We start from the raw sequence: 114,350 nt of genomic DNA, 5'->3' as shown, positions 1-114,350 counted from the left end.
TACAGTACTGGACAAGTTGTTGTAGGATACCAAATCAAATCTCAGAAGAATGTAGCTATATCCACATGTGAGCATACATATATTTTCATAAGTCAGGCTGGTAGCTGCTCAAAGAAAAGGGCTGATCTGGCTAGGGCAGACTCAGAAAACTAGAGTCTTCTGAGCACATGACAGTATAGATCTTGTTTGATATTATAGTTCATTATTAAAGCCATTCTGTTCTTCTACTTTGAGCTGGTGTCACAGACCCCAGCCTCATCCAGACACTGCTCTGTCCTTTAATGAATTCTGGTGCCACATTTTTAGGAATAATGGTGTTTCCCCAGGCCTCCACATTTTGTTCAATGTGATCCAGGTTGTCTTTAGAGATATTTTAGGAATCATGACAATAAACTATCCAGGCCAATGATTTATAAGTTTAGTACCAGCAAGTGCATTGTCTTCTATCCTAAGGACCTGAAAAGTTCTTCTTTGTCTTCATTGGTGTGCTCATACCATGCAGCTCCTTTCCAGATTTTATTAAATTACTCTGCTATTTTTTTAAGTGCTATGAGTCATGTGAGGTTCATAGTGGGTCTGTCCCATAAACAGAGCACTACTGGGACTCTTGTTGCCTTGCTTATGAACAGGCAGACTGGCATCAGTGGCCCCTCAGAAACCACTGACTTCCAGTCCAGTGAGACAAAAAGTACCTTGCTACTCTATGTTGGGCACAGTGCTATTAAATGTTATCAGTTTGCTACTTCTAAAAATTCCAACAGTTGTTTACTACTGACAGCTGCAGAATACAGCCCTTTTCCCATGTTAAAATCTTTCTGCTTTTATTTCCACAAAGATGCACTCTGGGTACTGTGTGAGCATCCCTCTTTTTTCACTTTTTATTTTGAGTCATTCAGATCTACTTTCCACATCACCTGTGAGTACACTGAGTGCAGCTGGAGTTTCCAGATGTAGAGCACCCTTGGTGAGAAACTCTTTTGCAACCTGGTGAGAAACTCCTTACAACCATGAATGCACATCCTCATGGTATAATTCATTCTCAGTGGCAGCAGGCTGTGACGACACACTTGGGCATCCCCAGCTAACAGAGCAATTCCTCTAACTCAGTTCAGATAACTTCTCTGAGTAGAAGAGAACAGACCTAAGGGACCCAACAACACAACCCCACAGCAGATGGAAGTGCCTCAGCACCATTTTGCTCAAGATACACTTCCAGTCTCCTAGCAGCCTGCTAGCTTTTTTGTTGGGAAAGGAAGGTGAAGAAGAGAGGAGGGTTAGGGGAATAAGGAAACTTCAAGCAAGTGATGAATGGAAGTTTTCACTGCTTGGCTCCCCACCAGGCTAGCTGACATGGTGGATTGAAGGCCAAAAAATGCATCCCCCCTGGCCAGAGTCTGAGCAAGCTGACAGGTAAACAAGCAAGTTCCTGCAGAGACATTTGACTCTGGCAGTTTCCCAGTGTAATGTTTTTTGCTCTGAAGACATGACAGCCAATTGTGTACTCTGGCTCTGTGTCAGAGGTAATTGCAAAAGTGAATAGCCATTTTACTCTCTTCTAAGCCCCTCAGCTCCCCCCAGTTCTTTTAAAAGCTCATTAGTCAACTAAAAAATAAATCCCTAAATATGGTGCTTGTAACCCTAATGAAAGAATGACTGAAGTCATCATGAAATAATTACAAACTGTATTGTGCAATGTAGAGAATAAAAAGGGAGATCTTAGCTACCCACGGGGAGATCATTTAACAAAGGGGAATAAGACAGGGACAATGCAATACAAGCTGTAGGATAAAGCAGGAAACTCCATTTCCTCATATTTAAGATATCAATCACTCCTGCCATTGCACAACCAGAATAAAATCAGATTACCCTTTGCAATGACCTGAGAGCTTTCTTTGCTAGGTTTTGGGGTTTTTTGGCAGTGAAAGCCTAGGCCATATTTTCCTGTAGGTGAAATATAAATTCACCTTTCACACATTTGCCCCATCGTGCTGCAAAAGGCACTAAGGGCAACCCAGCAAATACAAAATTATTACAGCAAAGCAGGAAATGGTTACTAGTGTAAGACTGAACAACTCAAGGTGAGGGGTGTTTTGAAGCATGGCATAAGCTTTTTGCTAGAATTAAGGAAATTGTTCACAGAGCATTGTGACCACACTCAATATTAATAACAGGCCAACCACAAGGCTTCCTGCCCATACAAAATATAAAAGGAAGGAAGGAGGGATTTGTCTGGTTTCCATCACATCATCAGACAAGAAATCCACTGCTGCCAGCTTGCTTGTCTGAGACAAGCAGTTTGCTTGCAGAGAGAAGCAGAACAGATGTCTCCTGTCATGCTTGCACAGCAATAACATGTCCCTGTGTCCTCACTGCTTTGAGGGCCCCATGTAGCAGGCACAAGTTTACAAGGCTGGGCAGTGATATATCATGAAGAAATGAAAGTAACATTTTCCCCTAACAAGTTTCCTCTGTCATTATGCACTGACAAATCCTAGAGAGTTAACATCAAAAGGGTTTCAGCATGTCCCTGCTTTAAACCTTTTTTTTGCTTTTTCATATCTTCCTCACTCTTCCTACATAATCTGCACATACACGTGCCTTTTTTACATCCTGCCTTCCACATTCTTTGCTCATGCACATGATCTGGTTGCAGCTTTACATGCAGGCTGCAGGGTGGGAGGCTGAAGCACAGCAATAGGGAGCAAGGGCAAGTGCAGTAGTGTGCTGGTGCCACTGTACATCTCCTCTAACGTGTGTGTTGAGGTCAAGTTGCATTTTGATAGGCATAGTGAGAGTGGCATAGGATGGAAAGACACAATGAATGTATGTTCTGTTCTACATGGCTTCCTCCAAGGTCAAAGTCCTGTTAGTGAGACTTCCATGCCCGTTTCATTGAAGTGAAAAGGAGAGGAAAGACGCCAGTCATGAAAGGCATTGTGGCATATATGCCCTATGGGCCATTGTCAGGAAAATCCTGGAAAAGACAGAAAAATTCTTGTGCTGGCTCTGTGCCTGCAGAGCCACAGGCTCCCAGTTAGGTGGTACTGGTGCTAAACTCTTCATGCCTGCAAAAATTACTACTTTTTCTCTGTGACCTAATATGATGCCCTACCCAGGCCTATAATGTCACAGACCTGCTGATCCACCTCACCAGGAGTTGGCGTGATGGCCAAAGACATGAGCGTTGGAGAGGGGGGTTTCTTCTGAGCATCCTGTCAGGACCTATGAGCTAGTGTTGCTCTACGTTCCCTTCAGAGTTAACAGAGAGAAACAAGCATTTTGGGGTGATTTAATCTCATCTGAAGTAAAGACCTAAAAGAGGGAAGATGAATCATGTCAGGAAGGTGCCCACCGAGCTGATCACCAAGGCTGTGTCTGCTTCCAAGGACCGCAAGGGGCTTTCCCTCGCTGCTGTCAAGAAGGCGCTGGCCGCCGGAGGCTACGATGTGGAGAAAAAGGGAAACATGGAATTTCAGGACCTCCAGGATTGCAAGGATTAGCTGGATCTCAAGGCAGAAAAGGTCTTCCTGGACTGCCCGTACTGGATGGCTTGGATGGCCTAAAAGGCCAAAAAGGTTCTGCAGGAGCTCCAGGTCAAAGTGAAACAGGGCCTCCAGGATACCCAGGAGAACTTGGACCAAAAGGAGACAGAGGTGAACCCGGATGGCCTGGTATTTCTATTCCAGGTCCCCCTGGAGAAAGGGGATTCCCAGGATTCCCAGGTAGAAGAGGACCTGTTGGATCCACTGGACCTATGGGAAGATCTCCTGATAGTGCTTCTCCTACATATCAGCTCCCAGTTCCCACCCCTGGACAAGGGTTAGGTGGACTTCTTCTGGAAAGACAGAAAGGACAGCTGAGAGATGATACAGCCCATGCGTTTGGCCCTTGGGTTATAACATATTACTTGCCCTAGAGGCTGAGTGCCACAGCAGTGACCAACCTGAGGCAAGCAGGTAGCCTGCTGTTGCCATGTGCATTCTTATTTCCTTTTTACAGGGGTGAGTTCAGTGAGTACCAGTCATGGATTTAGGCAGAAAATGAAAGAAAAGAATCTTTTCCTTAAGCATTAATTAGGATTTAAAAACTAATGGCCCAATATTCACACTCTTATTTGTGATAGTCACAGGCAAGCAAGCTCACTGATTGCTGGCACTCTGCAGCTATCCATTTCTTCAGGCAGAAGAGTGATTAGACATGTGAAATGACCTTAGTGATAGTTAAGGAAAAAGTGGTAGTTTAGGAAAATGACAGTTGGAATGCGAAATTTTTTAATTATCTGAGTGCTAGTATTTAATTACATTTTTGATACATAGGGTGTTTTCTTACACAGATAATTTAGCCATACTTCTAAAAATATATCTTTTTTACTATTAATTTACCTAAGTTGCTGATTCAGTGAGTCCAATGTAAAAATCAACATGCGGAACCTCTGAAAAGATGAAGAGTCGTTACACTGCATAAGCCTTCTGAATGTGAGAAATCAAATTAAGGTTTTTAGTTAACCTTTTATTCAGAAGAATAGGGTGTTTATTGTTGCAATGAGGTGATTAAAAGTTTAGGAGCTGTTTTCAATACTGGACTACCATGACAGAAATTCTATGGCGAAGTCCAACAAACACATCAATCCCCTTCTCAAGGTGCAGGTCACTGCTCCTTGCTCCCTGACCACTTGCTTCACCTGTGTCTGGCATGATGCCTTTCTCACCTCACCTTGCACAAACCCAGAACACGCAGAAGAAAGCAGAAGAGGAGTATGTGGAGGAAAAAAATCAAAACCTCTTTCTTTGAGTGCATTCATGGAGTTCAGAACTATGCCTTACACTGCTACTGAGGCACTCAGTGAGACATGCAGGATAACACTGAGATTCCCACATGCACCTTTATCCTTCTCCTTTCCCACGTGCACCTTTGTCCTTTTCCTTTTTTGACTGTAATTCGTCCTTGAGCTTACCTGAATCAGTAGCTAAAGAGCTACATGGCTCTTCATGCCTGTGACAGCATAGCCAGAGTCTGCCCCAGGACACAGCTAAGGTGACCCAGAGGCAGCAGAAGTTCCCATTGCCTGTCCTGCACCTCTTTGCTCCATTGTCGCCTCTTCAGAACGATGAAATTTATTCATTTCCCAACTCTTATGCCACCTCATGCACTGAAAAAGAAGGAACTTGAAGGGCTTTAAGGCAGAACTCAAGTGCACTTAAGCATTACAAAGGCCATTGACAGGGAAGTGAGTTTCCAGGTTGCAGACCGGGACAAAAATTCAGTAATTCTTGAACGCTTTAGTGAAGAGATGATACTAGTACAGGGAGCACCATCTTGTGGCTACTGCTGCACAGTGCAGCATTTTCTGCATTTGTTACCTTCAGAAATGGTCAAATTTCCATCCGTATCTAATCAAGGTATTAAGATTTTTGATACCTCAGATACAGTGTTATCCAGTATGATATTAATACTTATACTAATACTAATACCAATACTAATACTAATAACAACAACAACCAAACCACAAAAAAACCCCACTAGAAACATACAAACAAACCCCAAAACCCAAAAAAAGCCAACAAACGAAACAAAACAAAACAAACAGACACAAAAAGGGATAGGAAGAATACCACTAGAGTATCTTAGAGTAGCTTTGATGTCCAGTCACACACACATGCCCTTTTCTAATTACACTTGTAGGTATTTTTTCTTGACTGTGCACATCTACTGTGGGGTCACACAACTGCACTAACTCACTGCAACTACTTGAACCAACCTGGAAGAGCACAGAAATGCAGAAAAGTAAGCTGAACGTGTCTTCAGTGACTGGAGTGGTCATGTATGCAATGCCTTGGGCCCATGGCAGGAACAAGTCTTCCTAAAAGCATCTTGACTTGTCTATAATCATGCCTAACCTGCATTAATGAAGCTGCCAGGACAGGATCACAGTCAGCTCAGAAGAGGACATTTACAACATCAGTAACAAAAGCTTCAGTTTCTCTGAATTAGAGCATTTATTTCTGTGGCATTGTGTAGCACAACTTCATAACTATCCATCCACACAAAGACAGGGTGTTCCCCAGACATCAAGAGTAACTGAAGAAAGTTGTGACCCAGGCACTCAGCACACAAGAGCTTCAGTTGCTCAGGGTAAGCTTTTAACTGGGGCTTTGAGAAAGCCAAATTGATGTGAGCTGACCACATCTTAGTTTGTCACTGCAAGCTTTGAGCACATCCCTAAATGTCTCAAATGTTTGAAAAATGGGTCCTCGAAAGAACCAGTTAACACTGGAAGCAAGTGGCAGATGGGCATCTTTAAACAGCAAAAATGTTTAAACCAAACTCCCTTTTGGCAGTAGTGGTACCTACGTCTGCTCATGAAGTGGGAACTGGGTTTCCTGTAGGCAAATGCAGCAACTTGATCTGGTCAATGGTGGCTAAATGGGTATGGTATTGATTTGGATCCCCAGAAGGTAATGTCCTGGGACAGATCAGCTCTCATGAAGAGGAGTGAAAATGATGCAGGTTTGCTAGGATTTCCAGTGGTAGTATTTATGTTGCTAGATAATTCCACACTATTACATTTTAAGGCAGACATCAGCAGGTTCTTTATTACAATGTCAATCATAAGGAGTAGCCTTATGAGTCCTTCATGAAGCCAGGCAATATTGTGTGCAGGCAGGACTGAGGTACTGGCTCTCTGCAGTTCTTGCAGCTTGTACATGCTCCCTGGCACCAGCTGCCAAAGTGCTACCCAGATCCAAATCCTGCAATTCATTTTTTTCAGGCTATGATGTGTGCACGCACTCCTTGATTTGTATATCACTATGTTTAAGATATCCTAAAGTCCTATGCTTTTATCACGCTATTTGGGAAGAGGTTAGCAAGCAGGTAAGTTTGGGTAAGGCATACCACTATGCTATTAGCTTAGATCCTCTGCAGACTTACTCCTCTAGTTACTATTTTGTCTAACTTGAGAGTCTTGGGATACTTTAGTGTCTCACTTCAATGTTTGTTTCAGCACATGGCAGAGCCACCTCTCTGCAGAAGGAACTGCTGGCCCAGTGACAATCCTGCATTCATCAGCCAGTTCCATCTGTTCCTCTGGCTCCTGGATCATAGGCTGGAGGAAAGCAGGAAAGACATATTCCTTATGAGGAAAGGCTGAGGGAGCTGGGTCTGTTCCGCTTGGAGAGAGGAGAATGAGGGGTGACCTTGTTAATATTTATAAATATGTGAAGGGCAGGTGCCAGGAGGACAGAGCCAGGGTCTTCTCAGCTATGTCCAACAACAGGACAAGGGGCACTGGGTACAAGCTTGAGCATAGGAGGTATCACATAAATATAAGGAAAGACTTTTTCACTGTGAGGATGACAGAGCACTGGAACAGGCTGCCCTGGGAGGTTGTGAAGTCTCCTCATTCATGGAGACATTCAAAACCTCCCTGAACACTTTCCTATGTGACCTACTTTAGATGACCCTGCTCTGGCAGGGGGTTTGGACTGGGTGATCTTATGAGTTCTCTTCCAACTCCTAACTTTCTGTGTTTTCTATGAAACTTGAATGTAGTGGAACAAAGCAATCAGACGCCTCTGATTACCGAGAAGTGGGTGTGAGCCGGTATCAAATCCACCTGTGCCCAATTAGGGCAGGCCCCTGTTGAGCATGTGCAAGACCAGGGGGCCAACAAAAGGTGAAGCTCACAGCCACAGACTAGCTCACTCTCAAGCACTGTATTACCTTTATTGCGCCCCTAGCACTCATCACCTCCAAGGTGAGGCTCTCTGTAGAGTCTCGAACCCGGGGCTTTACGGTATTGCAGTACTGGGCCTTAACCAGCTGCACCACAAGAGCCTCACCTTGGAGTGAGTCTGTGGCTGTGAGTTTCACCTTTTATTGGCCCCCTGGTCTTGCACATGCTCAATAGGGGCCTGCCCTAATTGGGCACAGGTGGATTTGATACCAGCTCACACCCACTTCTCGGTAATCAGAGGCGTCTGATTGCTTTGTTCCACTACACTTGAAACCATACAGATGCCTCAAAAGAGAGTCTCAGAGGTCTCAGTTATACTGAGGCCATTGAAGTATGGTGTAAATAAGAAGCTTTTATTACTGTTTGCACTCAGGGAAAGCTCAAACACTACCCAGGCTGTGCCACCTCTTATGCACCAAAGAGATATGGAGGATGAGAATCATAGAATGTCAGGTTGGAAGGGACCTCAAGGATCACCTGCTCCAACCCTTCTAATATTACTGTTTATATGATATGTCCCAGCACCCTGTTGAGCTGAGACTTAAAACTTTCCAAACTGGGGGAATCCACCACTTCCCCTGGAAGACCATTCCAATGACTGTCCTCAGAGTGAAAGATTTTCTTGTGTTCAAACAGAATCTCCCCAGGAACATCTTGTGCCCATTACTCCTTGTCTTGCCCATGTGACTCCTAAATAAGGAGTCTCCATCTTCTTTGTAGCTGCCCTTTAAGTACTGGAGCATTGTAATAAGGTCTCCCCTAAGCCTTCTCTTGTCAAGGCTGAATAGACTCAGTTTTCTCAGCCTCAAAACTGGATCTGTTTAGCCTTGAGAAGGCTTAGGAGAGACCTTATGACAATGAAAAGGAGAAGGCAAGACTGGAGGTACTGTGGGAGAAAAGCTGGCACCATGGAAAGACCATGGACTGGGAGCAGGGGAAGTCATAGAGATGGGAAGGTGTGTTCAGTGACAGGATGTAAATCATGCAGGATGCCAGCCCCTTGGAAACCATGCTTGGGTTGTTCAGGTGTTCAGATGCCAGCTCATTCCCATCTCTTGAAACCAGAGCAGCTCAAGTTTATGGGTGATAATGTCAGTCAGGTCCAAGGAAAAAAATGTGCACCTGAAACAGGAAAAGTGCATACAGACCACTCATACAGACCCTGACCTACAAAGAGGTGGGGGCTGCTTAAATCCCATGGATATCAGCAGGAGCCAGATACCTTTGAGTATCTTACCATCTATTTCCCTGTCACACTTGCTGGGCCCTCATCTCTCTGAGCAGGGAATATGCACAAGACTGTCACAAGACTGAATGCTGCTTGGAAGAGAGGAAGCAATTCCCCTTAGAAAGAGGAGCTCTGGCTACTTCTGCTGTGTTTTTCAGAGAGTTCTGAAAAACAGACACTGCAGGATAGTGGTGGTGAAATTTTTACTGCAGCAGGGCAAAAACTATGGTTAGATCCATGAGATCTAAGCTCTCTTTAATCTCACTCAAAGAAATCTTGCCTCTTGTTGGTAGTAGTGACCACTCTCCCCTCCTGCAGCTAGAAGAGGCTACAAATTACATGACAAAATAAGAGCAGCACGTGCCTCCAGAATTATAAAATACAGAGATATATAAGTTTTTAAAAGAAAAAAATTTATTTGTAAAGCATTTTTGAGGAAACCGTACAAATTACCACATTTCTTCAGAGTTTAAATATATTTTGCATGAAAACTGATCCCAGGATTACATAGTACAAGCCTGCTGTACATGGTCCTTGTTTCAACATCATTTGCAAAGACATCAGAAAGGCTTACTAACAATGAGAGTTTGCTATTCAAAGTAGACCCTCCAAATAAAGAAAGAAAACAGTATTAACATAAGCTAGAACACTCATTTATATTTGAACACAGAGCTCACTGGAGAACTTGTATTTCCCATTGAATGTAGCAGCAGAGGTAGCTATGTTTAAAATGTGCATAAAAACAGTTTAACAAATATTAATCATTTTGATTTTCCATCAGTAAGGTGGACTGCAACTCCGTGCTGCAGACCTAAGAAGGAGAGACAAGATGATACTACAAGGAAGGAAAGGAAGAGCAAATCATGCACGATTGTTCTTTTATAGGTGTCCTTGCAAAAAAAAAAAAAAAATCCAAATAGGAACAAAAACCACCAACAGAACTTGGTGTTCAATCAATGATACCCTAGGTTCACATGGCCTTTCTCAACCAGCACAGCCCATGGTTCTTGCACAATGACACTGCTGCTAAGCAAAGGATAGAGGAGCAAGGCTGGATGTGACTTCTCTCATCAGGGTGATGATACAGCCTGAACTAAATCAGCCTTTCTGCAGTAAGGCCAGCATATAAGATGGCTTCACCTTTCTGCTTAACCAGGGCCCCTGGCAAGGTTCTCCCAGTAGCCACACTGGTGCAGGAAAGGAGGTACTAAAAAACGAACACTGGCTGCATCCAGAGGACAGCAGAGCTGCTTGTACACTAGCAAAATGCTGAAATCCTTTATCTTCTGATGTCCCACAACATGCTCCAGTTCCAGACACCTCCTTACTCTAACCCATGCCAACTAACCATGGCATAATCTGCAAAAACAAAGGGTATGAACCATTTATAGGGGAATGAACCAGGGCCTCAATATCACAATATAGTCAATGCCTCAATAAGAATGCTGAGTACAGACATACAGACAAAATACACAGACACAGGGAAAACTTGTTTGAGATGAAACTCATAAAACCTACTGAAAATATGTACACCAATATATTGTGTTTTATCATTTGTTCAACATATTCTAAGCAGAAAAAGGAGAAACACAAGAGGAACAGACTGCACTTTACCAAGACTGCAGCTAGGAGTGGTGAAAATTGACAAAGGTCACTTATTTTCATTGCTCTAAAGAACGGGGTCTGGTCAAATGCTACAGGATCCTTCAGGTTGCTGTTAGCAGATTCTACTTTGGGATTATAAAGAGCAGAGCAAAATGGCACTATATGACACACCATTGCCTAACAAGTAATTTTTAACAGGCAAAAAAAGATGACTAAAACGCTTTGGCCCATATTAACCTTTCATCTCTCTTCCACCGTCTAGTAACATGTTGAGGCTATGCAATCACTGATTTCCTCTTAAACCACACCTGCATTCACCATGCTATGCATTTGTCACATAAAGGCAATTATTCATAGCCCAATTATTAAAGAAAAAAACTTTGAATCCAGAAGCCTCCAGATCAAATTCCTGCTCCACCAGAGACTTCTACAGACAGTCTGTGTAGCCCAGATCTATGCCACTTCCCTTCAGTCTCCCAGCTGACCTATGCACTCTAGAACACTGAATGCCCTGTGCTCGTTCTGTCATCACGGGAATTAAAATCTCAGCTGAGGGGAATCAGACTTGGACAAGTGCAAAACTTGACAGGATGACTCTGTTCTCAGCTGCTTATTCAGCTGACCTGCCTCAGGTAGTAAGAAGAGTCACTTTGTTTGCTGTGCCACCTAAATAGAAGAGAGCATTGAGTAGTTCAGATCCTGCCTCTGTAGTCAGTGGTTAGGAATCATTGTAGCACTCGTAAAGGACAGTCAGAACAGTTGTTTTTCTTGCCTCACTACCACATTTACAATTGGAAAAATTGCCCAGTCCATACCTGAGAGCAGTGTTAAAAGGCTGATTAACTGGAGGTTGGTGGAGCTCAGGAACTAAGGGATGAACATTGGGAAGGAGAGGGTAGAATTACCTTCATTTAATGTGAACAGTTAACATGGAATTTTAAGACAAATATATTAACTTTTCCCCTTGTCCAAAATATGTAAATGAAACCAATGGCTTATACTATAAGTGCTTATAGAAAAAATTTCCCACCAGTCCTTCAGGCTTAACCAAATAATTACCCAATCTTTTCTTCTTATAGATATAAAACAATGTTTGCAGAAGAATCAACACTGATGCAACACCAAGTAAAACTCCAAGGACAATCACTGCCACTTTCCAGCCGGAAATTTCTCCATTTGATGACTGCACAGAGCGGGCTGGAAATACAAAATATTTCATAAATGATAGATACAAACAGTAAAAAGTAGGTTTGAGAAAGATTGGAGCCCTAAATGACAGCTGGTTTTTACTCTTTGGCAGCTTTAAAACTTTTGAATAATATTAAAAATGTTCTCACACATAGCAAAGAATTGTTAACTAGAAAATTTTATGGACCTCTCTCTCTCTGAAGGTCCTTGTGATCTATTGGTGACATCCATAATCAGCTGCTCTGAAGATTTGCTTGGTGGAAAGTATGTGGAGGATTCTGGGAAGAGAAAACTCTACTCTGTACCCCTAAAGAATCACTCTAAGGTTTGAAAAGGGGGCATGAAATGCAGCTGAACTTAATTTAACCCTTACAATCCTCCTTACATTTGAACAATGAGCTTTGAAACTAACTGGGACCTGGTCTGCCATATGTACTCACATCTAACCTTGTTTTCCTCCAGGAGACAGTTCACTGAAAACAGTCTCTAAACTAATAACCAAAACCAGAAAGCTTCTTGGTTGCCAGGTAAAGGTAATGAAAGGCCTGTAGCACATGTAGGCATCCCTCATCTCTGGTAAAAATGTGTGTAGTAATGCTGGAAAGGCACACAAACTAAATTATAATGCCAGCCAGCATTTTCCAAAGACAGGATATTAATAGGGGCAGAAGAAGCATCAGTGTTGCATGAAAAGCCCCAGATTCATATCTGCTTAAGGCAAAAAGTACATTACCACCACCACAAGCATGACAGTTACTGTATTTTGGATTAATATCCTTCTCCACAATTTCTACTTTTCCTCTCAGCCGCTCTGCATCTCTGCAGTACTTTGCTAAATCCACATCACTATTACAGATGACACTACAGAAAAAGTCTTCTCAACTCCTTCTCCAGCTGAAAGCCACTCTTTTAAGATCAATGTGGAGGTGAAAAAGGTGATAGTGGAACACAAATCTCACCTACGTGAGTGAAGAAAACCCACCCTTTGAATGTGGAAGTGGGTATGTACAGCAGATTTTTAAAATCATAGAATAGAACGGTTAGGGCTGGAATGGACCCTAAAGATCATCAAGAACAATAATCTACATTTTTTTTCTGGATTATACTTTCTATGAAAGTTTAAATAGGTTAGCTGAAATACTTGAATCTCTTAAAAGAAAAAAGTTAATTTATCAGGTCTTGTGAAGAACAGGAGATCTGACCCTTTAATTCCCATAGCACCACAGAGAAACTTTTTCAACATCACTTACATTGTACGGTTACCTCAATTTGGTTACCAAACTTGCTCTTTAATACTTGACTTAAGTATGTCTGCATAACATTCACATCAACGGGCTCTTCTTTTTGCAGTAGAGAAATGAAATCAGCAATCACACTCCCAGGCCTGAATCCAAGTATAGTGATATCAAAGTGGTCATCTCCTAGTTTCATGCGCATCCCTCTAACAAGCTGTGTGAATTGAAATTGATATTTGTTTCATGTGTCAGTTAACTGAGGCAGAGAAGGAATAACAACACATCAAGCACACATCAAGGTATTAATTTTCTACAATTAATATTCTTTCAGAGTAATCTGTTTGGAATAACAACTGAATAATGGCGGTGGGTTTTGTCTTAACCACTAAAAATCTTAAGGAAGATTCTAGAACAATACATAGCCTGTGACTGAAAATAGAAAACTAAAGTTTGATTTCTAAAGTAAGTAAAGTGTTTAGATAGCTATGAATGGGTAATGCATTGAAAGTAGTTCTCCTCCACAGGGTACAAACCCATATGGGACCCCAGCTGTAGAAAATACAGAATCTGCAAAGTGTACCTAACATTTCTGAAGTTATCCTCGGTGTCCCCTGGCTTTTTTAACACATACAACTAAACTTCAAGCATTGTCGTGTGCAAACTACCAGCACAGAAATTTATATTAGAAGCTTAATAAAGATTATAAAAATTATTTTGTTACAGAATAGCAATGCAAAGAGAGACTAGGGTCCAATTTGTCTCTCAATTATTCTGGCATAAACTAAGTGTAATATGATTACACCATTTGCAATGATTTCAGGTTAGACCTATGTCTCCAAAAGTAAAGGCTTGCCTGGTGCTTTCATGTGGATATAGGACAAGAACAAGCAGTCCTCTCTTCTAAGTAAGAGGGGTTGAAACATATCTGCCAGGACTGGTCTTTACAAAAAATTGGGGGTTTTTATTCAACTCACTAAGAAAAAGGTATCTTCTTACTGTGAAAAAAAAGATCATATTTTACCTGAAAAATCTGTAAGGCTACTATTTTTCACAGATGGTAACAAATTGTTCTGAATCACTGCCCAGTTCCCTACTTACATCTTTCTCTGTGCTACAAATCCCCACCTCAAGCTACATGTCACATTAAGTTCTCTGTACAGAGATTCCAAAAATGCTTTTCTTTTCCTCACCATAATGAGTGGTCTAGATAGGAAAGCTGACCTAGGCAGGTGGAAATGTAATATTTGAAAATTACAGCTGTGGAATTTAAAATAAACTGTTCAATATTCAAATTTAAAAAAATATGAACACAGAATTCGACTATTTTTCAGTCATGTTACTTTATCCCCTCCTTGGTTTTGCTTTTTTAAAAGAAAAGTGTGGTAAAAGTCATGCTGGCATGCTACATAGAGGCTGTGTGAAAGCTTATTAAAAGTCAGTAAATGGACTCCTGTTGCATTCAGTCATGTTGGAGGAAACCTTTTAAACTCACTGAAGAAACTTTTCTGTCCATGAAATGGAGATGCTAGCAGTCAGAAGACAAAGCTACAAGGAGATAGCATTGTGAGAACAAATTAATTACTGCTTATGAAAACCATAGAAACTCTTAGCTAAAAAGTGTGATAAGCAAACTAAAAATATTTTCCTGTGCTAGCTGATTTACCCACAGTCTTACGGCAGTTTTGCCTTTTGAACAGGCACATGTATAATAGGATTCCTGCGAGGTGTGTAAATTATTTGTCCTTTTCTTTAACACCCAACTAAAAACAGCTGAGCAGAAGTCTGTTGCTTCTGCATGTCAGCTAAACAAGGTTCACCCACTTTTTCTAATCTTTAATAGGTATAAAGTCCTCTTTATACCTTATACATACCCCTCCTCATTGGACAACATTTTCTTCCCTTCAGTCAAGTCTTGTGCCTCCCATATAGTTTTTTGTCACAATTTTGATTTAAGTATTAAACTAGAAGACTGATGTTGCTTATTGAGACTTAGTTGATTCATAATGATAAAGGAGAGCATAGCAACTTACATCTGTTCTGATATTTTCAGACATCATTTTGTAGCTTTCACCCTCAGAGTTGTAAAGTGTACGAGTAAATGTTAGGTTTTTTAACAAAACACTGCAGGCAAATGCTTGACGATCTGAAGAAAAAAAAAAAAAAGAAAAAAAGTGAAGCAATTAGGTGAGTCTCACGATATCAATCCACTTGCTTTTCAAGCTTGATTTTCTCATGCGTTTATAGAACTAATTGATAAAACCAGAAACTAACTAAATAATAGGATAAGATAGTGTATTATGTCCATGTACCTAATGTACTGGCTTCTGAACCCTCAAGGGTTGAATCTCTTCCTTTTCAAATTTGTCTGCTATCATTCTCAGAGTTTGTTAGCCATTCCCATACAATTCAAGGTGCACCCTGCTCCCTAATTCAAAGCTGCTTTCCTACTGATTTCAGCAGAAGCAGAGCAAGGTCAGCCTATTGGATTCTGCAAGACAGTGAGATATATTTCAGTCCTCCTAAGTGGGTGGATGGACCCTAAGCCAAAAGAAATGTGCTTTACATAGAAAAATCCAGACTAAAAATAGAGCTGGAAGCTGACACTGAAGTTTGCTGAAGGCAGCTTCTTTACCAAAGAAGTGTGAATTTCAGATACTATAAGAACTCCCATAATAAAGCAAATGGCAAAATACTCATGAAAGATACTATATTGTGAAATGATAACCCATAGCTATGAATAAACAAATGTTAAAATTCTATAAAACTTACATGAGCATACAATATCTTTTAGCTGAGAACAGCCAGTATCTTCTTGCATGCAGAATTCACTCCTGTTGAAACAGGAAACAGGATCTGTAAAATAAATTTAAAAATCAAGATAATTACCTCTGAGCATGCTTGATAGTTGCTAGTATGAAAATTTTGAGGTGAAAAAAACCTTTTTGCATGTCACCTAGTGCATCATACTTCCCAACTGAAGTGAGTGAAAGCATTTAATCATAGCCAAGGAATCACCTAATCCGCAATTCTTTTTGCCCAGTGTCAATCTAGAACTACAGATTATAAAAATGGAATATCTCAGAAGAAAGGCAGTTGGTGGGCAGGTAGGTGATATTTGAGATATTTACTGAGATAATGTTGAGAACTCTAATTTCTTCTGAGAGTTATAAGTTGTGCTGTCATGTGCTTATACAACACAGGCTTATTTTCAGAAGAAAAAATAAGCTATTTAATTTAAACATAATATGGATGATGAACTCTCAAAACAGCACAGAGTCATAGAATCATAGAAGGAGTAGGTTTAGATTGGACATTAGGAAAAAAATGCTCACAGAAAGAGTGGTCGGACACTGGAATAGGCTGCCCAGGGAGGTGGTTGAGTCACCTTCCGTGGATGTGTTTAAGGACTGTTTAGATGTGTTTGGGGATATGGCTTAGGGGAGAGCTTTGTAGAGTAGGGATGATGGTTTTACTCAGTGATCCCAACCTAAAAGATTATGTAATTCTACGATAATCTGGATGATGGATTCTCAAAGCAACACGCTGGTCTTGACTGTCTCCTCAGTTTTTATGTGACTAGCTCGTTGGATATAGCTTGCTTTCTTCACAGAACTGAACATAATCTTCAGCTCCACATAAAGTCCAGATGACTTGGTCTGTATCACTCTTTTTAATTCTTACAAACACTTTTCTGGTATGGCAGATGTCTTCACATTTCAAAAGAAAATGAAATCTCTTTTCATTTTTTCTTTTTTTTTTTTTTTAAAGGGAAACTAATAACTAACTAAAGCCAATGGACTGAAGTACTGAAATATTTGAATGGAAATTATGATGAGAATTCTTTGTCTCTGTGGTCCTAAAGCCTAAGATAGAGGGCAAGTCCATAAGAAGGAAACTTGCATTTAGCAGCTAGAATAATTTAGCTGCTGTAGAAAGGTTTTGAAAGTAATAAGACAATCCACTGGAAAATCCACTAGAGAACTGAAAAAAAGATTGCAGCAAAGAGAGTTAAGCTTTGGCAATAAGATTTAGATTGGATGTCAGGGGGAAGTTCTGTACCATGAGGGTAGTGGGAAAATGGAACAGGTTGCTCAGGGAGGTAGTTGACGATATTCAAGGTGAGGCTTGAAAAGGCTCTTAGCACCCTGATCTAGTTGAGGATGTCCCTGCTTACTGCAGGGGGGTTGGACTAGATGACCTTTAGTGGTCCCTTCCAACTCAAATCCTTCTATGATTCTGTGAGGAGAGGAAGAAAGAGGAACTATTTAAGTTAGAGCACAATGTTCTAATTAATACAGTAATAGAGTCTATATCCTTGGATGAAATTTAAAAATAACAGAGACAATTAAGGATGGTCTGCATTCAAAACAGCATGTACAACCTAAACTTCACAGTAGCAGAATATTTACTGTTAAAGTTACAGCCAAAGCTCTTGACTTCTGTGCAGAATTATCTGGTTCAACAATACAGCATGGTCAGAAATTTTACAGAATACACACGGATTACTCTTGCAAATTCCTGTTTAATCCGAGTAGGCCCATTTAAGTAAGGGGATGAGTCAGATAAATAAAGATGCATTACAGAAGTAATTGTCTATGAAATCAAATCCCAATCATATTATAGAAAGATATCCAGAGACTACCCTCATATAAAAAACTGATAGGCTGATCAAGGAAATACCTGTTCGGACACTGACTGAAGACCAGTTATTCTCAGCACACGATGATATTGCCACTGATATACTGTATTCATGACCAGGAAGTAAATGTTTGAACACAGTTTTTGTGTCTTCTGTGGTGGTTCTACTTATCTCCTTCTTTCCATCCATGAGGGAGACAATGTAGACGCCACCGCTACTGCCACCAGACCAGCTGAAATGTATTGCTTCTGTAGTCACATTCTGAACTTCAATGGACACTGGCACTGCAAAGTTAGAAAGTTTCAAGCAGCTGAGAAGAGTTCATTTCACTTCTGCAATTCTACTATTTCAATACTGAAGAAAAAAAGGCCAAATTAAATAAATATAAATATTTGTGAATTTTCTTAGGGCCTAGTTAAGCCTTTCACCCCATTCTCCCTCAAGAGCAGAAATAAACTGCTCAATAGATGTAAATCGTACATTCATATATTTTATTTGATAATTCCAAAACACAAATGGATCACACTTGACTTTCTTCTAGTACTTCTCAGAGCAGGCAAGGCAGATACTCTCAATGTTATGAGGTGAACTGCTATTTGACTCTTACTAACACCATCAGGAGGATGGATTACTAAAAAGGCAACAGAAACCACTAAATTTAGAGAAGTAGATAAGCATATAAGAAAAGTGCTTCATAAAGACATTTTTACAAATCACGTACAAGAGTGGTTTATCACTGACAGGTAGTCACCCAGTAAAAATTTTACTGAATCCAGAGGAGCTTCATTTATTATGCAGACACACCCTTGACTGGTACATGTATAATTGCATATCTTCAGTGGTTCTATCAAAATTCCCTTTTGAAAGATATACACGAGATTTAAATTCACAGCTGTTATGATTGAGAAAAAAAATTATCGTAATAGATTTTAACAACTCAATATGGATACTTCTTAAAAAAAAAAAAATAAAAATATTATGTTTAGAAAAATACTCACAACAAGGTGAAGTAGAAAAACGATTAATAGATGTTGGTTTCAAAGAAAAAATAGTAGTGCCGGAGGTGGATGCAGATGGCTCGGGGCTGGGCATGCTGGAAACTGGGTTGTGGCTGCCGGGCTGTGTCGTCACGGTGCCCTGCCCAGGGCTGGTGATGCCAGGAGTGGAAGAAGGAGCAGAGGACAGCGATTCTGTGGCGGGGTGGGAAGAGGTTTTCAAGCCCGCCTCAGTGGCTGTGCTGGCACTGCTTGTGTGTGAGCTCTGAGTATCTTCTGAGGATGCCTCTGGGGAGGAGGAGGGGGAGTGGGTCGTCACTGCCGAGCTGGGCCTGAGAGACACAGAGGCAGCACTGACAGTCGCTGTGCCCACGGTTGTGGCAGTGGGGTTAGAGCTCATGGTGTGGAAGGAGGAATTCGTTGCCTCGCTCGAGGAAGACATCCCTTCTGGAGTGTGTGTCGTGGGTGCAGTCTCTGTGCTTCCTTCTATGCCCCCATTCCCTGTTGTGGAGGGGGTGGCTGACGATGTTGCCAGCGTGGAGACTGACGTCTTGGCATTGGGCTCTGTCGTCATTTCGCTGCCCTGGTTGGCAGTGGGACTTTGGCCAGGAGGAGTCGTGGCAAGGCTGTCCCCAGGGGCCGTGGACATGGTGGATATTGGGCTCCAGGTGGAAGATGAAGTGGCCCTGGTGTTGCCTGTGGCCTGACCCTGTGTGAGGGGTTTGGAGGTGTGAGTCTCTGTCTGTGTCTCCGCAGTGCTAGGCAGCGTGGACAAAAGGGCAGTGCCAGCCTCGGTGGTGCCGGAGGTGGATGCAGATGGCTCGGGGCTGGGCATGCTGGAAACTGGGTTGTGGCTGCCGGGCTGTGTCGTCACGGTGCCCTGCCCAGGGCTGGTGATGCCAGGAGTGGAAGAAGGAGCAGAGGACAGCGATTCTGTGGCGGGGTGGGAAGAGGTTTTCAAGCCCGCCTCAGTGGCTGTGCTGGCACTGCTTGTGTGTGAGCTCTGAGTATCTTCTGAGGACGCCTCTGGGGAGGAGGAGGGGGAGTGGGTCGTCACTGCCGAGCTGGGCCTGAGAGACACAGAGGCAGCACTGACAGTCGCTGTGCCCACGGTTGTGGCAGTGGGGTTAGAGCTCATGGTGTGGAAGGAGGAACTCGTTGCCTCGCTCGAGGAAGACATCCCTTCTGGAGTGTGTGTCATGGGTGCAGTCTCTGTGCTTCCTTCTATGCCCCATTCCCTGTTGTGGAGGGGGTGGCTGACGATGTTGCCAGCGTGGAGACTGACGTCTTGGCATTGGGCTCTGTCGTCATTTCGCTGCCCTGGTTGGCAGTGGGACTTTGGCCAGGAGGAGTCGTGGCAAGGCTGTCCCCAGGGGCCGTGGACATGGTGGATATTGGGCTCCAGGTGGAAGATGAAGTGGCCCTGGTGTTGCCTGTGGCCTGACCCTGTGTGAGGGGTTTGGAGGTGTGAGTCTCTGTCTGTGTCTCCGCAGTGCTAGGCAGCGTGGACAAAAGGGCAGTGCCAGCCTCGGTGGTGCCGGAGGTGGATGCAGATGGCTCGGGGCTGGGCATGCTGGAAACTGGGTTGTGGCTGCCGGGCTGTGTCGTCACGGTGCCCTGCCCAGGGCTGGTGATGCCAGGAGTGGAAGAAGGAGCAGAGGACAGCGATTCTGTGGCGGGGTGGGAAGAGGTTTTCAAGCCCGCCTCAGTGGCTGTGCTGGCACTGCTTGTGTGTGAGCTCTGAGTATCTTCTGAGGACGCCTCTGGGGAGGAGGAGGGGGAGTGGGTCGTCACTGCCGAGCTGGGCCTGAGAGACACAGAGGCAGCACTGACAGTCGCTGTGCCCACTGTTGTGGCAGTGGGGTTAGAGCTCATGGTGTGGAAGGAGGAACTCGTTGCCTCGCTCGAGGAAGACATCCCTTCTGGAGTGTGTGTCGTGGGTGCAGTCTCTGTGCTTCCTTCTATGCCCCCATTCCCTGTTGTGGAGGGGGTGGCTGACGATGTTGCCAGCGTGGAGACTGACGTCTTGGCATTGGGCTCTGTCGTCATTTCGCTGCCCTGGTTGGCAGTGGGACTTTGGCCAGGAGGAGTCGTGGCAAGGCTGTCCCCAGGGGCCGTGGACATGGTGGATATTGGGCTCCAGGTGGAAGATGAAGTGGCCCTGGTGTTGCCTGTGGCCTGACCCTGTGTGAGGGGTTTGGAGGTGTGAGTCTCTGTCTGTGTCTCCGCAGTGCTAGGCAGCGTGGACAAAAGGGCAGTGCCAGCCTCAGTGGTGCCGGAGGTGGATGCAGATGGCTCGGGGCTGGGCATGCTGGAAACTGGGTTGTGGCTGCCGGGCTGTGTCGTCACGGTGCCCTGCCCAGGGCTGGTGATGCCAGGAGTGGAAGAAGGAGCAGAGGACAGCGATTCTGTGGCGGGGTGGGAAGAGGTTTTCAAGCCCGCCTCAGTGGCTGTGCTGGCACTGCTTGTGTGTGAGCTCTGAGTATCTTCTGAGGACGCCTCTGGGGAGGAGGAGGGGGAGTGGGTCGTCACTGCCGAGCTGGGCCTGAGAGACACAGAGGCAGCACTGACAGTCGCTGTGCCCACGGTTGTGGCAGTGGGGTTAGAGCTCATGGTGTGGAAGGAGGAACTCGTTGCCTCGCTCGAGGAAGACATCCCTTCTGGAGTGTGTGTCGTGGGTGCAGTCTCTGTGCTTCCTTCTATGCCCCCATTCCCTGTTGTGGAGGGGGTGGCTGACGATGTTGCCAGCGTGGAGACTGACGTCTTGGCATTGGGCTCTGTCGTCATTTCGCTGCCCTGGTTGGCAGTGGGACTTTGGCCAGGAGGAGTCGTGGCAAGGCTGTCCCCAGGGGCCGTGGACATGGTGGATATTGGGCTCCAGGTGGAAGATGAAGTGGCCCTGGTGTTGCCTGTGGCCTGACCCTGTGTGAGGGGTTTGGAGGTGTGAGTCTCTGTCTGTGTCTCCGCAGTGCTAGGCAGCGTGGACAAAAGGGCAGTGCCAGCCTCGGTGGTGCCGGAGGTGGATGCAGATGGCTCGGGGCTGGGCATGCTGGAAACTGGGTTGTGGCTGCCGGGCTGTGTCGTCACGGTGCCCTGCCCAGGGCTGGTGATGCCAGGAGTGGAAGAAGGAGCAGAGGACAGCGATTCTGTGGCGGGGTGGGAAGAGGTTTTCAAGCCCGCCTCAGTGGCTGTGCTGGCACTGCTTGTGTGTGAGCTCTGAGTATCTTCTGAGGACGCCTCTGGGGAGGAGGAGGGGGAGTGGGTCGTCACTGCCGAGCTGGGCCTGAGAGACACAGAGGCAGCACTGACAGTCGCTGTGCCCACTGTTGTGGCAGTGGGGTTAGAGCTCATGGTGTGGAAGGAGGAACTCGTTGCCTCGCTCGAGGAAGACATCCCTTCTGGAGTGTGTGTCGTGGGTGCAGTCTCTGTGCTTCCTTCTATGCCCCCATTCCCTGTTGTGGAGGGGGTGGCTGACGATGTTGCCAGCGTGGAGACTGACGTCTTGGCATTGGGCTCTGTCGTCATTTCGCTGCCCTGGTTGGCAGTGGGACTTTGGCCAGGAGGAGTCGTGGCAAGGCTGTCCCCAGGGGCCGTGGACATGGTGGATATTGGGCTCCAGGTGGAAGATGAAGTGGCCCTGGTGTTGCCTGTGGCCTGACCCTGTGTGAGGGGTTTGGAGGTGTGAGTCTCTGTCTGTGTCTCCGCAGTGCTAGGCAGCGTGGACAAAAGGGCAGTGCCAGCCTCGGTGGTGCCGGAGGTGGATGCAGATGGCTCGGGGCTGGGCATGCTGGAAACTGGGTTGTGGCTGCCGGGCTGTGTCGTCACGGTGCCCTGCCCAGGGCTGGTGATGCCAGGAGTGGAAGAAGGAGCAGAGGACAGCGATTCTGTGGCGGGGTGGGAAGAGGTTTTCAAGCCCGCCTCAGTGGCTGTGCTGGCACTGCTTGTGTGTGAGCTCTGAGTATCTTCTGAGGACGCCTCTGGGGAGGAGGAGGGGGAGTGGGTCGTCACTGCCGAGCTGGGCCTGAGAGACACAGAGGCAGCACTGACAGTCGCTGTGCCCACTGTTGTGGCAGTGGGGTTAGAGCTCATGGTGTGGAAGGAGGAACTCGTTGCCTCGCTCGAGGAAGACATCCCTTCTGGAGTGTGTGTCGTGGGTGCAGTCTCTGTGCTTCCTTCTATGCCCCCATTCCCTGTTGTGGAGGGGGTGGCTGACGATGTTGCCAGCGTGGAGACTGACGTCTTGGCATTGGGCTCTGTCGTCATTTCGCTGCCCTGGTTGGCAGTGGGACTTTGGCCAGGAGGAGTCGTGGCAAGGCTGTCCCAGGGGCCGTGGACATGGTGGATATTGGGCTCCAGGTGGAAGATGAAGTGGCCCTGGTGTTGCCTGTGGCCTGACCCTGTGTGAGGGGTTTGGAGGTGTGAGTCTCTGTCTGTGTCTCCGCAGTGCTAGGCAGCGTGGACAAAAGGGCAGTGCCAGCCTCGGTGGTGCCGGAGGTGGATGCAGATGGCTCGGGGCTGGGCATGCTGGAAACTGGGTTGTGGCTGCCGGGCTGTGTCGTCACGGTGCCCTGCCCAGGGCTGGTGATGCCAGGAGTGGAAGAAGGAGCAGAGGACAGCGATTCTGTGGCGGGGTGGGAAGAGGTTTTCAAGCCCGCCTCAGTGGCTGTGCTGGCACTGCTTGTGTGTGAGCTCTGAGTATCTTCTGAGGACGCCTCTGGGGAGGAGGAGGGGGAGTGGGTCGTCACTGCCGAGCTGGGCCTGAGAGACACAGAGGCAGCACTGACAGTCGCTGTGCCCACGGTTGTGGCAGTGGGGTTAGAGCTCATGGTGTGGAAGGAGGAACTCGTTGCCTCGCTCGAGGAAGACATCCCTTCTGGAGTGTGTGTCGTGGGTGCAGTCTCTGTGCTTCCTTCTATGCCCCCATTCCCTGTTGTGGAGGGGGTGGCTGACGATGTTGCCAGCGTGGAGACTGACGTCTTGGCATTGGGCTCTGTCGTCATTTCGCTGCCCTGGTTGGCAGTGGGACTTTGGCCAGGAGGAGTCGTGGCAAGGCTGTCCCCAGGGGCCGTGGACATGGTGGATATTGGGCTCCAGGTGGAAGATGAAGTGGCCCTGGTGTTGCCTGTGGCCTGACCCTGTGTGAGGGGTTTGGAGGTGTGAGTCTCTGTCTGTGTCTCCGCAGTGCTAGGCAGCGTGGACAAAAGGGCAGTGCCAGCCTCGGTGGTGCCGGAGGTGGATGCAGATGGCTCGGGGCTGGGCATGCTGGAAACTGGGTTGTGGCTGCCGGGCTGTGTCGTCACGGTGCCCTGCCCAGGGCTGGTGATGCCAGGAGTGGAAGAAGGAGCAGAGGACAGCGATTCTGTGGCGGGGTGGGAAGAGGTTTTCAAGCCCGCCTCAGTGGCTGTGCTGGCACTGCTTGTGTGTGAGCTCTGAGTATCTTCTGAGGACGCCTCTGGGGAGGAGGAGGGGGAGTGGGTCGTCACTGCCGAGCTGGGCCTGAGAGACACAGAGGCAGCACTGACAGTCGCTGTGCCCACGGTTGTGGCAGTGGGGTTAGAGCTCATGGTGTGGAAGGAGGAACTCGTTGCCTCGCTCGAGGAAGACATCCCTTCTGGAGTGTGTGTCGTGGGTGCAGTCTCTGTGCTTCCTTCTATGCCCCCATTCCCTGTTGTGGAGGGGGTGGCTGACGATGTTGCCAGCGTGGAGACTGACGTCTTGGCATTGGGCTCTGTCGTCATTTCGCTGCCCTGGTTGGCAGTGGGACTTTGGCCAGGAGGAGTCGTGGCAAGGCTGTCCCCAGGGGCCGTGGACATGGTGGATATTGGGCTCCAGGTGGAAGATGAAGTGGCCCTGGTGTTGCCTGTGGCCTGACCCTGTGTGAGGGGTTTGGAGGTGTGAGTCTCTGTCTGTGTCTCCGCAGTGCTAGGCAGCGTGGACAAAAGGGCAGTGCCAGCCTCGGTGGTGCCGGAGGTGGATGCAGATGGCTCGGGGCTGGGCATGCTGGAAACTGGGTTGTGGCTGCCGGGCTGTGTCGTCACGGTGCCCTGCCCAGGGCTGGTGATGCCAGGAGTGGAAGAAGGAGCAGAGGACAGCGATTCTGTGGCGGGGTGGGAAGAGGTTTTCAAGCCCGCCTCAGTGGCTGTGCTGGCACTGCTTGTGTGTGAGCTCTGAGTATCTTCTGAGGACGCCTCTGGGGAGGAGGAGGGGGAGTGGGTCGTCACTGCCGAGCTGGGCCTGAGAGACACAGAGGCAGCACTGACAGTCGCTGTGCCCACGGTTGTGGCAGTGGGGTTAGAGCTCATGGTGTGGAAGGAGGAACTCGTTGCCTCGCTCGAGGAAGACATCCCTTCTGGAGTGTGTGTCGTGGGTGCAGTCTCTGTGCTTCCTTCTATGCCCCCATTCCCTGTTGTGGAGGGGGTGGCTGACGATGTTGCCAGCGTGGAGACTGACGTCTTGGCATTGGGCTCTGTCGTCATTTCGCTGCCCTGGTTGGCAGTGGGACTTTGGCCAGGAGGAGTCGTGGCAAGGCTGTCCCCAGGGGCCGTGGACATGGTGGATATTGGGCTCCAGGTGGAAGATGAAGTGGCCCTGGTGTTGCCTGTGGCCTGACCCTGTGTGAGGGGTTTGGAGGTGTGAGTCTCTGTCTGTGTCTCCGCAGTGCTAGGCAGCGTGGACAAAAGGGCAGTGCCAGCCTCAGTGGTGCCGGAGGTGGATGCAGATGGCTCGGGGCTGGGCATGCTGGAAACTGGGTTGTGGCTGCCGGGCTGTGTCGTCACGGTGCCCTGCCCAGGGCTGGTGATGCCAGGAGTGGAAGAAGGAGCAGAGGACAGCGATTCTGTGGCGGGGTGGGAAGAGGTTTTCAAGCCCGCCTCAGTGGCTGTGCTGGCACTGCTTGTGTGTGAGCTCTGAGTATCTTCTGAGGACGCCTCTGGGGAGGAGGAGGGGGAGTGGGTCGTCACTGCCGAGCTGGGCCTGAGAGACACAGAGGCAGCACTGACAGTCGCTGTGCCCACGGTTGTGGCAGTGGGGTTAGAGCTCATGGTGTGGAAGGAGGAACTCGTTGCCTCGCTCGAGGAAGACATCCCTTCTGGAGTGTGTGTCGTGGGTGCAGTCTCTGTGCTTCCTTCTATGCCCCCATTCCCTGTTGTGGAGGGGGTGGCTGACGATGTTGCCAGCGTGGAGACTGACGTCTTGGCATTGGGCTCTGTCGTCATTTCGCTGCCCTGGTTGGCAGTGGGACTTTGGCCAGGAGGAGTCGTGGCAAGGCTGTCCCCAGGGGCCGTGGACATGGTGGATATTGGGCTCCAGGTGGAAGATGAAGTGGCCCTGGTGTTGCCTGTGGCCTGACCCTGTGTGAGGGGTTTGGAGGTGTGAGTCTCTGTCTGTGTCTCCGCAGTGCTAGGCAGCGTGGACAAAAGGGCAGTGCCAGCCTCGGTGGTGCCGGAGGTGGATGCAGATGGCTCGGGGCTGGGCATGCTGGAAACTGGGTTGTGGCTGCCGGGCTGTGTCGTCACGGTGCCCTGCCCAGGGCTGGTGATGCCAGGAGTGGAAGAAGGAGCAGAGGACAGCGATTCTGTGGCGGGGTGGGAAGAGGTTTTCAAGCCCGCCTCAGTGGCTGTGCTGGCACTGCTTGTGTGTGAGCTCTGAGTATCTTCTGAGGACGCCTCTGGGGAGGAGGAGGGGGAGTGGGTCGTCACTGCCGAGCTGGGCCTGAGAGACACAGAGGCAGCACTGACAGTCGCTGTGCCCACGGTTGTGGCAGTGGGGTTAGAGCTCATGGTGTGGAAGGAGGAACTCGTTGCCTCGCTCGAGGAAGACATCCCTTCTGGAGTGTGTGTCGTGGGTGCAGTCTCTGTGCTTCCTTCTATGCCCCCATTCCCTGTTGTGGAGGGGGTGGCTGACGATGTTGCCAGCGTGGAGACTGACGTCTTGGCATTGGGCTCTGTCGTCATTTCGCTGCCCTGGTTGGCAGTGGGACTTTGGCCAGGAGGAGTCGTGGCAAGGCTGTCCCCAGGGGCCGTGGACATGGTGGATATTGGGCTCCAGGTGGAAGATGAAGTGGCCCTGGTGTTGCCTGTGGCCTGACCCTGTGTGAGGGGTTTGGAGGTGTGAGTCTCTGTCTGTGTCTCCGCAGTGCTAGGCAGCGTGGACAAAAGGGCAGTGCCAGCCTCGGTGGTGCCGGAGGTGGATGCAGATGGCTCGGGGCTGGGCATGCTGGAAACTGGGTTGTGGCTGCCGGGCTGTGTCGTCACGGTGCCCTGCCCAGGGCTGGTGATGCCAGGAGTGGAAGAAGGAGCAGAGGACAGCGATTCTGTGGCGGGGTGGGAAGAGGTTTTCAAGCCCGCCTCAGTGGCTGTGCTGGCACTGCTTGTGTGTGAGCTCTGAGTATCTTCTGAGGACGCCTCTGGGGAGGAGGAGGGGGAGTGGGTCGTCACTGCCGAGCTGGGCCTGAGAGACACAGAGGCAGCACTGACAGTCGCTGTGCCCACGGTTGTGGCAGTGGGGTTAGAGCTCATGGTGTGGAAGGAGGAACTCGTTGCCTCGCTCGAGGAAGACATCCCTTCTGGAGTGTGTGTCGTGGGTGCAGTCTCTGTGCTTCCTTCTATGCCCCCATTCCCTGTTGTGGAGGGGGTGGCTGACGATGTTGCCAGCGTGGAGACTGACGTCTTGGCATTGGGCTCTGTCGTCATTTCGCTGCCCTGGTTGGCAGTGGGACTTTGGCCAGGAGGAGTCGTGGCAAGGCTGTCCCCAGGGGCCGTGGACATGGTGGATATTGGGCTCCAGGTGGAAGATGAAGTGGCCCTGGTGTTGCCTGTGGCCTGACCCTGTGTGAGGGGTTTGGAGGTGTGAGTCTCTGTCTGTGTCTCCGCAGTGCTAGGCAGCGTGGACAAAAGGGCAGTGCCAGCCTCGGTGGTGCCGGAGGTGGATGCAGATGGCTCGGGGCTGGGCATGCTGGAAACTGGGTTGTGGCTGCCGGGCTGTGTCGTCACGGTGCCCTGCCCAGGGCTGGTGATGCCAGGAGTGGAAGAAGGAGCAGAGGACAGCGATTCTGTGGCGGGGTGGGAAGAGGTTTTCAAGCCCGCCTCAGTGGCTGTGCTGGCACTGCTTGTGTGTGAGCTCTGAGTATCTTCTGAGGATGCCTCTGGGGAGGAGGAGGGGGAGTGGGTCGTCACTGCCGAGCTGGGCCTGAGAGACACAGAGGCAGCACTGACAGTCGCTGTGCCCACTGTTGTGGCAGTGGGGTTAGAGCTCATGGTGTGGAAGGAGGAACTCGTTGCCTCGCTTGAGGAAGACATCCCTTCTGGAGTGTGTGTCGTGGGTGCAGTCTCTGTGCTTCCTTCTATGCCCCCATTCCCTGTTGTGGAGGGGGTGGCTGACGATGTTGCCAGCGTGGAGACTGACGTCTTGGCATTGGGCTCTGTCGTCATTTCGCTGCCCTGGTTGGCAGTGGGACTTTGGCCAGGAGGAGTCGTGGCAAGGCTGTCCCCAGGGGCCGTGGACATGGTGGATATTGGGCTCCAGGTGGAAGATGAAGTGGCCCTGGTGTTGCCTGTGGCCTGACCCTGTGTGAGGGGTTTGGAGGTGTGAGTCTCTGTCTGTGTCTCCGCAGTGCTAGGCAGTGTGGATAAATGTCCAAGGCTTTCCCTGGTGCTATCAGATTTTGATGTCGCGGGCTTGGGGCTGGACACTATGCCCTGGTCAAGGCTGGTGATGCCAGGACTTCCAGAAATAGACGAGTCCATGTATGTCCCTGTGCTGTGGGAAGTGTCTTTTGAGCCCATATCAGTGGGTGTGCTGGGGCTTCTTGGCTGTGAGCTTTGAGTATCACCTGAGGATGTTTCAGGGGAGGAGAAATAGTGAGTCGTCACTGCCAAGCTTGGCCTGAAAGACTCAGAGGTAGTACTGATAGTCTCCATTCTGGTATGGCTACTGTTCATTGTCACGGTGGACGTGGGACTCATTTCCTTATTCCCCTCATTTGTCCCAGTTGATCTTCTTTTTCTCTTTGGTGTCTTGTGCACTGTTTCATCTGTCTCTCTTCTTCTTACGTTCTTTCTCATAGACAGTGTCTTTGATATTGGGGACAGGAGTGAATTAAATATCTTTTTTATTTGTTCAGTCATCTTTTTAACTTGGCTTTTTTCATCAGATTCTGTAATTCTGTGTTGCTCTCTAGTGGTGTAGTCTTTTGTAGGATTGTCTGGGATGTTTTTTGGTATGCTTCTTTCTTCTGTCTTTACCCATATAATCTCTGAACCTGTATCTGTTTTAGAGGTGTGGATTGTTGAAATTTGCCCTGGAATTGTAGAACATCATCATCAAATCTTACAGTTAAGACACATTTTCTCTGATCATCTAGTCCAAACATGAACCTGTTACCATCATGCCAACTAAATTATGTTCTCAAGTGCTACCTGCTACCTACTTGTGGTTTTTTACCGCCTCCAGGGATTATTACCACTTCTTTGGGTAGCATGTTCCAGTTCCTATCCACTCTTTCAATAAAGAAATTTTTCCTAATATCCCATCTGAACACCCTCTGGTTCATTGTGAGTCTATAGCTTCTCCTCCTATCACCATATATTTGAGATAAGAAAACAACCCCCACCTCACTACATCCACTTTTCAGATAGTCGGAGAGAGTGGTAAGGTCTCCTCTTTGCCTCCTCTTCTACAGACTAAACAATGACAATGGTCCCAGTTGCTTCTGGTCAGACTTGTTCTCCAGTCCCTTCACCAACTTTGTTGCTCTTCTCTGGACATGCTCCAGAGTTTTTATGTCCTTCTTTTAGTGAGGGGCCCAAAATTGAACATAGGATTCAAGGTGTGGCCTCACCAGAATGGATTAAGTGGTAACAATCATCTCCCTGGTCTTGCTGGCCACACTATTTCTTATGCAAGCCAGGATGCTTTTGGCTTCCTTGGCCACCTAGACACACTGCTGTCTCATGTTCATCAGGCTGTCAACTAGCAGTCCCAGGTCCTTCTCCACGGGGCAGCTTTCCAGCCCACTTTTCCCAAACCTGTAACATTGCATGGTGTTTATGTGACTGAAGAGCAGTACCCAGCACTTGGCCACATTGAGCCTAACACAATTGTCCTTGGCCTATCTAGCCTGTCCAGGTCCCTCTGCAGAACCTTCCTACCCTCAGGCACACCAACAGGCCCAACTATAGTATCACACACAAACTTACTGAGGATGCACGTGGACACATTGAAAATTTAAAAATTGTCTCTTGAATCACCAAAACCCCAGCACCACCATTTCTCTGTTTATACTCTTTAAAATGTATCAGTTATTTCCATTGACAGCCCCCCCCCCTCCATGCCTGGCGTCCCTTTCCCTCTTTACACTTTTTAAAATGTATAAATGCTAATCTCATCAACAAACCCCCCTCTAAACTAAAAAGGACTAAAAAGGATACAGTGTTAATCAGAATGTCTCCTGATGGAGTTGTCAGACAGGTAATGCCAATTGGTATCAAATACAAGAACTAAAGATTTCCAGGAAAACCTGAATACTAAAGTGAAGGCTTGCAAGTTACCAGTTTGCAACTTCTGGCAATAATTGATGAGAAGAAGAAAATTTGTATTATAGAAATTTAGAGGAGGAAGGAGAAAATGCAGCAGGAAAAAGCAGTGATCAGCAACAGGAAGGAGCACCGAGGAGCAGCAGCGAGCAGCACTACCAGTGACTTCAGAGAGGCAGCCACCTCAGCAGCATTCTCCAGGGACTTGGGAGTGTCAAAAAGAACTCTGATCTGTTCCTTCTCTTCTCCTTTCCTTTTCTTAAAAGCTTCTCCTGGGGTGATTCATTAGTTTAAATACAATTAGTTTAAATTTTCCTTTTTCCCCTAAAACCATTGTGATTCGCTTAAACCATAAAGCAGTTTGCTTTTGCAATTTGTGTGGTGTACATGCACAGTTGCTAATATTTCCTCACAAAGGAAATATAATAATAGTTACAGACCATGACGGCACTCAATCCTCCCATCCAGGTAACTGATAAAGATATTAAACAAGGCTGGTCCCACAACTTAGCCCTGGGGAACACCACTTGTGACTGGCCACCAGCTGGATTTAATTCCATTCACCACAACTTTCCGGGTGAAGCCTTCCAGCCAGTTTTTAGCCCATCAAAGGTTATATCTGTCTAAACCTTGAGATGGCAGCTTCTCAAGGAGAACTCTGTGGGACACAGTGTCAAAGGCTTTACTGAAGTCTAGGAAGACAAAATCCACAGCCTTTCCCTTACCCACTAGGTGGGTTGTCTGGTCATAGATCAAGCTGGTCAAGCAGGACCTGCCTTTCATAAACCTGTGGTGGCTGGGCCTGATCCCCTGGTTGTCTGGCACCTGACCTGTGAGTGCACCAAGATGAACCACTCCAGAATCATCCACAGTACCAAGGTCAGACTTTATGCTAAATACTTTATTACTCTGACAAGATTTTTTTCTTTTGTGAAGAATTTTCATTATCGTTCTCACTTTAATTGTTTTACCTTCCCTTTGTCCTTTTTAGTTACGTAGTTTCATTTCTATTCTTCTAATACTGTGAGATTTCTTACCCTATTTCCTTATTAATTTGTGTAGATTTCAGGTGCTTTTTACCTTACTGATTTTTTAAATTAATTTTTTGTATAGACATAAACTACTTTATATGCTTTGCTGTTGATGGTTCACATTGTCTTCAGTATTTTGTATATTTTTCTTCCTCCAAACATGTTTTCTCGAATACTTAGAGACATTGTTTAATGGTGGATTTGACATTGTTAGTCTCACAGTCGGACTCAATTATCTTAAAGATGTTTCCCAAACTATTAAATTATAACCCTACACTAAACTTTTTAGAGAATTAATAGTGCAAAAAAAATAATGAACAGAACGTATTTTTTCAGCATCTTTTTCTCCTCATCTGTTTGTATATATTTTATTATTTTCCCTTTGGTTTTTTGGGGTTTTTTTTGCAAGGCAGATATGTCTTTCTTATTTACTGGCTTTCAGGCAGAAGAGAAAGCTTTTTTTCTGTGCATATATTTATGTTGATGTCCTAAATAATAATAATCTTGTGAGAATATTGATTTCATTCCTCTGTTTACCTTTACCTCTGACTGTTAACAATTATAATGACTTTATTTCACAAGTATGAAGATAGTGGCATTTCTAGCAGTCCTGAAATTTCTTTAAATGGAAAATAAAATTCTTTTTTGCTAGGTGTTAAATACTTAGGTTTACTTGGACACATTTAGTGTAGTTGCTCAAGTAATTTAACCCCAAATTTGAGGAGCTGTTTTGGTCCTACTAAAGACACAGATGTAGTCTCCTGTAACATGTTAATATTACCCCTTAGCAACAACTAAGTATAATTCTGAGTCTTTACTTTTGGCTTTATAAAGCTTAAAGTTTTCTCAGAGAGGATGTACCTCTCTGAGAAAAACAAATTCTTAAGAACCACTTTAATTAACTTCTTTTGGCTCTACTTACTTGTAAAACGGAAGTGGTATTTTCACATCATTTGGTGCTTGCATGAAAGCTCATAATGTGACAATACATATTTTGCAAAATTCCTCCAACAGACTTGTACATTTTCTGCATCCAAATACAGCCTGGGTTGTAAGACCCTGCTCTTGTACCCCTTGGATCATTAACAGCAAGTACTGACCACTCAAGAAACATACTCCTCTTCTTTGAATGGCATGAAAATAGACATTAAGAATAAAATAATGCAGCCCTCTGGATTTCTAGACGTTATTCCAAACACTCTTGCAGTACTGAGAGAACATGACATAATTAATACAACCTAGCCCATACTTTTCCATAAATCTTCACCTAATGACTCTCTCAGGGTAGAAAAACTGGCAAAGATCATCTTCTGGTCTAAAACAAGATTAAGGTTAAAAAAGGTAAAGAAAAATGGTGAGGCACTGCGTGTTTCATTCTATAGATGCAAGTTTTTCAGATTCCTTACTCTCATTTATTTATCTACTGATAGCTTGATGTCCCTACTAAAACACCTGCTGATATACCACACATTCAAGATAAATTAAATTGAAAAATAAATTATATCTGTAAATATTGCATGTTATTGCATTATATATTGATTTTACCCATCCACAACCACCCCCTCCTGGACTATAATTTCAAACGTATCTCAAGGACATTTTTAAAATATATACCAGTGGTAAATAATCAAATAGATTTTAACTTACACAGAAAAAAAGAGAAAATTAAATGCCCAAGGTATTTCCAAGCCCCCATGTTGAGTTTTCACCTCCTTGCAGTACTCCTTCCCTTTGTGAAAATGACATTTTGAATCGAAGACTTCAGTAATTTATGTAGGGGTGAGGCCGCACTGTTACGTTTTTGAGTCAACAATCCCTCACACAAGTGGGATCACAGCCAACGTAATGAAATTCTCACACCTGACCTGTACGGTAATAAATTCCAACATTTTCTGTTGAGGTATGCTTGCTTTTCTTTAATGGAACAAAGTCTGAATGAGACCTAAAAACCAGTGAGACAAACACAGTTCATTGAGCAGCGCATCACAGTTGAATGTCTTTTTGTTCAGGGTATCCAATAAGCAGAATATTTTAATAACTTTGGGTCTGGGCATTGCATCACTAAGATACAGAACTGAGGAACCTTGAGGCAGTCCAAAAGTCTTGCCCTAATGAGGAAATAACTTTTTTCCCTCCACATTTTCCTGTATTTCTAATTATTTAGGAGTGTTCAGCTCTAGAGTATAGAAGTCTTTATTTTCACTGTATTATAATGTCAAATTGATAGGAATGCACCAAACAGACATCAGCCTTTAACTCTCCAATACCATAAAAATGCTGGAGTTCTTTAAATTGTTGCTACTTCACCTCTTTGAACTATGTGCAAAATACTGCATAACCAGACTCTCATTCTTGTATGAATGTATTCATATATTCTTTAGCAGGTCAGCTCCTCCTAACTATAGGTAGCTGATGTGGACAGTCACAGCTGGGCACCTGCTTTGGGTCACAACTTTATTCCAGTGATACCACATCTGCCTTCCCTGTCTTCGGTGATAAACATCCTAGAAAGCCCAGGCCCTGGTGTGACTGTGGGCTCATTAGTGACTTAAACCTTTATTATATGTCATATTTTTATTACCCTTTCCTGCCTGACGTTTATGCTGATAAAAGCCTCCATAAAACATTTGCAGTGAATTTCTTCTTTCATCCACACAGTGTGCAGCAGAATGCTGCTGAACAGAGCACTTGTGGTCCTTTGCAAAGAGAAGGGGCTCCTTGTTGTGCAGCACAGGAGTTAATACCTGCTTCCCTGGGGGATGCTGACAGTGCTGGCACAGCAAGAGCAGTGAAGTTAAATATCCTGAACTCCCTGGCTGGAGTAGAGGGAGTGTGGAGTGAAGCAGAGTGAGGCCTGAAGAAGGAATACCATTATTTATCTACATTTTTTCCACCTCTTTAAAATATATGCCAGGACCTGGGATATCTATAACTACACGAATTTCAGATTTTTTTTTTCAGCAGTTATGCCCTCTAAAATTAGTTTTATTTTAGTTTTACTTCAACAAGGAAGTAAAATGAAAGCAAATAGTCCTTGGGATGAACTCAGGAAAGGGTGGTGGTGTTCTCTGGTGTGAGGTAGCATATTTCAGTTTTGTGGGTTGTTTGATGTAGGCACTCCTGCTGCAGTGACACTTTGTCTTAGCAATCACTTATTTACAGCTTTAGCTGAAATGCTTAGAGAATGCATGTGAGCTATTTCCTCTTGCGTAAATAATTGGAAATCCCATCTTCAGTTTACTCAACTGGCCAATGTCTTCCCCCTCCTCTTCTTCAGATTTGCACTAGCCTAACACCAGACTTTAACTCATACTCAGCATGGCCACTTAGAGAGTCAGTTGGAATAGTTTCAGTGGAAAAGACCTTTAAAATCATCAAGTCCAACCATTAACCCAACACTACCAAGTCTACCCCTAAACCACGCCCCTAAGCACCATCATCTGCACATTTTCTAAATATCTGAAGGAATGGAGACTTGACCACTTCCCTGGGCAGCCTGTTCTGTGATTGACAAACTATTCAGTGAAGAAATTTTTCCTAATATCCATTTTTAAAAAGCACAACTTAACATACAGGCCACCCTACAGGCTCTCCTTCCTTGACTATATCTTCTGAAGAATTTGTAGCCATGTCCTGCACTACTCTAGCTGTGTAAGTCATCTCACCATGTTTCTAAATCATAATTTTTGTGCTGGACTATGGCTTCCAGCTCCCCCTCTCTGTTGCCCATGCTGCATGCATTGGTGTAGATTCACTTCAGCTAGAATAGTGATACCCCCACCTTCCTGAGGCCCTAATACCCACCTGATCATTTTCAAGTGCTTCTGTGGTTTCAAACTCATCAATAACCCTTATGTCTTTTTATACCTGTGACAATATATGCCCCCAAAGCAAACTAATTTCTAATTCAGCTTGCCATACATTTTACTGTGAAAAGTTCTTTCTGGCAGATGTGGAACAAGTTTTACCACATTCCTCAAATATATGAGAGTTCCCAGTATCAAAGTGATGACACTTTGCAATTTTTTTAAATGCCTTTTACTCATCTCATCAACCTATAAAATTAAGACCTGACTGACCACCTACTTCTCACATGTACCTTTCAAAGCTTGTAAGGAAACTCAGATTACACCTAGGGGTAAGAGGTGAAGGTCCAAAAGGAGATAACAACTGAAACGACATATAGTTCACTTGATAAAACCTTGGCATTCCCCTGGGATGCACAAGACTCTGGACTTTACATTGCAGGAAAAAACCTAAAATATTAATTTCCATCTGCTTAGGAAGATGTAGTTAAAAATCCCATGTTTAGCAAGGCTTTAGCTTCTCAAGAAAAGGTCAAACCTGAAAGAAATTCAGAGGGCAGCTGAACTGACAAAAGGTTTGTCTTATATTAAGTCAAAGAACACAATGGAGAGAAAACCAAAACTCTAACAAGCATCTAAGCCCCTCAGTCAGCTGGAATAACAAGCAGCAAATACTGGGGGAAAATGGTAGTTACTTCACAGCTGAAAGAAGCAACCCATTTTGAGGTACCCAGTTTTCTAATGCTCTCTTCTGCTAGCCATCATCAAACACTTCTAGACTTTCACTTGCATATTTATTTGACTAATAAATTAGATTTTCTTTCTTCTTGCAGAAATCACAGTTCAGGACAAGAGGGTAATACAGGTTTTAATGTCTTTTATCATACCAGATTAATATCCAAAAACCTCTAAAAAACAATCAGTACTGTCAGTGAGGATGAGTGACTTCAGTGCTTAAGGGCTGTGAAATACAATCTTAAAGTCTGCATCTCTATAGCACCTGGCATTTGAAAATCTCAGAGTTTCTTACAAACATTTGGCTACATATCATAATGCATCTGCCCTGAGGGTTTCTCTAAGCTTCGTTTCCCTGATTTTAGTAACAGAGAAACTGTGTGGTTCTATCTGGTTCAAAGTACTCACACAAGAGGGTTCTTGAATACTATGAATGTCATAACTTAGAGGCTAGAAATCTGTCCACTCCTGCCAAAGCTAGATTTCAAGTGAATGAGTGTAGTAGAGGAAATGGTACTACAAGAGGTAGAGAAGAGTTCTGCTGAAATTTCAAACACTTGGAAAACTTTCTGTTTTCCTGAAGAAAGCTTATTAGCCAAATAAATTTAAGTGGTTAAACAGCATAACTATATGTATCCCGTTTATTTACTTCTACAAAGGGAATGCAAGTTGAGGAGATCTGTAGGTAGAAATTCTTACTATGTGGTAGGTGAACAGAAATAAAGAAGGTTTAAGAATAATACTATATTCTTATATTAAGAAACCTCCCTGACTCCTTTTGAGAAGAAAGCTGCAACACTTCCTTGCAATTTATGTGTTAGTCATGGTGAGAAACCAGGCATTTCATTGAATGAATTCAAGTTTTGGACATTTCATTAAATTCCTGTTAACATAGAATTGTGTTAGAATATGTACTAGAACCTAGTTTTACTCTGGCATTTTATGTAAGATGAGGCTGACGTACCTTTTAGACCTGGTATGAACCTTGGCTCTACAGACATTGGTTCACACAGTAAAGTCTTCCCACAGGATAATAGTAAAGTGGATTAAAATTAGAGCTCCTGTCTTTCAGAGAGCACTCTTGAACTGGGTTGTTTTGATTGTTTCTCTTCATGAAGAGAATTTGGCATTTATTTGCCCAAGAAAAGCAGGGAAAATCCAGATATTGGTGGCAGAGCCCTGTAACAGTCATCTTTCAAGACGTGGTTTCCTTGAGGTTCTCTTTCAAGTTCCGAAAGTTACACCTAAGCCAGACGCTTCACTGGTTTGTGCATCCAGAGCCAGGGCCCTGGATGTTAGAAGAGGACAGTCCTTTGGTCACACAACAGAAACCCACCTGAGGATTTTCACTGCTCTTTGTGTCCATACTGGTGCGAATCTCTGCGTTCAGACCAAGAAACTGGATGATAAACTCACTGTGATATTACTGCTGATAATCAGCAATCATGGCACATTGTAGGAAATGTTAGAATACTTGTGTCCTCCTTGTAGAAGCTTACAACTATGTACAAGTGTAGCAGAGATGCTTAAGAAGTTTAATTCCCCTTACTCAGTAAGTAGTGCATCATTTTAGAGTTATATCAATGTGACTTAGTGCTTGATAAAAAGTTCTTACAATTTCACCAAAGATGAAATTTTCACCAAAGCTTTTCACCAAAGATTCTGAGATGAACTCCTCCTCTCCGGTTGTATTAAAAAGGAAATTGCTGTACCTGTAGTGTTAGTGAATCAGAAAGGCTGCTGAGAGAGAGAAAGAGAAAGAGAAAGAGAGAGAGAGAAAGAGAGAAAGAGAGAAAGAGAGAAAGAGAGAAAGAGAGAAAGAGAGAAAGAGAGAAAGAAAGGAAGAAAGAAAGAAAGGAAGAAAGAAAGAAAGAAAGAAAGAAAGAAAGAAAGAAAGAAAGAAAGAAAGAAGAAAGAAAGAAAGAAAGAAAGAAAGAAAGAAAGAAAGAAAGAAAGAAAGAAAAAGAAAGAAAGAAAGAAAGAAAGAAAGAAAGAAAGAGAAAAAGAGAAAGAGAGAGAAAGAGAAAGACAGAGAAAGAGAGAAAGAAAGAAAAAGAAAGAGAAAGACAGAGAGAGAGAAAGAAAGAAAAAGAAAGAGAAAAAGAAAGAAAGAAAGAAAGAAAGAAAGAGAGAAAGAAAGAGAGAAAAGAGAAAGAGAGAGAAAGAGAAAGACAGAGAGAAAGAGAGAAAGAAAGAAAGAAAGAAAAAGAGAAGAAAGAAAGAAAGAAAGAAAGAAAGAAGAAAGAAAGAAAGAAAGAAAGAGAAAAAGAGAAAGAGAGAGAAAGAGAAAGACAGAGAAAGAGAGAAAGAAAGAAAGAAAGAAAGAAAGAAAGAAAGAAAGAAAGAAAGAAAGAGAAAAAGAGAAAGAGAGAGAAAGAGAAAGACAGAGAAAGAGAGAAAGAAAGAAAAAGAAAGAGAAAGACAGAGAGAGAGAAAGAAAGAAAAGAAAGAGAAAAAGAAAGAAAGAAAGAAAGAAAGAAAGAAAGAAAGAAAGAAAGAAAGAAAGAAAGAGAGAAAGAAAGAGAGAAAAAGAGAAAGAGAGAGAAAGAGAAAGACAGAGAGAAAGAGAGAAAGAAAGAAAGAAAGAAAGAAAGAAAGAAAGAAAGAAAGAAAGAAAGAAAGAAAGAAAGAAAGAAAGAAAGAAAGAAAGAAAGAAAGAAAGAAAGAAAGAAGAAAGAAAGAAAGAAAGAAAGAAAGAAAGAAAGAAGGAAAGAAAGAGAAGAGAAAAAAAGAAAGAAAAGGAAAAGAAAAGAAAAGAGAAAAAAGAAAGGGTTACCTACTGATAGCTACTTTGAGATGCATTGTCTATATACACATTTTTGCTCATTCTTCACTATCTGTCTCTCTGATCAACAGGTTTCAGGAGGTGAACAGAAACTACAATGTGTAAAGTATTGGGTGAAGGGTGGGGTACGCAATTTTGTGTGGAACACAAGGGGAGGTGAGCCCAGAAGTTTCTGTAATGAAAATGACTCAGTACAAAGGTCTTTATGGTGTATGTGTCTTTATAATGTAAAAGTACACAAGGAATACCTAAATATTTGCACATATGAAATATAAACCACAAAGAACACCAGATGTTGATAAATAGCTTGCTTTTTTATGATGTGACACATATCAACGTTAGGGAGTCATATTGCTCTATGTCTTTTTTAGATCAGCAACTGGGTATTTCATATGAGGTTTGTTTCTTCCACTGTACTTTTTCCACTGCAACCTCTTTGGAGAAGGGACAGTCATGTCTACAAAGTGTCAGCATCAATCACAGTGACTCCACATACAATGTGGCCTCCCTGCTCTACTGTAACACAAATCAGTAAAAACATTTCTGCATTAAGTATTTCTATCAACCTTTTTTCTAGCTACTGTTGAAGACAGTTGTTGGGCTGTTGAACTCAGTCTCAAGAAATTAAAACTGGCTGTACAAAGTAGATAATTCTGAATCAGTCTTGTACCAAGCTGCTGACAGGTCTCTGCTCAGCTCTGCTGAAGTAATAGGGGCGGTGAAAATTACACTGGTGAGTGAGGTGAAACGAAATGGAGAGACAAGCCAAGGAAGGAGACTCTCCATTGTATAATCCTGAGTGCACACCTCACTTTACAGTGCTAATGTTGAGGTGAAAACTACCTTCTATCCTCTGCTGATCCTGTTAGTGACTCAAGTAGTGTGGGAAAAAAATTTACAGGGAAGGATTTATATGCAAGAAAAGTATAAAAGGAAAGTACACACCCAGTGTTATTTAAAGGAATACAATAATACAAGTTATCTTGAAATACAATTCTTTGTAGATTTCTTAGTTAACTGTAGGTTTTGTTAGCTAAGTTAAAAAGACTTTTATAAACCTGACCCAAATTTTCACTACAGGGGCTGTTCAAAAAAGTCACACTACCTGAAGTTTCATGTCAAATCAATTAAATTAACAGACAAAGGTTGCAACTTGCATTCATTTAAGGAGGAAAAAAAAGCGTAGCTGCAGTTCTGATTTTATTGCAGATTGGTATTTGGCTTTGCTTCTGTACATTATTTTCTGCTTGCTCCTGGAAGTGAGAGGTGTCCAAGTGCCTCATGGCATAGCTTGACGGCCGGATTGTTGAGGGCTTTTCCCACCAGCCATTGCCATGATGGCATGTTTGGGCTGACTGTGCTTCCTTGGCACAAATTACACATGAGGGAGGGAGGAAGAAGGAAACCAAGACTACATTACCTGAGAAGAAATTTGGGAAGAAACCACGGCTTAGTCTACATCCTAACTCCTGCAAGCACAAGCGAATAAACCTTGACTGAAGACAAAACATGACCCACACAAAACCTCTGTTCTCTAGAAAGTGACAGCAAGCAAGACAAAGTCATTTCCTATCTCCTCCCTCTAAGTGTTACCAGAAATAAGTTACTAGGCTAAAAGGTATCACAGCACTTCACAAGGACAAAACCCTGAAGCTATGCCTGAGTGCTAAAAATTGTCTTCGCTCCAGTCATGTTGTAAGCATTTTGATTTGTACTCTTATGTTCAGAGTCTTAAAAACATGCTTTCCCTCTTCAAAATGGTGCTCTGCAAAACCTCTTCTCCTCATTGCTGCAGGCAGGAAATTGTGCCTTGCGTTACTGCCACAGCTGGTTCCAGGTGACAGGCAACCAGATCAGTTCCCAGGACAAGCAAATCTCTTGGTAAGCCTGGCAAAACAGTCTCCAGGCTTAAAAAAGCAGCAGAGCAGACCTCCAGAAGGACAGGTTTGCAGAGAGGCTTGGAGGACCAAGAATTTAGGAACCATCTCTGGAACTCTGAAACAAAAGTTTGCAAGCTGGATATATTGCTGTCTGGGCTGACAGGCTCTCATGTAAACTTCAGCACTTGCCTGCTGAAGTCCCCTCAGACTGGTGTAGCAACCTCTCTTAGGGAGCAGAAGCCTCACTGGAGACAGTGAAGGGGTCACAATTTCACTGGAGTACACTACGAGTTTGCACACAGCTTGCTAAAAGCACATTCCAGGTCCATCTTCAGTGTCCTTGATCAGTTTCACCTATATTTTATCTCTCTGCCCTAATACATGACCGATCATGAACCAGTGTGGGTTCTTTGGGGGAGGAGTTAATTTACATTCTGTGCCTTTATTGTGCTCTACCTTCCACTAAATAGTGGTGGATTACAGTGTGCTGCTGTCCTAGCTCATTCAAGTGATCATGGTAAAAATGGGAGGTGAAGGAGGAGTTTGGGCCATCCAAGATAAGCTCTTGTGAACTGCCAAGTCTCAAAAACATAAACATAGCATAAACATAACATAACAGAAACATAACAGAAACATAACATAACAGAAACATGACATAACATAACATAACATAACATAGGAGGCCATGTGTCCTTCACTGATCTGTATTAGGGAGTACCAAATGAGGGATAGTGTGTTATCCTCAGTAGTACTGAAGAGGAGAAGCTCAGGATATAGGATGTCCAGGTTATAGGACAAGGACAACAGTCTGCACATCTTGATTCAGTGACTTTGGCTTTCATAAAGTTTGGCTTTCTTTTCAGGTGAGAGTTAGAGGTAATTTCAGGAAGAGGCTAAACTTTACAAGGTGGTGCTTCTCATACACCTGTAAGGCAACACAGGTGACCTCCCAGTTTAAGAAGTCAGACTTGTAGCCAAACAAGTGAAAAAGTGCATTATAGGTAGTCAAATAAAAACTGAGAAACACAGGAAGCTGGCAGCAGTAAGTCAGCTGATTTTTAAATGGACTGCAAAACATAACCTTAATCACCAATCTTTCTGGGACATTAAGAAAACAGAAGCCAATAGCTTCCTGTTCAACTATTGCTCCTGACTGATGCCTTACAGAGACAAGAGCTGTGACATTTGGTTTGATCCAGTGCTCTGCAAACGATGTTGTGTAAAAATTGAAGTTGGATTCAGTAAACATCCCATTCCAAATTCCACTTCAGCCCTATTTCCACATTCTTTGCTGAGTAACATGGTGGACATTTTCACTGAGCAGGTATGATATGGTGCACACTTAAATATGCTAGGCTAAGCCTGAGAAATTTATTAACATATAACACTCAGTAATTGGTCTCTCAAGGCTGGCACCAGAACAAACACAAGATCCTTCTATCTCCACATACTAGTAATAGCCATATTTGTTCAAAATATAGATGTGAAGTACTTCCTTCATCCTTTCAGATTACCACATGTCAAAGGCAGCTAATAAATGGGAGCACTGTTTGTGACCGGGATTATCAAAGCTCCAGGCAGTACAAGAGGCAAAGCTAGATGTTTCCTGAGTGGATTTGAAGGGTTTAAGTATTATTGACCATAAGTCTTGAAGAACCCACACTATCAATAGCATTATTAGCTGCCAGCACATGCCCCAGCATATAGTGATATCGCTTGCTGGGAAGATTTTACCCAAATAAAAATTGTACCCAAATATTTCTGTCAAAAAGGCAGCCTTTTCTTGTGTCATCGTCACAGTCCTGGTGCAAGAAAAGTTTATTGGTGCTTTGTGATGGATTTGTGTCAGTCTGTTGACAATGTTGCTACCCCATGATCTACTGCACAGTTCCTGATCTACTTCCAAATGTCAGCCCAAGTATCTCCATTATGCCACCATACTTTGAGCTTCCCAATAATTCTCAATGCTTACCTCAAACTTTCTTATTTTTCCCTTGGATTTTCTCAAAGGATTGAGAAAAGATATCCCCTGGATTTTCCTCACCTCTACTTACATGAGGAAAGGCTAAAATGTCCCATGTAGAAAGGTGGCAAATATTCACTTCACCATCAGCAGACCAATATTTTTTCTTCTTGTTGTCCTGCTAGGCTCTGATTCTGAGATCTGCAGCAAGAACAGATGCAAAATAGTTGAAGAAAAGCAGATGTCAAGAGATTGTGTTTTTGACAGAGTTAAACAGAAAGATCATGGAGAGAAATGCCACATTTCTTTTGGATATTTATTAATTCCATAGCAAAGATAGAGAAGGAGAAAATAAGTTCTTAAGTAAAGATGTATTACTATATCTGTCCCTACAAATATTTGCAGTTTTCCAGAAGCTATCAAATATTTAAATATATGAGAAACGTGCATAGGAAAAAGCACTTCTATTCATACTTTCTCCAAAAGGACAGAGAGAGAGAAAGGGTAAAAAATGAAGTCAAATCCAGCTCTCTCCAATGTATGATTGCAGTATTCCTAAACATGCTGAATTTGTCTAACATACACCCAGACACTACAAAGGTAGGTTGATAAAACCCATTTTTTTTTCATTCCTTACAGTTGTTATTTCAACAAATCCAGTTTCTTGGCAGCAACACACATTTACCCTAACCACCCCAATATTTTTAGAGCCTTCATTTTAGGGAAGGCTGAGCACCAGCTTCTTTAAAGGGACTGATATGAGAGGGCAGTTCAGTACCCATTGCTAGGACTACACAGTGATTTACTACTCACACTTCCATACAGCATTTAAACAACATTGTTTTGGTCCTTTACCACTCTTTCCTTGTCATCTCTAAATGTTCTGGCATTGATCAATTCCTCTTTTGTATTTGTGTTATGATTGTTTTTAATATACAAGCTATTGTGCCTGTGTTAAATCTCTGAAACTCTTCTTTCTGTGGATTTCAGAGGAGAAGCCAAAGAAGAGGTGAGGCAGAGAGCACTTCCAGGGGAACTTGCTGCATATGGGAAGGTGCTGCATAGGCAAAACTCCTCTGTGACTCCCTGGCAGACAGTGTCACATCCAGGCTATGGACCCTTTGGCACAAGGTGGCACCTGTCCTCACAGCTAGAGGGAGGTGAGCGGAAGAAACAGGCAGAGATTCCCTGAGAACTCCAGGCTGAAGAACTATTCAGAGTGGGACTGCTAGGATCAGAAGAAAGCAAGATCCATCTTTCTTTCTTCAAGATCCTTTCTTCAAGATCCATCTCATTTTTTTCCAGAAAGGTAATACCTCTACCAATAGGATACTACTCAGCTGTATACTTGCCATACAGCTGGCAGGACAGACCCCCCCAAACAGAGCAGGTGTTATGGAACAAATCAAAGAAGCTGTCAGGCAGCTCTGTTCTCCAGGCTTTCTACCAGATTGTAGCCAACATCATGTTTTTAGATCAATTGCAGTTAAATATTTTCAGTTCCTTTAATTTGTTTCCTTCCGCACTCTACAAGAAAGTTTCCAAGCAGGCATTAAAAAGGCTTTGTATTTTAATGGACAAGGACATTTTCCAAATATCTCAGCTTTTTCTCAGCCTTGCTGGGACCAAAGTTTGGCAACATTATAATAGGAGATAAAGAAATAATGATGAAAGCTTTGCATCTGGTATCAGCAGTGCTGGGCTCTCGGATTACATTAGGGACATAAGGCACAAATACCACTGGTCTGAAGTGCTTCTTAGGAAACAATGTAAGAGGTCAAAACGAGGCCTTCAGATTTTATTTCTACACTTTTTTCAGCCACTGTCTCAAATAATAAGCTAGAGCCAGTGCTTCATTCATAGAACAAAATGTGGGCAACACCAGAATGGAAAAGGGAGATGGTGCTGATCCTCTAAAAGATTTTCCCTTGTTCTCAGGCCTATTTGTTTGGTGAAACAGCCTTATCACTGAGGTGGGGAACTGACCACAGCAGTTTAAAATGACCCCTCAAGGGCCAGCAAACCCTGTGTGAGCAGCAGATTGGGTGAAGCTGTAGGGATAGAGGGATCCTATTGCACCTCATACATTTCCCCATTCACAGGAAACACCTTTGAAATGCCTCAGAGGAATTAGGGGGGTCCCTCTGAAAAGGTGCTCAACCAACTCACTTGCTTCTATACCAATGGTGGAAAATTTGTTGAAAAATCAACACAGTAAACTGTAAGCAATCCAGGAGACTCTTGGAGTGCACTGAGGAAAACTTCTTATATCCAATACCTAGAAGTATTACTAGACCTGTTTCTTACCAACATGGATGAACTAAACAGACATCAAGATTGGCAACAGCCTCGGCTGCACTGATCATGCCCCGGTGGAATTCACAATCTTGAGGCATGTGGGCCTCATGGAGAATGGTCAGGATGCTGCAGACTTTGCAGGAGAGGAGATTTTCAGTTCTTTAAGAAATTAGTGGATGTGACCCACTGGGAAACCACCCACAGCAATAAAGGAGCTGAAAAGAGCTGACAGCTCTTTCAGGACATATTTCTTAGATCAGAAGAGGTCTCAGTCCCCATGTATAAGAAATGAGAAAAGGAAGGCAAGAGGCCAGCATGGCTGAGTAAGGACATCCTGGTCAACTAACGTGTAGGAAGGAAATGAACAGGCAATGGAACCAGGGACATGTGTCCTGCAAAGAACATAGGGATGATGCCCAGATGCTTAGGGATGGGGTCAGAAAAACTAAGGCTCAGTTAGAGAGGAATTTGGTAATGGATGTGGAGAGTAATAAGAAATACTCAGGTATATTGGTCAGAAAGGAAGATTAAAACAAAAATACCCCTCAGTAAATAAGAGAGGAGAACTGCCATGGAGGAGGCTGAGAGGCTGAAGAAGTTTTTTGCCACAATTTTCATTGGTACTCTGCCTTCCCATATCTCTCAAGCTCCTGAACCTTAAAGCAGCAGAGGAATGAAATCTCACTGAAAGTGAAGATCAGGTTTGACACCACCTGAGGAATATGAATATACATAAGTCCAGAGTACCCAGCAAGATACATCCCAGGTTCCTGAGGGAATTGGTTGATATAGCTGCCAAGCCAATCTCCACAATATTTGAAAAGCCATGGCAAACAGATGAAGTTTACCGTGACTGGAAACATGGGAAACATCTTTATTTTTCAGAGGGTAAAAAGTATAAAAAGGAGGGCCCTAGAAACTAGTGGCCAGTCAGCCTCACCTCTGTGCTAATCATGGGAGATCTCCTTGAAGATATGTAGAAACATAGGGAAGACAGGGAGGTGTCTAGAGACATCCAACTTGGCTTCACCAAGGGCAAATCATGCCTGACTACTCTCGTGGCTTTCTACAATGGAGTGGTTGCATCAGTGGATATGGGAAGATATGGGAAGATCTATGGCTATCATCTACCTCGACTTATGTAAGACCTTGGATACTGTCCTCCACAATATTCTTGCTGCTAAATTGGTGAGATTTGGGTTTGATGGATGAGCTGTTAGGTGGATAAGGAATTGTCTGTCTGGCCCTGTCCAAAAAGATACAGTCAATGGCTCGATATGTGAGTGGAAATCAGTAAGGAGTGATTTCTCTCAGGACCAATACAATTTAATTTCTTCATCAATGAAACAGTGGCATCAAGGACATTCTCAGCAAGGTTGCAGATGACACCAGGCTGAGTAGTCCAGTTGATTCACTAGAGGGAAAGGTTGTCATCCAGGGGAACCTTGGCAGGTTTGAAGATTGGGCTTATGTGAACCTTTTGAAGTCCAAAAGGCCAAGTGCAAGCTCTGACACTTGGGTCAAGACTATCATCATTATCAATATAGACTGGGGGATGAATGGATTGAGAGCAGTCCTGCAGAGAAGGACCTCAGGATACTCATGGATGAAAAATCATATATTATCTGGCAACTTGTGCATGCAACTGAGAAAGCCAATTGTATCCTGGACTAAAGCCAATTGTATCCTGGGCTACATAAAAAGAAGTGTGACCAGCAAGTCAAGGGAGGTGATTCTCCCATTCTACTCTGCTCTTGTAAAACCCCCACCCAGAGCAATGCATCCTGTTCTGGGGTCCCCAGTAAAAGAAACACATGGACCTGTTAGAGCAGGTCCAGGGGAGGTCCTTTTCTGTCCTTTTGTATGAAGAAAGGCTGTGAGACCTGGGGTTTTTCAGCCTGGTGAAGAGAAGGCTTTGGGGAGACCTTATTGCAGGTCTTCTGTTTATAAAGGGGGCTTATGTGAAAGACAGAGGCTTTTTAGCAAGGTCTGTAGTGACAGGAAAAGGCACAAAGGTTTTAAACTTAAAGAGAGATGATTTATATTCAATATAAGGAAGAAATTTTTACAATAAGGGTAGTGAACCACGGACACAGGTTGCTCAGAGAAGTTGTGGATACTTTGTTACAGGAAATGTTTAAGGTCAGTTTGGTTGGGGCTGTGAGCTTTTCAGAAGCTGCCATATCCACACAATGAACATCCTCACACATGTGACCAAACCATAAAAAGAAAAAAAAAAACCCAGTACAAAATCCAACAATAAGTTATGAGAGTGCTTTTATTAAGACACCAAAACTCCATTAAACAGACTCAGATAGCCACAACAGCAATTTCTGCTGAGCATGAAATGTACCATAAGAAAGCCACTGCTTTGCATTTCATCCTGAAGACTAGTGCTCAGCTTTTGTAAATGGTATAGCTCCACTGCAATCAATAGGCAAACCTCTGGTCTCATAACTTTCAAGCAGCTCAGGATTGTAAGTACTAAAACTGGAACTAGTAAAATAGTCTATCCTTACATTGCATGCAGAAAGCAAGTGTTGTATATTTGAGAGCATATTGAGCAAAAGAGAATCCCACATAATAAAATCTAATGGTTATGTTAATCAGATTCTAAGATAGCAAAGAGAATTTACATTTTCCCTAATGAATTGCAACCAAATGGATCCTTTTTTTATCAGGATCTGGTAACTGATATTTCATCAAGGAAAAGGCAAGTCAAATATTTTTACTCCTTTTAGATTTATTTCAACTAAAAGCAGACTGCAAATGATTATTCTGTAGTTTATTGATACATTTGAAAGGGGTCTATATAACTTCAAAGCTTAACCAGTATGATCTTTTGCAAAATGTGGAAGTTCTTTTCTCAGTAATCTTATTACTTATGAGAAACCAAACTAGGGGGATAGAAAAGCTGCTTTGCACTGCTATTCCATACCAAAAAATCAGTACCTAAGTGCTATGGCTATTAAGAGTATTTGCAGGTTCAAGTGAATGACAGTTTCTACTGGAGTTATTTTTAATGGTGTCCATTGAACTTTAAGAGGAACTGCCTTGTTCACTGTAAACTATTGAATTGCACATAACCCAGACACAACAGACTCTGTCACTGTGTAGGAGGAGCATATGAAGAAACCAAAACCAAGCAGTAGTGGGGACAAGTTACCACACCACTTTATTCTCCTATTTTCTAGTTATCACACCACTTTATTCTCCTATTTTCTAACACACTCACTCAAGTGGAGATTTGGGGCAGGAGAGTGAAGAGAGTTCCTGGAAAGAGTCCTGCAGGACATCCTTACATTGTGGAAGAGATTTTTCTTCCAATTTCTCTAACTGAACAGATTGTTGTTGTATCCAATGGAGCATGTAAGCTAAACCTTTGCTGCTGCACTAAAGGCAGGGTTTTTCAGCCGGGCAAAATTCAGATCAAAGGCATAACTACTTAGTTGCAATTGTCACAAAGGTTTGCAGGACACTCAAGGGCAGTGGCTTGACTGCCTCATCACTGTGATCTAATTAAACGGAATACAACTGACCTATCTCGAAAACCTCCATTAGCAAAAATAGTTTATTTTTTTCCTTCTCCACTGAGTCCTTGTCCATTAAATAATTTACAATCAAATCTCAAAACTCATGCTGAAGAACAGTCTAAGCAGACTAAGCCCAGATTCACGGTGCCTTTTCTTTATTTGATGGCAAATCCGATACTTGTTCTTCAGCTTCTGTGTACTTAAGGTGTTGCACAATTAGGTCTTCAACGTTGCTGCAGCTTAGAGCTTCAACCTCACCTTAAGTAAATAGTGGATTTCAAATTAAAAGATCTCTCAAGGATTTCTGATTTGCTTCCTGGAATATTTATAGAAACATGCAGCTTGTCTATATTAATGGTAGAATGATGCTGAGATGAGCACATAGCAATGTGGCACAGCAGAAGAGCCAAATATCGACCTGAAGAAAGAGCCATGAAGTCTTTTTTCCCCTTCTGTTTTCTTAACAGAAAATCCTCCTAAAATTCACTTCAACCTGCAGTCACAAATAATTCTTAGGACACCAGGGCAGAGCCGGATTGTTAAAAAAATTTTCAAAGGGATACAGAAGCCTGTGTATTTATGTGAAAGTAATTTTGAAGAGCCGGTGTTGCAACCAGTCATGACCACCATTGGGAAAAGTAATGAAATGCTGAATGATGGCAGGCTTCAGTTCTCCAGGAGATGAGACATGATCCAACTGGAAAAAATGAAAAAGAAACTAATCATGATTGAGAAAGGTAACCAACTACCTTCCAAAGGAAGTAACTACATAAGAAAGAAGAGCTGAGTCATTTTGGTTTCTAAAATGACTCAGCCGTGAGCTGAGACTGACATGCTGAATGTGTGTATGAATTTTGAGCCTGAAAATAGCATTTATACTTCAACCTCATTCCACAACTCCAGAATTCCCATTCCTATCAAATGTTGTAATCATCCATCATAACTCATCAGAGCAGAATGATGAATGAAGCCATTCTTCCCTCTGTAGAAAGACTCAGAGGCCTCATATACAGGCTCTTATTTAATGGACCTAGATATGCCCTCCATGCTGGATTATGGTTCCCTGGTGGAACCTCTATCACAGAAGGAACTGCATAGCTGCTGGAGCTTTACCAGGGAATTCCAGGTACCTTCCCTTTGGGCTCTACAGGCAGCCCTGCTCAGCCTTTCTGAAGCAATCAGAGCATCATCTTCACCTACAGGGACCTCTCCTGAGCTGCCTATAGATGACTACAGGGGGTGGTCTCTGTAATGTAAGACCAGGGGAAAGAGAGTAATAGTGGCTATCCAAGACTTTACAATCAGCTAGCTGGGATACAGTCTTCCCTGTCCTTCCTCTGTGATATATGTGTTATTGTACTTAGTGAAGTTATCTGCAAACATCATCATGATGAGTCAAGTGAGTTTTCTGTGGTCATGGCAGCTGCATTATTATGTAGGAGGCCTCCATCAGGAAAGAGGTACTGACTAACTTTGGTCAAATAAGCCTGATCCCAGAAACAGAATTTGAACAGATTCACAGTAAACATCCTTGACTTGTGAAGCAATGATAAGGTGTTCTTTTTCATCAAGGTGATTTCCTCACCTATCTCTCCTCCTAGAGGAACAAACATACAAACAGTGGTGAGCAGCTAGAATACACTTACTTTGCAGAAAAAGTGCAGAATTCTCTGATATTCTGGAAAAGTGTTAAATTCCCAACTTCCAGAGACAGAACGTGTGGTAGTGGACAGCACTCCTCAGAGCTGTCTTTACAGAGCCTCTGCAGGCACTTGCAAGAACTGCTTATGCACATATGATATGCTCTTTATGTCTAACTTCCCTCTATTTTCTTGCAAAATACCCTCTCAAAAACAAACAAACAAACAAAGAACAAAAAACAAACCAAAAAACCACCAAATTAAACCCAAAATTTTGCAGAAAGGGGTGACTTCCAAAGCAGATTTATAAAGAGAACAGTAAAGTTTCTCTCCCTTATTATAATAATTCATGATTCAAAACTGAATGTGGTGTGTTTTTTGAGGGGATGGTTGTCTTCCTCTGAAGTGATGTGTTATTTACTGAGACCAAAGCCATGAAGGAAGATGGAGAAGGCTGTCTTCCTCCTCCATAGTCAAAAGCATTTGAAAACAGGCAAGAATAGTAGGAATTTCATTCTTACTTCTATGACCTTCTCCCACACCATGCAGGACATTTGAAAACCCATAAAAAGAGGATGCTCATCTGGAAGTATTTAATCATTTCAGGAAGAGAGAAACAATTAAAATAAAGTAACTGATCATGACTCATCTGATAACCTGGAAACTGCTAATCATAGAACACTTGATAGCTGAAGTTGTCAGACTTGAATCTGAAGTTGTATCTTCCTGTCTTTTGCTGGTACTGGAAAATGAGAAGGCTCACAGCTCCCAGCACAAAACTACAGACAGCAAAGGCAATGAGAATGATGTATCCAACTCCCATCCCAGCTTCATTGTCTCTCTTCAGATCAGACACTAAAAAATACAAGTCAAAAGAAAAAGAAAAGCTTAAAAATTCTTAGATCTTTTCCTGGGTTAAGAAACCTGCCTTCCCTACAAATTAGCCAATTGTATGTTGAAGCACAGAGATGTGATAGTGATACAAAAGTGAATCTGACTTTTGGGGAGGGTACTTATCATGGAACACCTGTGAGACACAGTCCACATTCTTTTTTTTACATACAGAGTCCCTGCTGACATAAGTGTGATGTATCTTTGGAATTTAACCCTGCAGTTTTCTGTAGAAAACAAAAATTAAAGGATCAGCACTGGTGACCTTTGAAATGCTGCCTTACTTCCAGAATGACCCTTGAGATGAGGCATTGTCCCACCTTAATCTTGTCCCCATTTATCTATGATTATTAAAAAGACACTTGATTTGCTTTTAACTGATGTGTTACTGAAACACAAAATATTCAGGAAAGGGTTCTCTATGTGTGGTGGGTCTCTAAGCTCCCAATCTAATCACCAGAGATCTGGCCAATGCAGTCAGTGGAGGCAGATAAATGAGATCGCCACAGGCTAAAGCCTGTAGTCTGAGCACAGGCACCAAGTGCCACCTGAGAAGCCCAAGGGTGTCTTCAATTCCTGCACAGGTCTGGCAGACATGGTCTTGCAGGAGACCTGTAGTCTTTTGGAATAGCACCCAAAAATTGAGGGGAAGGAAAGAACGGGGCACTGTGGGTCATAAGAACTAAATGCCTGTGTGGGCAAGAGCCAAGTCCCTTGTTGGCAGCTGTCTCCTTGGGCTCCACTGCCCATATACAGAACATTCCAGCCCTGCCTGCATGCAGGCTCCTCCATGTATTTGTCCAAATCTTAAAGCAAAATTCCTTCTCCTTTTGATGTTGTGCCTCTATTCACATTTGTCATGTACTCTTGTACATATCTAATCCATTCTGGTAAATGCTTGATGCACCTAGGAAAACATCTGTTTATCTGCATACATTTTCAGGATAGCACTTTTTGAGCCAAGCACTTGTGGTCATGGCAGAATGGTGAGGAACACAGGAGACCAATGCAACCGTGCCTGTAATTAGAGATAAGATCTTTGGTAAGAAGGTCCCATTGGCAGACACAGAGTGTGCCATAGTGATGTCCAGGCTATGGAAAGCCCAGGGCATCATTCCAAGACAGGACAAAGTAGTGTTGCATAATATAATAAGGCTAATTTCTGAATTTCAGTATGAAACGAAGGAGTAAAAAGAAGAAGATGCATGTGAAAACAGTGGCCAATAGCCAGACAAATAAATAAAATAAAAATGCAATGTGAGTATCCAAACTGGAAACAGGAAACATTATTTAGTAGTTCCACCTTTGCATTGGAATTGTTGTAAAACAACCCCAAAAAAAGCTCCTCTCACCAGAGTTCCTTTTGTGTAAAGACCATTTTTCAATATTAGAAAATGTATCAGGGTCTCCAGAGAAAGTGGGAGTGAGATCTACTTGATGTAAGTACTGTACAAAGAAAGCTGCAGTAACTGATAAGCTTTCTTGAAAAGGAACTAATTCAGAAATGAACACTGAAGGCCTATTCTATCGGAATAATACTTGCATAAAATAGAAGAAAAATATAACATAAGTCAATAAGTCAAAGCCTCTTTCAAGTTCCAAATGAACATTGTGACCACCACAGCAGAGGAGAAAAAATACCCTGAATCCATTCACTGTCCAGCATGAACAGTCACAGAGCATTTAGTGGATGGCAAAGCAAACAACCACCAGGAAGAAAGGAAATTACTTGTTCTCTGTAGCCATGCATTAAAACTTTGATATTGGTGTGTGCAAACACCTTCAATGAGTGTTTTATGTTAGTAAGCTATGAATGCAAATGGCTGGAGGAGGCCAAATGACTGAAAATGGTAGAGGCCACAGCTGCCACTGAACATATCACTCAGGGTAAATGCAGAAACAACAGATGTGCAATGAATTAGAGCTTGGTTGTACACAGTGCTGGTTGGTGTTCACTCTCTGTTAACCTGTACTGTACCACTCCACCAGATTAACCAAGGCACTGTGCATCAGCAAGGCTCTGTCAGTGTCCCTCCCAGTAGTGATGAAGTCAACACCAATCTTGTATCTCCTCTGATTTTAGACTCCAGCACTCAATATAATTGTGATCCAACAGCAGTGTAAACACTTGAAAAACTCATTGCCACTAAAAGATCCAAGACGCTTTCACACGTTAGAATTGTAATGTTTGATTTTGTGGCTGTTGTACTTGCTACCCTGTGCAAAGAGCTTCATAAAGCACTTTATCCTTTCTTTTCTACATTCTTTTGACAATCTGACACCCACTTCATTGAGGAGGGCACATGTTTTTTTACCCTGCCACTTGACAGCAGTAAAAGCACTTGCTTCTCAGGAAAATACGCAGAGGGGCCTGAAAACATCACATGTTTTCAGGTTCCTTTGCCAATGAAAAAAAACCTTAAAATGGTGGTTACCCCATGTCCCTCTTTAGTAAGCCTCTATTCCTCACTCACCAGCTGATTTACACAGAGGTCCCCAGGATGTTCTGTGGGCAGCAATGGTTTCACCCATCTTCAGGGATCGAACCGCATGGCATCTCTGCAACAAACAATTCAAACACCAACAAGCAATGTGGCTTACTAACTAAAACTACAAAACATTCTGAGTATGTGAAAGTTCTATTCTCATGCATTGGGGATTTAGGTTCTTACCATTATGCTTTGTGAAACTGAAACTAACACCACTGGGAATTCAAAAGAAAGGCAGGGATAAAACCTGTAATTAGTCACACTCCTGTGAACAGGCATTTCCCATGAATAAATTTATCACTATTTATATGTCAGGGGTTTGCAAACATTTTTGTTTGGATGTTTCTGCTGCCTGTGGCGGGCACAGCAGATCTGTGTCATTTTGAAGCAACAAAACCTATCAGTGACCTGTGAACTCCTCATCTGCCTAATCTGGGAACTACTAGTTGGAAAGCCCTGCTCTGTGAAATGTTGGGCATTAGACTCTGTAGCTTTGTGTGAGCAGAAAAACCAGCATGCTCATCTTCTGGATACTTCTTAGCAGCACCATTCAGTTTGTTTGCTATCGCCCTGTCTTAAGGTGCAACCTAAAGGTCTCTGATGGGAGCAAGTACCATATTGAGGTTATTCTAAAGATACTGCAGCTCTCCTGGAAGTGCACATAAAACCAGAGAAACTGCAGTACCTTACTATAATCAGCAAAAGAAAGCAGGGAATTACAAGGATGTCTCAACAGCGTGTCTACACAAGAATGTCTCACCTGTGTCACCAGCCCAGTTCCACTGAAAAAGCTCTATAACCCACTGTCAGCCACAGTATCTTAAGCCAGTTCAGCCACTATTACAATACTGCAACTTTGGTCTGCCATGGAATAGCATGAACCCATTAAAGAACATGGTTTTGTAGCTGCTCCCTGGTTTCAATGTTGTTTTTTAGTTTCACATAGTCAGCCACATTCCACCAACCATATGCATGGTGTTCCTCTTCCCATCTAATGTCATGTGTTTCACTCAGTTCTTACTACATTGCTCCCCAGCCTGTCTGCTTTCTTCTTTAAATTTTAGAGCATCTTACTCTCTTCCACTAAGAAATCAACAAAAGATGTTGGACAGATAAGAATAAATATTACAAGATATAAGTCTCAATTTTATTGGCAAAGAGCTCAAATAAATCTGCTCTGATACAAGTCAGTTTTCTCCAGAGTGGAAGGGAGATTAGAAGAGCAGATCCCAGACCCTGTGAACTTTCCCAGCCATCTCACATTATTTCCAAATATACTCTGGTTTTGCTCTGATTTTCCTTGATCTTTGCAACTCCTCCAGCTTCCCTACCCTTACTTGTAAAAGCTGCTGTCACCCTTTGTAGCTGTGCCTAGAACTCGTCTTCTCTGCATATTCTGATCTCAGTTTAAGATATTGAATTCACTAATTTTTCAATAAATTTTTCATCAAGGGAAGAATAACAAATCTCTTACACATCTATGAATAACACAGAATTTATTACCATAGAGTATACGAAAGAAGAAGGCCTCATTGACCAACTCTGCTGTGGCTTGTTTACTGCAGAGGTCAATCTCAAGCAAATTTTGACCTAGCAGAATTACCTCTATAATTCAGATTAAAGCCTGTCCTTTAGCCATGTTCCTAAACAGCTAAAGCCTGCTCTAATAGCAAACCAAGTTCCCCCAACAGCACAACTGCTCAGTTCCTTACAGCAGCAATACAAGCCCACACAGCCCATATCCTGCCCTTCCCTTTTATTCCCCTTCTTTGCACCCACCCCCATGTCCCTCTTCAGTCATGCAGGACACACAAAGCACCCATGGAGGGCATCACCTCCTCCAAAGGAAAGCATAGGCTGGGGATTGCTGGAGCACTGATTTTTAACATCCAAAGTCAGCTGTGAAACTGGGAGCCATCTGTCTTTTTTTTTTTTTTTTTTAATTCTGGAGGAAGTTTAATACTTTGAGAAAGGAAGCAAGCATCTTCTGCTAGCCATTTTTGATTGTTTAGGAAGAGATCATTTGCTTTATAGTGGGCTTTAACTGAGTTATTTAGAGCTAGAGGAAAGTGTTAAACAATGAGGGAGCAACAGACTGCTAATGAAAACATCCTTGATAGAAAAAAACTCAGGAAGGTTGCCAGAGGGAGAGGAGAACTCCAGTGTGGGGAAAAAAAAAAAGGCAGCAATTAAATCTCAACTATAAGAATTAAAGAGAAATTAAAGAGAAACAAAGAAATTCTCTGGAGCAGAGAAAATTATAAAATGAAGTTGTTATCAGAACATTGCTTTGTTTACTACTTTAAAAAGAAATCGGGTTTTTAAAAAAACATAATAAATTCTGTCAGATTCACAGCCCTAGAAACTTAATGCCAGTGATGTTCCTTTCCTGGCACCTAAAATCTCAACTGGAGAAGCAAATCTCTAGGGGAAAAGAAAGGGACAGAAAAACATCCCAAATGTTTACTTTGCTGCTGACTCCACCAACATGGGTTCTTGCTTTTTTGTGACATGCCCATCCAAGCTGACAGATCTCTGAACAATCTATTTCTTCTTGTGTTTGCTGCCTTTTAGCCACCCACCACAAGAAACAAAAGGTTCAGTTCTCAGGTTCCCCAACACACACCCATTTCTGTGCAAGCTCTGTTCTTTTAGCTACAAGGATCAGGAGTGTGAAGAAAAGCGGACACATTTCCACATGGTTTTGGTCCTTCCCCACTCCTCCCTGATCTCAGCTGAGGATGAAGGAAAACTTTAAGAGTTACTTTAAACCTACACCACTCTCTCAAATCCATAGCAAGAGTGCAAATGGCAAGTCAGAGAAAAACAGCATATTGGAGCAAACCCCTTACCGTCCTGCAGGTGCTTCCTGGTGTCTCCATGCAGATACGAATTTTGCAGTGTAAGTAAACCACAGAATTGTTGACAAAGGAAAAAATTTTCATCTTAAACTGTGCTTTGCTTGAGTTACCATTCTCCAGCAGTGTGGTATATGTATTTGGGATGGGGCAGCTGAGAAGACAAAGATCACACTTAGCAGGTAAAGCCATAGAAGGCATGCTTGTGGTTAGAGTACATGACTCAAGTTACAAAGCTCCTTTAGAAAGCCACAGCCAGACTCTGTGAAGCAACTCTCCAGCAGTGTAGGAGTGGTAAGGGTATATTTGCTGCTTTATTCTCACAGTATTCAAATAGAATAGGAGGTTCGAGAAGTGGTTGGAGAGTCAGGAAAGAAAGATGACAGAAAGAAGGATTTAAACTTGGCTTCATCAAATGCAAAGTGAAAGAAGATCGTATTAAAAGGATTAACTTTAGTTACTGAGCAAAAGGACTATCCTGTATTTTAAGGTGTTTATTAAGTCCAGAGAATATGACACTGGGGTGAGATCAGGGATCCAGACAGGCACAAACCTCCTCTTTTACTAGGTCTGTCAATCACAACACACAGGTACCAACTAATTTACGCCTTCATTGATGAGACTCACAGAAGCTCCTCCTAATATCCAAACCACAGAGGGAAAGATAAAGCGCATGCTTTTCAATGGTCTTTCACTACTGAATGCCAAAACCTACTTCCTCCGGTTAAAATTACAGTTCCTGTATAAAACTATGGGGAAAAAAACCCCAAACAATTACCACATTACCCTTTGAAAACATTTTCTTAACTTCCTTGTTCAAAGAAGGTGTGGTCAGCTGTGAATATGAGTTATAACACATAATAGGACACCCATAAGAGGAATTTGAAAAATAATTCATTAGTACTCAACACCACCAGAAATCCAAGGGATGGCACATGCTATTTGCAAGTATCATTGCTGTACCTGTTGCTTATAAAAGCAAATGAGAGGGGATCCACTGAATTATTAGTTGGAGTTGCCCAGCAGTCAGTGAGGACCACCTTGAGCTTGCTGTTTGCTCTCTGTATCCCCACTTCAATCAGAATATCATCACTGGCAGAGACACTGAAATTTTTTGGTATTGGGGAGTTTCCAATGAACAGCTGCATTTCTGTTCTGAAGTGTCCAGATCCATGCAAATCCTCAAAGATGGTGTACAGCCTGAAACAACAATTAACCTCGCTTAAAGACCACAAATTTGACTGTGTTTGTTTACAAATCAGTTCCTGTTTCTCTACCTCTTGGGCATTTAAGTAGTGAAGAGTTATCTGTAGTTCAGGATGTTAGGATACTGTTGAAGAGGAAAGGGTGAAAATGCATCAAGTTTTTAGTTGGGAAAGTAGGGAGGATGGAAAGCCAAGTGGGAAAATCCAGAATGGAATGTCTTTGCAACACAAATAGAGCAGAGAGAGATACTTGAGTAGAGACTAGAACTGAAGGGGAATGAGATGATGAACTTTAATAAAGTTCAAACTAAGGAGAACAAAATCTTAGTGAGTAAGAGAAAGGAAAAAAAAAAAAAAAAAAAAAAAAAAAGAGAAAATTGTAGAGCTCAGAGAGAAGGGGCCTGACAAAGACTTTGCAAGAGGATAGAAATGAAAATACTATATCTGGAGGGTTAAGAAAAAGAAAGCAGATTTGGTGCTGAAAGCTTAAGTGTGGTGTTAGGCAAGAGAGAGGAGGTGCACTTGTACAAAAGCAGACTATTCACCATCAAAGCAAAACTTGTGCTGCCACCTTTTATGTGAGCATGGGTTTGATTTTCTGTGATATGATTCCATCTTCCTTGAAGATGGGGTCTTCCAGACTTGCATTTGTCCTTGCCCATGCAGGCAGGTTAAGCTAGATGATGTTCAAGGTTCTGTCCAATCCAAACCATTCTATAATTCTATGATTTTTTTCAGGTTGATCAAATAAAGATTTGTGGGGATTAAGAATTGCAATCCTCAGCATCCACATAGCATCTGCATTCCTACATTAGTTGAAACATCATTGTTATGTTCCAAAAGCAAGAAAACACTGCTTCTGCTACATGTGATTGCCCAAGAAAGCAAAGAGAAATCTTGAGTTCTGGCTCCTGAACCTGCACCTGTAGCTCCCAGGGTTTTATTTTCATCTATGCATTAGGCAGGCAATGGCCAAGCTTGTTGACTGTAGGATCTAATCACACATTAGGTGGAGTGGGAGAGAAGCAGGAATCACCTGAGCACAGGACTAGGAGGATGCAAGGCTACTTAACACAATGAGTACTGACTCTTGATACGGGTAAGGTCCCTGGAGATTTTTCCAGATGCCTCAGCACCCAGCCACACAACAGCATTTCAGAGCAGAGAGAGTTGTTACTTACCCTTCTGCAGTGTATCCAGAGGAAGTCAAGAGATCGTTTTGAAACACACAGTGAATGGGACTGGCAACTTTTAAGTGGTGGATTACTCCCTGAGCAGAAACCTTGTTTCGAAGGATGTTTTTCACTACAGTATTAGTCATGTTCTGCAAGACAGAAAGAACGCACAACTTGTGAACATCAGTGCATCTAGAAATATATCAGAGCTACAAGCTTACCAGCCTCAAGTGCTTACATATTCTCCATTCTCTGCAAAAGTTGGATCAAACCCCTAGTATCCTAGTTCCTGAACAGGGAGACAATGAAAACCCACCAGCCTTCCTCCTTTTTCTTGGTCTGTAATGATCATTGCTCCATAAGGAAATTTCTGTACTTTCTCATGGCCCAAGCATAGCTTTTTTGATTTGGGATCCAAAGAGAGAGCCATCACTTTTTGTCCCTGCAACTGATAGCAACTGCCGTATTTGCCTAAATATGATAATGAAAATACTTTTAAGAAGACAGAAGATGTTGGCACCTCTAAAGGGAACACAGAGAAGCATGAGAAGTGACTCTCAATTTCGAGAGGCCTCTGAGTTTTGCAGCCTGACCTCAAAGATCCCCCTTCTCCTTCTTACTTGTCCCTCACCCCAAACAGAGAGGTAACTTTCCATCACAGGAAGGGGATTTCTTTCTCCAGATGAATTTCTTACTCCAATATTTCAGTAACTCATAGACAGTACTCCTAGCTAAGGATCTGCCATTACCCTTCCCCTGACCCCCCGAAATTAAAAAATGCTATGGGACTTCTTTGCATCCACAGGCTCGGGGGACTTACGGTCTCAACTTCAGTGCCACAGTCACTCCACCCTGCCTGCAGCACAACGTAAGTGCCATTGCTGGTGCTCACGTTGCAGTGAGGCTCCCCCAGGTACAGGGAGCTTTCAGGAATAGATTCCTGATGTAGAAAAGTCTTCTGGACAGCAAGGATGATCTTCTCAATTTCACAAAACACTGTCACTGCATCTTTAATGGAAACTTCCTGGGCAGGTTGAATGAGAGGTGCAGGAGATGCTCGAGGAGAAACGTCGGGAGTAGACACAGAATCCTTGCGGAGAGGAGGCAGCACCATGGTGGAGGACATGGTGTCCTCCAGAGATTGATTCTCAGTAGCAGAGAAATTTAATGAAATCAGAGAAGAAACAGGAGCTGAGGTTTGCAAAGACATTGCAGGTATAACTGCGTTGTGTACAGGTTTCTTATCCATCACTGTTGTCTTCAGGCTGATGGGAAATGCTGAAGTGCCAAAAATAAAGGTATTGTTGTAATTCACAGGTTCAGATTGATTTCCTAGGGTAAAATCAAATTCTTAGGAGGAAACTCAAAGTTACTGACAGGAAACTAGCCTCTTCCGGTTTTTTAACCCATTCTATTTATTACAAAAACTGTGCCTTTTTTTTTTTTTTTTTTAATAAGAAAAAGCCCAAAACATACATAAATGGCCTGTGAGTAAAGCTGAAGTGCTTTATTTCCTGAGTGCTGCAGAGGCTAGTGTTCTCAAGTACAACATGTATTCACAGCTTTTGGAAGATCAGCTCTTGCAAGAGATGCTGAGATATAAGTTGCTCAGCAAGTATTCACGTGTTTTGCTTAGCACTGTAGGAGGTTGCACACTGCAGTATAAATTGAAGAAGAATTTGTGACAAAGCCTAGTCCCATTTGTGACCCATTGGTACCCAAAAGATATGACCCTGAGTGCTTTGGAAAACATGTTTTGAGGGAAGCAGAGGGCAAATTTCACATAGCAGGCCCAGATTCCACATATGTGTCCTGAGAGACACAGGGGAGAGATGAACAAATACATTAGTAGCAATCTTTAATGTTTTCAGGAAGAAAGAAAGCAGGTGAAAAGGCAAAGAACCAGCTTAGATCAAGATGTATGTTGAACATCCAGCATAGGCTCTGGGCTTATTCCATAGCTCTTTGCTGGTCAAAATAAACTAAATCACCGAATCACAGAATGTGAACATAAACTAAGTATTCACAGAACTAAATAGTTATCCTCCGCTGACTTGTGAGAGCACTGAGATAATAAACTTGTTTCTGTGAAACAGAGAGCATATGTCTCATGGCACAGAAATTATCCTAAATAGTTTTAGTGGGTTGTATATACAAATAGCATCTGCTTCCCAAGCAACATATAAAAGCTGTATATAGATAGATGTGTCTTTCTGGAACTGCCCAGCTTTCAGGTGTGCCCCAAATTAAAACATTGCTGGTTTCAACATAAAAGGAGGAAAAAGAGAATGTAAGCTCTTTCAGAACTCAATTTCCCAAAAGCTCATTATCATAATGCTAAATGTCTTGATTAAACAAAACAGAGCAAAGGTTGGTATCAGCTGACAAATCCTTTTGACTTCAGACAAAGTAGCTTATCACTGTGGTTACAAAACCAAATATAAATTACTGAAGAAGCCTAAAAGAATTTAGGAACTTAAAGACCCATCGTAAGTCATCTAACAAATCATTTACGGAAAGAGAGAAGCTAGATGAACTGACTCATTGAAAAAAGTAGTTTGTAATAACAGCAGTTCATTCCTACTACCATACAGAGGTCAAGCCACACACCTGGTGCTTTCTGTTACATTCTCTATTATCTCTGCTTCCCCCTGTGCTGCTATCAATGAAAATAACAACCTTGACAATCCTATCTAACTTTAATGGCAAACATGAGAAAACCACTGTTAAAAGAACATTACAAAGACAGTAATAAATTTCAACATAATAAACTCTCATAACAGAGTATTGCAGTCAGAAGTACTTAAAAGACTGCTGCAAGACTTTTCCCATTAGGATCCAGGTAAAAACAATAAATTAATCCCTGGCAAAATTTCAAGATCTGTGGCAAGTGTGACCACAATCCAGTAAGTGTCAGATCACTAAGAGTTCAGTAAGCCAATAGAGAATTAAAAAAATTTTGCCTTCACAGCTTCTTCCAGGCCTTTCTGGATGCGCATCAGTGAATCCTTCATTGCAGCTGCACTGGTAAAACCCAAGTGTGTTATGGCACGATGCATCTGGGGAGCAGTCATCATCTTCACTTTTGCACTCATCATAATCTGTTGGGTTTATTTAAGTAAAAGGCAAAGCTATTTGTTTTAGCACAGGTTCGAGGGGACCAGGCACTCTACAAAGCACTACCAGGAGATAGTAATGATCTTACTAGTTAAGAGGACAGGTAACTTTCCAGATTCAAAGCTGTGAGGGTAACAGGCAAAGAGAATGCACAGGGAAGACCATATACATGTTTCTGAAGTCATTTTGCATCAAATTCTAATCAACAGCTTATAACAATATTCTTTGGGCAAATGTATCCTGTTATACAGAATACAGAGTTTGATTTTTTTTTTTTCAAAGATGACACATTGACTCATAAAACAGAATGCAACAGCAGATAGTCAAGAGACCAATGTTAATCTTGTTACAGACTTAAGTTACATATAAAGGAAAAGAAGTTGTACAATCAGCCATTGTGCTGGTCTTGGTAAAGTGTAGGTTTTCATCTGAGCTCCCAACCCACAGGTGTGTTTAGAAAACACATACTCCCAATGTAGATAAATTTACATGTTCGTTTATTTGTTTCCTGGTGCTTCTACCTTTTGCAAAACTATTGGTGCAAAGCAGAGGGTAACGTGTTTCAAAATTATTTTAACCAAGACTGGTTACGTTTGTGCACAGGGACCTGTTACCACTGGTACCTTGTAAAATACTCCATCTGGGATCATTGTTTCTAACATCTCCATGTCTTCTTCTCTATAAAAATAATTCTATCTATAGACAAGAAAACTAACCCAGTTGGTGTTGCCCTTCTGTATCAGGAGTACCTCCCTTCTAATTCCGTCTTTTGATGTTCTCTGAATAAGCTTATTGGATGGATAAGCAGGAGCAATATAAGGAGAAAGAATGGCTTTTCATCCATCTCTTTTACAGATACTTTCACTACAAAAATACAGATTAATGATAGACTTTACATCTTTCTAGTTCTGAAGAACTACTGGGATAAAAGCTGTTCCTTACCACTTATGGAGAGACTGCTCTTGTCAACCGTGAAATAGGAGCTGTGTTCAAAGGCATCACGAAAAGTGGTGATTATGTAGTAGATATCCACATCTTCTGCAATCAGTAAATTGAAACTTACCACTGTGCTCCCATTAGTTATACCCGTTATCAACACTTTGATCAGACCAGCATCCATCTGCTGAACAACCTCAAGGGGCAGAGATTTATGTACCTGGAATAAAACCAAAATGCATGTGGAAATGAACAGATAGAAGCAGTTACATTTTAGGCTTTGTACACTGCCCAGAAGGGCACATTATGCATTACAATTGTGCTTCATCCTCTGGAAGGAAGCAGCAGGAAACTGACTTTATGTATTGCAATGTTCCCACTCTACAGCAGCTGAAGGATGTGGTATATATTTAGCTGTGAATATTAAACAAGCTTAGTGATTAAGATACCTCTCTCTCATTTGGCACAGATCCTTTCCTCTGGTGTGAGCAAAGGAGGGAGGAAACTCAAAATGCCTCTGGGGAGAGGGGCAACCCAATAAAAGGAGGACCTGCTGATGGAAGTGGAGATGTCACCTGATAATCCACACTATATATACATCTCAGAGGGCTCCTTTGGCTCAGGTACAATACAGCTCAAAGCAGACCACCCTCAAGCCTTTCTTCACAGTCATTTCTCACCAGAGCCAAGCAAAGAATGCCTCTTTTTAAATGCCCAGACCAGAGTGAACAGAAAGGTTTTTCATTTAATCTGGCACACAGTTCAACCTCCTGTCAAGTTAGTCTTCAATTTGATTTTAGAACTAGTTCATTAAATTCCTCCCTGAGGAATACCATATTATTGCTGCAAATTCTGACTATCACCAGGGCTCACAGCCCTGACTCACAGTCTTTCTCAGGAGTCCCAGAGCCAGGCTGGGAAATGGCTGTGTGCTATTTTAAACAAGCACCAAATGACAGTAGGTCAGCCTGGAGAGATCAATAAAATAAACATTCACAGTCTGTACACAGTAATCTTAGACTTCACTAGTGACCTAAGAAAGGAAATGCCACATTTTTCAAAACACACTGAGCCTTAGTCATGATAGCCCCAGAAGCCACCTCCTTTGCCACACTGTAGAGCAGGATGCTCTGCTTTCTGTGGGATGGAAAAACATGTGTGACCTTTTCCTTTTCCACCCTCCAAGGCTGGGTAACTTTGGAGATTGACTTGTCCATGGGAACGTGTCCTCCTTCTCCCACAGGAGTCCACTCTGTGGGGCAGGGCACCCAGGCACCTGCAGGAGCCTGGAGGGACCCTACAACAGCTTTTGCTTTTCCAGCACCCTTCTACTTCACCTCCAGGCCCAGCATCAGGCACAGGAGGAGCAGACACAGGTCAGATGGCAGCATCTCACAGGACCAACCCCAAGCAAAACATATGACTAATAATAATTGATCTTTAAAGAACATGTTGAAAAAATATTAGACACAGACTTGTAGGCATATTTCTCAGGAACTCACCTCAAAGAGAAACTGGTAAACATTCACAAGTGTTCTCCTCAGTCCTATTTTTCTAGTAGCCCAGGCAAGGAGCCTACTGAGACTGGACCCACCCCCCTGCCTACCTACATGTCCCAGGAGAAAGCAAGACACACACACAGACTTGCAGGCATCTAACCACAATGCTGGCAGAAGACCAGCAGACCAGATGCCATGGTAAGCACAAGGTGAGTGATACCATCCATCACTCATTAATTTTCCCATTAGAATTGCATATTTTCTGCTCTTTTTCTTTTTTTTCTCTCTCTCTTTTTTTTTTTTTCAGAATCTGCTCACAGATCCTCTGTGTTTCTTAGTTTCTTTCAGATGTGTCTGGGAAGTCTTTTTATGTTCTTCCACACTTGCAAATAGAAAAAATAAAAAGTGCAGCAACAGAAAGTGTGGGACGTAGCTTTCAAGTCTGCATCAGGCAAGGCAGTACTGTTCTGAGCTATTGGTATTTAAGCTCCACTTAGAAACTACAAGGAAAAGTGCAACAGGAGATAGCTCAGGGTAAGAGAGCAGCTCCCTGCAACACATGAGGAACCAATCCCATACCATCTTATGGGATCTTACCCATACTATCCCTTCTGAGCCTGGTATGCACATAACTTCCTTGTACATAGCAGCCACTGGCTTCAATACAGGAAAAAAAAAGATGGAAACTGTCACAGAAACATCTACATTTTTGTGATTTCTTAGCACTCTTGATCTTGATCTTTGTCTTTGCCCTTCCATGGCTGCCAGGCTCCCAGGAGATGCCAGCAGAGAGGCAGGCACAGAGCAGCAGGAGCATCCTCCCTAACAGGCAGGTGAGCTGTGCTTGGCCCAGGTGAGAGCCTCTTTTTCCCAGCACCTTGCTCTGCTTCAGCCCTTGTCTTGAGGATGCCCTGCTCCCTTCCTTCCAGAGCTCACATTTCCAGAGAATTGCAGGGGTCAGCTGGGGGCTACATTGCCGTCACCTCCAACCCCTTCTTCCTCTACACATCTTAGGCAGGAAATACCTGGAGCAGCAGGGCTGGATTTCAACCAGAACTGATGTGTGTTCCTCCTGCTCAGTGGAAAAGTCACAGGCATGGAGCAAACCCCCTGCATGCACCTGGAAAGGGCATCCATTCACCTGGAAGTCCCCCCTGGCAAACCTTGCAGCACCCTTTGGGAAAGTCATGAGGATGGGTGGAGTTCACTTCCCTGCAAAAGCCTGCACAGACCTTCAGATGGCCCCAAAATCTCTGGGTTCACCAAGCCAGGGCGCTCTTGAGCCCTTTCTGTCTCTTTCAGCTTTTTTCACAAGCATCTATTGAAAAGTTAGAGATCAGACTCAAGCTTTCATCTTTCACACCTTCTGTGAACATTAAATACACCCACCTCTTAAGTCACCCCCAGTTTCACCTGTACTCCCTTCTCATCTATCCTGCAGATTTTATTTTATCAGTTCTTCTTTTTACCTAAGGCTTGGGAACTTTTTATTGTCTTGAGGTTTTTTGATTGTTTTTTTGTTTGTTTGGGTTCTTTTGCTTTTGGTTGGTTTCTGTCCTTATTCACGTCTTTCCTCACAACGCAAGCCTCAAGAGTTTGAAGCATCTCAGAGGTCACTCACTGTATTTGTATTTAGCCACTAGGTGACACTACAAAACCCTTTATCCACAAGGCTACATGATTTCACAACAGGTACCACACTCCGCTTCATAAAAGTAATGGTTTGGTGAAGTGAGGAAAAAAAAAAGGTAGATTGAATTGTTTTGAATGAAATATTCAATATCTAATACCCTGGATTATGAGATTTTCTCACTAGATAAATAAATTATCTTGGGATCCTGTATCCATAGTTTCTGTAGCACACAAAGGAAACATGAGCAATGCCAGACCAGGGGAAATCTGTATGTCAGAAGAAGAGCCACAGAAACAGAAGAGAACATGACCAAAATTAACGCCAGTGTCAAGAGAAGGGAATATCCTTTGCTCAGGCAAGAAAAAGCAGGAGGCAGATAAAATCCAAGTTCTGGGCCAGATGGAAGCCAGACTAAAACCAGCTTAACAGTATGGAAAAGTTTTCTTCAGCAAAAGGGAAGTGTCTAACCCAGGTGACAAAATTCACCCCATGGGTGGCTGTGGCATGTCTGGTGGGTTTTCTGGGACCACCCATCCATAGGTCTCAGGCAAAATGTCAGTAGCTCACTGGGGCAATTGTTGGTGGCCTGCACAAGCATCTGTGTGGCTTGCAGAGCAAGGAATGCACTGACAGTCTGGAAACTGGAAATAAGTATTCCAGATACACTAATTCCAGATTCCACAAAAGATATGCTAATTTGAACAGAAACCTGAATGAAGCCCATTTTTTCAAAGAGAAAAATAAACCTCCCCACTGTCCATCTTTGGCTGCATCTTCATAGAGAAGGTGCTAACACACACATCAGCCCATCCACCACCAGCAGCAGCTTTAAGGATGTCCCAAATTGCTGATAAAGTTAAATTAATAAAAGGGGTGAAATTACACTGGAATAATGAAACTGCCTTAATCTCTGTATCAACACTCATTCCATACTCAGGTAGCTTTAACTGCAATCATTCTAAGTGCATTAAGCTACATCAACGGCCATGTCACTTCCAAAGGAAAATTAAAATGCTCTCTCGCCCTTAGCTGTGTTGTTCTTCAGTTGTAGTGCAAGAAGGATGATGAAAGTAGCTTGGACAATGACAGTGCAAATTCTCAGATCAAGTATTTACTCTCATCTGGGCATTATTTAAAGGAAAACATTTCCGTTTGCTTTGCTGCCAATTTAACCACATGGCACTTAAGTACCAGGGCAGCTCTATGCTAAAAGCATTATACAAATTAGGATTTATAATTTTTATATGGTGATTTCAAAAAAGTTTTTTAAAGGAAAAAAAAAAACCTCTGGCAAATTTATTAACTGGAACCTGATAGTGCTTTTTAAACTTGTGAAACTTTCTTTGCTTACTTTGAAGGATCAATTTCTGACCCTTAGAGCCTGAAAATAAAAAATGCACATCTTTCTGTTTTCCTTCATTTCCTTTTCTTTGGCATCTAGAAACATGTTTTTAATAAAACATTTGCAACATATTTTGCCATAAACAGTAGCTATGCAACTGTAGCCTATACCCAGTTGCTCAGAGGCAGATGGAATCACACTAACACATCTCACACAACGATCCACAAAACTGGTGTGCTACAAAAAGGAGTTTGTTCCTTATAATCACAAGTGTTCATTTTCTTCCTGAAACTTTGAGAACTCGTTAAAACTGACACAAATCTTACTTTAGTTCCTTTATGCAACCATTTTCCAAGTTTTCCAAATGAATTTGTACCTGTGGTTTTCTGGATTAAGGTATCTGACTCAATGAGTAAAATACATTTGTTTTAGTCCGTTTTAATACTGTGCTGTTCCAAAATAGCCTCGGGCAGAGACTGATGCTGAATGAAAGTGAGGTCAGTGGAGCACTGCTCCCTTTTCGCTTTGCTGGTCACGTCACTCTCATGCTGTGCCTGTTTTTCTGATGTGACAGCTTGGGGCTGAAGCAACTCAGAGAAAGCTGTGCTGTGCTAACACATCTCAGAAAGGTGAAAACCTGCCAGTGATCAATGGGAAACTTATTAAATAACCAATAAAACACGATGCACAGATAAACGGATCAGGATTTTCCCTCCTTGCTGTTGCCCAAGCCCATCTTGGTCTGACCTTTGCTTGGACACACTTTGTTGTCAGTGCACCCACTGCAGACAGCTGTATTTCTGTGACAGGTTGAGACTGTACAGGAGGCCTCTGCAGGATATGAAAACTCAAATGAATGCCAGCAATGGATACATCATCCCTGTCATCAAGGCCTCTAAAAACACTGACAGTGACAGGGAGGATAAGGATGGCAATAAAGCAGCCCAGCATAGCCAGCAGTTTTCCAAGAACAGGTGTGTCTAAGTAAACACCAGCAGGTACAAATTTCTGATAATTCACTAAAAAATTAGGAGTGATACTGTTAAAGGCATTGCCTGAGAGCTATGAGAGTCTTAAAGGTGCAGCTCGTATTGTAGTGCCTTGATATCCTGCACTACAATTAGAAGTCAGGGCAGATGTGCCCTCACTTTCCAGATACCACTCCCTTTCCAGATACAAAAACAAGCGTGGCTGTAAAAAATATCAGCCTTAAGGTACTATGACAGTGGACTTGGCAGTGTGCTAGGTTAAGAGTTGGACTTGATGATCTGAAAGGTCATTTCCAACCAGAACGATTCCATGAAGAAGGATAATAAGAGTCATACAATTGATATACCTCTGCGTAGCACAAGGATATCAGAGTACTTTACAAATACCCATTAACTTTCCACCCCACCCCTGGAGGAAATCAGTAAGCTGGTATCACTGGGTATGAGAAGCAGAGGAAAGGGAGACATGAGAGAATTCCTGAATCCTGATCTCATTCTAAAGCACAGCTGCAAGCTCATCCTGCAGTCTCTGACAGTCAGGGGAACTTTCCTTAGACCTCAGGGAAAAGATAATACACATGGCTACATTGATTCCAGTAATAGGTTACATCCTTCTTAGCCACTTACTTCATCAACAAAGAGCTGTGCAAAGGTTTGGTATTTCTCACTGCTTGTATTGCTAAAGCCTGGAGAGTATTTCACATTTGTTATCCGCACTGTGCCATGAAGTTTCTGGACAGCTGCAAAGTAAGAGAAAGACAATTTAAATACATGTTCCATGGACAGTAGTCCACAGACAAGTGTGTGACAGTCACTGTCATGCCTAGCCACACAGGGTATGCATCAGCTTGTAACAGCAGAAGGCCAGCCCTCTGAAATGTAACCCAAACCCCAAATGCCTAAACATAGGCATCCAGCACCTTAGTCTGCCCTCCCTGCCCCTCAGATGAATCTGCAGAAGGGCACTGATCTCCTGTAAGGTTTATATCTGCCAGCTCTGTCTTGAATGTTCCAAGGCATCTGAAATATTGCTCCAGTGCTATGTTTGGGCACTTGAATTGTTCTCCTAGTCTCAGCTAGCTGTCCCAACTCCCTTCTACATGCAATGGGGCAACATCAGTCCCTCCAGAGAGAAAATCATTGCAGCACCAAGGTCCTTTTCCTCCATCTTCAGAGGAAGGCTAGACACCTGCCAAAGATTAGACATTCACATTTTAGGCAGCTGTAATATAAAATGAACCCTAAGAGGTTGTAAGCTTCCTCCCTGAAGTTGTATCTCACATTCAGTCTCAAATTTTTCAGGTTATTTCTCAGCATCACTGTTTTTGGAATTATTACTACAAACAGTGAAGGTGATTACAAGCAGAAGAGGAAGGGCTTCTCAAGACATGATTAATATTCCTTGCATCCTTTTAGTGGCTAGCCAGGCAAGCTGACTGCTGTCATCCAATACAGTGATCTTTGCCAGCAAATTGTCTTGACACAGATCATACCAAGACCTGATGTTTCAATGATTTATGTTAATATATGGTAGTCTTCACCACAGACTTCAAGAACTCCATCATCAGGCTAAGGATCCAGTTTGAATTTTTTTTTTTTAATCATGTTATCAGTCTTTACTTTCTGGTATAGCATCTTGCTTTCTTCCTTACACACATCTGTCCTGATTGCAACTGCACATAAAGCACCAGGTTCCAGCTTGGGGACAGTCAGACTCCTACACCAAGCTTCAGTCTCCTATATCAGCTGCTTTTTCTGAAGCAGCAAGAACGGAAATCAGGGCTCTGCATAAACTCCATGGATCATGTTACATCAAAGTTTGTTCTAGTCACAATGGGGACAAATAATCCTTTGATCTGGGACTTAGAGGAAAAGAAATAGTCATCATGTAAAGTTTTGCAGGGGAAAGAAGAAAGTCATGCCTGTTTAAAGCAAGCCACCAAGGCAGGCTTCCTTTATCCCAGCATACTTCTGATCCCAGAGGAATCCTCCCCACCACCAGATAGATCAAAGGATTTGGGCTTGCATTTTGCCATGGCTTGTCCTGTCATGTGAACATCAATATTTAGGAGATAAACCACATCCAGTTATCTGATGGTGAGAGGGGAAAATGTTCTGAACAATTTTCAAGTGAAAAAAAAATCATTATTTTAAAGACATGATGGCCTATGAGGGATTGGCTGAGGTTGACCCTCCACATCAGAGATGTTGCCACAAGGAGGAGTTACATATTAAATATCACCAAACATGGATTCCTGCTCCATGTTAGTCAGATATCACTATCGCGGCTCTTGCTTTTGTTTCCCAAGCATAATTCCTTTACAAGTTTCTTTCCCAGCAATAGCACATGGATGAATATTTGATTCCTAAAGAAAAGAAAACAAGTTTTTTTAAACTGAAATTGTTAGTGTAGAATTCTTCAAATTGTCTCTTAGCTGGAAGAAAATTATCTTTTTATCTTTTTTTTTTTTTGTCAGTTAAAATTAGTTATTTTTATTTTTTTTTAAGTTAACATTTTAATTTTCATTTCACATTTTTTTTCTCTTCTCTACATTTAAAAGAGCAAAAGAGCAGGGGGAACACAAAGCAAATCGATAAATGGAGCTTTTCATCAAAAGGTCCAAAAAATGGAGCACCCATCAAAAATTTGATCAAAAAGTTTTTCCTCTATTTAGCCATCAACATCCCAAATCAGTTATTTGCCTGACATTGCTCCCAGGTTTCAGCCACACCAGGCAGGTCACTTGCCTTTCCAGGGTCTCTAAAACAACTTTATAGGTGGCTGCTGCTGCAGTACCCTGGTGCCAGGGTGGGCAGGAGAAACCAAGATGTGTGGCAAAAAGGCAAGCAAGCAAATGTTTCAGTGAGCCATGCCGTACAATTTCTTCCACAGACTCTCAGAATCATTCTGGTTGGAAAAAACCTTAGAGATCACCAAGTCCAACCATAACCTAACTCTACCAAGTCGAGTGCTTAAACCGAGTCCCTAAGCACCACCTCTTTAAAAACTCCCAAGACAGTGATTCAACCATGTCCCTGGGCAGCCTATTCCAGTGTTTAAAAACCCTTTAGTGAAGAAGCTTCTTCTAATATCCAATCTAAACCTCCCCTGGTGCAACTTGAGGACACTTCCTCCTGTCCTGTTACTTGGGAGAAGAGACTGACCTCCCTCTTTCTACACTCTCCTTTCAGGGACTTGTAGAGACCCATAAGGTCTCCCCTCAGCCTCCTTTTCTCAGGCTAAACAACCTTGGTTCCCTCAGCTGCTCCTGACCCTTGTGCTCCACACCTTTCATTAGCTTTGTTGCCCTTCTCTTTACTCTCTTCAACACCTCAATGTTTTTCTTGAGGTCTTCGTTCTCGTCTGCTTTGATGAAATGTAACAGTGATAAAACTAACTGCCAAGTTAACAGAAAGATAAATTATTTTGATGCGCTGATTTAGAAAAAAAGTGCTGATTCCAGCAAGAAAGTAATTTTGACATAAAAAATGAGTTTCAGGTGCCTTCATCCCAGACCATTAATTCTAGGTGTGCATCTATCCCAGCTCTCATACAGTTTCTCATACAGATGAATTACCATAGGAGCTGACCTCACTGAACACTCACTCACCTTGCTCCATAGCTGGACCCAGTGTTGTGCTGGGAGCTGGAGAGGTGCCTGGCAAAGCTGGTGACCCCTCGGTTTCGTTGTATTTCTCAGACCAAGAGGTGTTCTCTGTTCCCATCTCTGCATGTGTTCCCAGAGTAGCATTGAGGGTGGGAACAGGAGCATCCCTAGTGGCAGGCAGAGCTGTACCAGAGCAACCTTGAGAGCTGGCTTGAGGCACACCAGAAGAGGTGGGAGCAGAGACTGTTTGATTTGGAAGCACCAGCAATGGTGAACTGAGTTTCTCTTGCTCGACTGTGCCTGTGGGCACATTTGTGAGCTCAGTTCCTTCACCAGGGGAAGCCTCTGTCACACAACTTTGCTGTGATGGACTTGCAGCTGGCCAGTGCTCTGTGCTCATCTCTGCTTTCTCACTGGCTGTGATCCCTGTGGCTGTGGAAGTGTTGTCTCCGTTGAAGCCCATCCCTGGTGCCAGGACTTCTTTCCAAGGTGCAGGAGAAGCGCTGGTGGCAGAATGACCATGGGGTGCTTGCTTGTCACCCAGGGGCAGGGTAGCAGGGAAGTGCACAGCAGTACTCATCTTGGACCCTACAGACATCTCTGTATTCATGGTGGCAGGGGGAGCAAGGTCTGCAGGGCTTACTTCTTCAGCTGCAAACTCTGTGCTGTATGCTATTTCAGGAGCCATCGTCTCAGCGAGAGGGTCCACAATCTCACCTAAAACACAGCAAATGCACATTGAAATGGGACCTCGCAGTGGATCAGGAAGCACCTGGGTCTGTCCTGAAAATGGAGATGAGACCACTCAGCCACACATAACAGCACTACAGAAACAGTTTGGGGATATTTCATTAACACGTTGTAGCATATATGATTTTTATGGTGTGTATGCCTGCACACAGAAGCAGATTTGTTTTCTGGGTCTCCTCTTCTGGTTGGCAGGTCCATGGGCCACTGTAGTAGGCCCATGGGCCTTCCTGTAGTAGAAGGAAATTAGCACAGACAATCCAAATATGTAAAAAGTATGTCTCATATAGCTCAGCAGCTTGTTTTTAGGCTAATCAAGAAGGATCTCAGACAGATTTTTATCTGAAGATATATTTAAGGCTCACCTTCACATTCAGATAGATCATATATACTCCTTCAACCAGGGACTGCAAAGATGCATCTATATACATGTTGCGTGCTATATAAACTGTCACAATAAAACCAGAGGTAAAAAAACCACACAGCTTATTCCAAATTTTCATGCCAAAGGTGAACTACATGCCAATCTTTTGCTCACCCTCACAGTTCCTTCCAGGTCGGGATGGATTGGTATCCATGGTTGTCTTGCATCTGCAGAGGTATGAGCCCATCAGATTGACACACTCTGCAAGCACAGAGCAGTCATTCTCAGCAAGAGAAGCACATTCATCCCAGTCTGTAAGACCAAAACCAGAAGACCAGTCAGACAACCTCTTTTCTGGCTGCATTAAGCTAGGAATAATCATAAATACATAGAAAATAGGAGGGATAATGGGTACAGGTTACTACTGGGGAGATTCTGACTAGACACAAGAAGGAAGTTTTTTGCAGTCAGCACAATTAAACATTGGAATAACCTCCCCAGGGAAGTGCTGGATTCCCCAGCATGGGATACATTTAAGATTGAGCTGGATAGAGTGCTGGGCCATCTTTTCTAGACCATGCTTTTGCCAAGAAAGGTTGGACCAGGTGATTCTTGAGATCCCTTCCAACCTGTTATACTGTGATTCTCTGATTCTGTAAAACAGCCATTTCTTCAGTTATTGAATTTATTAATGTGGCCTTCCTTCTTCTTTGTTTACCTGATAGATAAGCTTTGAGTGATGCAGAACACTACCTGTGTTGTTATTCTATCACACAAAAATCAGTCATTGTCCTTGTACTCTGAAAAACATTTTCTCCAGGTAAAGAATTTTTTAATAATATTTTTACAAGTAAATACTTATTTGAAGCGAAAAAAATATTGTAGGTTTGTATTGTAGCTATATCAAAAGCATACATTATACCAAATTCTGCATACAGTACCTCGAGATACATGAGGTAATGAATAGATCCTAGGTCAGACACTAGGAAGAAATTATTTCCTGTGAGTGTGGTGAGACACTGGCAGGGGTTGCCCAGGGAAGCTGTGGCTGCCCCCTCCCTGGCAGTGTTCAAGGCCAGGCTGGATGGAGCTTTGAGCAACCTGGTCTGGTGGGAGGTGTCCCTGACCATGCAGGGGGCTTGGAACTGGGTGATCTTTAAGGTCCTCTCCAACCCAAACCATTCTATGGTTCTGTGATAATAAATAGACTTAATCCACATAATCTTCTGCTCCAAACAAAAGGTAAATGCAAATAACTCACATGAGAAGCCCTCTTCAGCTCTTAACAGAGGAAGTGCTAAGGGCAAAAACTCTTCTTATAAAAGATTATTTCTCAAAGGTAATACTATGAAACTGTGACCCTCTTTCTGGTAGTCTCAAAAAAAGAGATTCTCATTCATGAATGCATAAATATACTCCGAGGGTGTTCCTTTTGCCTAATTCAGCTGCTCTGAATCAGTTAGGGATGCTTCTTTCATGGAGTTATAGGCCTCTTTTGTTGCTGAGTCTCTTCATTCTTCAAAGAATTAGATCTGGAGTTTCATATTACCATTCTCACCCTGTTCTAGCAAACATGCAAGAGCCAGGTTAATGGTCTGGACATGAATAATCTCAGTGAATGCTATATAAGCTCTCCCTGTCCACACTCCCTTGTGTATACAACTTTCCTGCCTCAGGGCCATGTGTGAGCAAGAGCAGAAAACTTGACTGAAAACTGTGTTTTGAGACAAATACTTCTGTAATTGTTTTGACAATGCATTGTCCTAAGTGTTTCTTCTGCAAACACACAGACCCTAATCACCCATTGTGATTATTTCTTGGAAACAAAGTCCCATTCTAGAAACAGAAACAACAGAGCAGGTGTGTGCATGCACATGTATGTGCTCATCTTTTTGCTTGCAGGCACCCTTCCCCTTTTTCTTCCTTCCATTTAATATTTCAGTTCCTTTTCTTTTCTTCCTCATTAGGTAACTATTGTATCCATGATTGTTTCCATTAGGCAATTCCATGTGCCTGTGGCCAGCATCTGTTATATTGCAGCCTAAGCCACTTAGAGGGAATACACTTAGAAATATGCAGGATTGACTCAAGCACAAATGAAAATGCCATCATTAATGCCTTAAAATGCTAAAAAGTAGTTGTGATTCTTGATGGCTTCAAAGACCATCTGAGAGGTGTTCCTGTGCCAGTTGCCAAATAACATATTCGCTGGCTCCAATGTCTCTGAGGGTTTCCTTTCTCATCACTTAGCATGCCTGTTTGAGCAAATGCCTTTGCCTCTGATGGCCACATTCACTCATGCATTATGCCAAAACACTTATGTTCTCTTCTCAGTGCCCACTGGCACTGGTCCATCACTCATGCACACACATACATACACAGGCTGCACCTTCTATCTTCTATAACCATTATATCCCAGCCACGGTGTGCACTGTCCTCTCCTTATACACTCTTAGCACTTTTCTGGCCTTCCACATCTGGCTAGTGCCTTCCTCACACACACCTCAACCAATGGTTCTACTCCAAAAATCATCTTAAAAACACCTTTTTGTTCTCTCTGGTTACCCAGTATACCTGCAAGAAATATATGCAATAGGTAAAAATCTGTGAAACTCCTTGCCTAATTATGTTGCGGATGCTAAAGATTTGCATGAGTTAATGGGAAAACTGGAGGAGAAACCCAAGTAAATTGGACTTTGGACTCTAGGAGTCCTGGAGCTGAAAACAATTGGTGACTGGATATTACTGAGTGGCATCATCTACACTTGCTGTATTTTTACCCTTCTTCAAAAACTGGCTCCTGGCTGCTAGTGAGCGTGTGATATTGTAGTAGATGTATCTTGGGCCTGACTGAGCACACATCCATTTTTCTTGTCTCACACGAGGGAACCACATATTAGTGTCTCTATTCACCACAGCAGTAAACTTAATAATTTATGGGTCTTCAAAGAGAGAGATGCAATTGCTCGCTTCACACCCTTCAGTTGCACTCTCCCTCCTGAGTTCTCATCCTTCCTGCTTCAAAGTTGAATTCCCTACTCTGCCACTGTCACTAAGCCAAGCACGTAGCCTTTTGGTGGCCAGGATCCACAGAGGATCCAGATGGTGTTACTCCACTGGTGCAAGAGGGTCTGTGCAGGCTTACAGGGCACGTCCCAGGGCTCTAGTGGTTCAGGAAGCAAAACAGAGCATTGTAAAGATCTTTCCTTCATGCACTGCACTCCTTCGCCTTATTTTCCACATTTCACTTCAGGAAACTCATGTCAAACAAATGCTTGTTTGGGCAGAGCTAAGAAATAGACCCCTTTTCTCTGTGCTTAAGGAGGAGTGCAGTTGGCTGTGCTCCCAGCTAAGAGTGGTGCTACTGGAAGCCACCTGGTTTTCTGCAGTTAAAGGAACAGTCCAGAGCTACTGCCATCCTCCTCCCCACTCTTTCAGTGCCAGGATTAATAATATTCATAAAGTATTCTGGCACACATCAGCATCTTGCAATTCAGTATCATCTACCACTGTGATATTTGTAGGCTTCAGGTGCAATTTGTCTACTGTTTTTTCCCTGTCCTGTTCCCCTTACCCTCCATAGGCTTTGCAAGTCCCTGATCACAGTCAATAAGCTTTTAAGGATACAATACACTGGGGAAGAGGGATAACCCATTCTTTTGTCTTTGGCCACTTCCTGAACTCTTTCTGGCTCTGCCAGATGGGAAACCTGAATCCAGAACTTAGCCCAATGAAGACAAAAACAATGATTACTGAAGATCAAGCAAAAGCCTGGTTTAACACAAATTCCATGCATGTTTCTTTAGTCCTGTTCACTAAGGGACATTTGGGAATTTCTCTGGATGTTTTTTCTATAGAAAAGATGTTATTCTTTTTTTCTAAACTCTGGCCCAAATACAGCCTTGAAGCGCAGAACAGTTTAGAGGGCATGTGCCTCTACAGGCTACAACTATTTCACAGTAATCCCATCTGCAATTCAGTGAGAGAAATGTGTGGCAAACTTCCAACTGCTCATAAGGAGGAGACAGAGGAAAAATGGCAGGGAAACCAAGAGCTCCACTGCTCCTTAAACACAGTGGAGGGAAGCACAGCTTGGAGACAGCCAGTGCTCCTTTGCTGGACCCCTTCTGGGCTCATGGATAAAAGCCCTTGGAGGAGTTCTCACATCATGGTTTGCCCTCCATCAAACCCCATACTTTATCTCCCTATAAAGTACTTCCCATGAAGAATGGTGGTGATACAGTGTGTGATCAAAATAAAAGCCCTGTTTTCTTGTTTGAAAAAAAATAATGATAAAAATTACCTTCTACAACAGTGTTTTGCTGATCCACCAGAAGTGCAGAGCCATTGTACAGGTAAGAAAGCACTGGGGCAAATGTGAAGGCATCGACTGAAAACTCAGGGTCCTGCACAGTAATCCTGAGCCTCACAATGATGCTCCCAGCTTGCAGGGATTCAGTCTGCACTTTCATCTTCCCAGATTTATATAGAGCAGAAATATTGGGTGGAAATGACTTTTCAAGCTGAGTAAAGGGAGAGAAGCATTGACAATTAGGAACCCAACAGGAATAGCTCCATTTAAAAGATTAATATATGCACGAGAAGAAAAGCTTTAAATTGTTTCAGAAATCTTACTTTTCAGAGATCAGTGAGGCACAGAGAAGCATGAGTATCCTTGGTGGACTTAGGTACGTTGGAAAATGGTACAAATCTGACCACTGGTCTAACAAACCAGATTTCATTTTGGCTCAAGGGAGCAGAAAATTACTTTCTTTGCCTTTATCACAGCTGAATTGGCCTGGGAAGTCTGCACACATCAGGTCCTTGATGTCAGCTCTGCATGTCATGAAAGTTTTTCATCCCAAGACTCCTATATATTCACTTCAGCTCCCAAACACTGGTCATTTCCACAGGAGCAAACTCTGGCTGAATTCTGGCTGCTACCAGCTAGCAGGCTAACCAGGAGGACTCTGATGCTTATTACTGTCCAGGGAATAGTCTCAACAGAGATGTGACCTCTGTAATTTGGAAGACTCAACTGCATGGATGCAGGTTGGTTTGTGCCATTTGGTGTCAGTGCCAGACAATAGTTCAGAAAATGTTTTATTTACCAGCATTGGGCATAGCTTTAGCTCCCAGGCATTATTAGAAATTCACCAGTCCAAGGCCAGCCTGCAGATGAGTCCAGTGACAAATTTCAGGATGAGAGAAAACACAAATAGGGGTGGATAGTATAAAAAAAATAATGTGTTTGAGACAGCCTAGTTTCAAGGTAATATCACAGTTACACCATGATTGATTACCAAGATGGTAAGTAGATACATCAGTTGAACAAGTGGTATTATGCTGAATGATAAAGCTGGCATACTGATGTCAATATTTGAGCTGGGCAGGAGCTGGCAGTTTCACCCTACATCGCTAGAAGGCATCTCTGTGTTTGAACCTTTTGTTCCTAAGGACACCTCAAAGCATGCCTTTGAAGCACTCAATGCAGTGTCATAAATCAACACATCTTTGTTAGCATTCACCCAGAGTTTGCTCCAGAATTCCTACAAACAAGGTGTTTAATTGGTCTGAGTTCAGATTAGGGTGGGGAGGCACAAAAAAAACAAAAACAAAAACCAAAACAAACCAAAACAGAGAAAGGAAAGGAGGGGAACGTTTTGCTCCCAAACACCCAAGGAGACAGAAGCAACAGACAAGAGGTGAGCAATGATCATTTTTCTTCTCAATCCCATGTTACCAATCACGTCTGTGTTCATCTCAGAGGAGATTTACTCACAAAAATCCTCCTGATCAACAAAAGCAAACATGTGCAGCTATATGAAATAAAAACATATCGAGAGGTTCAACTTGAAGTTTGTCATGAGCTAAAGCCTCTTCTCTGTTGCCTTTGAAATTATAGCTCCATTATTGTTTTGTTTGGGTTTTTTTCCTTGGATTTATATTCACCTATGCTTATGGGTCTCCCTTTCTTTTGGAAAAAATCTCATTTTATATCGCGAGCACAGTCCCCCTATCTAGGGTCTTTTCTTTAAAAAAAAACAAAAGTTTAAGAGACCACTGCGTCTGAATTGTTTTCCCCATTTATGAAGCTGAGATCTGATAACAGATTTCACCACTCAGGTTTTATCTGTGGCTGATTACACTTGAGCAGTGGCTACCTGTGTGCATGAATGCAAAGAATGGGGCTGGAGAAAAAATTCTGACCCAGTCACTTTTCCTTAAAGATGAGAGTGTTTCGAGAGCAGTCAGACATTTATTGAGAAGACAGCACTGAAATTCCACCAATGTAATTTCAATAATTCATTCAAAAACATCAAGTCAATTTAGCATTTATTGTCAAACTAAAGATCCAAGGCAAGGAGAGCCTCTTGAATGCCTGCATTTTTCTTTCTTTTACTCTTATGTAGGGGAAAAATTCTTATTTGCTCCATCGTTAAGAAGGCCAAGGACTGGATCTGTTTAGTCAGCTGAATTTTGTTTTGTTTATAAAGAAGAGTCACAGGAAACATACAATGATTTTCAAGGGATGTTACAGCCAGGCTTAAAATTCTCTATTACATTAAATACACTTTAAATTCATATATATATATATATATATATGTTACCCACAGATATGTTAGCATTACCTCAGTAAGCAGCAGTCTTGAAAATTCTTCATATGCTGAACTACTGGCATTGTGGAAATCATCAGTGAAATTGTAGTTGAGAATCCTCATAGTAACACCAAATATTTTGGCATCTGTAGGACATAATATTAGCACACACACTGACAAAGAAAAGGAAAAGATTCAGCCTGTTGTACTGTTGTACCCATACCAAAATCTCAGATGGTGAAGTGGCAATGGGCAAGAAGGTTGAGAGTTTGGTATTAAACCAAGAAAATTAAGTCAATATTTTGTCAGAAGTTTCCTATGCTTTGAGGAGATGCACTGACATCTGGCCCATGAAGATATTTAGGTGCCTAATCACAACTCTGTGAGGACTGGGCATAAACATATCCTTGTGGACCTGACCCTACATAACTCCTGCATTTCAGTTACATCCAGTGTTGTGTTGTCTGTGAGTTCATTTCTGGCCCACCCATCACAACTTTTATTATTGTCTTGGCCTTGATCATGTGGATAGTAAATATATTCTTAAATTGGAAAGAATAACAAAACACTGTGCATGACACTTCTCTGCCTGGTAAGCCCTGACAGGTAATGTACAGAGCACATGAGCAAAAAACAAAAGGCAAGGAATCTGTTAACCACTTTAACCTGTATGAACTATCTGAGGCTGTTACTCTTTGGAATCATCTTTGGAAAACTCTCCTTTTTCTCAAGGGTCCCAACTTCAGACTCTGGAGGTCAGCCTCCTGTCTCCGTAGCCACCGGACCTCCCATTTTCCTTCTACAGAGGGATGATTTCCTTCTGACCCACACAAGTGTCATCCCTCCTCTGATCAAAGGGATCTGATGAATAAACATAAACCACAGCATTCTCACTGTGGCTAATATTAAACAGTTCACTGACTGCATTTTGAAGAAAATGGAGAGATGTTTACTTCCTTATTTGCATGAAGGCTTAGGAAATAATTTAAGGATAAAGAAAAAAACCCAAAGTTACGTTTGATCAACACACTAGGGTCTTGTGGAGCTAGCTAATTGAACAGAATTATGCAGGTATTCTGCAAGTTTTCTTACACAGCCCTTGCTATTCCCTTTAATCCTGGTCACTCATAAATATTCATCTGAATCTGGGCTTCCTTTGGGCAGTCTTAGCTCAGCTGAACCCTTGACAAACCAGTTGACTGTATTTCTCATTGGCCACATCTGTCACCCAGGAAAAATGGGGTCTAATGGGAGACGGGAAGGAGCAGAATGCAGTCAGGCACACACAACACAATAAACCAACAACAAAAAATGTATCCTGCCTTAGCCTGGTATCTGCAATAGTCTGAGTCAGCCTCAGTACTGCTTATCACCTAACACCAAAGCTCTGCTGCCTGGTAGTCCTGGTTGTGTAAATGCTAAGGTGTAGGAGAGAAAAAGCACTAGAGGAGGAAGAACATGGAGTTCAGGGAGGACCAAATGGATGATTGCTGAACTGCAAATGAACGGAGAGAGAAAGAAAAAATGAGGGAGAGATGAAAATAAATCTTTTTATATTTTAGAGTGGCAAGTTACCTGTTTTAACATTTTTATGGGAGAGTATGGTTTTTCCACAGGTTTCATAGCTGATCTCTACTGAATACATTACACCTGCTTCCAGTCCAAAAACCTCCATATTCATTTCCTCTGTCTTCAGGTTTTGTACAATCTCTTTGCCCTTGAACACTTGGACTTGGAAAGTGTGGTTTAGAGTAGAAGTGACACGCCAGGACATTTCAAAACTGTTGCTGGTAACGCTGAAGATTCGGTGGCTTCTCACTGCGGAGGGGCCTATCAGTCCCAGGAGAAGTAGTCACAGAGAAAGCAACATTGCAGCTTTAAAGGATTGCCCTATCCTAAATTCATTATAGACAAGCACATTGACAGTCCCTGGGGGAAGTTCCTCTTCACATTATGTCAGGACAGATTCTGTCCCTCTCTCAGTGCCAGGCCTCTCTTGAATGACCTATCCCACTAGAGTGATTATTTGGGTGCTTACTCTTTTTATTTCCACTTACTATATGTATTTGTTTTGACTCTCTAGTAACACTAATAATCAGCCAGTGAGCTACAGGTTCAAGCAACAGAAATAAGTTTGGAATTGCTGATCTCTGCATTCCACATGAGTTCCCACCTGCTGAGCCTCTTGTCATTTTAATCATCCAAATGCACTTCCTCAGGCCGAGGCTGCCATGATTCATGCCCAGAAAAGCCCTGGAGACCCCAGCTTTTAAAGGCTGTGGGCAGAATGATGGGCAGCATTTCACCTATTTATGCCACGCCAGCCCAATGCAATCATTATCATGTCCATGGGAAAAGATGGGATCCTTCAGAGATGATTCCTCTTCTCAAAGGACGAGAAGGTGTCTAAATAGGGTAGAATGACTTTCCCTCCAGCAGAGCCTGTCTGTCTCCACTAGCTAGACAGACAGCCCAGACTAGACACCTCTCCTGTAGACAGCAGGAGTCAGGTGAGATGAAGATCATCCCCTACACTAACAGAGATCATGGATTGTTGCTGCTATAATATCAATTCTTTCATGGTAATGGCTAGCTTAAGAAAAAAATTGGTTTCTTAGGTTGTTTCTGTTAGACACAACCATTTGCAGGACTCTGAATCATATGGCTGCCAGATGCCTCCAAAGGCATATTGCCCCTGCTCTAGAGGGACTTCAGTTCAATTTCTCTACCTTCAGCTTGGAACAGAAGTTGTGGATGAAGATGAAGAATATCCAGCCTGTCCCTCTGAACTGGGCAAAGAACTACTTAGAGCTCTTGCCTACCAAAAGAACAGGATGTTGTTAGAAGGATCATGATGATGCTCACCCAAAAAGGGCTGAAGTCAACCATACAAAGACAAATCTGCTGGGGTTGGTTCCCATAACAGTCCCTTTGACAATGATCTTTTCTAGCAGGGACAATACTCAAAAGGCTGACTCCAGTGTAGGGTAGCTGTGTCCAGCCTCTCTGACTCATGACACCAGCACCTTCATGGACTCAAAATCAAGAGGCTCACATCCTTGTGGCTGTGGCCAGGAGGAGCTCTTGGTCTCAATAGCAGACCGTCCCCTACCTCATGCCAGGACAGGCCTGGGATGTGCCATGAGCTGAGTCAGGGCAAGTGAGTGGTGATGGTGGCCTCACACAGCCCTTGCTGTCTTGCTTCTCAAGAGGGAGCATTATTCAGCACAAGACCTGTGATGGGACCTGGACCTGAACTTGGCTTCTCCAATTGTTTCTCCACAGCACCACAGCCCCCAGCCAAATGGAGAAGCCTCACTATTTCCATTTCCATTTGAAGAGTCACTCTAAAACTATCACCAGCTTCTGTGAACACCTTCCTATAACTCAACCAGCCCCAGGACAAAGGGATCAAAGAGTGGCTGAACTAAAAGCAAGACAAGATTCATCCAAATCCAAGGTTACTTACGGCACCCAGCATCTGTAGATTGGTTAGTCATGGGGAAGAGGCTTGAATTACTTATAGACACAGAGCTATTGCTAATGTTAATGAGATCCAACTCTGAACTTGGAGCAGATGTTGCCAGGCCTAGGGGAGAAATAGAATTATCAAAGAGTTCAAGCATTCCTAACAAAGCAAATCCAAACCAATACCATTCATGTTTCCAAAGCTGAAAAGAAGCAACACAACTAATACAAATAGAAATTAAAATAAACATATTATCATATCAAAAAAGCATTAAACAATATATTATCTTAATTTTTGAGATTAAAGGATTGTGAAATTTTTTTCTAACTAAAGCACTGAATCTGCAAACACTTACTTATCTCATTGCCTTTAAGCCTATTAGCAGGCCCATTGATGGTTTTAGGCTTTAAGTGCCTGCCTCTACACATTGCTGACCTGGTACCATGAAGTATTATTTCACTCATCACCAAGCTCTGTCTGCTTCCAGCAGAGGACCCTGTCTAATCCAGGGTGGGATTATGGAACCTCTGAGCCCAGCTACAGTCACACAGTCAAAATAGGAAGGAAAGTTCATGTACAAATAGTGTCACCACTCATACTTCCCCAGGAGGCTGGGGAGCTGTCCTGACTCTGGGGGACTTGCTCTGAGAAGTAGTCAGGGTCTGAAGCTAGAGGGTTTGGCAGGTGAGTGAGGACAGCTGAGGGCAGCACAGGAGAACCAGACAGGTACTATGAAATAAATACACTGCATTTCAATCAGAAATAGCTAACAGCTATTTCTGTTACTTACATGGCATCTTCTCCCAAAAGAAGGAGAAGGGGCAATGCGTGCTCAAGAAATCTTTGCCTCCTAAGTGGCTCCTGCGATAGACCATGAAGTCCTGTACAAGTGTTCTCAGGACTTCCCAAGGTGAGACCTACATTTCCTACCTTCCTTTTGTGTTCTCAGCTGGTGAGGGTTGACATCTGCATGTTCATGATGAGGGTCGCAGCTGTAATAACCCTCCAGATTTATGCAAGTGTTTTTCTCAGGACACGTGTTGAATTCAGCATAGGAACATTCGTTGACATCTAATAAGAAGAAAACACCTTGCACAGGTACTGATAGCAGCATCAATATTGATTTGCAATGTGTGTAGACCAGGCTCTGGCTATGACAAAATCAGATAGATTTCCAGTAACTCCACTGAAACAATTCAGGATGTATATGGTGACAAAGAAGGCTGTGCTTCCCCAAAACTATCCCCTATTCCACTATAACATTATCACTTTTTACTCCAGTTCTTTGGAATAAAAGGACAGCTAGTAGCAGCTCTTGCTTACGGTACCAAGGTGTCATCAAAAACTAAGAGACAGCAGCAGCAGGGGGAAGGAGATCTACCTCCTGATTTCGCTGAAAGTTGGACTGAGTTTGCAAAAGTAAACACAGAATAAGTAGTGATGACAACAGTACTAATGGATGCATTTCAGGAGTGAAAGCATTCAGATTATAACACCGTAATAACTAGATTTAAAATAATTTAAACCAAATAAATATATATAAATATTTAGACATCATTTCAAAAGTAGGTAATACGCTATAGTAATTCAGAGATTATAAACAGTCCTTGTTTCATGCAAGCTACTGGAAATAACACATAGAAGCAGGGTATGCCCTCTTCCCAAGAAAACATTTCTTCTAAGAGCCTCTTTAGTACAACTAATGATTGTGCTACAAATCTGAACACCTTTTTCATATGAAGATGGGCTATGCTATGAGGAGAAAATAAATTTAATTAAGGAAGCAGGATTATTCCCCTCCAACCTATTCACTCCAAAATAATCATTAGTTAACTAAAACTCTCCCTCCTCTTAATGGATAGGTTAAGACCATACCTGCAAAGTTTACAAGATTCACTACACTGTATTTTTGGAAGAAAACTGATAGTCATAAAGATAAATTTACAAGCAAAGAGGGAAGAAACACCCTGAAAAAGCTTCCCCCCATGACAGGAGTATAATAATTAACCTTGCACTTGTGTGTCAATCACTTCATACGTGCGCTTCACAATGTCCTTCAAGGAAGAAGAAACCTCTGCCAATGGAGCTGGCTCGTGCATCCCAATGAGAACCTGAGAGGCCACTGTCCCAGCATATACTTCTGCAGGGTTACTCTGGATATGGTGCACAGAGGCATTCAAGGGCTGTAATGCACCAGTAATCTAGAAAGCAGGGGAACAGACACTTCAGTTTCTCATTCCTTTCTCAGCACAGCTCCACGCCCATGAAGCATAGCCTATGCAATGATCATCATCATAATCTGAGTGTAGAAAGCACCAATTCAGAAACCCCAGCAAAGTGGGAGCATTCAGTTCTGTACTTACGCAAGGTGAGCTCTTCTCATTAGCATCTCCCAATTCACAACAGAGTTACAATACAGTAATGCCAGGCTGAGGCAGGAGCAGAGCTGCATGCCAGATCTCAAACACTTAGGCAGGAGGATGGAACCCAGAAAGATATGGGAAATCTCTTTGGCTCATAATGCTTCATTATCAAAATCTCAGTAGACGTAATATACATTAGGCATCCTATTACTATTCATATGTAATAAAGCTGTCTCACACTTTTAACTTTAAGTAACTAAAAAGACTGCTGGAAATGAAATAAAAAGAAAAAGAAGAGAAGCAATAAACTGAGGAAGAAGGCTGGGATAAAGAGCCATGAAGAGAGCCCAAGACTCACCAAGTCAAGAATGAGAGAAGGAACCTGGTGGTGGACTGAGCTTAATGAGTCAGTGGAGCAGACAGGGACTAGAAGACATTCCTCTGAGCAGCAGCTCCTTGCCAAGCTTCAGTTTATGTTTCCTGTTTCTTGAGTGTTTGACTTTGCCATTGCTTGTCTTAGACCAAGATATAAACATCTGGGTAGGTACCTGTCCTCTACTTCTTAGTACACAGGGACAGGACCAGAGTTTCTTGCTTTTTTAGGATGTGAGAGAGGGGAGTCAAGCTAGGAGCAAGAACTACATTCATGTAATATCCCCATGCTACTGCTACCATTTCTTATTTTCCTGTTCATCAGTGCTAGCTGACGATGGAAGAAGAGTTTGCTACTTGCCCACTCCCAGCTGGGTACTGGAGAGAAGATGAAATGAGAATGGGAGAGAGAGGGATCTGATATCTTGAGTACCTTTAAAGGCCTCATCAAAGCCCGCTTTTCTCCATGGCATGGTGATAGGTATCTACTAAAGAAATACCTTGAGTTTATGGCCTGGAGGGTCTTTGTCCTAGTACATCAATCCATTCCCTAAATACTCATTAGGAGAGAGAGTGAAACTCCTCCCCAGTCTTAGCACAGCTTTAGTTTCTAGCCTGGTTCTTCCTGCAGGCCCTCTTTTCGGGAATGGTGCCAGCAGAGCCAACACCTCATGCCTTTGTTGGTTGCCTTGGATTCTTCCTATTTTCCGTGGTGGGGATGGGGAGAGGAATTCTGTGTTGCTGTTCCATGGCCACACACAACACTGCTGCTAACTCATGCACGGGGCAGGGCCTCAGTCCTAAGGCAAAAGCAGTGCCCTGTTGTCTCCCCCAGCATTGCTTCTGTGGCAGGAATGACATTGAGATGTCCTTGAAACAGACACAGTCTCCTGCCATAATCCTGAAGTTTCACAGAGAAATTTTTGGCTCTGCTGGGTCCACCTGATGTGTAGTTTCCAGAAATGTAGACTGGGTTTGCCTCTTGAAAGGCTTAACTCAGAGCTCTTTATCAGAAAGCATCAAGCCTTGCAGATATTGATATCTGGACACAGATGGTCATAGACCCAAAACTAAAGTGAGACAAATCTGAAGTAAGCATTGGTTAAGCAGTAAAAAAAACAACCCATATTTCAGAATGTCTTTAAACTGCCCTCGGAAGTGACCTAAAAATTACCTGAAGAAGCTCCTAAATCAGTGTTTCTTGAGTTCCTTGAGGAAGAGGCTGACATACACCAGCTAGAGATAAATTAAGACCCACAAAAATTATCAGGCAGAACAAAGGAGAAGCAACTGTCTGGCAAGTTTATGCCCAGCAGAGAGGACTGCAAGGTCCCTCCTGAGCTGGAGCAGGTGGTGGTTCCTGACCAACAGAAACATGGATTCCATGAGCAACACACAGGAATATTTGCCTTTGTACCTACCATGGAGTGCAAGAGACGTGAATGATTCAGAAGGTGGGAATCCACTCTGATTAATTCGTTAAAATCCATTTTCACAAGCACTGTCACATTGTACCAGAATGTTCTTCCTGGAGCATAGAAGATAAAACAGCCAAGTCATCTGAGGTCTGATGCTAAAGAGAGCCACGGTGCTATAGGAAAGCTCTGAGAAACCAAAGAAAGCTTTAACTTGGCAAATATGAGGGGCCCATGTACAGACATCAGCACTGGCCTGGTTCTTCAATGTATACCACAAGAAATGGTGACAGTGAAGGAGAAAATCCTGAGCAAGGTTCACTGGACTTGCAGCACCCACGGCTCAGCACTCACAGGTGCAAGTACTGAAAATCAATATCCTGGAATCAGTGCGAGGCAGATTCCAACATTCGTTTTATTAAGAGCTACAGTAATAGTTTTTCTGCCCACTCCCAGGCTCAGAAGAGAAAAAAAAAAGGCATCTTTCTATTAGAAGCAGTCTTGAAATTATAAGTAACATACCCTCTGGCACTGGATCCACACAGCCTCCTCCTTTGGATGAGTTGCAGCATTTTTTAAGCCCTGGACATTCAGTATCAAATGTACAACGATAATCAGATGTTTCCATATTCTCCATTGGACAAATACCAGGTCTTGAGGCAAATACACTGGATCTATTGAGTGCTAAGTAAGAAAAACATTTCTGAGAACAAAATTACAGAAAATTGTTTCCATAAAATCGTCCTATTTATTTTACAGCAAACACCTCCTCCTCATTTCAGAAGTTCATCTGTTCTGAGGTTTTCATGGTGAGAAAGAAGCAGCCTAAAATACCATCATTTCATTTCTTGTTCATGACATTTCTGTTATAGAAATTTTTAATTAATAATTTTCCATTAATAATAATTATGGATAGATAGACAGTTTCTAAATGTAGAGACACTGAAGCACTGCAAACCAGAAGATGTGCCTGATGTCAGCTATGACTAATCCAAATAACATACAATGATCAAAGGAACAGGCAATGTCTCAGCTAAGGATGGGGATTTTCCATTTAACCTTTTGTTGTGACAAAGTTAACTTTTAGTTAAATTAATGGAAGACAGAATGTGAGAACGGAGGCCAATTACTGTTCTGAGGTACATTTCAGAGGGTTACAGAGGGGAGCAGGAGATCAGAACTGCCTGTGGTCTTCAGCCTGGAAGCATCCACTCCCTATCAGGCAGCTAGCCACCCCAGGAGGTTGCTAGCCCACACTGAACAGCCTTACAGAGAGTGCAGCTGAGGCAGAAGGTAACTGATTCCTAAGCCAAGGGCAGACAGTGGTCCTGGCTCAGTGTTGGCACACACTCTTCTCCAGATGAAAAGTATTTCTAAGCTCTACAAACATTACTTTCACCCATGCTCTCAAACTTAGCTCCAAGTAAAGCTCAGCTCTGGTCTTTCCAATCAGCCTCAAAGATTCTTCGTTCGTTTAGTGCCTTTTTGGTCCTTAAACCCTTGTTCTATTGCTGGACAATAAAAGTTGGTCAGTGGGCAAACAGTCATATTTGCATAAAGAAAGAGCCCACTAAGACCAGTGGGTTTAAGAGTATTGCCTTTGTCTTTTTTGGGGCCCACAGTCTGCTTCTCACAGGTCTCTGAAAGGCGAGTAAGGAAAGTCAGCACAGCTTAATGATGGGGATCCACACCTCCACTGAAAAACCTGCCAAAACCCAGGGGAAGTGGAAGAGGCACTGGTCTGAGATCTCTCAGCGACATGCAGGGGTAATTGTAAAGATCTGCATGCAGAATACTTGGGACAGCACTTTCCCACACTCAAAGAAACATGAAATTATAGAATGGTTTTGGTTGGAAGGGAATATAAAGATCATTTAGATACAACCCCCCTGCATGGTCAGGGACACCTCCCACCAGACCAGGTTGCTCACAGCCCCATCCAGCCTGGCCTTGAACACTGCCAGGGAGGGAGCAGCCACAGCTTCCCTGGGCAACCCCTGCCAGTGTCTAGTACTCTCTTTGGTATAGTACTTTATATAGTGTGTGTATACTTTGTGTGCACACAGCCAGTGTGCACAAACTTAACAGTGCAGTCATCATCTTTCAAGTGGAGACCCACCAGAGATCTGGGCAGCAGATTAGAGAATTCTACCCCCAGTCCCAGTGACTGCCCTACAGGGAGCAGGATTTCTCCTGCTACATAATGTAGCCTGTGTGGGACCCTTCATGCATTCAAACCATGGGCCCTTGGACTCCTTGGTCTTCCCCATGACCAACCCTACTTTCAAATTTAATTTTGAGTCATAGGTCATAGATTTTCAGGGGTAGACTAAGGTAAAAAAATCAAAACCAAAACAATCCAACCCTGTGAAATTTTACAAAAAGTTATTTCTTTGTCCAGCAAGCCTCAGTAGTCCTATTCTGCTTTCCAGCATGGACCAGGAATATCTACTTGTGGTTCTGGGGCTTGGACTATGGGCCATTATCCCAAATGGGTCCTATTGCTATAAATCCTCTTCCCAATTTCTACTCTGAAGTCACAGTTATGCATGACAGAGACTCGGCTGCCCTCAGATGAGTTCCCCAGGTATCTCATGTGACTGATCCATCTCCTCCTCCCATACAGGAAAGCTAAGAAGCCTCTTGCATCAGGAGCCTGCCAGACATGAGCACCAAGGGATTTTCTTGTGCTAATTTATCACCAGTGCTCTTCACTATTCAAACAAGTTGGATCTTAATAAGATGAACTCAAGCATGTAAATTCCTCCAGCTCTGAGATTCAGTTCAAGTAGGTTTGAGGTTCAAATAAATTTTTTCACTCAGGTCTGTTTTTAGCATGTTTAACTGTGGTGTAAAACATTTAATGAGTCACATGCAATCTCAGAAAACACTTTTGAATCCTGGCCGAGTGCCACACTAGATTTATCTAAAATCAAAAGGTCATAATTTTCACATCAGTGGAAACAGAGATGGATTCGTTTCTGCATAATTGTACAGATGAACTTCTAAAATTTGATTTACCGTCTCCAATCATCTTGGGAACAGACACTGACCAAGAAACACTGCCAGCACTGGGGAGCAAGACAGCCAGCTTCTCCGTCAGTTGGATAAAATATAGGCTTTTCTCCTTTGTTATTTGCATAAATGTACAGAAGCAGAAGTGCAGCACCCCGTGCTTAGCAACGAAAGCTCAGTTACCAGCCTGCCCACATGAAAGCCCTTGGGTCTGCTGGATGAGGGGATCTCTCAGGAGACAGATGCTGAGGGACTCCATTATCTCAGCCATAATCTCACTCCCCTCCCTCCTTCCACCTAGAGGGGCCAGGTTTCACCCTGAAAGTGCCAAAGAGCCAGGGACCAAAAACTCTGTGTTTGTCTCAGGTGTCAGGACAGGATATTATAGAAAGAGCTCCTGGCAAAGCCTGTTACAAACGCAGACTGATAGTTGTCATCATATGACCCCATTTTGGGGGTCTTTGAGCATCACTAGACTTTACCTGCTCAAATGGATGTTTCTATCCCAATTACCTGTCTGAAGGCTGATCAGAATGGAGGGCATGTGCTGGTTCAGCATTTGAAAAAGATTTAACACCCTTCACAGGCATGTAATGAGAAAAACTGGAGTGATTTGGCTAACAATCTAGAGGTTTTTTCCTCAACAGTAAAGATTTAAGAAAAGCAGGACCTGCCATAGCCCAAGCAAGGGTAAATGCTTCCTTCTAGGAAGAAAGGGAGGGGAGTGGCCAGGAGCAGGTTACCATGAAAGGTCATAGAGACCTTTCCACTCCGAGGAGGATGAAGAGCATGCCAGCATGGATAATGTCAAGAAGAAAATAACAGTAGTTCAACAGCATGCTGTGCAGTAATTCCAGCAGTTCCAGTTTCTCTTTTCATCATTTATTTAAGACTGTGTCTAGACAGTGCATTACCATTCACAGAATTTATGACTAATGCCCTGAAAAGCAAAGATACCGGAATAATGTACACACAGAAATCACCTAGAAACCATTCAAATCCTTTCATGGTTTAAAATATTCCCAGATTAACTTTGACAGGAAAAAAGAGTCAAGGTCCCCACAGCATTTCATGGACAAACCTGCCCAGAATGCCCATCAACAATGTGGCAAGGGGAGAAATTCTGCAGATAAACTATACAAGAGATCTGCAGATTTAATAATGTTAGATGAAATAAGCTCAGCAGCAGCTCTCAAGCCTAAAACATCCCTAGAGATCTAGAGATTCTTTTAAAAAGCATAGAATTATACTAGGGAAAAAATATGTAAGGTGTTACCAGGATGCCTTTTTTTCCACTCAGGAAAACAGCTCTGAAACATCTTGAAAATCACGATCACTCATAGAGTTTCTTGTGCAAATAGAGACAACCATAACTAACTAGTGACTCTCTTAACACATGTATCCACATGCATGTATATCAAAAAGACCTTACTGAAGTGACTATTCGACACTAAACAGATCTACTGGAGATTCTCCCCAGCCTGAAACTACTGCTTGGAAACTACATATAATCAACAGCAGGTCCATTGCCAGTCTGAGAAGGCTGCCTGGACATACTGTAATTTGCAGGTCAAATTTTGCCCTGACTGACACTGTAACAGCCCCCGAGCCAGACAATTGCAGGATACACTAAATGAGGGATGATGTGTGTCTAATTATGCTCTCTTTCCTCTTCTCTGGCAAATAATTTTAAGAATGAGTAAACCAGAATGACCACTTCTGTGTTGTCTTTCTATTAAAGGAATTTTCCTGCTAGACACAACATTCTACTAGTAACTGCTGAGAAAATATCTTGCAAAAAATTGTTTGGAGGTTAATTTTCCAATGCTCTGAAGCAATTAAAAGTAGGATGAACACATTGTTCTTTGCAGATCCCATGACAAGACTCATGGCTCATACCCTCTCATGTCACATTATATGATCTGATGCAGGAGCCGGTTAAGGAACATTCCCAGAGCACTGAGTCACCCAAGTCTTATGACTCAAACCAAGAGACAGAGTTGCATCAATCTTTTGTTACAGTGTGGGGTCTATTCGGATTTCCAGAACTTTTACTTGAAAAGGAGGAATGGAGAAAATGCAAAGTCATGCTGAAAATAGGAGACAAAATTATATCCTGAAGAACTTTCCTGGGTGCTGGAACACTTCAGTGCTGGCCTAGCTAATATATATATGCCTGTTCAGCTTAAAAGCATGCAGCTTCATCTGCTTAAAAAAAAAATAAAATTAAAATTTCTTTCCCAAGAAATCCCTTCCCCCTATGACTCAAATCCTGCTAAAAGTTAGCAATTTCTTGTTAACAACTGGTAACCCTGATGTGGGAAGGGGAAAAAGCTTTCATCTTCCGATAAAGCTGATTAATTCAACCCAAAGAGAGTCTTTTTAAAACTAAGAAGTTAAATGATAACCACGGAAAGCTTCACCAGTTTGCAGTCCTACTTAGGTAGCCATGGAAGCCCTGAGAAAATGGGCCCTTACATGGCTTTGATTGATAAGCAGTTGGTACCAACCTGCCCAGATGCCATATATTGTTTTAAATTAACACTAAAACTGAGTCTGCATCCTTGGAACTGACCCTCCTCCAAAGCAAAGAAGATGTTATCCTAGTGCAGCCTGACTTACTTTTGAGAAGAAAGCTTCTATTGCAAATGCAAGAATTTACAATACAAAAACAATTTACATTTACAACATTTACAATACAACTATTTACAAGAGCAAACAGAGCACCAGGCAAGGCTTTGGAACTTACTGCACTTGGCCACAGATACTGGCCTGAACTAGGACAAGCAATGAGCCCTTGTAGAGGTAACAAGTAGGCGCCTTCTTCATACTCACAAAATTACTAAATTTGTGACAGAGGTGGCAAAGACCAAGAATCAGGAGGATTAGTCTCTCATGTCTACTCCTTACCATGTTGGGGCAAGCTTACTGTAGACTTTTGCAGATTCATTGACACCAGCTAACAGAAACCTATTGCCCATAAACTAATTAATCCTTTACATGTCTCAGTTTAAGTTCACCTCCTTCCACCAGACATATGTTTCAACTGTTAGTCTGACTAAAACTTACCTAAAGAGCAGTAGAGTCCAACTTGCTCATACCCTTCACAGCAATCTGTAAGAGTGATGGTTTCAGGGACTTCAACTGTATGATACTGAGTTTTATAGTATGTCCGGGGACACACCGTCCATGGTATCCATCCTCCACAGGAAGTGCTTTTCTCATAGGACTTTTGGTAGGCAACCATTTTAAACACATTCTTGGTCAGGCTATAGTTGCATAGATGGTACCCTAGCAAAGAGAGGCCTTTTTCTAGGGAGAAGCAAACAAACAAACAAAAAAGGAAGAAAGGGATCAGCACTAGCTTGACTCTTGAAAGCATAAGTTCCCTGCAGTATCTCAATAAAACCAACAGAACCAACAGAGATTAATGATTTCCAACAAGGCTGACATTAGGAAGAACATCACTTCAGAAAACAGACAGAAGAAAAAATTAGTAGTGACTACTTGTCATAGGCATCATCACAGTCATAAAAGGATGGAGATTGGCAGAAAATTCAAAGAATGCCTTCAGGTGGAAGGCATAAAAAGGGCAATTTAATGTAAGTACAAAGGAAGTGGATATACATAATAGAAATTAATAGCAGAGGAGAATAGGGACTTCCACAGCAGAGTTGTCCAAGTACTTTAAATGCCCACTCCAGGCTGACATGGCCAAAGTGTTTGTCTTTTTCCGCTGACTATGAAGGGAATGAAGGGCAAAGAACTCATGGGCAGATGAATCACAGTAGATGACTGGAATAAGACATCCTTCGGACATCACCCTGGGCTAAAACTGGCTTCTCACAAATTATTGGGAAGGATTTTCAGGTATCTGACACAAAAGGTGTTCCTGGAGCTCCTATGTTGCCCGTGTGCATTTGCAGCAGCCCATATTAAACTGAACCTTTGAGAGCTGCTGTGGTTCGCTGACTTTAGTATAAATTAAACCAGTAACAAGTTCATTAATTACATAATTTCATGCAGGTCTAGGAATGGGACTCAATTTCTGCAGTTCTGAAACCAGTCACGAGGAGGAGTGAACTTGTTATGTGCTTTACTTAAATACTTGAGCAGCAGCAAGAAAAATTAAAAAAAAAAATTACCATAAAGAAACCCAAACAACAATAGCAGTAGAATTAGCAGTAAGCAACCTACAGGAATCATGTCACAGACATCAGGCTGTCTCTTAATAGGATGTTATAAAAGCCAGAGGGGCTGAGTCACCCTGTGTCTCATTTGGGAAAAAAGATGGGATAGAATTAAAATGCCTATATCATCCTTTAGACAAAGAAAAAGAAACTTCAGCAAGGATAAGTATTGGGATTCAAGTATGGCAGGACTGTTATTTCTGAAAGGTCTGAGGGGACCAGGGTGGGCCAACAGACAGACTGAAGATAACATAGTACACACATACAATTAAAATATTTACATCTTATCTTACTTGTACAGCTTATATCCTACCTGAACAGATGAAACATGAAAAAAACAACTCAAGAAAAGAAAAAAAGCCAGGTTGTTAGAAATAATGTCATTTTAACATATTTAACTTTCCAGCAAAACAAAAGGTATCACTGTGATTAGAATGGAACTGGTAAAAGAGCTTTGAACAGGACAATCTATTTGTAGTGAAAGGACAGCCATGAAGAATGTATGGGATATATACCATTGGCCACAATATTGTCCTGGTTTGGGCCAGGATAAAGGTGATTTTTCTGTCTTGTACTTTTGTTTTTAGCTAAGTCTCTTGTTGAACTTGCTGAAATTAACAGCAAGTTTCTCAGACAGTGTCTGCTTCCAGGACTGATAACACTTGATGTTTATAGTTACTGCTAGAGACTGGTGTGCAGAGCCAAGGACACTGCTCAGCTCTGAGGAAAATTTTTACCCTCCATAAGGAGAAAGAGGTCCCACCTGCAGCCCTGCTTTGGGGAGGAGCAGACAAGATAGATGCCAGAATTGACCAAACAGAGTATTCCATCCCATATACATCACTCAGTATAGATTTGAGGGATCATGAGGGCCAAGCCCGATTTCCTGCTTCCAGCTTCTGGCTGCCTGCCCTTCCTGCCTTTCCTGCTTCCCTTCCTTCACGCGGCATCCTGGAAGGATTCTGTTCGTTCGTCTGCCTGTGGTCCTGATCCGTGCCAGCCCATATCTGTGTGTTCCTGCCTCCAGCTCCCGACTGCTGCCGACTCCAGGAGTCCAGCCTGGACTTTCCCAGAGCTGCCCTGCAGCCTCGATGGTGACGTGAGAGTTACTGGGGAAAAGGGTGGAGGAATATGGTTTCCATTTTCCTGTATATTTGTATATATTTAGTAATTTTTCCTATTTATCATTACTGTTTCATTAAAGTTGTGTAGTTTAGTTTCCAACCCATAAGTCTCTCTGCCTTATTCTCTCTCTTTTCTTTATCAAGGAGGAGAGAGAGATTAATAGAGAGCGTCTGTTACTCAGTTTAATTGCTGGGCCAGTGTTAAACCGTGACAAATATGTTCCTCAAGGTGGCTCAACCAAAGCCCCCAGAAAGTCTTCCTCCAGCTCTAATCCTAAGACTTGCTTGCAGAAGAGCAGCCTGAAAGCCACTTCTTGCCTTAGGTATTCAAAAGGCCATGAAGAAAAATGGATTTGCTTGGTGTACTTCCCAAACAGAGGCAGAGAGACCTCCCTCCAGTAAAAGGGCATGTTGGGAGAGTAGAAGGAAGGATAGGGTAGTTGGGACTGACCATGTACCACACCCAGCCTTCTCTCTCAGCTATAAATAACTCCTGTCTGACCTGCCTAGGGAGAGCATGGAGCCCCTGATTGTCCAGCCCTGCTCTGCCCAACCCATCCGTGTCTTCCTCCTACAGCAAAAGGCAGAGATTGGTGCCAGGGTGCCTTGCTACAGATGGTGAGTGTGAGATCCAAACACCTCCTAGGAGGCTGCAGGGAACCCCATGATGCTGCTGCTTAGAGCAGGTCAGCAGGAAAATATCAAGAACAAGGGATACCTGGAAATCTCTCTCCCTGCTTTCTTATCTTTCTAGCTTCAGGCAGTCCACCTCTCATTCTGGTCCCTGAAGCTGGCTTCAGAGAAATCAGCTGAAAGACCTTCACATCACTAACAAGCACCAGGGCTGTTCTTTGTCCTTAAGAAGAGAGTGAAAGAAAATGGGCATAAGTGGGAAGAAGAAAGACACCCGGCCAGTCTCAAGGTGAGAGGCTGAAAACCACATCCTATCTGATCCAGGAGTGGGCTTCAATGGCCAGGACTGAGGTTTGACCAGGACCATAAAAGCCCCCATACCTCACTGTGGCATGTAGGCTGCTCTGCAGGAGAGAACTGAAGATGATGTGAGCCAGAGAAAGTAAGTTGGCCTCAGTCCCCTGGTTAAATTTAGGACATCCCTCTGGGAGAGGAAAAAAGAGAACAAATGTGGGTTCTGGAGCAGAAATCAGAGATCAAGGGCTGCCTTTTTTTATCTAATGCATTTGATTGATTATCACTTCATATGAGGCTCAAGAAACAGAGAGCTGTCATGACATTTTGTAAAGCATTCCCTTGCCACATGTTAGTGCTCCAAGAATACCTTCCCTAGCAAATGCTTTTTGACATGCAGGCATGGGGAAAAAAAACTCTAACAGCAATCTTTTTTTCTTTTCTTTTCTTTTTTTTTCTTTTTTTTTTTTTTTTTTTTTTTTGTAGGAGGGGACCTGAATGGCTAAATACCTGAAGTAGGATGGAAAGAGTACCTAAATAATTTTGAATCTAGCCTTTATGTAGAGAAAGTGCACAGGGAAGGTGGGAGGAGCAGGACAGATTTTATTCTATAGAAACAAGAAAACAAAACAATTGCACTAAGGAATCTGTTGCAGTAAAATATTATGTTAGAAATGGGTGGGCAGGTAAGGAAGATTTCAGTCTGGCTCCTAACCATCATGATCCCTCCATTCCTCCAGAGCTTCTCTATTAGCATGGCCAGAGCAAAGGAGGCACGGGAAGAGAACAACCAAGCACGGAGAGCACCAAAGCTTCGTGTCATCTGTGCAGAGATGTGGCTGCAGCAAGGACGTAGCACTGGAAAGCTAAAAAATTCCAGTGTCAGCTGAGCTGTCTTAGGCTCTACAGTAATGTGCAACATAAATACAGGTATGAAATTGAGAATCAAATGGTATAGAATTAGATACAGTTTATAATTAGAAGCTCCAGCTGTCAGAGCAGATATGAAATCATATTTCATACTGAAACATTGAGACTAGATACAGAATGAGTCTCCCAAAGCCAAAAGAGAAGGTTTGAGATTTAGCTATGGTGATAAAAAAGATACCTTAATTGGAAGATGTCAGCCTGAAGGTGATAGATAAAAGTACAGCCCTGCCAACCTTCCCATTATCCATCAATTCCATCCAGTTTAAAACAAGCTTTGACACTCATAGAGTTCAATTATTTGCTGACAGCAGTTTCCTGCTGAGCAACGTGGCTTAGATCAATTTGGGCTCTTTAGCAAATTGGCTTTCTGTTCTCATTACCCCCATCTCTGGGATTACAACACCATCAAATGGAATTAAAATGCACGGGCTGTTGTTTCCAGCTGCACAAAGCTGAAGTCAATTGCAAAGCAGGAGAAGGGAGCCACCTGACATAAGTAGGGCTACATTATGCCTATCATCTCTGGACTTCAGGGTTTTGTCCTAGTGCTTTCAGCACTATCAGGGAAAGTATGCATTTTATTTTGTTAAGCAAGAGCAGAAACAATTACAGCAGATCCGTTACTAGCAGAAACAAATGCAGAGAGAAAAGGATGAATGGAAAATCTGCATTAGGAGCAGTCTGCTTAGAATTCAAGGTCAAACCCAGATCAGGTCTGAGAGCATGATTTAAAAAATCAGCAATAAATAATGGTTGATAGTATTTGTGCCACAGACTTTGCTGCTGTTTTGGAAAATTCACTGCTCAAGTGGCTGAAATGCCACTGTGAGCTGAGATCTGCAAAATCTTTTCTTGCTGGAGAACAGCAAGAGCTAAAGACTGTTCTACTCTTGATGGAACCTTAAAAGTAATCTGTTGGAACAGCTTCACAGAGGGCAGATTCAAGTTCAGCTTTAAAATGCAAATGCTCTGCAACATGAGAAAAAGTGGCTTAAGGGCTCAAATTTTTTTGGGTATCCCAAATCCTTTAAAAAGTCAATACCATTTACAATAAGTGGCATTAGAATGGGATTTCTGCTGACCCCCAATCTGTAAAAGCCTTTTTCCTTAATGCAGCATTGATAGAATAACAGGAAAGTGTGCAAGCCTTTAAAAAATATGGTTGATGTATGGTTGACTTGCAAAACCACTTGAGTAAAATCATGCAACAAAAAAGCAGCCCAAAATCACCATCTTCTCTCATCTAAATAAATCAAACCAGAAATCAAGAGCAAATTAGGATTTGATTCAACAGTTACAACCTAGGTTAGGTTTTTTATAAATTACCATCCATACCGTAGATTAAAGTTAAATGTGTGTTCTACAACCTCATTTTATGCATCTCTAGGAATTTTTCCAGGTACACTGTTATACAATTTCCTCCAAAAGTTAATTTTAAAGACAATTGTCCAAAAAAAAAATTGCACATTACTGAACACAGAGCGGAATTATTCATTTCTGGAATAAAGAAATGACAGGGCTTATGGTTAGGGATGAAGAACTGGGGATAAAGGTTATATTTGGGCTTTGTTAGATTTTCTTTTTTTAAGTATCAACAGAGGATTCTTAAATAGTTGACGAGACATTGCCAGTTCTCCAGAGTGACCACCTTGGCCCATTTATTCCAAATAAAGAGATATCCCACACCCAAACTGAAGTCCTACATAACAGTCACTGGCTTCTGACCAGGTTTGTATCACTCACCTGTAATTTCATTTCCCCTTCCCTGCTGTGTGGCTGTCCAGAAGGTGAGAACAGAAATAAGAGTGATCCTGGCCATTATCTCACCCATCCTGGATAAGCCCCTCATATCACTTTATTTCCAAGGTGGTAGAGCTCGATTGTCCTTACATTCAGACTTCTGGATCAGGGGAAAAGGTTCTCTGTTTTTCTTTTACCTTTTGCAGGTAGGTGATAACTACTGGCAACAGAAACAAAGAAGCTCCAGTGGGAATTTTGCCAGTTCTCTCTCCTTCGTGCTCTCTCCAGGGAACTTCCCTCTTCTACCTGCTCAATTTGGCCCCAGTCCACATCTCATTTTGAGAAAATGACATTTCAAAATTGCTGGTTTAGTCCAGGTTCATCCTTCTGAGCACTTGCTCGCTCTCACCCAGCAAACACTTGACAGCTAGTAGCCAGATTAACATCCCTCAAATGTCAGATATATGCATCTTCATTTCTGTTCACATATCAGGTGATACTATTTCTTAGATCTTTAATTTTATACTTTGCAAATAGACTAAGAATAAAAGCAAATGTCTACGTCAATGTTTTGGGTTTTTTTTTCCTGAATTTAAGTTGTTTCACTAGCTGCTCTCATAGTGCTCATTTCATTGCAATTTCAGCTTCACAGAAACAAGAGCAATGCTAGGGAAACAAAAACCTTACAAGGCAAGGCATGAATCAGGAGATCTGAGAAAACAAAATCCCTTCTTTTTCATTGTGTAAATCACAAAGGCGCGTTCCCAAGATAGATCTGCCTGCAGCTTTGCAGTGCAAGGCAGTAACTTCAGTGCAACATCACTTGGCTCACACAAAGAAAAGGTGCAAACAGAATCTGATATTTTATGAGCAGCTGACACTGAACTACAGAAAAGCACAGGTATGGTTCTTGGAGCTGAGGCAATAAGTTCAGACCAGAACTTAAATACATATTACAGTGTTGCAGCCAATTTCACATGGACTAAAGGGACAGATGTAAGGGAGCTGAAACCACAAACTCTCTCATTTTTTTATGTTCAGAATATCAGTAATATTACTTCTGTAAAACCCTGTTGGGTAATCACCATGTTAGTAGTCACAAGGTAGGAGAGCTGGGGCTCTGGAGAACATGTGGGGCCAACAGGGAAATTGCTGGATGGTTCAGAGGCAGAGGGATGGCCTTTTACATTTTTTTTTTTTTTTAAATTAAAAAACCCACACAACTTGCAGTAAAAGCTAACATCCCAGTTCTAAAAGACTCAAGTATACATGACATATATATAGGACTATGAAAAATATTGGATAAAACTGTGTACTTATAGCTCAGTCTTATGGCTGACAGCTGTAGAAGGCTTCTGCTTAGGATCAGGCAACTAGGAGTGATTTTGATTTGCAACTTTATTGCAGTAGTAAATGAAAACTCACAAGTAAGTAGAGTTAAGGGGAGTTTAATCTAAACAAAGAATGGATATAGAAGTTACATGTATTTCAGGATTTACCTTGTAATTTGCAAATTCTTTGAGCTATGAAGATTCATATCTGCACTATTTCTTCAGTTGCAATCATTTAGGCACATAAAAAACTACTTTTTAGCAATGCATATAACTGGAAGAGGCCTCTCAGGCAATTAAACATGCATCCTATGTCCTGGATAATATTCAGATCGCCCAGACATATTCTCACACTTCATTAACTCAGTAAGTTTAAGGTGATGCCCTGCATCCCAGGCAGTAGTATGTGCTTTTCTTATTATTCAGCTGCTGTGGTAAGTTGCACCTACTCAGCACAAGTCAATACGAAGTGTCCTGCAGGGATATTGGACAGATTCATTCATTGCTTTGGAAAACCGACCACCTATACATGCATGGCTGACTACATATAATCCTATTTTTAATGAACCATTAGTGTATTTCACGGATAATTTTTTTTGCCTTATTCCTTTCAACTAGGTGCTATATTAGGACTCCATTAGAAAATTTGCTCACTCTTGCTTTGGTGGTGAGAAAGGTCAACAGAGAGAGAAACAGAGAAGGAGATGTTTAGTGGAATAAAAGCCTGGGCTGTGTGGTGCTGGCAATGAGCTGGACTTCATTATGGAAGGACCTCGTCACAGTCCTCCCAGCCCAGTCATCTGAAGTTGATCAGTTCTCCTGGCTCTGTTGTTTATATTTTCTTCTGAAGTTACGTTAGTAATGCCTGAATTGATCTAAAGTATGCAGTTTATACAATGAAATCTGTGGCAATAAAAGCCATGTCAAAATCCATTCATGGATAATTTTACAGGATCAAGAAGCAGAGAGATGGGATTTGACTCTCCTTGACTGTACTATCAGTAATTGGAATACTGATACCCTGTCAACAGGGTTTCTCATCATAATTTTTAGGCATTTATTTCTTTAGATGGATTCACTTTTGATTTAATTACTCACTTAGAAGATCCTGATCTTCTTTGGGCTAGGAGTTTGACACAGAAAGGTCAGCTGTTGGAACATCTCTTTTTGCTGGGCATTATTTTGTCCATGAAATAAGCACTGTTTCAGATGCCCCAAAAGGTTATGACATTTCAAGGCAGACTGGTTTGCATGCAGGGAACCCGACTATGCATTTGGGCTCCATGGGAATGTAACAAAAGCTGTTCTGTGCTCAATAGGTCAGTGCGCCCTCCCATTGATGTAAAGGACCAAAAATCACTTAACCTGACCTCTCAAAATCAGCTGTCAGTAACTTTCTCCCAGATAACTCTTCCAGATTTCTACCCTTTCAGTGTAATTACAGATTTAGGATTACAGACTTCAGCCTTAGGAAGCCCAGACTGTGGCCACAGCAGTCTGTGGGAATGGATGGAGGTGCCATGAGACCTTTTGTGAAAACAAACTGATCCAGGTCAGGAACGCAAAGGCAAAGCCATGTTGCTGCCTGCCAGCTAAAGGGAAAAGAAGTTCAGATGAGACCAAATTTCCATCTGATTTCTGCCCCACAGCTGCATTCCCTGGTGCCTGCGACTCCCAGTGAATGTTGTCTCACCATCATGGCAGGATTGAAAACTGCCCCTGCTGTTGCATTTCAGGTATTTAGTAAGGTTTGAGCTCAAACCAGTCTCTCCCCTTGTGGGACATTGCTCAGGTTTCTCTCCTCTTCTCCAATCTCAATCTCTGTGAAGCCAGCAGGAACTTAATTGCCTTCAAGCCTGCAGCTAATCTGTCAAAACTGGGCTAAATTAGTCAGCAAGGACAAAAGTTGCTAGAGGAGTGGAACAGGCTGACTTAGCCAGAAGTAAACTTTTTGCAGTTAAAGACAAAACAAAATAAATCACTCCTGCCACCAGGACACAAACGTATTGCAGCTTCTGAAAATCAATTCAAACAATGGACACCTTAATATCTACTCCCTACAGAGCACTGAACTTCTTGGAAACTTATAACTGCTCAGCTCTGAGTTAAAAAGCTAGCCTGCAATTCCAGGGAACTGAATTTCCTCCCCACCCATGGACCTCTTGTGCAGGCAAGAGCAAGTCACAGAGGTTAAATTTGCCAGTGCAATGAAGTCGCTGTGGAGGGCAGAAAGCCCAGTATTTCTGACCTTGTGAAAGCCATAGCTACAATATTAAAAATATGTTTATGCTTATATTACCCAAGAAGAAAGTAGAATAGAAAAAGAACTGTTTTGCCAGCATATGCAAGGTGTGTTAGGATGGACAACATGCAAACTGGCAGCTTTTTAAGGAGCCCTTGTTTCCCTGAGCTTCTGATACATAACCAAAAAGTCAAATAGTAACACTTGCTCATTTTGTGGTGTGTTTTGGAGAAAAATGCATGAAAGATGAAGGCACACGTGTAAATGACAGTAAAATAAAAAAAAAAATAAAAAAAAGCCTTTAACTCAAAGCTCTAAGAGTTAATTAGCTCAACTGTGCATACAGAACAGTCCCTGACAATACTCACTGCTTTTGTCTGCATCACCAACAAACTGTTCCTCAGGAAAATCTTTGGGGTTTATTTTTTCCCTGAACACGCACAAACTGTTTTAAAGTGACTCATGAGGAAAAAGTTCTTATTGGTAACAGGAGGAAAAAATATGAGTCAGGCAGAGGTCATGCCGAATCTCTGCCTGGCCTGGCTCCTCTGACTGAGCACTGGTTGTGCAATCTCAGCACGGAGAAGCTCTTGTTTGCTCCAGAGCTTTGATGACATGGTCCCACTCCCAATGCCACATTTGGTACCAGATGAGACTGTTGATCACCCCTCATACTTGATTCAGCAGTGCTGCAGGGAATTAATTCCCATCCAAGATGTTTCATAGTATGCTTCTTTTTTAGAATGCTAAAACCCAGGCATTTTTAAAAGAAAGCAGTCTGGGTGGCAGATATTGCTCTTTGTTATGAAATCTTACTAGGAAAAGAATCAAAGGGTCTCCAGCTCAGCATCCCCCCATGGGGTGCAAGGGCCAAGTCCACCTGAAGGTCCTGCTCAGCAAAGAGTATCAAGCCTGGCCTGTATGAGTGCTTGGTGAAGGGCCCAGAGCCCCTCCGCACTGTCTCACTGTCTGGACCATTGGCTTCTTTGCAGTGAAGAGCTCAGAAGAGAGCACTGACACCAGTTTCACACTTTGTTGCTGATGGGGCTCAAGAACAGCAATGCCTTCCAAATACCAGTAGCCAGGATTCACTGGTTAGTGCCAGTGCTGCTGCCTGTAAACCATGTTTCACCAAACTGCTGCTCCTCTTGACTTCCCACCTCTTATCCCTCTTAAACTCATCTGAGATACAACCAGGATAAGGATAGGAAGAACAGAGGGCTGTGCGTTCAACTGGCAATTCCCTTCATGAATCTGTCTCCTGCACATGCATGTGAAATCTGCCTCTGTTAAGCAGATTTGAAGCCCTAAACAAACCAGCCAAAATATACAATCCCCTTTTCGCTGTTAGTGAACATGAGATTTAGCCCTTATTTCCAGCTAAGAGATACAGACATATACACACAGACCCCAGTCCATCTTTCCGATGAGAGATACTTATAAATCATTGCAAACCCCCCAAAATTTTTCACAATTTGTGTAAGATCACTCATCAATGCATTAAACTAAAATCCTTATGGGAAGATTCTCACTCTGAAGGACTTAAAGGATAATTGTTTCTGCGTGATCCTGAGCCAGCTCAATTAAAAGCAAAGACACTCATGAAGGAAGAGGAGCCTCTCAAAGCAGAAGCACTGGACTAAGGGACCAACACCTGCTTTACAGAAAGCACAAGTTCTAGCAACCCACTCTTACTGTGTGGGTACAGAGTAAGGACTTCAGGAAAAGTTTGCAAAGAAACCAGCACATTTTAACCTGGTTAGAATGTACAAATATTTGAGTCAATTTGTTTAGAAGAAGGAAAGCAGGAAGCTGTTCTGGGGATGAGTATTGTGTCTTTTTTCCCATATTAATACCTGTAATTAACCTGTGATCAACCCAGACAAACAGTGGATTATGAAGCACGAGGGAGGCAGGGAGCTTTTTAAGTGGGCAGAAAACCACCAAATTACTAAAACATCAAATGGCTAAAACCAACATGGAGTGGAAGTTTGCGGTAAAGAGAAGCTTGGGCTGCAAAAAAAAAAACCAAACCAAACCAAACAAACAATAAGAGATTTAATTTTTGTGCCAAAATATAACAACCAGAGAAGTTGTGAACTCTAATCTGAGAGAATTTGAACAAACAGAAAATTCACCAGTACTTTCAGAGATTTCACTGTATACAGTGAGGAAATGCTCTTTTTTTTTTTTTTTTTTTTTTTTTTTAAGAAAATGCTGGCCTGCTGTCAAGTGCAGCACTTGAGCTGCTGTTTTGAAATTATTTCTGTTCTGAGAGTGATATTAAATCATCAATGTAAGTCAAATTGAAGGATCTATGGGTTTTCTATGCCCTTGCTTCTACCCTTCCCCCAAAGAACTTACGAGAAACCCTGCTCCAGGTGTCTCTCAGAACCAAGCCAAGTCTGAACAAACATTCAGACTTGCCCAGAAGGCACTACAGGGCTAAACCTCTGACTTACTCAGCAGGCAGCTATTAGTGTCCTGCTCTGACTGTACATTTTGACACATTCACTATGGTTTCCCACACCAAGTGAATTCTGTCATTTGAAGCATCTGTTGAATTCAAGCTTTCAGTTAAACAGACAGCAAAGCTCCAGCTTGAACAGTGTTTTCCAGCACATTAGGATGCTTTATTCCATCAGTATCTGTGAATTATTAAGTAATATAAGAGTGGAAGTCTACAATTAGCCCACAGGTCTCTCACAAGAGTCACACTTTGCTGGACTGTGCAGCCTTCATCTGCAGAGTGTGAGTTTTACATTAACCTGGAGAAGAACAGTGCTTCATTTCATCAGTTCCTCGGCACTGATATTTCTACTTCTGATGCCAGGGAAACTGCTGGTCTTTCTACACCCTCTCCTACATGCAGCCCCTGCCCCAGAGAGATAGCACCATCTGCTTCTCCAGGTACACAGGAAAGGAAAATCATTCCTAGCCCCAGCAGCATCAACTGCTGATATAAACACTGGCAGTTTCTCTACAATATCACAGTGCTGAGAAGGGGATTAGAAATCTAAATGCTTGGTTTGTAATAAAGACTATATTGCACCACTGGCTCGGTAATCCATAGAAGAAACAATCCATCAACTTCTTTGCAAAGCTAATCAAGAAAAAAGGAGAGATGCCTGGCAAGGAGGATCAATGTTTGGAGCACAAGGAGAATTCACACCGGGTTTTGGCATTCCCAGGTGAAGAGAAACACGTGGTCACGCACTGTGAAATAAGAGGAAAATAATTTTCTTCTCTCCTTTCAGTTTTCAGATCACAAAAAAACCCTAACTAAAATTATCTCATTTGATTTAATTAAAAATCATTTTAAAAAACCCACATTTTGCCAGATTGACAGTTCATATTTAAAGCTCAAAAGACGATGCTTTTCAAAATGTTTATTGGCTTAGGAAAACAGTGGGTTATTTACTCAATCTGTTCTGCACCCTTAATTAGCACAAATGCCAGTAGGGAAACTTCCTGCGTGGTTTCTCCCATGCTGACCTTCCACATGAGAAAAATTCCCTAGTGAAAATGGATTTTAATTCCCTCCTTGAAATCAAACATCTGGCTTTGGTTAAAGAGGCACATAACCCTGCCCTCTTGTGATATTTGGATTGAAAGTGGTGTGGGGCAAAGGGTATTTTCTTTGTTATTTGCTTCTGAAAATTATAGGACCTTCAGTTTATAGATATAATGATAATGCTATAAGGATTATAAGAACTTGGTTATTGTTATGATTAACACTCTTTTATCATTCAAATTCCAAGTGCAAATACCTGCACAGAGATCCCATCACTATTAATCTTTGCAATTAATTTATATTCTAAAAAATACTGATATTATTGTATGCAAGAGATGGAGCTCATGAATTGATCTAAGGCCTCAAGTTCTGATTGAAAGGTGGGAGTCACGGGAGTCAGATTTCCCCCAAAAGGCAGCACTGCTGATACAATTACTTGCATTGGTTACATCAGTTTAATGAGATAAGAGAGTCTGTGTTTCTTAAAAAGTAGGAAGGGAAATGAATGGGAATGTATCTAGCACCTTCTCATTTAGTTCACCATTCTTTTCTTTTGAGATCTGATGGGATGGATGGACCAGGGCTCACTAGCAAAGTCAGGAAAGACCTTAGGACAGTTTTCAAACTTCCATGTCTTACTTGGAAAGAAAAATTTCAGAAAGCAAAAGCTTAGGTGAGGACAAGAGTAAAAAAAAAATTTAAAATGCTTTTCCTATATACTTCTGATTCTAAGCAATCATGCACTTGGAAACATGGAAAGGCAACATCATTCCTGCTTGTAGAAGACGTGGTTTTGATAGACATTGTACTTCTAGAAGCAACACAGACATGAATACTTAACATAACTTTGGGCACTGGAAAATTTCATGTGATGAGCCCCGAGGTCTTATAAACAGCAGCAGATGGGTAGATCCTTAATCATCAGTCTGCAAAAATCCCCCTGATGTCAGTACTGGAATTTGATGCTTCCTCCTGGATGTATGTCTCCTTACCAGCAAAGTGGACACTTCGTGCTAGGGAAGGACACAGAAAAGTATCCTCATCGTAGCAAACATATTTTTATTATAACAAGGGTCCAGGAAGAAAGGATTTATCATATGGTCCACAACTAAAGCAATACTTCTGTGTCAAAAATGGCACGGCTGAGGCAGTTTTCCACTCTATAGAGCTGCAGTGAGTAACAGAATGCAGCTTAAAAAAAATCAGTAAATTTGATTTAGTATCATTAGGCAGAAAGGTGACATAGACCTGGAAAAATGGGCTATATGTAATTCTCTGGTCCTTGAAGCAGAGAAAAGTAGGAACAGTCAGAACACTTTTTCCTTTAAGATGCTGCTGAAAGACCCTTTAAAAGGCAAATTCCAACCATACCAGTATTCCCCTTCCTTTTGCTGTGCCAAGTAAGAAATGGGAGGTCCAGGCTGTTGGGTTTTTTTTAACAAATATACATATAAATTTTTAAGAGTCATATGCCTACATTATGCAGCTACCCAGTCCCTAAAAAACGAGCTGATTTTCAATCTAGAGTTGTCTAAAAATAAATTTTGGGAGACTGTTTTCCCATAAGGGGAAGGGTTATGCACATAAAACTCAATGTCCGCTGACAAAAATCTTTTCTGCATTCCTACAAAGAGCACTAGTGCTTATGAAAGCAGAAAGGTCTTAATTTAATGCACTTTTAGGTCCTCATTTGCCTCTCCCTTTTTACATTTCTACCAGTCTCAATAGTCAATGCAAAAGAATGTTTTGCTTAAGATTTTTCTAACCATGTCTCCACCATTATAGACATTTATTTTTAGGTGCATATATATTTATATTCACACACAAGCCTATGTACATGTATATATAGACAGATACTGGTACATGCATACAGATATATATATGTGTATATACACATACACACAAAAATACAACTGTTGCAAGAAGAATTGTATTTGATTAACAGTGTCAATACTTAAATCCTTTAAAAATGGAAAAGATGGAACTAAATCAGTCTGTTGAAACTTGATCTTACAAACCCCATTATTCAACCATTATTATTACACTCTTTAAGCATCATAATTTATAAAGCAATTCTGACAAGGAAAGACCAGTTCTGGCACAGGTAGATGAAACAAACATGAAAAAATGAAACAGAAACAGTGGTTTGCTTTACAGCAAGGGTGTGCAATCAGTGAGGAGGGAAATGGTTCCCTGTGCCTTGGATGCTTGAGCTGGATGTTGTAAACACCCCCAAGAAGCTTTCAGCTATCAGTTTAGTTTAAGCCTCAGTCCATAACAAGTCTTTACATGCACACCATAAAGGCAAGTCCCACGGCACCTTATTAACTTGTTTATTCTTTCTGGCTCCCTGCATTCAAGCTACATCACATTATGCAATCAGCTGTTATGAAAACAAATGAAAAGTATTTTGGTTTTGCGTGTTTAAGGATTTAACAGTTTAAAACCTGTTCCCTTCAAATGGTATTTGATAGACTGACTTAGGATCAGTTTGATGTCTCAATTATTTTTCTGTACTATGAAAAGAAGCTGTTGCTGAGGTTATGTTTAAAGCCATTAAGATTGTGCAGAAAAATCTGTGACTGAAACAGTGAATTTTTATGATTTGGACAGCTTCATCATCTGTCCTATGAATAAAAGAACTCTTTTTTTTTTTTTTTTTTTTAGAAGGTAGATGTGGCAGGGTGGTCTTAACACGCCAAAAACTTCATCCTAGCATATTAATATTTTTCCATTATAAAGTTCTTTCAAATTTCACTGTTCAAGTGATTCAATTATTAGCAACTTCTCCTGACAAATAAAAGGCAGCACATCTCAGCTATGCTACATGACATTTATTTGTATGAGAAAAGGAAAGAGACAGTTACCATGTAAACAAAAGAAAAACAAGAACAACATTTCACTCGCTCAGTTGAGCTCATCACCAGCTCAGCCTCATTTTGATGAGCTCTCCCATCAACTGCTCCATCCATTCTAACAGATTTTACCATAAATGGAGATTTGGGGGTTTACTGTTATCAGAGGGATTGACCAATGTTCAAATACCAGCAATGAGAAGAAACTCAAATTATTTGAAACTGTTGGTTTTAGCGTGTATTTGTTTTCTAAATGTCTAACAGGTCCACCGTGGCTGCCATGAGAATGGCCCTGCATGATTTATTTCATGACCCTCTTCATTGACTCAGCTTGTAAAAGCCTATTTCCAGCATTAATGTCTTCCCATAAAAATGCAGATGGAAGGTATACACTGGGTGTACTCCAGGTCACAGGAAAAACTTAGGCCAGCCCAAGAAACTATGAAGCTTTTTGTCTGCCTCTTATTCATATATTCCGGGAGAACAAGGACATTAAACCTGTTCTTTTTATTGTCAGGGGCTGTATTCACTCAGAAAAATACCCCAGTCCTACAAGTGATGGTAAGTACTGTTGTTCAGGGGGTGTGCAGCAGCTTACTTGCCTGAAGCATACTATGAAATCAAGGCTTTCACAGTCTTCTATCAACCCCAGGACATTATGGTTTTATGATGTTCCCTTTAAACCAAATCACACATACTTGTATGGGCAATAAAATATCATCTGGAGATACATTACAAAAATTCTCAGTCCTCCTTAAAGAAAAGGGAGAAGATTTTTGTATGTTACTGAAGACAGGATTATTGAAAAGGAAGTACTTAAAAATAAACTACAATTTAAATTATTCTCTAATAAGCTATTTAGAATAAGTTCAAGATAATTCCCACTGACAATAAGTGGGGTGAATTTAAGAAAGCACAAGAGTGTCTTGCAGTAAATATTTATGGCAATACAGAAAGAGGAACAGAAACTTGGTCATATATTTGCCAAGATGAATAGAAGGCATCATTAATGTTTGCTCTCTCTGTATGAGCCATGGGTTCTTCCTCTTGGGGGAATCACAGTGGAAAATTGCAAACATTTTTCTGTGCAGCATCATAAAATAAATTCCCAGTTCTCTGTTCAGTACTGAAGATACTGCCAGGCAACAGGAAATGATCACTATATCTTGAGAGAATACCCTCAATTTATTATTTTTAGGTCATCTGTTAGTGACACAATACAAAGTTTTGCTGAGGTTTTATGCCAACAAGCCTATACTTGAAGCTAAACAGATGTCCAGAAGTTTCAGCAGATTAAGGAAAAAAAAAACCAAACAAAAAACCAAAACCAAACAAACACGAACTTATCTCTTTAGCTCACTAAAACCTGTAGCTATCAAGTGACAACCATCAGCATGCAGTTTAGCAGGAATTAAGGGTTCAGTTATGCCGACCCAACATCAGCCACCGGGCTGCCCCAGTCAGAGCTTTAAGAAGAGCTGTGAGGGTCAGTTCCCTGCTGAAGCTTTCCCACTGGCTCCTGACACACCACAACGCCTTTGGGGATGTGCCAGACATGCACACAGTGCTGTGACACAACCTCCAGACAGGAATTTGGTCTTAGTGACAGAGAAGCCACCATAAGCCCCAGAATTTTTCCCCCTTGGTTAATAACCCTTACAGATAAAATAAACCTGCCTTTTTCTTCTCTCTTGAAGTTACAGATTCCATTCCTGGAAATTTAGGGGTTTTGCTACTTCATTAATTACCTTGTTTTTCTTAAAACACTTTCAGAGGAAATGTTCCTTGCGATCTTAATTAATTTTTTTTTTTAATTGGAGAGGTTATTTTGAAAGGTTCAAATCATTCAGGAAAACAGAAAAGGTAACGCTATACCAGAAGCTGTAAAATCATTACAGCATTAATTAAAGGGTTTATGCACCATTTACATATAGATGTCTATTATATGATTGTAACAGTCCTTTTTAACTTCAGAATTTTAAAATCCCAGAGTTCTGTGAATTCATGACATACTACTTCAATTTCAAATGCTTCCTTTAAAATGTAAATGCATACACCACCTTTGAACACAAATCTATTAACAACTTGGCATCATCGACAGAGTTTTAAAATACTAAACACCTGGAGGTTCATCCTTTTTAATGCTGTTTGTTTCAGGTTTTTTGTTCACCACTGGCTAAAAACATATTCCCAGCCAGATTTTTCAGGTTAGCTCGCAAGAGGTAATCTGTTAAACTGTGGTTAACTACAACACTTCCAATTGCCACCAACCACCAGCACCACTTGCTCCATATCCACCACCTGCAGACAACTGACATATGGAGATGCAGTTAGGCTGAATCCAGTTTTCAATCACTGTACACAGAAAGCAACTGCTGTCCTCTGTGTTGGTACATACCTGAGCTGTGGGCTGCTCTTGATGGCTGAAGGCACACTTTGCTGGGAAAAAAAGATGGGGCCTTCCTAGCAGTGCTGGGGTACACTGATAGAAAAATGAGCAGTGAACCACTCAAGTAGTATCTGAAATATTCAGCAAATTTGTGCTGGAAAGCATTTTTGTAGACATGAGGTTTTACCCTAACACAGCATGAAAAGTCAAGAAGAATTTTCGCTTAACTTATTAATAAAGAGAGCAAGTCACATTTTAGCAGCAAAGTGAGTGAAATCTTTGTCCTGGTTTGGGCCAGGATAAAGGTGATTTTCTGTCTTGTACTTTTGCTTTCAGCTAAGTCTCTTGTAAGTAGTTGCACTTGCTGAAATTAACAGCAAGTTTCTCAGACAGTGTCTGCTTCTAGGACTGATAACACTCAATGTTTATAGTTACTGCTAGAGACTGGTGTGCAGAGCCAAGGACACTGCTCAGCTCTGAGGAACATTTTGCCCTCCAGAAGGAATAAAGAGGTCCCACCTGCAGCCCTGCTTTGGGGAGGAACGGACAAGATAGATGCCAAAATTGACCAGAGTATTCCATCCCATACACGTCATACTCAGTATAAATTTGAGGGATCACAAGAGCTTTCAGCTTCCAGGCTTCCTGATTCCAGCCTCCTGCCCTTCCTGCCTTTCCTGCTTCCCTTCCTTCAGCCGTTCCCTGTTTTGCTTCAGCATCCTGGGAGGATTCCGTCCGTTCGTCTGCCTGTGCTCCTGATCCGTGCCAGCCCATATCTGTGTGTTCCTGCCTCCAGATCCCGACTGCTGCCGACTCCAGGAGTCCAGCCTGGACTTTCCCAGGGCTGCCCTGCAGCCTCGGTGGTGACGTGAGTTACTGGGGGAAATGGGGGGAAGGAACGTGGTATCCATTTTCCTGTATATTTGTACATATTTAGTAATTTTTTTCCTATTTATCATTACTGTTTCATTAAAGTTGTGTAGTTTAGTTTCCAACCCATAAGTCTCTCTCCCTTATTCTCTCTTCTTTCTCTATCAGGGAAGAGAGAGAGATTAATAGAGAGCATCTGTCACACAGTTTAATTGCCAGGCCAGTGTTAAACCATGACAGCCTTCCAGTTCACTCCCTGAAAAGCTGTAATGCAATAAAGACAAGAAGAAACCACCTTGGACTGAGGAAGGTGAGGGGGCAAAATGAAGGGAAGCAGAGGATGGAAGACAGGCAGGAAGGAATCTAGGAAGAAAGCTAGATGTACATTGCTAAATATATCATTTGCTAATTATAGACTGTAAAACCTCCAAAAGACAAAATTAAGGCAATGGAAATGCAGAAGCAGTAATGCAGAGGTGAATCATCTGACCTATAATGGTCATATAAATGGTCATAATGAAACATATAAAGGAAGAAAGTGTGCATTTTTGCTTTAACAGAAAAATAATTCCAGACATAACCTTTAAAAAATGGTTGGCCATCAGAAACTCCAAGGCAGTGTTGGTTACTGTAGCAATCCAGGTATAGTGGATTTATTACAAGCTACACTTTGAAACAGACAAGTCTGCCCGTCTGCAGTAGTCTCAGATAAACTAGACAAGCCCCAAAATACCACACATGCCAGCCAGTCTCAGAGACTGGCAGTGTCAAGGATACAAAATAATCTGAAGATAATTATCAGCTTTTTAAGGTAGGATGTCAAATATCCCATGAATTACAGAATTTCCTCTCCCTTTTTCTCTTCCAGGTCAATTCTGTACTGACAAATAAATGAGAGGTTTGTACTAACCAATAGAATTAATCCAAGCTGAAGCAAGGGAGAAAAAATTTCTAACAAAAAGAGCCTGCACGTATTTCCAGAACAGTGACAACTCTAATATACATGAAAAAATGTCCACCTAAAGGGCTCAAAAAACATTCAGGCAGCTGAGCAGCCTGCCAGAGAGGAGAGGACAGCATTTCTGTTTCACATCCCAGGTTTCTGCAGATTCCTGGGAACAAATCAGCCACTTCAGTAACTCCAGAGTCCACTGACAAGACTACACAGGTCAGATTCAAGCATGGATGTCAAGATTCAAGACTAGATCTAAATAATTCAAACCTACCCTCTCCTCTAGCCTGGAAAACCCCTAACCATTTCTGAGTGTGTTAGCTTCCAGCAGCAATTCCTTCATATGGCATCCTGGCAGCATGGCAACCCTTGCCTTTCCCCACTTTCACTGCCTCCATTGTTCATATACAAAGATAAATTTGTTTTTTCACCAGTTTCTGTCCAACACCAAACTTCCTTTTTGTGTTTAAAAGACAACTTTAATACTACTTAGGGCTACTTTGGAAATAAGAGGAGACCTTAGGAGGATGCCTTTAGAGAAAGAACAATCACATACTCTGAAACACAATAGCATCCACCTGGGCCACGCTGAGACTTACTAATTTCTGTGTTTTAATTAGCCACCAGACAAATGCTACTGTCTTCTAATCCAGTGTCAAAATATACCTGCAAAACCTTAAAGCCAATTTCAACCAAGGAGCCAACGTCACGCTAGGATCTGTCTAGTCCTGAGCCCTGAGGTATCATAGCTAGTGAAATGTCTCCTCATATGTACAATATAAACACTAATGCTTCAGACATACAAACATCACAAAGTATAAAAATGAAAACCAGTTTAAAGACAGATTTGTCTGCAGATCTTTATCCTTATTGTAGATTGTTTAGCTCCATAATTTGTGCAGAAAAATGTCTGATATGCAGTGTCTTGTGGCAATGGATGTCACCTGTATCAGAATGTTGAGACTTCACTGAAGCCTGCCCAAAAGAACATTAATTGCAAGATGGAAGTCTGCAGTTTCAGTAAAGCTGATGCTTAGAGACTGTGCAGAGACAAATGCAGTCCACATGCATTTGGATTACCACCTGGCTCTAGCTCAGACTGAAGAATCAAGGTATGCTGCCTCAGGTTTGTATCACTTCCATCTCACTGGTCCCTGACCTTTTTAAATCGATGTCAAGACTTGGTGAGGGACTTCCTGTTTAGCTAACTGTGTAGGGATCTTCCTTACGTCATCAAACTTTGATTAAAACTCTCAAGTACCCTGGCCATTAAAAACTCTTCTTTTTAAATAGCTGTTTTGGCTGTGTTCTTTCTTCCAAGAAGTCCCATAGCAACACCAAGAGAGATGCTGTGTCTGTGAAGTGTCTGGCAA

At 42.6% G+C, this 114,350-nt stretch overlaps 1 protein-coding gene across 1 annotated transcript; it reads right to left on the bottom strand.

Moving 5' to 3' along the window:
* Positions 1-48,825: 48,825 nt before the first annotated feature.
* On the bottom strand, positions 48,826-98,417 carry UMODL1 (uromodulin like 1). The gene is made up of 22 exons (XM_030456032.1): positions 98,411-98,417; positions 92,983-93,225; positions 87,421-87,582; positions 86,905-87,011; positions 84,757-84,949; positions 83,679-83,819; positions 82,749-82,868; positions 80,855-81,109; positions 79,313-79,425; positions 76,984-77,203; positions 72,855-72,992; positions 71,573-72,286; positions 68,589-68,701; positions 62,505-62,718; positions 61,409-61,546; positions 59,266-59,723; positions 58,452-58,594; positions 57,029-57,265; positions 56,060-56,219; positions 53,193-53,277; positions 50,485-50,682; positions 48,826-48,884 (listed from the first exon to the last, which is right to left on the bottom strand). Exons 1-21 carry the CDS (start codon positions 98,415-98,417, stop codon positions 50,495-50,497), a joined length of 4,149 nt encoding a protein of 1,382 aa, XP_030311892.1. The 3' UTR covers positions 48,826-48,884; positions 50,485-50,494.
* Positions 98,418-114,350: the final 15,933 nt, after the last annotated feature.

Source organism: Calypte anna, chromosome 1 (genome assembly GCF_003957555.1).
Source record: "Calypte anna isolate BGI_N300 chromosome 1, bCalAnn1_v1.p, whole genome shotgun sequence".
Classification (NCBI taxonomy): domain Eukaryota; kingdom Metazoa; phylum Chordata; class Aves; order Apodiformes; family Trochilidae; genus Calypte; species Calypte anna.
This window is presented reverse-complemented; position numbering and strand designations above follow the sequence as displayed.

Bases quoted from the DNA above. Each gene is read 5' to 3' on its own strand.
- UMODL1 (XM_030456032.1), bottom strand. The intron at 68,702-71,572 runs GTGAGTGAGTGT...CTTACTTTGCAG, and splicing joins GGGTCCAGCTATGGAGCAAG to CTGTCCAGAAACTTCATGGC. The intron at 56,220-57,028 runs GTACAGCAATGA...TTGTCTTCTCAG, and splicing joins TTTGCTTTTATAAGCAACAG to CTGCCCCATCCCAAATACAT.